General features: G+C 39.1%; 1 protein-coding gene and 2 pseudogenes across 1 annotated transcript; all 3 read right to left on the minus strand.

Moving 5' to 3' along the window:
* Positions 1 to 12,634: 12,634 nt before the first annotated feature.
* On the minus strand, positions 12,635 to 85,333 carry LOC132540315 (large ribosomal subunit protein uL16-like; annotated as a pseudogene).
* LOC132540604 (small nucleolar RNA SNORA70) lies at positions 15,887 to 16,008 on the minus strand (annotated as a pseudogene).
* Positions 85,334 to 106,688: 21,355 nt separating the features above from the next.
* C9H3orf85 (chromosome 9 C3orf85 homolog) lies at positions 106,689 to 131,066 on the minus strand. Its single transcript, XM_060198407.1, has 3 exons — positions 130,909 to 131,066; positions 109,412 to 109,545; positions 106,689 to 107,070 (listed from the first exon to the last, which is right to left on the minus strand). Exons 1-3 carry the CDS (start codon positions 130,955 to 130,957, stop codon positions 106,981 to 106,983), a joined length of 273 nt encoding a protein of 90 aa, XP_060054390.1. The 5' UTR covers positions 130,958 to 131,066; the 3' UTR covers positions 106,689 to 106,980.
* Positions 131,067 to 131,834: the final 768 nt, after the last annotated feature.

The following is a 131,834-nucleotide window of genomic DNA, read 5'->3' on the forward strand; positions in this document are numbered from 1 at the left end:
TTCTCTCCCCCCTCTCTGTCTTCCTCTCCTCTCTCCAATTCTCTCTGTCCTATCCAACAACGACGACAACAATAATAACTGCAACAATAAAACAACAAGGGCAATAAAAGGGAATAAATAATTTTTAAAAATAATGGAACTTGATGGCATTACTGCTAAATTCTATCCATATTTAAGGAAACGTTGCCAGTCTTTTTCAAATACTTTGTCACACATGCTGTGAAACCACCATTGCTCTAACACTGAATTCAACAGCAGTGTTTTGTGAACATTAATACATAAGTCCTCAATAAAAAAAAGCTTTCCTAATAAGCAAATGCTAATGAAATATATCATCACTCTAAAACTATAAAGCATACTGATATTGTTCTTAATAAGAAATGACCAAATACCATATATCCTTATTAGGCAAGGTGGTAAAATATGGTTAAAAAATATATGTACACATATATATTCGTTATATTTTTTACTGGTGGATTAATGTTTTACAGTCAATAGTAAATACAATAGTTATATATATATACACACACACACACACACACACACACATATATATATATATATATATATATATATATATGAATTAAACAGGGGAAGATTCTGTTCAAACTTTTTTTTGTTTTTGCCTCCAGGGTTATGGCTGGGGCTCAGTGCCAGCACTAGGAATCCATTGCTCCTGAGGCCATTTTTTCTATTTTTTTGTCCTTGTTTCCCTTGTTGTGGTTGTTATTGTTGTTACAGCTGTTGTTTGATACGACAGAGAAATTGAGATAAGACAGGGGGAGAGGAAAATAGATACCTGCAGACCTGCTTCACCACTTGTGAAGTGGAGCCCCCCCCCCCTTCCCGCAGGTAGGGAGCTGGGGGCTCAAACTGATCTTTATGCTGGTCCTTGAGCTTTGCACCATGTGTGCTTAACTCGCTGCACTATCACCCAGCCCCTAAAACTTTTTTTTAAAAATAATTTACTTACTCATGAGAAAGATAGGAGAGAGAGAAAGAACCAGTCATCACTCTGGCACATGTGCTGCCAGGGATTGAACTCAGGACCTCATAGTTGAGAATCCACTACTTTATCCACTGCACCACCTCTCAGACCACCAAACTTTTTTACATAAGCAAATACACAGTATACTAGTAGTGTTACATACTTCATAGAACACTAACAGTTAAACAGAATAGGATGGGGAAATAGTTTTATTTTATCCAGGTAGTCAGAGAAGATCTGTGATAATACAACTCTAAAGAAAATTCTCAAGAAGGGGATAAACCTCTTAGATCTCTGACAATAGTATACATTGGTCAATTTTTTAAATATGACATGATTTATTTTTACTTTGATAGCAAAGACATTGAGAAGGAAGAGGAGATAGGGAGGGAGGGAGAGAGAACTACAATGCTGCTTTACTACTCATGAAATGTCCTCCCTGCAGGTGGGGACCACGGCCTTGAACCCAGATCTCTGAGCATAGTAGTGTGCACCACCATCTGGCCCTGACAGTTTTGGTCAATCTTCTGAAGAACCTGGGCTATCACCACTCCATTTGTTAAATCATTTATTTATTCCCTTTTGTTGCCCCCTTTTTTTTTATTGTTGTGGTTATTATCGTTGTTGTTATTGATGTCATTGTTGTTGGATAGGACAGAGAGAAATGGAGAGAGGAGGGGAAGACAGAGAGGGGGAGAGAAAGATAGACACCTGCAGACCTGCTTCACCGCCTGTGAATAGACTCCCCTGCAGGTGGGGAGCTGGGGGCTCGAACCAGGATCCTTGGGCTTTGCGACACCTGCGCTTAGCCCACTATGCTACCACCCTGTTAAATCTTTCTTCGTCTGGCATGTGGCCTCCACATTAAATATTGTTACAAATGAGGAGGCTCTCACACAGCCCCACCTGCCCTGCTCTACTGACTCTACTAGTAAACTTTTTTTTAAAGCTAATACTATGTAAAAATATGATTTGGAGGGCCAGGTGGTGGCAGGCCTCATTGAGCGCACATGCTACAATGCGCAAGAACTGTTCTCAAGCCCTCAGTCCCCACTTGCACAAGGAAAGCTTCACGAGTGGTGAAACAATGCTGCAGGTGTCTCTCTGCCTCTCTCCCCCCCATCTCCCAACTCCTCTCGATTTCTGGCTGTATCTATCCAATAAATAAAGATTTTAAAAAAAGGATTTGGTTATTTAATATATATTGTGAGAGAGTAGGAGAGGAACTGTTGGCAGGGGAAATGGCACCAGCTTAGTGGACTAGACCTTTATGTCTGAGGCCCAGAAGTCCCAGCTTTAATCCCAACCATATGCCAGAATTGAGCAGTGCTTTATACTCTCATTAAAATAAATCTAGGGGGAGATAGCATAATGGTTATACAAAGAAACTTTCATACCTGAGGCTCCAAAGTTCCAGGTTGAATTTCCCCCACTATCAGAGTTTAGCAGCACTCTGGTAAAGAAAAAAAAAACCAAACAGGTGGCACACCTGGTTAAGTGCTCACATTACAGTTCACAAGGACCCAGGTTTAAGCCCCCAGGCCCCACCTGCAGGGGGAAGCTTCACAAGTGGTGAAGCAGAGCTGCAGGTGTCTCTCTGTTTCTCTTCCTAGCTTCTCACCCCCTTAATTTCTATCTCAATCCAATAATAAATAAATAATAAAATGTTAAAAAAAACTATCTTTGACCACTGAGTATGATGCTAGTCATACACTTTTCATTTGGTCTTTATCACACTAGAGGAAGTTACTTTCTCTTCCTTGTATTGGTAATTCCTTGTATTGGTAATTATAATTATAATTGTAATTATAATACTGTAGAATCACTATAATGTAAGAGCTGAGTTTGGCTCTTTTTCTTAGATTTATTTTAGTTAATTAGATTTTTTTTTGTCCACTAGGGCTATCACTGGGGTTTGGTGCCTGTAAGATGAATTCACTGGGGAGTCGGGCTGTAGCGCAGCGGGTTAAGCGCAGGTGGCGCAAAGCACAAGGACTGGCATAAGGATCCCGGTTCGAACCCCGGCTCCCCACCTGCAGGGGAGTCGCTTCACAGGCGGTGAAGCAGGTCTGCAGGTGTCTATCTTTCTCTCCTCCTCTCTGTCTTCCCCTCCTCTCTCCATTTCTCTCTGTCCTATCCAACAACGACAACAACAATAATAACAACAACAAGGGCAACAAAAGGGAATAAATAAATAAAATAAATATTAAAAAAAAAGATGAATTCACTGCTTCTGGTGGTCATTTTTTCTTTTTAATTTGATAGGGTAGATAGAAATTAAGAAGAAATGGGGAGATAGAAAGGGAAAGAGAGAAAGACAGACTTCTGTAGACTTACACATGAAACTTTCCCCTACAGGTGGGAGAGCAGGGGCTTGAACCCTGGTCCTCAAACATGGTAATGTATGTGTTCAACCAGGTGCACCGCAGCCCGGCCTCCTATCCTATAATCTAATAACCTTTTTTAAAAATATATTTATTTATTCACTTTTGTTGCCCTTGTTTTATTGTTGTAGTTATTGTTATTGGTGTCGTCCTTGTTGGGTAGGACAGAAATAAATGGAGAGAGGAGGGGAAGACAGAGTGGGGTAGAGAAAGATAGACACCTACAGACCTGCTTCACTGCTTGTGAATCGACTCCCCTGCAGGTGGGGAGCCAGGGCCTCAAACGGGGATCCTTAAGCTGGTCCTTGTGCTTTGTGCCATGTGCGCTTAACCCATTGCGCTACCTCCCGACTCCCAATCTAACAATCTTTTAGTCTACTATTAAATCACTATTAACAAATTTTTTCATGCCTGAGGCTCTCAAGTCCCAGGTTCAATCCCCCACACCACCATAAGCCAGAGCTGAGCAATGCTCTGGTAAAAAAAAAAAAAAATTAAAAATCTCCATGCCAGATACATTTTTTTCATAGGTTACTTTATCAGAGTAATTAGACCTTCTTTGTCCCAGTTCCATATAAAACTTCTAAGAATTGGGACATTCTTTTGCATAATCACAGTATTACTATCAAATTTAAGATACAGTCACTACACAATAGCATTTAAGATCTAAATCATCTTCAGATATGCATAATTGTTCTCCAAATTATGTTTCACTTTTTTTTTTTTTTGCCTCCAGGGTTATCACTGGAGCTCGGTGGCTGCACTACGAATCCAGTGCTTCTGGCGGTCATTTCTTTCCATTTTTGTTATTGAATAGGACAGAGAGAAATTGAGAGGGGAGGGGAAGATAGGGAGAGAGAAGGATAGACATCTACAAACCTGCTTGCTTCACTGTCCTCCCTGTGGATGGGGAGCGCTGTGTGCGCTGGAAAAACAATGTGGTGGGGGGTGGTGCAGCGGGTCAGCGCACATGGCACTAAGTGCAATGACAGGCTTAGGGATCCTGGTTCGAGGCCCCAGCTTCCCACTTGAAGGGGGGGTCGCTTCGCTAGCGGTGAAACAGGCCTGCAGGTGTCTTTCTTTCCTCTCTGTCTTCCCCTCCTCTCTCGGTTTCTCTCTGTCCTATTCAACAACAGAAATAACAACAATAAAAAAAAAAAAAGGGCGGAGCAACAAAAGGGAAAAAAGTAGTCTCCAGGAACAGAAAAATGTAGTCTCCAGGAACAGTGAATTCGTATTGCAGGCAATAACCCTGGGGGGGGGGGGAAGAAGAAGAAAAGAAAAGAAAAGAAAGAAAGAAAAGAAAAAGAAAAACAGTGTGCTTATTTAGCCATGTATACTGCATAGGAGGAAACTTTGGCGCTGTCAGATCTTTCTCTCCCTCCAAAGTGGCAAAGCCCCTGGCTGTCTTTGTATATTTTTCACTTTGGAAAATGTAACTATTCTGGAGCGTGATACTTTGACTATTCCTGCTTCATCCCGTGAACATTAGAATCCAGTGGTCCAGTTTGTCTGACTCCAATATTACACTGAGGTTTGCAAAGCTCTATGTCTTTTATTCATTTATCAACTAGCATTCTACCTTAAAGAAAACTTTCATTTTCTCTTGTCTTCATATCATTATACCCTGTAAATTAAAAAATTATTTTTTAATTAAACATTTTAAATTTAAAGTTTGTTTTTAAATTTAACATTTGTTAACTGCAATCATCAGTTAATGTTATGATGGATTAAATTAGTATATTAAAATTATATCACATGTATGATAAGGATATAATATTTTCACAAACTAATATATTAAATAAATTGATATAACTAACAGTGCTTTTTCCCTTTTACTTAAAAAATTTATGGGGGAGTTAATGGTTTGCAGTATATTCTTTAACACATTAACAGGAATTTAAAATACTCCCTCCTTTTAATTTTTTTGGAAGAAGTTATATAACAAAGCAATTATCTAATGTCTCAGTGCTTGTCACATTCATGACAAAGGCAAAACTTTGTATTAAAGATGCAAATATGTAATTACTGTTTAATTTCTTTAATAATTATTGCTGTATGAAAGTTTTTTTATGCTATTTGTTTTATATTTTCCCATAACTTTTTTTTTTTTTTTTTTTTTGCTGCACTATGAATCCACTGCTCCTGGCAATCATTCCCCACTCCACCCCACCCCTCATTTTTGTTATTGTAGCTGTTGTTGGATAGGACAGAGAGAAGTTGAGAGAGGAGGGGAAGACAGAGGGGAGAGAGAGATAGACACTTGCAGACTTGTTCCACAGCTTTGAATTGACCCCCCCCACCCCCCACAGGTAGAGAGCCGAGGGTTCAAACTATGATGCTTGTGCAGTCACCCTTTCCTTACTTTTCCTCCTTCTTTCCTTCCTTCCTTCCTTCCTTCCTTCCTTCCTTCCTTCCTTCCTCCCTAGTACTGCTTAGCTCTGGTTTATGGTGGCGTGGGGGATTGAACCTGGGACCTTGGAGCTTCGGGCATGTCTCTTTGCATAACCCTCCCCTGCCTTTTTTTTTCTTTCTATTTTTATTTGATAGGACAGAGAGAAATTGAGAAGGGCAGGGGAGATAGAGAGGGTATGGTCTATGGCCATACCACCCTGAACACGCCCGATCTCATCTGATCTCGGAAGCTAAGCAGGGTTGGGCCCGGTTAGTATTTGGATGAGAGAGAGGGAAAGAGGAAGACAGACACTTGCAGGTGGGAAGTGGGGGCTCAAACCTGGGTCCTTGTGTATGGTAATGTGTGTGCTCAATTGGGTATGCCACCACCCAGCCCCCACATACCCCCAATCATTATTATTACTTTAATTTTTAAAAATATTTATTCCCTTTTGTTGCCCTTGTTGTTTTATTGTTGTAGTCATTGATGTTGTTGTTGGATAGGACAGAGAAAAATGGAGAGAGGAGGGGAAGACAGAGAGTGGGGAGAGAAAGACAGACACCTGCAGACCTGTTCACTGCCTGTGAAGTGACTCCCTTGCAGGTGGGGAGTCAGGGGCTTGAACTGGGATCCTTATACCGGTCCTTGCACTTTGCGCCCCAATCATTATTTTTAAAGCTAAAAGTTTCCTCATAAGAAATATTTTCTCTCATTCTGGGAAATTCTTAGTCATTATTATTATTATTTTAAATATTTTATATTTTTTTAATTAATGAAAGAGACAGAAGGAGAGAGAGAGAAGGAACCAAACATCATTCTGATACATGTGCTGCCAGGAATCAAACTCAGGATCTCATAGTTGAGAGTCCAATGCTTTATCCACTGTATCACCTCCCAGACAATTCATTATTATCATTATTATTAATTTTTTTCTCCCATGTCTTTGCTCTTTTCTCCTGTTCCAGGGCTCTTATTACATATTGTTTACATACTTTCTTTTTAAAAATTTTATTTATTTCCTTTTTGTTGCCCTTGTTGTTTTTATTGTTGTTGTACTTATTGTTGTTGTACTTATTGTTGTTGATGTCATCATTGTTGGATAGGACAGAGAGAAATGGAAAGAGGAGAGGAAGACAGAGAGGGGGAGAGAAAGATGGACACCTGCAGACCTGCTTCACCGCCTGAGAAGCGACTCCCTTGCAGCTGGGGACCTGGGGGCTCGAACCGGGATCCTTATGCTGGTCCTTGCACTTTGTGCCATGTGCACTTAACCCACTGCGCTACCACCTGACTCCCTACATACTTTCTTTATAGCTTCTACTTTTCATTCATAATTTTATCTTGGGTTTTGTATCTGGAAGGTTAGACTAGCCAGGCAGTTACCAGCTGGAAGAAATACTGAACAAGGAGTTTCTAGGTGCTTCTCTCTCTTTTGTCAGGCAAACCATGCAAACGTTCAGAATAGATGTATGCCACTGTGAAAGGCAGCAGGATCAGCCACCTCCAGGATCTCTCAATGGGGGAGCTGAAACAGCACATGTTCATGTAACTTCTATCTCAGCTATGGTCTCCAAACTACTTTGTTTTCTTCTTCATTAATATTTATATCAGATTTTCCAATAGAACAGGCTTCTAGTTTTTGTCCTCTCTCCAAATGCCTCTATTTCATATCTATGTTATTAAACCCAGCTGCCTGTAATTTCCCATTATTTGTGCTCAGCTCTAAAAGGGCAGGGAGAGGGCATAGCAGGGAGATAGTATGATCCCAAATAAGCACTTAATCTCATCCTTTGCACTTTTATTGCATACATTTAGAGGAGTCACACCAGTTTAAGAATGAGTGTTTGTGATCAGTAGTAGATTTTTGCAGAATTAAAGTGTGGCTATCCTGATTCAGGTTTTTGATGGCCAGTGGCAGAGTTGTCCAAATCATCGATCTGTTTAAGAGGAACCCAAACTGGCAGGGAGACCAAAACTGAAAGATAAACTGTCATTTGGATGTCTTTCCACTAGAATGCTCAGCTGGACTCCCAGGGCTCTGAAATCTGTCTTCTCAAAGTGTCATGAGTCTTCTAGTGTAAAAATTGCTTGCCTAAAGACCCTTGCCTGGAGACGAGTGTAGGATTAAAAATAGATAATCAGTCTTTGAAATAAGTAAGAATGGAAAGAAAGACTTTTTTTACACTGTTAATGGGAATGCAAACTGGTACAGCTCCTTTGGAAGACTGTATGGAGACTCCTTCAAGAAATAAAAATTGAATTACCTTATGATTCATCAATGGCACTCTTCATCATTTATCCAAAAGACATTCAAACACTAACTCAAAGTGTCTTATGCACCCCTATGCTTATAGTTGCTTTATTCACGGTAGCCAAAAAGGGGAAGCAGCCTAAATAGTCATCAACTGGTGACTGGATAAAGAAGTTATGGGGGGGAGGGCAGACAGTGCATCTGGTTAAGCTCACATGTTACAGTGCTAACGGACCCAGCTTCAAGCCCCTTGTCCCCACCTGCAGGGGGAAAGCTTCATGAGTGGTAAAGCAGGGCTGCAGGTGTCTCTCTGTCTCTTTCCTTCTCTAGCTCCTCCTCCCCTCTCAATTTCTCTATGACTGTATGTAAATAATAAATAAAATAAAACGATTAAAAAGAAGTTATGGGGTATATTCCTTGTGGAATGCTACTCTGCAATATTAAAAGATAATATTGTATCGTTTGGGATAAAATGTATGGAACTAGAAGTGATTATGCTTAGCAAAATAGTAAGTAAATACATGAAAGACAACTATCAGATGGTTTTACTCATATGTGGAATCTGGAAAGCCAAACTACATGAACTTGCAAAGCAATCAAGTAAAAACACAAAACTGAAATAACTAAGAAAACTGAGATCTCTCCTGACTATATACTATTTATTGTTTATCATTTAAATCTGTTTTTCTTTCTTTTCTTTTTTTTAAAGATTTTATTTATTTATGAGAAAGATAGGAGGAGAGAGATAGAACCAGACATCTCTCTGGCACATATGCTGCCAGAGGTCGAACAAACTCAGGACTTCATGCTTGAGAGTCCAAAGCTTTATCACTGCGCCACCTTCCGGATCACTAAATCTGTTTTTCTTTATTCACTAAAAATTACATTTCATGGGGCCAGGTGGTGGCGCACCTGGTTGAGTGCAAACATTGCAGTGCACAAGGACCCAGGTTCAAGCCCTTGGTCTCCATCTGCAGGGAGAGAGCTTCACAAGTGGTGAAGCAGGGCTGCAGGTGTCTGTCTGTCTCTTTCCCTTTCTGTCTCCCCCTTCCACTCGATTTCCGGATGTCTCTACCCAATAAATAAATTAAGGTAATAAAAAAATTTTAGGGGCAGAGGGTAGATAGCATAATGATTATGCAAACAGACTCTCATGCCTGAGGCGCCAATGTCCCCGGTTCAATCCTTTGCACCACCATGAACCAGAGTTGAACAGTGCTCTGGTAAAATAAATAAATAAATAAATAAATAAATACATTTTAAAATTGCATTTCATTTTTTCTTGTCATGCAAACGAAAGACTTCTTGACTTTGGAATGTATGTATTGTACAAAGCTAGATGCAGTTTTTGATTTGTATTTGCAACTTCAGGTTTTCCTCTAGGTACGAGAGAGAGAGAGAGAGAGAGAGAGAGAGAGAGAGATGTACTAATGTGATTTTAGGCCATGGAACCTCAGATGAAGGGTAGAGGGGATTATATCAATGAATCTTTGTGAATAATATTAATTAATAATTATATCTACAAAGTAGAATCAGAGTGACTCAGGACTTCACAGTATAAAGATGGTTGCCTGAATAATAGATATAACCTCATTCATAAAGGTCATTTCGGGCAGGAGTAGAGAGAATAATGGTTATGAAAAGAAAAGGCTCCCAAGTCCCAGGTTCAATCCTTTGCACCACCATAAGCCGGAGCTGAGCAGTGCTCTGGGGAAAAAAAAAAAAAAAAAAAAAAAAAAAAAACCTAAAGGCCTGAAAAATTAAGAAAATAAAGTTATTGTGAGGGCCAAGTAGTGGTGCAGCTGGTTGAATGCACACATCACTAAGCACAAAGACTGGGGATTGAGCCCTTACTCCCCATCTTCAGGGGAAAAGCTTCATGAATAGTGAAGCAGATCTTCAGATGTCTATCTTTCTCTTTCCCTTTATATCTCTCCTTCACCTCTTATTTTTTAAAAAAATTTCTTTATTGTGGTCCGGGAGGTGGCACAGTGATAAAGCTTTGGACTCTCAAGCATGAGGTCCTGAGTTCGATTCCTGGCAGCACATGTGCCAGAGTGATGTCTGGTTCTTTCTCTTTCCTCCTGTCTTTCTCATAAATAAAATCTTGATTTTTTTTTTACTTTATTGGTGGGTTAATGGTTTACAGTTGACAGTAAAATACAACAGTTTGTACATGCATAACATTTCTCAGTTTTAATTTAATTTCTTTTTTTTTTCTTAAAGAATTTATTTATTTATTCATGAGAAGGAAAGTAGGAAAAGTAGGAAAGTAGTTCTTTTGTTCTGTCCATGTGCTTTAATAATCCTTTAAGGAATGAGACACTATTCCTCTCCACAGTACAAGCCAATGGTAAACACTGATCTTTCTTCCAAAGTTGAAAAACAAGATTAGAAAAGAAAACACAAGTCGAACCTGAAATGGAATTGGCGTATTGCACCAAAGTAAAAGACTCTGGGGTGGGGAGAATACAGGTCCATGTAAGATGATGAATGACATAGTGGGGGCTGTATTGTTAAATGGGAATCTGGGGAATGTTATGCATGTACAAACTATTGTATTTACTGTTGAATGTAAATCATTAATTCCCCAATAAAGAAATAAAAAAAATAAAATAAAAAAAACCAAAAAAAAAAAAAACACTGATCTTTCTCTCTGTCTCTATCAGGAAGAACAGAAACAAACAAAAAAGAAAGAAAGAAAGAAAGAAAGGAAGAAAGAAAGGAAGGAAGAAAAGAGGGGCCGGGCGGTGTTGCACCTGGTTGAGTGCACGTATTACAGTGCACAAGGACCTAGGTTCGAGCCCCTGGTGCCCACCTGCATGGGAAAGCTTTGCAAGTGGTGAAGCAGGGCTGCAGGTGTCTCTCTGTCTCTGTATCTCCCCTTTCTCTCTCGATCTCTGACTGTCTCTACCCAGTAAATAAATAAGGATAATAAAAAAAGGTTTTAAAAGTTGGATAAAAAAAAGGAAGGAAGAAAGAAAGTCAGTCTGAAATGGTAAAGTCCCAGTGACAACAACAAAAACAACAAAATCATAGAGATATTGAGTCAATTTTAAGTAAACAGAACAGACTATCAAAAGCATTTTGTCATGTTTCACAAGAGGGAAAAGTCTGTTTTCAAATGTTTAACACAAATATTAGATAATTGGGTTAGAAAGGAAATACATATGAGAACACTGATATAGGGGCAGGGTGATGGTGTGCCTGGTTGAGTGTACATACTCCTATGTGCAAGGACTGGGGTTTGACCCCCAGTTCCCCACCTGTGAGGGGGAAGCTTCACAAATGGTGAAGTAGGTCTGCAGATGTCTTTCTCTCTCTCCCTTTCTGTCCCTTCCCATCTCAGTTCCTCTTTGTACTATCTAGTAAAAAAAAAAAAAAAAAAGGAAAAAAAGGAAAACAGCTACCAAATGACTATTTCAATAGTCCTCAGGAATGCTTTCTTTAGCCAACTGTTCACTTTCTTTTTTTTTTTTTTTTTTTTTTTTATTTTCTTATTTTTTTATTATTTTTTAGCAAGAGCACTGTTCAGCTCTGGCTTATGGTGGTGCAGGGGATTGAACCTGGGACTTTATGGAGTCTCAGGCATGAGAGTGTTTGCGTAATCCTTATGTTATCTACCCTCCGCCCCCAATAAATATCTTTTGTGGTCCAGGAGGTGGCACAATGAATAAATCATTGGATGCTCAACCATGAGGTCCCAAGTTCGATCCTGGGCAGCACATGTACCAGAGTGATGTGTGGTTCTTTCCTCTTCTCTCATGAATAGATAAATAAATTCTTGGCCTGCAGCCGAACTGGCGCCCAGGCCAGGCAGGTGCAGGTACCGCTGAGGTGCGCGGAAGGCACGTATTCCTGGTGCAGCCGGTTGTTGGACGTCTCCCACACTCGCAAGTGACCGTCGGAAGACGCCAAAGCGAAGTAGGTCTGGCCCTGCGGGGAGAAGGCGCAGGGGACCCCCGCCGGAGACAGGGGGTCCGCGGGACCGCCGCTGCCCGCCGCCATTGCTGCTCTGGCTTCGCGGTAGCCACGTGTTCGCTCGTGCGCAGGCGCACGGGAGCGGGGCGGAGTCTAACTGTTCACTTTCAAGAAAGAGACCTGCATTAGATGGTATTTTGACTCTATTCTTTAGCAAACAAATGTCATTTGCCTCAAAGATTTTTTTTTTTTTTGCCTCAAAGATTTTTGAGGTTTTGTGAAAAGTCTCAATACCAAGGAACAAAAGAGGGTATCAGTTTAAATAGCTAACAGCATTCTCTGGTGCATAACTTTTGACTAACTAACCTCTAGATCTGTTAACCACAATGTGGTCCCAGTCATGCTGCATCTCTGTCTTTGCATGTGTCTCTGAACAGCATTCCATTACTAAGAGACCAGAGATTAAAAGGAGTGACCTGTTTAGGATTCTGGACTTCAGGATGTAACAAAAAGTGATTGCTACTTTGAGAATTACTAAAGAGAAGAGTCTTGTCAAAAAAAAAAAAAATCAAAATGCTTGATCCTTTCCTACAATGAAAAAGATTTAATTCTTGGGTTTGTTTCCCCAAAGTAAAAATAATTTTACAATAAATCATAGGGTCAAGAGTTACAAGGGAGTAAATGTAATTTCCCTTCTATGCTGCTTCATTTTCTTTTTCATCAAGTCCATGGTTGTTGCTGTATTTCTTGATGTCTAACCAAAATGCTAAGCTTTGTAATTTATAGTCCTTAGAGAATTACACAAAAGAATTCTGTAAGTTCAATTACCCCTTCACTGATAGCTTTGATAATACGTATCTAAGGAATTAGAGCTTCCATGTCCAAAGCATCTTGAGTCTGCAATTCCTGCAGCTGTCTTTGCCAATCTACTGTTTTCATCAACAACTGTTTATTTCCCTGTGAATAGTTCTATTTCAGGAATGCCCCCCACTGGGCAAATAGATGTTAGGTTATCTATGCTACTAGAAATTTAAGGATAGTATAAAACTCTCAAAACCAGTATTTCGGGAGTTGGGCGGTAGCACAGCGGGTTAAGTGAAGGTGGGGCAAAGTACAAGGACTGGCTCCCCACCTGCAGGGGAGTTGCTTCACAGGCAGTGAAGCAAGTCGTCTATCTTTCTCTCCTCCTCTCTGTCTTCCCTTCCTCTCTCCTTTTCTCTCTGTCCTATCTAACAACGACGACATCAATAATAACTACAACAGTAAAACAACAAGGGCAACAAAAAGGAATAAATATTAAAAAAAAAAACAGTATTCCACTGAAATACTGGATTGATGGATGCTTAAAACAATGATGAAACTTTAATTAGTGTTTTTCCATTTCTGGATCCCACTGGGCTCCAATGACTTTTGAAGTTGTTGTTTTTTTTTTTTAACTCACTCATGAGGGGCTAGAGAGATAACTAACTCAGTGGACAGGGCCACATGCAAGGCATTAGAGCACTGAAGGAATCTCCAGAGTTGAGTCTTCCTATTTTTAAAACATTTAATTTATTTATAAAATGGAAAATAGAAAGTATCAACAAAGCCATAGGGTAAGAGGGGTAAAATTGCACACATTTCCCACCACCAGAGTTCCATATCCCACCCCCTCCACTGGAAGTTTTCCTCTTCTTTATCTCTCTGGGAGTATGGACCCAGGATCATTATGGGGTACAGAAGGTGGGAGGTCTGGCTTCTGTAATTGCTTCTCTGCTGAACATGGGTGTGGGCAAGTTGATCTAACTGGTTTCTATCTTTCTTTCTGTCTATTGAAATGAAAGGACAGCTGTCAGTGTGAAATCACCTTGGCACCCACAAAAGTAAATAGATACATAGTCATGTTCAAATAGTATTTATGAAATAAATGTATTACTTTGAGATATTTTATTTCATTGGATAGAGACAGAGATAAATTGAAAGAGAAAAGAATAAGTAGAGACAGGGAGAGAGGAAGACACCTGCAGCACTACCTCATTACTAGTGAAGCTTTTCCCCTGCAGGTGGGGACTGGGAGCTTGAACTAAGGTCCTTGCACATGGTACTGTGTGCACTTAACTAGATACATCACTGACTGGTCTCACAAATGTACTCCTTATATACACAAATTCCCGGGTTTAGTGGCTTAAGTCAACAGTAAAATACAGTAGTTTTTATGTGTATAACATTTCTCAGTTTTCCACATAACAATTCAACCCCCACTAGGTCCTCCTCTGCCATTATGTTCCGGGGTCTGAATCTTCCCTGCCACCCCCACCCCCAGAGTCTTTTACTTTGATACAATACACCAACTCCAGTCCCAGTTCTGCTTATAGTACAAATTCCTAAATTTCATGGTTACAAAAGTTGACTCAAATAAAGCCAGGACTCCATTCTTACACTGCACTTCATTCCCTCAGGAGTGTGTTGTCAATTAAGTTAGCTTTCCAAGAGTGGTAAAAACTCATTAATATTATTAACTGTTTTTAACATACAGTAGTCTGAATTCCTTTGGGAAATGCTTTGTACAGTTTCTCATCCCTTCTCTACTACAAACACCTTTCATAGAGACACATCTTTCAATTTGTCTAGTTGAATAACAAATATTCCAACTGATGAAAAAATATGTTGGATAAGTTATTTGTTTACTGCTATCACTAAGTTTCTCCCTGGGGCTCGGTGCCTGCAGGATTCCATCATTCCTGGCAGCCCCCCCTTTTTTTAATGGAGTAGACATAAAGAGAGAGAGGAAGAGGAAGATACAAAGAGGAGAGATACTTGTAACACTGCTCCATCACTTGCTTGTGAAGCTTCCCCTCTGAAGGAGGGAACTAGAGCCTTGAACATGGGTCTTTTAGCATAGTAGTTCGTGCACTCTACCATGACACAATGATAGGTACAGTTTTGAGCTTTCCTAAATCACTTGTAACACAACATTTGGGTATACTTTCCTGTTAAGCAAAAATTATTTATCATTGAGCATAAAAATAGTGACTAGAATGAGATTAAATCTGAAAATAACTACAACATTGCTAATGACAACAGATGTTCATATAGCCCTTTGCATTACCCCTGGTTTATTGATAAAATGTAGCATAGAGAAAGTAAGGAATCTACAGAGTTGGCAATGCATTTTTAGGACAAATTCATCATTGGTGTTAGTAGGGTACATTTAAATAATGAAAACAACTTAAAATATACGTAGAAAAAAAAACACAACCTCAGGGGACAGGAGATGGCACACCTTGTTAAATTCACACACTCCAGTAAGCAGGGACCTGGGTTCAAGACCCTGGTCCCCATCTGCAGGCAGAAAGCTTCACAAATGGTGAACTGGAGGTGTCTCTCTGTCTCTCTCTATCTCCTTCTCCCTCTCAATTTCTTTCTATCACTATCCGATAAAAAATAGATTTTAAAAAGATTTAAAAAAGAGAAAAATATAACCTCCAGAGTTGTCTGATTAGTATTATTTTTCCACAGGAGATTGAAATCAGATTCTCATGTATCACAGATATGAGGCTTCTCTGTTGTAATTGATTAAGGGGCATCTCTAAGGCTCTCAAGGAGTGTAGGGCCCGCCACTTGTTGAGGGGACCACGCTTGGGGATGTATTTGACTCCACAGCTGTCTGGGACGAGGCGCTTTTCAGTCACCGTGTCTTCAAATTCATCTGCGTTAAACTTGGTGAAGCCCCTTTTCTTGGAGATGTGGATCTTCTGGCATCCAGGGAACTTGAACTTGGCCCTGCGCAGGGTCTCGATCACATGCTCTTTGTTCTACAGCTTGGTGTGGATGGACATGGTGACCTGGCCAATGTGGACTTTGGCCAAGGTGCCCTGGGGCTTCCCAAAAGCACTTTGCATCCCTGTCTGGAGCCTAGGGTTAGGGACAGCAGGAGGTCAGGCATAAAATGAATACAGAGCAGGAAGGGCTGTCTCCAGGGCCCCTTAGGGCAGCCTGTACAAACAACAGGCTGCTACACTACCCAGGAGGCTGCAAAGCACACTGGATACCATGGGGAAGGCAACACAGTTGGCTTAATTGGCTGCAGTGTTTTTTTTTTTTTGTTTTTTTTTTAGCCAGCGCACTGCTTAGCTCTGGCTTATGGTGGGACAGGGGATTGAATTTGGGACTTCAAAGCCTCAGGGATGAGTCTTTATTTATTTATTTATTTTTATTTATTTATTCCCTTTTGTTGCCCTTGTTGTTTTATTGTTGTAGTTATTATTGTTGTCATTGTTGTTGGATAGGACAGAGAGAAATGGAGAGAGGAGAGGGAAGACAGAGAGAGGGAGAGTAAGATAGACACCTGCAGACCTGTTTCACCGCTTGTGAAGTGACACCCCTGCAGGTGGGGAGCCAGGGCTTGAACCAGAATCCTTATGCGGGTCCTTGTGCTTAGCGCCACCTGCGCTTAACCCGCTGCGCTACAGCCCGACTCCCAGGGATGAGTCTTTCTGTATAACCATTATGTTATCTCCCCTGCCTGTTTGTAATGTGTTTTTTTTTAAATTTTTAAACATTTATTTATTTATTTATTCCTTTTTGTTGCCCTTGTTTTTATTGTTGTAGGTATTATTGTTGTCGTCATTGTTGGATAGGACAGAGAGAAATGGAGAGAGGAGGGGAAGACAGAGAGGGGGAGAGAAAGATAGACACCTGCAGACCTGCTTCACTGCTTGTGAAGCGAACCCTCTGCAAGTGGGGAACCAGGAGCTTGAAAGGGGATTCTTATGCTGGTGGTCCTTGCATGCTGGCCACCTGCACTTAACCCGCTGCACTGCCTGACTCCCTTACTTTTTAAATTTTATCAGTGACTTAATATTGATTTACAAAATTATAAGATAACAGGGGTATAATTCCATACCGTTCCCACCACCAGAGTTCTGTATCTCCATTCCCTCCACTGGAAGCTGTAGTACAGTCATGAATATGGGTTGGCTATTATTTCTATAACTGTCTGTCTATATTTTTATATATTTACCTGTTTTTTTTTTACCTTTGTCCCATCTTTTCTTCCTTTCTAAGTCACACCTACACCTATTGTTACTTTGGAATGTCCTTTTTTTCTTCTCTCTCTGGTGGAATTGGAGTTCAGAGCACTCTGTTTATCTTCCAGCTATCATTTCTCCCCCACTAGGAGTATGGACCAAAATTCTTTTTGGGGAGCAGAAAGTGGGAGTTCTGGCTTCTGTAACTGCTTCTCTGCAGGACATGGGCATTGACGGTCAATTTATACCCCCAGCCAGTTTGTATCTTTCCCTAGTTGAGTAGGGCTCTGGAAAGATGAAATTCCAGGAAACACTGGTGAGGTCCTCTGTCCAGGGAAATCAAGATGGAATCATGATAGCATCTGCAACTTGGTGACTGAAAGGCAGTAAGATATAAAGCAGGAATTCCTCTCCTGGGGATATACCCTAAGGAACCCAACACACCCATCTAAAAAGATCTGTGTACACATATGTTCTTAGCAGCACAATTTGTAATAGCCCAAACCTGGAAGCAACCCAGGTGTCCAACAACAGATGAGTGCTGAGCAAGTTGTGGTTTATATACACAATGGAATACCACTCAGCTATAAAATATGGTGACTTTACCGTTTTCTGCTGATCTTGGATGGACCTTGAAAAATTCATGTTGAGTGAAATAAGTCAGAAACAGAAGGATGAATATGGGATGATCTCACTCTCAGGCAGAAGTTGAAAAACAAGATCAGAAAAGAAAACACAAGTCGAACCTGAAATGGAATTGGAGTATTACACCAAAGTAAAAGACTCTGGGGTGGGTGGGTGGGTGGGGAGAATACAGGTCCATGAAAAATGATGAATGAAATAGTGGGGGTTGTATTGTTAAATGGGAATCTGGGGAATGTTATGCATGTAAAAAAAAAAAAAAGAAGTAGAAACGCAAAGCAGAAATTGACTGAGTTTGGAGTATGGCACCAAAGTAAGAAAGCAGAAGTACACTAGAGTTTGCAGTGAGTACCTCCCTAATACTTCCTCTCCACTTTTCCAAGCTTTGGGTCCATGATTGCTCAACAATTTGTTTGGCTTTGTATGTTAACTCTCTTTTCAGTCACCAGGTTCCAGGTGTCATCAGGATGCCGGCCAGATTTCCCTGGATTGAAGACCCCACCAATATGTCCTGGAGCTCAGCTTCCCCAGAGACCCACCCTACTAGGGAAAGAGAGAGGCAGACTGGGAGTATGGACCGACCAGTCAACGCCCATGTTCAGCAGGGAAGCAATTACAGAAGCCAGACCTTCTACCTTCTGCAACCCACAATGACCCTGGGTCCATGCTCCCAGAGGGATAGAGAATGGGAAAGCTATCGGGAGAGGGGTGGGATATGGAGATTGGGCGGTGGGAATTGTACCCCTCCTACCCTATGGTTTTGTTAATTAATCCTTTCTTAACTAAAAAAATAAAAAAATAAAAAAATAAAAAAAAAAGAAAACACAAGTAGAACCTGAACTGGAATTGGCATATTGCACCAAAGTAAAAGACTCTGGGGTGGATTGGGGGGCGGGGGGGGAGGAGGCGGAGAGAATACAGGTCCAAGAAGGATGACAGAGGACCTAGTGGGGGTTGTATTGTTATATGGAAAACTGGGAAATGTTATGCATGTGCAAACTATTGTATTTTCTGTCAAATGTAAAAATATTAATTCCCCAATAAAGAAATTTTAAAAATCAATTCAAGGGAGCCAGGTGATGGTGCACCTGGTTGAGTGCACATTATAATGCGCAAGGACCCAGGTTCGAGCCCCCAGTCCCCACCTACAGGGGGAAAGCTTCACAAGTGGTGAAGCAGTGCTATAGGTGTTTCTCTGTCTCCCACCCTCTCTATCCCTTCCTTCCCTCTTGATTCCTGTCTCTAATAAATAAATAATGATAATAAAAAATTAAAAAGAAAAATCAATTAAATGGAAAAAAAAGATATAAAGCAGGACAAAACGATTAATGAATAGGAACCAAAAACTAGGAATAGAGCAGATGACAATAGGAATTTTAGGATGGAAAGAAGTGAAGAAATCTATTTTAGATATGTTCTTAGGGTCCTATAACTTTCATAGATTTTGTTTGAGTTCGGTAGCTAATATGTTGTTAAACAAAAATATTATCTGAGAAGATGGTGTCAGAGTTGAGGATAGGGCTAGAAAATTGGATTGGGGGGGCCGGGTGGTAGCACAGTGGGTTAAACGCACATGTTGCAAAGCACAAGGACCCACATAAGGCACCCTACCTGCAGAAGGGTTGCTTCAGGGAAGTGAAGCAGGTCTGCAGGTGTCTAACTTTCTCCCTCTCTGTCTTCCCCTCCTCTCTCGATTTCTCTCTGTCCTGTCCAACAACAACAGCAATGTCAACAATAACAATAACACAAAAACTAAGGCAACAACAAGGGCAACAAAATAAGAAAAATGGCCTCCAGGAGCAGTGGATTGGTAGTGCAGGTATAGAACCTCAGTGAAAACCCTGGAGGCAAGAAAAAAAAAAAAACTACATTGGATTAGGGCAGAGAGTTCCCAGTTTTGAAGAAAATATATTAATAAAATTAACTGTTTATGGGGATGGGTGGTGATGCCCCTAGTTAATTGCAAATATTACCATGCACAAGGACCCAGGTTCAAGCTCCTAGTCCCTACATTCAGGGGAAGCTTCATGAGTGGTGGAGCAGTGCTGCAGGTTTTCCTCTCTTTCTCTCCCTCTCTCTCTCTCCTCTTCTTCCTCCTCTACCCTCAAAATTTCTTTCTGTTCTATGAAATAAAATAAAGTTTAAAAATAAGTCTAAAAAATTAACTGTTTACCCCATCCACCTTACCCAGGGCCCATTTAGCACAGGAGCCTGTATAACCTCTGAGTCCCTGTTGATCTGAGCTCTCAGTTCATGGTCACAGCTGGGAACATGCTAAGCTGCATTTATTTCCTGCCGGACCAGTCTTCTTCAAGGGCTGAGTAGGATGACTCTTCTTTCTTCTATTTTTGCTACTTTATAGGAAAGACAAGTTCCCTTTCAGATCTTTTTTTTTTTTAAGTATTTATTTATTGAGATAGGTAATAGATAGAAATTGGGATCTCATGCCTGTAAGTTCAGAGTGCTAAATATCTTGGGCTCCATTTTCAAGCATTATGTTGAATTTGAGGCAAGTGACTGCTTATTGTAAGTTTTTCTTTCTTTTTTTTTAATTTTTATTTATAAAAAGGAAACACTGACAAAAACCATAGGATAAGACGGGAACTCCACATAGTTCCCACCATCAAAACTTTGTATCCCATCCCCTCCCCATACAGCCTCCCTATTCTTTATCCCTCTGGGAGTATGGACCAGGGTTATTATGAAGTCCAGAAGGTGGATGGTCTGGCTTCTGTAATTGTTTCCCTGCTGAACATGGGCGTTGGCAGGTGGATCCATACTCCCAGTCTGTCTCTCTCTTTTCCTAGTGGGGCAGGGCTTTGGGGAAGAGGAGCCCCAGGACACATTGATGGGGTCATATGCCCAAAGGAGTCCAGTTGGCATCATGGTAACATCTGGAATCTGGTGGTTGAAAAAAAGAGTTAACATATAGAGCCAAACAAATTGTTGACTAATAATGAACATAAAGCCTGGAATATTGCAGATGACGATTTGGGGGGGGGGTTTCAGTTTTGTAGATAGTAGGCCTATTTTAGTTATATTGCAAAGGGCCCATGACTATACTAGTTTTTTTTTTTTTTTTTTCTGAGCCTGAGATCTTATATGCAGGTAGACCCAAGTTATTGTCTGGGGAGATGATGTCATGGCTGGAAAAAGGGCTAGGAAGCAGGATCAGGAAAGAGTAGCTCCCAAATATGGAAAAGATGTATAAATATTGTTGACTGCAAACCCCATAAATTTGATCTGATCTGGGGCTATTATTTAGCTTAGGAGCCTATGTAACCTTTGCATCCCTGTAGGTCTGAGCTAGCTTTCTGTAGTCATGAGTAGGAACATTCCAAGCTGCCTCAATTTCAGGACCCATCATCCTCAGGTGTAGCATAGAGTATGTTGTCCAGCCTCCCTTTGGAGGATTGTTATTCCAAGTTGAGGGGAAGGTCCTATGGGGGCCCACAAAAGGGTCCATTATGTTGTTCCTGATGGAGATGACCAATGACAATAGAGAGAGGGGTTTATTTGAGGTCTAGGCCCATCATGTCTGTTTGGGAATCTCAGGACTCCCCGACTAGGGCCCCAGCTGATGGGGTGGCCTGATAGTGACTAAAGAGTCATCATTAAACTATGCCAGTCTCTTGCCCATATTCAGCTTTTGCAATCCTTACTTTGATAAGGTTAACTTTGGAATGACTAAGGGAAGTGTAATAAGAAGTAGATGAAGAGGGTATCTAAGTCTAAGTAGGAACTATTTTATCGGGCACTTTATGGGGTGTTTTCAGGTCTTTCTACTTGCTTGCTGCATATATTGACTCACTGCAGACTTGCACATTTTTGCTTTCAAGTATATATTTTGCCCTATCTCATGGGACCTGGTCTATATCTAGGTTTTGGGCCATTGTTAGGAAGTGAGCCACCCAAAATGGAATTAAGGAGTCCTATGAACTAGGAAAGGTCTCACCAGAGTAATGAGGCTGAAGGATTGACATTCCACAACTTATGTCTCTGGACTCAGTCTGAAGTGAAGCATGCCGAAGTGGCACACATTGCATTGATTAGGTTGGGATAAGCAGATGCAGTATCATTTGATATGAATTGAGAGAAGCATGCAGGAAAGTGAGCCCCATCCTAGAGGTTCAAGGACTGGGGAAAATATAAGCTTTATAGAGTTTTTCAAAGGGTTGTGCATTATCAGATAACACATTCACCAAAGAATATCTCTGATAGGAGAAAGGTTTTTTTTGGTCTTTTTTGCTTTTTTGATTAGTGATTTAATATTGATTTACAAAATTATGAGATAACAGAGGTATAATTTCCCACCTTTCCCACCACCAAAGTTCGGTGTGCCCATTGCCTCCACTGGAAACTGCATTAGTTCTCCCAAGATCACAGATATGGGTTGGCTATTATTTCTATATCTACTACTATCTATTGATCTACCCATTTTTTCTTTCTTTTCTTTTTTAAAATAATTTATTTATTCATGAGAAAGATAGGAGAGAGAGAAAGAACCAGACATCACTCTGTTATATATGCTGCCAGGGATTGAACTCAGGACCTCCTGGTTGAGAATCCAGTGCTTTATCTACTGCACCACCTCCCGGACCACCCTACCCATTTTTACAATCATCTTGCTTTCTCTTCCTTCTTAAGTCACACTTACTACTTCTGAGTGTCCTTCTCCCCCTTGTATCTCCAGGTTCTGATGGAACTGGAGTTTAGACCCTTCGGGTCATCTTCCCCTAATACTTACCCCTCTGGGAGTTATGGACCGAAATTCCTTAAGGGGTGAAGAAAGTAGGAGAAATTTTAAGAATGGGCCATGAATTTTAAGAATGGCAGAACATAGATAGCTAGTACTAGATACAGGTACAAATTTACTGTACAGTTTTTCTTTTTTAGATTTTTAGAAATGTTTATTCCCTTTTGTTGCCCTTGTTATTTTATTATTTTTGGACAAAACAGAGAAAAATGGAGAGAAAAGGGGAAGACAGAGAGGGGGAAAGAAAGACAGACACCTGCAGACCTGCTTCTCCTGCAGGTGGGGAGCTGGGAGCTCAAACCAGGATCCTTACGTGGATCCTTGTACTTTGCGCCACCTGCTATTAACCTGCTGCGCTACCACCCAACTCCCTTAGTATACAGTTTTATGATTAAATACTCATAAACTCTTCACATAGCATAGCCACAGAACGTAAATAGTTTTTGAATGAGCAGGACTGTGAATATGATGCACAAAGAACAGGGATACAAGAAAAGAGCTCCATTAACCTCAGAATGGACTCATGAAAGAATTAATCATCAGTGATAAATGCTCGTGGTTTCAAAATGCTGAATGTGTTGTACTATTCTGAGCAAATTTCATCTATCACTGTTGACCTATAATAGCTATCCATCTATTATGCTGACTGGTAAGACTTGCACCCAACAAGGTCAGTTTTATGACTTGCTGGTTCCAAATTACTACAGTGGCTATCACACTGTCACTGCCGCCAAGCATCTTTTTACTTCACCATAGTAGGTGAAACACAGACATGCTCTTCACCTCTCCATTCAAAAGTTGAAGGATGAAGTAAAGTGATGTGGTTCTTCTTTTCTTGGTTTGTTAGTCAAATTTAACTGAGTGGTGAGTACCAATTTTGTAAAAACACTCTGTTAGGTCCCTTGGGGAAATGAAAAGATGACTAAGACTTAGTTCTCATCTTTGCAATACTCACATTCCAGCTGTCTTGGTAATAGAAAACTTTTTGATATACTAGCTATGAGCAACTGGCCAAGTTTTATTTGCCTTTTTGTTTCCCTATCTAAACAAACTGACTGCCAAACAGTAGGTTACCAAAACATGCACTGAAGAATTGTAATTAAAGGATGAAATTAAGCAACAGTTTTAGGCAACAAAAGGGAAAATAAATAAAATAAAATAAAAATTAGGGGCAAGGGTAGATAGTACAATAGTTATGCAAAGATACTCTCTTGCCTAAGGCTCCAAAGTCTCAGTTTCAGTCCCCTGCACCACCATAAACCAGAGCCGAGCAGTGCTCTCGTAAAAATAAATACATACATAAATAAATATACAAATAAATATAAATAAAAAGTAAAATAAAAATTTGTACAAAAGAACAAAGTCAGAATTCTCAGAAACGTTTGCCTCTTTGTGAAAGAATGGAGAGAATGATTTTTTAAATTTTAATTATTTTATTTATTGGATAGAGACAGAGAAATCTTGAGGGAAAGGGAGATAGGGAGGAAGAGAGGGACAGCCCTCTTCACAACTTGTGAAGACTGCCCCCTGCAGGTGGTGACTGGGAGTTTGAACCTGGATCCTTGAGCATTGTAACTTGTGCACTCATCCAGGTGTACCACCTCCTGGCCTGGAGAGAATGATTTTTTTTTTTTTAAAGCATAATACTGCTCAGCTTTAGTTTATGGTAGTGCTGGGGACTGAACCTGTGATCTCAGAATCTCATATACGAGTCTTTTTTTTTTTTTTGCTTGATAATTATGCTATGTCCCAAGCACTGATTAGTATTTTCTAAATCTTTTTATTTCATTTATTTACTATTGGATAGAGTCAGAGAGAAATAGAAAGAGAAGGGGAGATAGAAATGGAAGAAGAGAGATACTTGCTACCCTGCTTCACCGCTTATGCAGCTTTCCTCCTGTAGGTGTGGATCAGGGGCTTGAGTCCAGGTCCTTGAGCACTGTAATGTGTGTGCTTAACCGGGTGTGCCACTGCCTGCCTGGTCCCCTGATTAATTTTTTTTTTATAATAAACAGCATAGGAAAAGTGGGTGTGTTTCATGGGGAGATGAGAGCTGGTACCCATGTGTTTACTATAAACCATTACATCCCCAATAAAATAAAAATAGTAATCATTAATTCCCCAATAAAATAATAATAATAAAGAAATAATTGGTGAGAAAATATACTTTTAAAAATACATTAGACAGAAGAGAGTTTACACATTGTCCTTTAATCTATACTTCAATCTTTTCTTTAAAATTTTTTAATAGTTATTTATTTTCCCTTTTGTTGCCCTTTTTTTTTTTTAAAGTAAAATGAACTTAATAGACATTATTCTACAGTCCAAGTAATCGTGACACTAACCCCTTTATTTAAAAGCACTTAGCATTTACTCTGTGGCACTAGTTTGAAACTTTCAAATTTAATTTTTTTTTTGGTTTAAAAAAAAAGGTCAGTTATTTTTATTTATTTATTTTGGTACTCACCAAATAGAAAATAACAGATTAAAAATTCTCTTGAGATTGAATAATTGATGATATGAATGACGAAACTTCTCTTATTCCAAAGGGGTAATTCTATAGTTTTAGAATGCCCTTTAATAAATGTAATAGAATTCAAGTAATTCGAAACTTGAATACCTTGCCTCAGTAGGATCATATTTTCAGTACTGATGACTTGGTGGTCACACTGTGGGAAGATGTTTGTTACAGCATTTACAGGACAACAGGTGGAACTAAAAGGTCCACAACCTCTTTGGTTCTTCACTTCTAATGTGTGTCTTTTTTTTTTTTTTAATTATTTATTTATTTATTTATTTATTTAAAAATAATTTATTTCTTTATTGGGGAATTAATGTTTTACATTCAACAGTAAACACAATAGTTTGTACATGCATAACATTCCCCAGTTTCCCATTTAACAATACAACCCCCACTATGTCATTCATCATCTTTCATGAACCTGTATTCTCCCCACCCAGCCACCCACCCCAGAGTCTTTTACTTCGGTGTAATACTCCAATTCCAGTTCAGGTTCGACTTGTGTTTTCTTTTTTTTTTTTATTTTTTATTTATTTATTTTTTATTATTATTATTTTTTATTTAAGAAAGGATTAATTAACAAAACCATAGGGTAGGAGGGGTACAACTCCACACAATTCCCACCACCCAATCTCCATATCCCACCCCCTCCCCCGATAGCTTTCCCATTCTCTATCCCTCTGGGAGCATGGACCCAGGGTCATTGAGGGTTGCAGAAGGTAGAAGGTCTGGCTTCTGTAATTGCTTCCTCGCTGAACATGGGCATTGACTGGTTGGTCCATACTCCCAGTCTGCCTCTCTCTTTCCCTAGTAGGATGGGTCTCTGGGGAAGCTGAGCTCCAGGACACATTGGTGGTGTCTTCAATCCAGGGAAGTCTGGCCGGCATCCTGATGACACCTGGAACCTGGTGACTAAAAAGAGAGTTAACATACAAAGCCAAACAAATTGTTGAGCAATCATGGACCCAAAGCTTGGAAAAGTGGAGAGGAAGTATTAGGGAGGTACTCACTGCAAACTCTAGTATACTTCTGCTTTCTTACTTTGGTGCCATACTCCAAACTCAGTCAATTTCTGCTTTGCGTTTCTACTTCTTTTTTTTTTTTTACATGCATAACATTCCCCAGATTCCCATTTAGCAATACAACCCCCACTATTTCATTCATCATTTTTCGTGGACCTGTATTCTCCCCATCCACCCACCCACCCCAGAGTCTTTTACTTTGGTGTAATACTCCAATTCCATTTCAGGTTCGACTTGTGTTTTCTTTTCTAATCTTGTTTCTCAACTTCGGCCTGAGAGTGAGATCATCCCATATTCATCCTTCAGTTTCTGACTTATTTCACTCAACATGATTTTTTCAAGGTCCATCCAAGATCGGCTGAAAACGGTGAATTCACCATTTTTTATAGCTGAGTAGTATTCCATTGTGTATATATACCACAACTTGCTCAGCCACTCATCTGTTGTTGGACACCTGGGTTGCTTCCAGGTTTTGGCTATTACAAATTGTGCTGCCAAGAACATATGTGTACACAGATCTTTTTGGATGGATGTGTTGGGTTCCTTAGGATATATCCCCAGGAGGGGAATTGCAGGGTCATAGGGTAGGTCCATTTCTAGCCTTCTGAGAGTTCTCCAGACTGTTCTTCACAGAGGTTGGACCAATTTGCATTCCCACCAGCAGTGCAGGAGGGTTCCTTTGACCCCACACCCTCTCCAGCATTTGCTGCTGTTACCTTTTCTGATGTATGACATTCTCACAGGAGTGAAGTGATATCTCATTGTTGTCTTGATTTGCATTTCTCTGACAATCAGAGACTTGGAGCATTTTTTCATGTGTTTCTTGGCCTTTTGGATCTCTTCTGTGGTGAATATTCTGTCCAAGTCCTCCCCCCATTTTTGGATGGGGTTATTTGTTGTCTTGTTGTTGAGTCTGGCAAGCTCTTTATATATGTTGGTTATTAAACTCTTGTCTGATGTATGGCATGTAAAGATCTTCTCCCATTCTGTGAGGGGTCTCTTGATTTGGGTAGTGGTTTCTTTTGCTGTGAAGAAGCTTTTTAATTTGATGTAGTCCCATAGGTTTATACTTGCCTTAGTTTTCCTTATAATTGGATTCTTTTCATTGAAAATGTCTTTAAAATTTATGCAGAAAAAAGTTCTGCCAATATTTTCCTCTAAGTATCTGATAGTTTCTGGTCTAACATCCAAGTCCTTGATCCACTTGAAATTTACTTTTGTATTTGGTGAAATACAGTGATTCAGTTTCATTCTTCTGCATGTTTCAACCCAATGTTTCCAACACCATTTGTTGAAGAGACTCTGCTTTCCCCATGTAATAGTCTGGGCCCCTTTGTCAAAGATTAGATGTCCATACATGTGGGGCCTCATTTCTGGGCTTTCAATTCTATTCCACTGGTCAGTGTGTCTGTTCATGTTCCAGTACCAAGCAGTTTTGATGACAATGGCCCTATAATACAGTTTGAGATCTGGGAGTGTGATGCCTCTGGTTCTGTTCTTTTTTTCTCAAGATTGTTTTGGCAATTCTAGGTCTTTTCTGGTTCCAGATAAACATTTGTAGCATTTTTTTCTATTCTCCTAAAAAATGTGCTTGGGATCTTGATGGGGATAGCATTAAATTTGTAGATGGCTCTGGGTAATATATTCATTTTGATGATGTTAATTCTTCCAACCCATGAACATGGAATATCTTTCCACTTCTTTGTGTCTTTTTCAGTTTCTTTGAGTAGTGACTCATAATTTTCAGTATACAAGTCTTTCACTTCTTTGGTTAGGTTTACTCCTAGATATTTTATAGTTTTTGTTGCTATATAAAAAGGAACTGATTTCTGGATTTCAATTTCTTGTAGCTTAGTGCTTGCATAGAGGAATGCCACTGACTTTTGAATGTTAATTTTATAGCCTGACACATTACTGTATTGCCTGATGATTTCCAAAAGCTTCTTGCTGGATTCCTTAGGTTTTTCCATGTATACTATCATGTCATCTGCAAATAAGGAGAGTTTGACTTCTTCTCTTCCAATCTGTATGCCTTTAATTCCTTGCTCCTGCCTGATTGCTATGGCAAGAACTTCCAACACTATGTTGAATAGTAATGGTGATAGTGGGCATCCCTGTCTAGTACCTGATCTGAGGGGAAATGCTTCCAGTTTTTCACCATTGAGTATGATGGTGGCTGTAGGTTTGCTATATATAGACTCCACTATCTTCAGGAATTTTCCATCTATTCCCATTTTTTTTTTATTTAAGAAAGGATTAATTAACAAAACCATAGGGTAGGAGGGGTACAACTCGACACAATTCCCACCGCCCAATCTCCATATCCCACCCCCTCCCCTGATAGCTTTCCTATTCTCTATCCCTCTGGGAGCATGGACCCAGGGTCATTGAGGGTTGCAGAAGGTGGAAGGTCTGGCTTCTGTAATTGCTTCCCCGCTGAACATGGGCGTTGACTGGTCGGTCCATACTCCCAGTCTGCCTCTCTCTTTCCCTAGTAGGGTGGGGCTCTGGGGAAGCTGAACTCCAGGACACATTGGTGGGTTCTTCAATCCAGGGAAGTCTGGCCGGCATCCTGAAGGCACCTGGAACCTGGTGACTGAAAAGAGAGTTAACATACAAAGCCAAACAAATTGTTGAGCAATCCTGGACCCAAAACTTGGAAAAATGGAGAGGAAGTATTAGGGAGGTACTCACTGCAAACTCTAGTGTACTTCTGCTTTCTTTTTTTTTTTTCTTTTTTTTTTTCTTAGGGGACCAGGAGCTGGAGCCCCAGTCTTTGAGCATGACAATGTGTGTCCTCTGCCAGGTATGCCACTTCCTGGTTGCCTTTTTTTTTTTTTTTTTCTCTTTTTCTCTTTTTTATTTTTTATTTTTTATTTAAGAAAGGATTAATTAACAAAACCATAGGGTAGGAGGGGTACAACTCCATACAATTCCCACCGCCCAATCTCCATATCCCACCCCCTCCCCCGATAGCTTTCCCATTCTCTATCCCTCTGGGAGCATGGACCCAGGGTCATTGTGGGATGCAGAAGGTAGAAGGTCTGGCTTCTGTAATTGCTTCCTCGCTGAACATGGGCGTTGACTGGTCGGTCCATACTCCCAGTCTGCCTCTCTCTTTCCCTAGTAAGATGGGTCTCTGGGGAAGCTGAGCTCCAGGACACATTGGTGGTGTCTTCAATCCAGGGAAGTCTGGCCGGCATCCTGATGACACCTGGAACCTGGTGACTGAAAAGAGAGTTAACATACAAAGCCAAACAAATTGTTGTGCAATCATGGACCCAAAGCTTGGAAAAGTGGAAAGGTAGTATTAGGGAGGTACTCACTGCAAACTCTAGTATACTTCTGCTTTCTTACTTTGGTGCCATACTCCAAACTCAGTCAATTTCTGCTTTGCGTTTCTACTTCTTTTTTTTTTTATATATATGCATAACATTCCCCAGATTCCCATTTAACAATACAACCCCCACTATTTCATTCATCATTTTTCATGGACCTGTATTCTCCCCACCCACCCACCCACCCCAGAGTCTTTTACTTTGGTGTAATACTCCAATTCCATTTCAGGTTCGACTTGTGTTTTCTTTTCTAATCTTGTTTTTCAATTTCGGCCTGAGAGTGAGATCATCCCATATTCATCCTTCTGTTTCTGACTTATTTCACTCAACATGATTTTTTCAAGGTCCATCCAAGATCGGCTGAAAACGGTGAAGTCACCATTTTTTACAGCTGAGTAGTATTCCATTGTGTATATATACCACAACTTGCTCAGCCACTCATCTGTTGTTGGACACCTGGGTTGCTTCCAGGTTTTGGCTATTACAAATTGTGCTGCCAAGAACATATGTGTACACAGATCTTTTTGGATGGATGTGTTGGGTTCCTTAGGATATATCCCCAGGAGGGGAATTGCAGGGTCAGAGGGTAGGTCCATTTCTAGCCTTCTGAGAGTTCTCCAGACTGTTCTCCACAGAGGTTGGACCAATTGACATTCCCACCAGCAGTGCAGGAGGGTTCCTTTGACCCCACACCCTCTCCAGCATTTGCTGCTGTTACCTTTTCTGATGTATGACATTCTCACAGGAGTGAAGTGATATCTCATTGTTGTCTTGATTTGCATTTCTCTGACAATCAGAGACTTGGAGCATTTTTTCATGTGTTTCTTGGCCTTTTGGATCTCTTCTGTGGTGAATATTCTGTCCAAGTCCTCCCCCCATTTTTGAGAGCTTGTTTGGAGGTTCTAGCAGGGGAGCGCAGCTACTCGTATACCCTCGACCGAAGACCCGTCCGTCTCTATTCGGGGAAGGCCGTCCTCTTCGACCGAGCGCGCAGCTTCGGGAGGGACGCACATGGAGCGGTGAGGGAGGAAGGGGACACCCGCCTAGCCAGCCAGATCAGCCGAATCAACCCTGGCGATCAATGGGGTGACAGATGTCGCAGCCAGATCGCCCTCACATCCTCTCCCCCCATTTTTGGATGGGGTTATTTGTTGTCTTGTTGAGTCTGGCAAGCTCTTTATATATGTTGGTTATTAAACTCTTATCTGATGTATGGCATGTAAAGATCTTCTCCCATTCTGTGAGGGGTCTCTTGATTTGGGTAGTGGTTTCTTTTGCTGTGAAGAAGCTTTTTAATTTGATGTAGTCCCATAGGTTTATACTTGCCTTAGTCTTCCTTGTAATTGGATTCGTTTCATTGAAAATGTCTTTAAAATTTATGCGGAAAAAAGTTCTGCCAATATTTTCCTCTAAGTATCTGATAGTTTGTGGTCTAACATCCAAGTCCTTGATCCACTTGGAATTTACTTTTGTATTAGGTGAAATACAGTGATTCAGTTTCATTCTTCTGCATATTTCAACCCATTGTTTCCAACACCATTTGTTGAAGAGACTCTGCTTTCCCCATGTAATAGTCTGAGCCCCTTTGTCAAAGATTAGATGTCCATACGTGTGGGGCCTCATTTCTGGGCTCTCAATTCTATTCCACTGGTCAGTGTGTCTGTTCATGTTCCAGTACCAAGCAGTTTTGATGACAATGGCCCTATAATACAGTTTGAGATCTGGCAGTGTGATGCCTCCGGTTCTGTTCTTTTTTCTCAAGATTGTTTTGGCAATTCTAGGTCTTTTCTGGTTCCAGATAAACATTTGTAGCATTTTTTCTATTCTCCTAAAAAATGTGCTTGGGATCTTGATGGGGATAGCATTAAATTTGTAGATGGCTTTGGGTAATATATTCATTTTGATGATGTTAATTCTTCCAACCCATGAACATGGAATATCTTTCCACTTCTTTGTGTCTTTTTCAATTTCTTTGAGTAGTGACTCATAATTTTCAGTATACAAGTCTTTCACTTCTTTGGTTAGGTTTACTCCTAGATATTTTATAGTTTTTGTTGCTATATAAAAAGGAACTGATTTCTGGATTTCAATTTCTTGTAGCTTAGTGCTTGCATAGAGGAATGCCACTGACTTTTGAATGTTAATTTTATAGCCTGACACATTACTGTATTGCCTGATGATTTCCCAAAGCTTCTTGTTGGATTCCTTAGGTTTTTCCATGTATACTATCATGTCATCTGCAAATAAGGAGAGTTTGACTTCTTCTCTTCCAATCTGTATGCCTTTAATTCCTTGCTCCTGCCTGATTGCTATGGCAAGAACTTCCAACACTATGTTGAATAGTAATGGTGATAGTGGGCAGCCCTGTCTAGTACCTGATCTGAGGGGAAATGCTTCCAGTTTTTTACCATTGAGTATGATGTTGGCTATAGGTTTGCTATATATAGACTCCACTATCTTCAGGAATTTTCCATCTTTTCCTATTTTTTGTAGTGTTTTGATCATAAAGGGATGTTGTATTTTGTCAAAGGCTTTCTCTGCATCTATTGATATAACCATGTGGTTTTTGGTCTTGCTTTTGTTGATGTGGTGGATCACATTGATTGATTTACGTATATTAAACCAACCTTGCATGCCTGGGATAAACCCCACTTGGTCATGATGAACCATCTTTTTGATATACTGCTGTATCCGGTTGGCTAGAATTTTGTTCAATATTTTCGCATCTATGTTCATCAGAGATATTGGTCTGTAGTTTTCTTTTTTGGTTGTGTCCCTGTCTGCTTTTGGTATCATGGTGATGTTGGCTTCATAGAAGCTGGCAGGGAGTATTCCAGTGTCTTCAATTAAAAGTAGAGGTATTAGTTCTTCATTGAAGGTTTTGTATAATTCATTTGTAAAATCATTTGGTCCAGGACTTTTATTTTTGGGGAGATTTTTGATAACTGTTTCAATTTCATTAGCTGTGATGGGCCTGTTCATGTTATCCACTTCCTCTTTACTTAGTTTTGGAAGTTGGTAGGTATCTAGGAAATCATCCATTTCTTCCAGGTTCTCTAGCTTGGTAGCATATAGTTGTTCATAGAAGCCTCGCATGATATGTTGAATTTCTGTGGTGTCTGTTGTGATATCTCCTCTTTCATTTACTATCTGATTTATTTGGGTCTTCTCCCTTTTTTGTTTTGTGAGTCTGGCTAAAGGTTTGTCGATTTTGTTCACTCTTTCGAAGAACCAACATTTACTTTCCTTGATCTTCTGTATGGTTTTCCTATTCTCAATGTTATTTATTTCTGCCCTTACTTTAGTGATTTCTGAACGTCTTGTTGCTTTAGGGTTCCTTTGTTGTTCTTCTTCTAGGTCTTTAAGATGTGCAATCAGGCTGTTTATGTGTGCTTTTTCTTGTTTCCTAATGTGTGCTTGTATAGCTATGAACTTCCCTCTTAGGACTACTTTAGCTGTGTCCCAAATATTTTGATAGCTTGTGTCTTCATTTTCATTGAAGTCTCGAAACATTTTGATTTCTTCCTTGATTTCCTCTTTGACCCAGAAGTTGTTAAGAAGTGTACTGTTGAGCTTCCACATTTTGGGACTGTTACTAATCCTTTGTTGATTGTTAAGTGTTAGTTTAATTCCACTGTGGTCTGAGAAGATGCTTGGGATGATTTCAATGCTCTTGAATTGGCTGATGCTATCTTTGTGGCCTAATATATGGTCTATCCTTGAGAATGACCCATGTGGATTTGAGTAAAATGTGTATTCCAGTTTCTTGGGATGAATGACTCTGAAAATGTCCAATAGTTCTAGTTTATCTATCTCTTCATTTAGCTCCCTTATGTCTTTATTGATTTTCTGCCTGGATGATCTGTCAAGTTGAGAGAGTGGGGTGTTGAAGTCCCCTACTATGATTGTGTTACTGTTAATATATTGCTGTAGCTCTTTCAGTAGAAGTTTTATGTATTTAGATGGCTTCTCATTGGGTGCATAGATGTTAATAACTGTTAAGTCCTCTTGATTGACTGATCCTCTGAGCATTAAGTAGTGTCCATTCCTATCTTTTTTAATCTTTTCTATTTTAAAGTCTATCATGTCAGATATGAGAGTAGCTGTTCCTGCCCTTTTTTGTGGGCCATTGGCTTGTATGATAGTTTTCCATCCTTTCACTTTAAGTCTGTGTTTGTCTTGTTGAGTTAGGTGGGTTTCCTGTAGACAGCATATTGTTGGGTTGTGCTTTCTGATCCATCTTCCTACTCTGTGTCTTTTAATAGGTGAATTCAGGCCATTGACATTTATTGATATCAAAGATTGAAGATATTTTAACGCCATTCTTATAGAGTTTTAGAGTGTTTTGATATATGTCCTATTTGTGGTGGTCTGGTTGTTTATAGGAGACCTTTCAGAACTTCTTTCAGGGCAGGCTTGGTGATGGTTGCTTCCTTCAACTGTTTCTTGTCTGAGAAGGTTTTGATGCTTCCATCTAGTCTGAATGACAGTCTAGCAGGATATAGTATTCTTGGCTGAAAGCCTTTCTCATTGAGCACTCGATAGATATCTTGCCATTCTCTTCTGGCCTGTAGTGTTTGTATGGAGAAGTCTGCTGCTAATCTTATGGGTTTCCCTTTGTAGGTGACTCTTTGTTTTTCTCTTGCAGCCTTGAGGATCCTTTCTTTATCCTTATTCCTTTCCATTCTAAGTATGACATGTCTTGGTGTCTTTAGGTCTGGGTTAATTCTGTTTGGGACCCTCTGGGCTTCTTGAATCTTTATGTCTTTGGTGTTGTCTAGACTAGAGAAATTTTCAGCTATTATGGCCTGGAGAATGCTTTCTTCCTCTCCTTCTCTTTCTTCCTCTGGTAAGCCAATAATGCGTATATTGTTTCTTTTGGAGTCATCCCATAGGACTCTGTTGTTGTTTTCAGCATCTCTTAATCTCTTTTTGAGATCTCTTACTTCTTTTTTAGTTGTCTCTAATTCATCCTCAATCTTGCTAATTCTGTCTTCAGCCTCATAGATTCTATTCTCTCTGCCCTCTACTGCTTTCTGGAGTTCATCTATTTTGTTGCCCTGCTCTGATACTGTTTTAGCTTGTTCAGCTAGTTGCCTTCTTAACTCAGCGATTTCAGCTTTCAGCTCTCTAATAACCATGAGATAATTAGAATATTCTTCCATATTCTCATTTGTTGTTGCTGCATTTCTGATTACAATTTTTTCAAATTCTTTACTCACTCCTATTATTATTTCCTTAGCTAATGTTTGGATGTTGAACTCGTTGTTTTGTGCTTCACCCTCTGGAGGACTTTTAGCTGGACTCTTGTCCTGGTTTGAGTCCCCAATATTTTTCTTGTTGTTTTAACCATTTTATATATTATGTTATGAGTTCCCTTTATCAGTACCTTTCAAATTATTGATCACTATTGCCTGGATTGACTTGTGTGTAAGTAATTTAATTAAAGGTTTTACCGTGGTGGAATTTAACAGTTTTTTCAATCCCTGAGTTGGAGCTCAGTGGTTTAAAAGCCTCTCTTTTTTTTTTTTTTTCTTCCCTGTAGGCTATGCGAGCCTGAGGGCTTTTAAACTATCAATAGGCTTCTTAGCTTAATCACTGACTCCTGACCAAGAGATAAAGCAGGGTGTGGCAGAGATAATCCAGTGGTTATATGCAAAGAGACTTTCACAGCCCCTCAGCTATGCCACTGAGGTATAGGTCTTCTCCTGAGTTTCCTGGTTATATCTCTGTCCCCTGGTGTCTCTCCCTGTTGCTACTCCAGATTCTGAGGGTAGTGTCAATGGAGACTCAGAGTTGCACTTGGTGAGTCTCTGGGGAGTCCTTTCCTCCCTTCAGCTGTCCCCTTGTTGGTGGAGCAGACTGGAGGTGGTGTCTCCACTGATAAACTGTTGAACTGTTAGCAGTCACTTAATCTCTCCTTAGGCCCCTCTCTTCTCTCTGTCACCAGCCACGCGTGTTTCTACTCACGGGTGATTTACTGGGTTCCTGTGGTCATTCTAGTCCTGTCTTGTTTCGGTCCGGGTGGTCTCCTTTGGTATTCCTAGTTGATCCAGGAGATGAGAGGAGAGGAGAAGTGAGGAGAGAAAGCGATCTGCTGCTCGTAGCTCCGCCTCCAGAAGTTGAATCCTTGTTGCCCTTTTTTATTGTTGTATTTATCATTGTTGTTGTTGTTGCTGTCGTCGTTGTTGGATAGGACAGAGAGAAAGGGAGAGAGAAGGGGAAGACAGAGAGGGGGGAGAGAAAGACAGACACCTGAATTCCTGCTTCACTGCCTGTGAAGTGACTCCCCTGCAGGTGGGGAGCCGGAGGCTCGAACCCGGGATCCTTACGGGTCCTTGTGCTTCGCACCATGTGCGCTTAACCCCCTGCACCACCGCCTGGCTCCCCTTTCTTTAAATTTTTAAAATTATATTTATTTATTTATTTATTGGATAGAGACAGCCAGAAATCAAGAGGGAAGGGGGTGATAGAGAAGGAAAGTCAAAGAGACACTGCTTTACCAGAGTTGCAAAGCCTTCCCCCTGCAGGTGTGGTCCAGTGGCTCGAACACAGGGCCTTGAGCAGTGAAACATGTACATTCAACCAGGTGCAATCCAGCCCCTGTATTTCAACATTTTCTTTCTGGGTGTTGAAGCTACAACTCTTGGTTCAGTGGTGAAAAGATAGAAGATTTAATACTTAATTAATCTTTATAAAAACTATTATTGTCTGTTGAGGTTAGAGACCAGATCACCTGGTCGGCTGTGCACCTTCCCATATGCAAGGACCATGAGCCTGTTTCATGTGGAGGACTGCAGATGGCACCGGGGGGAGCTCTGAAGAGGGTGAAGTAGAGGTGCTACAGTATCTCTCCCTTTAGTTTCCTCTAAAACAAAAAGAAAAGTAAAAAGCTGGCTTAGGATCTGTGCAGTTTCAAATTCACAAGGCCCCAGCATAGAGAAAAATTCTAACTTATATAAACACAGAAGGTGATAGGGGCCAGGCAGTGGCATACCTGGTTGAGTACACACGTTACAGTGCACAAGGACCCAGGTTCAAGCCCCTGGTCCCCACCTGCAGGGGGAAAGCTTCACAAGTGGTGAAGCAGGGCTGTGGGTATCTCTCTGCCTCTCTCCCTCTCTATCTCCCCCTTCTCTGTCAATTTCTCTCCGTCTCCATCCAACAATAAATAAAAATATTTTTGGGCTAGGCAGTGGCACACCTGGTTAAGTGCACACACTACAGTGTGCAAGGAACCAGGTTCAAGCCCCTGGTCCCCACCTACAGGGGGAAAGCATCACAAGTGGTGAAGCAGGGCTGCAGTCTCTCTCCATCTCTATCCCCCTCCAATTTCTCTCTGTCTCTATCCAATAATAAACTAACAAGCAAAAAAAAAAAATAAGGTGATGATGTGACCACAGACAACCCTTATGGGAAGAATATGGTGCTTGTAACATACAAGGTAGATAGCATAATGTAGCTTCCAAGTCCACTGGCAATTGTCTCTAGGTGATAAGCTCAGAGACCACATTTTTTTTTTTTGTCTTTTTTAAAAAATATTTTATTTATAAAAAGGAAACATTGACAAAACCATAGGATAAGAGGGGTACAGCTTCTCACAATTCCTACCACCAGACCTCCATCCATCACCTCTACTGATAGCTTTCCTATTCTTTAACCCTTAGGGAGCATGGACCCAAGATCATTGTGGGATACAGAAGGTGGAAGGTATGGCTTCTGTAATTGCTTCCCTGCTGAACATGGGCGTTGACAGGTAGATCTATCCTCCCAGCCTGAGAGACCACATTCTTAGTCCAACCTGCTTCTATTAAAAATATTTTGTAAGTTACAGTCAAGCTTGTTGTCAGAAAGTGTGTTTTCTTTTACTGAAGGTCCTTTGAGGATAATTATTCTTTCTCTGAGGAATTCTATAACTCTATGAGTCTTATTTTATAGAGTTAGTTTTTAATGAGGGAAAGTTATCCAGCAGCATTGACCTATTAAAGTTATAACATATCAAGAAAACTGTGTCTAGCCCTGTTAGAGCAGTACTGTCACAGTATATAAGCCCACAGATTTACTTAAACACCTGCCACCTCCCACACCGATTGTAGTCTCAGAATTTTAGTGCAGAAAATACTTTAAGTGAAAAAACAAGAGTGACATCAGAATTTTTTTTCTCAGACAAAAGATAATTTTCCAGCAGCCTGCTTATGACTGTGGGAGTTAGCTGTGGTAGTGAAATAATTTGGAGCCATCACTCTGTGGAAAGAAAATTACCTCACTGAGTTTCTACAGAAAATAGACCCATTAAGGGCAAGATCATAATTTCAAAAGTGATTCTATTTCTTTCCTCCTATCTAGGGATCTTCTGGTTGTTACCTTAGGAGCTTTGAAACATCTATTTTTTAAATAATTATTTTTTGTCATTGTTTAAATAACATTCATTACAACATGATATAAGTAACAGGTGTACAACACAAAAGACCAACATGTGTAGGAGGAAGATAACATAATGCCTATGCAAAAGATTTTCATGGGGGCCAGGTGGTAGCGCAGAGGGTTAAGCACACATGGTGCGAAGCACAAGGACCGGCGTAAGGATCCTTAGTTCAAGCCCCAGGCTCCCCACCTGCAATCATTGAAGGAAGTCTGCAGATGTCTTTCTCTCTTCCTCTCTGTCTTCTGTCCTCTCTCGATTTGTCCCAGTCCTATCCAACAACAATGACAGCAATAACAACAACAACAATGATAAATAACAAAGGCAACAAGAGGGAAAAAAAAATGCCTTCCAGGAGCAGTGGATTTCTAGTGCAGGCACCAAGCCCCAGCAACAACCCTGGAGGAAAAAAAGAAAAAAGAAAGAAAGAAAGAAAGAAAGAAAGAAAGAAAGAAAGAAAGAAAGAAAAAAAAAAAGATTTTCATGCCTGAGGCTCAAAAGTCCAAGGTTTAATTCTCAGCACCACAATAAGTCAGAGCTGAATAGTGCTCTGTTAAAATAAATAAATAAGTAAATAAATAAATAAATAAAACAAGAAATCAATATATGTGTGTGTATGAATGTATGTATAGCTTTTAGTTCACCAATAAAATTTCAACTCTATTCTTCACCAGGAACATAATTATTTAAGCAATAACCCTTGCTGTCCAGTCAGTCTTGCCAATTTTGTTTGCAGTGAGAAGGAGGCTACTACATAAACTTGAAGTGGGGTGAATGGTATCCTCCACATGATATATCCTATCAGAACTTGTGACTATGTCCTATTTGGGAAAAGGAATTGTAACCTGGCCGCTTGGGATTGTAACTGTGAATGATCTTGAAGTCATCTTGAATTTGGGTGAATTCTAAATCCACCAAAATGTAGTCTCAGAAGAGAAGGTGTTTTGAGGCCTAGGGAGGAGGTCACTTGAAGACCAAGGCAGATATCAGAAGAATCACATCAAAACCAAAGATCACCAAAGACTGCCAGAAGCAGTCAGGAGCTCCAAGACAGTATGGAGTAGATTTTCTCACAAAGAGCCCAGAAAAAAACAACCTTGCCAAGACCTTGACTTCAGACTTCTGTCCTCTGAAACTATGTAAAAATGAAGTTCTTTTGTTTTCAGGGATCCTATATGTGGCAGTTTCTTCAACTAGCTACAGGCAACTAGTACACAGATGTCACAGTTTGTCCCCAGCATTGGTCCTAGCCAGCTGGGTCCTCCCTCTCCCACATCCCTATCCAATTCTCTTCAGGAGAGAGCATATAGGCAGCAGATAGGAAACACTTTCTAAATATTGACATGCTGCAAAACTGTTACTCATTTTTTAACCTTTCTCCTAACTTGACAGAGGTTATTCATTTGCCAAATACCTCTTGAAGAGATCAGTTCATCTGAGGAAAAGCCTCATTCCAGAGAAACTGCTGCTAAAGCACTGGGTATCTAAAGTCAAAGGACAAATCAGTAATAACTATTATTTATCATCTGTCTGAGATGTTCAAGGCACCGTGGGAGAGCATGAGGTTGAATCAGATGCAATCCCTGTCTTTAGATTATTATATTTTTTTACAAGGAAGCTAAGACTCAATCTTAAACAACCTTCAGGGCAGAAAAGGATTGATGTTATCAAGCATAAATAAGATTCTGTAGGAAAGAGCTTTTTTTTTTTTTAAGTCACTTTTAGTGTTTTATTTATTTATTTTTTTTTTTCAATTTTTTCATTATCTTTATTTATTGAATAGAGACAGCCAGAAACCAAGAGGAAGGGGGAGAAAGAGAGGGAGTGACAGAGAGACACTTGCAACACTGCTTTACCACTTGCAAAGCTTTTCTCCTGCAGGTGGGGACCAGGGACTTGAATCCGGGTCCTTGCGCACTGTAACATGCGTGTTCAACCAGGTGCGCTACCACCCGGCCCTTTAGTGTCTTATTATTTTTTTAATGTTTATTTATTTATTAGATAGAAACAGAGAAATCAATAGAGGAAAGGGGAGCTATAAAAGGAGAGAGGGAGGGAGGGAGAGAGAGAGAAAGGGGGGCAGGCTCCTGCAACACTGCTTCACTACTTATGAAGCTCTCCTCACCATAGATAGGAACAACAGGGGTCTTGAACCTGGGAACTTGTGCACTATAACATGTGTTCTAAACCTGGGACACCACTGCATAGCCCCAGGAAAGATCTTTTCTGATAGAAGCCATGGCATAGCTGCTTTGTTAACTAAATTTTGTTTGTTTATTTTGAAGACTTACTAACTTTATGAGATGGAGTGAGTGTGTGAGACCAGATTGCTGTTCAGGTCTGGCATACAGTGTCAGGATCAAACCTGAGGTATGCATTATACCTACTAAGCCATCTCAACTTTGTTTTACAAATGGATTAATTAATTTTATTTGGCTATAGGGTTGCTGCCGGGGCTTGGTGCTTACATGACTCCATTGTTCCTGGTGGCCATTTTTTCCCCTCTTTTTTTTCTTTTTTGATGGAGAATGGGAAACAGAGAGGTGGAGAGGGGAGGAGAGGAGAGGAAAGGGGAAGGGAAGGGAGGGGAGGGGACAAAAGGAGAAACACCTTTAGTTCTGCCCCATCAATCATAAAGCTTCCTCTCTACAGGTGGCAGAAGCACCATTAACCTACCTGTACAAGAAATATTAAAGGGACTTTTGTGAAAGGAAAATCCTAAAGAATCAAATACAGAGCAAAGTAAGAGAAAACAAAGTAAGTTGAGGATAAACCTTTGAACTCAGACTGAAGAACTGACACCCAAAAGGGGTGAAAGGAAAGGACTAGGTTTCTAAGTGGAGCATGTTCGGTGGACTTTGGTAGAAGAATATTGTTACTTTGGTGGTGGGTGTAGTGAGGCAACATAGTCTGAAGAGGTGTGAAATTGTACTTCTAAAAAAATATTAGTAGTCTTGTAAACCAAGGTCACTTCAAAAAAATTATACAACACAAATCAAATGAAGGCTGAAATAGATAGGTCCTCAGAAATCTGACTGCCCACTGATATTTTTACCTTAGGAGACTACATCTTCTTTTTTAAAATTATTATTTTTTATTTATTTATTTAATTTTTTAATTGGGGAATTGATGTTTTATATTCAACAGTAAATACAATAGTTTGTACATGCATAACATTTCCCAGTTTTCCATATAACAATACAACCCCCACTAGGTCCTCTGTCATCCTTCTTGGATCTGTATTTTCCCCACCCACAGGAGACTACATCTTCTATAGTAATGATCTTCTAGATCATTACTATAGTTCTCAGAAAAAATCTACAGTTTCCAAATAATTGTTTTCCCAAGAAAGATAAAAAATTTGCCAATAAAAAGGTAAATGGAAATAAACAGAAAAATATCAGCTGTGATAGATCTCCAGGAAAATCTCTGCAGGCTATGATGCAACAATTGTTGGTCATTTAAAAAAAAAAGATATTTATTTATTTCCTTTTTGTTTCCCTTGCTGTATTTACTGTTGTTGATGTCATCGTTGTCGGATAGGACAGAGAGAAATGGAGAGAGGAGGGGAAGACAGAGAGGGGGAGAGAAAGATAGACACCTGTAGACCTGCTTCACCGCCTGTGAAGCGACTTCTCTGCAGGTGGGGAGCCGGGACTCGAACTGGGATCCTTACACTAGTTCTTGTGCTTTGCACCACATGTGCTTAAACCGCTGTACTACCACCTGACTCCTTTGCTGGTCATTTTTCGCAAGGATATTTAAGCTGACAATCATGTGTCAAAAGGTCTCCACCAACCCTTGATTAACTGCTGAACTTTACCGCTTGTTACTTCCATCACCTTTGTGGGTGTCTGACTACAACAAAATGTTAAGAACTGAAACTCAGATAATTTTTCTACTATTTTATTAGTGATACAATAATAATAATAATAGTAGCCAATAAAATAATAGGGCCCCAATAATAATGGGATCACACATGTTACAGTGCAGAAGGATCTGGGTTTAAGCCCCTGGTCCTCATCTGCAAAGGGAAAGCTTCTTGAGTGGTAAAGCAGTGTTGCAGGTTTCTCTCTGTCTCTCTCCCTCTCTATTTCCCTCTTCTCCCTTAATTTCTCTGTTGCTACCCAATAATAAATAAACAATAGTTTTACAACATTATAAGACTGCAAAACTCTAGTTCCATACCTCATCTACCACCAAAGTTCTGTGATACCCACCACCCCACCCAAATATCATTGTTCTCAAAAAGTCTTAGAGATGGTTTGGTCATTTTATTTATTTATTTTGGGAGTTAATGTGCTTTAATTACCTATATTCCACACATGAGAAAAACCACCTGATATTTGTCTTTACTTTTCTTGATTATTTCACTAAGTATGATCACATTGTCTTTTTTTTTTTGCCTCCAGAGTTATAGCTGGGCCTCAGTGCCTGCACTGATTATGGCTCCTGGTGGCCACCTTTTTTTTTTTTACACTATTGTTGCTGTTATTGTAGTTGTTGCTGCTGCTGCATAGGACAGAGAGAAATCGAGAGAGGAGGGGACGACAGAGAGTGGGAGAGAAAGACAGACACCTGTAGACCTGCTTCACTGCTTGTGAAGTGACCCCCTACAGGTGGGGAGCCAGAGTTGGAATGGGATCCTTGTCCTTGCACTTTGTACCATATGCACTTAATCTGCCCCTCCCCACCACCTCCAGTTTTATCCATTTTGTCCTAGCATCCTTTTTTTTTTTAAAAAAATTGTATTTATTTATTTATTTTCCCTTTTGTTGCCCTTGTTGTTTCTTTGTTGTAGTCCTTATTGATGTTGTAGTTAGATAGTACAGACAGAAATGGAAAGAGGAGGGGAAGACAGAGAGGGGAAGAGAAAGATAGACACTTGCAGACCTGCTTCACCGCTTGTGAAGTGATCCCCCTGCAGGTGTGGAGTCAGGGGCTCGAACTGGGATCCTTATTACGGTCCTTGCACTTTGAGGCACCTGCGCTTAACCCGCTGCACTATGCCTGACTCCCCTAGCATCCTTTTTAACTGCAGAGTAGCATTCTATTGAGTATATGTCCTATAACTTTTTCTTTTTCTTTATTTATTTTCCCTTTTGTTGCCCTTGTTTTTAAAATTGTTGTTGTAGTTATTATTGTTGTAGTTATTGATGTTGTCATTGTTAGATAGGACAGAGAGAAATGGAGAGAGGAGGGGAAGACAGAAAGGGGGAGAGAAAGATAGACACCTGCAGACCTGCTTCACTGCTTGAGAAGCGACTCCCCTGTAGGTGGGGAACCGGGACTCGAACCGGGATTCTCAAGCCAGTCCTTGAGCTTTGTGCCACGTGGGCTTAACCTGCTGCGTTATCGCCCAACCTCCATCCTGTAACTTCTTTATCCAGTTTTCTTTCTTTGGGCATTTAGGTTTTTTCCACTGGCATTTGTGAAAAAGCAACTGTGAACACAGAGGTGCACATGTCCCTTTCAATTAACATTTTCACGTCCTTTGGAGATATGCCTAGGAGTGGTATTGCAAGATCGCAATGTATATACATTTTCACTTGTTTAAGGAGTCTCTGCACTGTATTCCAAAGGCGCTTCACCAGTGTAAAGAGTACCTTTTTCTCCTCATCCTCACTAACATTTATCACTTTTTGTTGTGTTGATGTAAGCCATTCTTACATGTATGAAATGGGATCTCAATATGGTTTTAATTTGTATTTCTCTAGGGATAAGTGAAGTGAAGCTTTTTTTTTTTTCCCATATTATCTGCAGACTGGTTACCTTCTTTCAGCTACCCAGTTTCAGATACTACATGATGCCAACCAGACTTCCCTGGACAGACAACCCCACCAATATGTCCTGGAGCTCTGATTCCCCAGAGCCCTTTCCCACTAGGGAAAGAGAGAGACAGGCTGGGAGTATGGATCAACCTGTCAATGCCCATTTTCATCAGGGAAGCAATTACAGAAGCCAGACCTTGCAACTTCTGCATCCCACAATGACCTTGGGTCCATATTCCCAGAGGGTTAAAGAATAGGAAAGCTACCAGGGGAGGGGATGGGATATGGAGTTCTGGTGGTGGGAACTGTGTGGAGTTGTACCTCTCTTATCCTATGGTTTCGTCAATGTTTCCTTTTTTTTTTTTTTTTTTTTGCTTTTAACAAATTTATTTTGTACACTTAAAAAGTCACAATTCTTACAACACATAGAAAAATACCTTATAATATGAAATAAGCATCTCTTTGGTATATGAATACAACATGTGTGCTCTCTTACTTTAAAAAGATAGAGAACTTTGACGATATGCTAAACTGAACTATTCTTTTCCCATCCATTTGACCTCTTTCACAGACTCACTGTGGGGTTTTAGAATACAGTTTTCTCCCCATACCTATGGACATCTAATCTTTGACAAAGGGGCTCAGACTATTAAATGGGGAAAGCAGAGTCTCTTCAACAAATGGTATTGGAAACAATGGGTTGAAACATGCAGAAGAATGAAACTGAACCACTGTATTTCACCAAATACAAAAGTAAATTCTAAGTGGATCAAGGACTCGGATGTTAGACTACAAACTATCAGATACTTAGAAGAAAATATTGGCAGAACTCTTTTCTGCATAAATTTTAAAGATATCTTCAATGAAACATGTCGTATGCTTTACATTGGTTTGTTCTAGCCCTCCCCCACCAAGAGAATTGGATCAGTCCAGTTAATTTCGCGGGCCCGCTTGGCCCCGCCCCAAGGGACCCTGGGAGAGGGTTCCTGAGTTCGAGAGTGCCAGAGTTTCAGAGGGTTCCCCAGTATGAGAGTTCCAGAGTTCCAGAGTTGGAGAGTTCCTGAGTTCGAGAGTAAGAGAGAGAGTGCTTGCGCCGCCGCAAAGAGACAGCAGAGTTCTGTTTGGTGATTAGTTTGTCTTAGTTTATGAATCATTCCTGAATAAAGAAATACAGCTGCCCTGCCCAGCCGTTGTCTCCGCGTCTCTGTTACCCGCCCGTGAAGCCAACCTGCCGGCAAGAGCCTTCCGAAATTTTAACAACAGAAACAAATCCAATTATAAAGAAGACTAAGACAAGTATAAACCTATGGGACTACATCAAATTAAAAAGCTTCTTCACAGCAAAAGAAACCACTGCCCAAACCAAGAGACCCCTCACAGAATGGGAGAAGATCTTTACATGTCATAAATCAGACAAGAGTTTAATAACCAACATATATAAAGAGCTTGCCAAACTCAACAACAAATAACCCCATCCAAAAATGGGGGGAGGACTTGGACAGAATAGTCACTACAGAAAAGATTCAAAAGGCCGAGAAACACATGAAAAAATGCTCCAAGTCTCTGATTGTCAGAGAAATGCAAATCAAGACAACAGTGAGATATCACATCACTCCTGTGAGAATGTCATACATCAGAAAAGGTAACAGCAGCAAATGCTGGAGAGGGTGTGGGGTCAAAGGAACCCTCTTGCACTGCTGGTGGGAATGTCAATTGGTCCAACCTCTGTGGAGAACAGTCTGGAGAACTCTCAGAAGGCTAGAAATGGACCTACCCTATGACCCTGCAATTCCCCTCCTGGGGATATATCCTAAGGAACCCAACACATCCATCCAAAAAGATCTGTGTACACATATGTTCTTGGCAGCACAATTTGTAATAGCCAAAACCTGGAAGCAACCCAGGTGTCCAACAACAGATGAGTGGCTGAGCAAGTTGTGGTATATATACACAATGGAATACTACTCAGCTATAAAAAATGGTGACTTCACCGTTTTCAGCCGATCTTGGATGGACCTGGAAAAAATCATGTTGAGTGAAATAAGTCAGAAACAGAAGGATGAATATGGGATGATCTCACTCTCAGGCAGAAGTTGAAAAACAAGATCAGAAAAGAAAACACAAGTAGAACCTGAAATGGAATTGGCATATTGCACCAAAGTAAAAGACTCTGGGGTGGGTGGGTGGGGAGAATACAGGTCCATGAAGGATGATAAATGACATAGTGGGGGTTATATTGTTAAGTGGGAAACTAGGGAATGTTATGCATGTACAAACTATTGTATTTACTGTTGAATGTAAAACATTAATTCCCCAATAAAGAAATAAATTTAAAAAAAAAGAAAAGAAATAAATTTAATAAATAAATAAATAAACCACTGCAAAAAAAAAAAAGACACACACACACAATCCCAAGTAAACATAAAATAATGCCTGCAAGGAAGATCATGTCAAAGTAGGCAAATAAATTTACTGGGAATATATAATATTGTTTATGTGCTGGTTGATGGGTCATGAGGGAAGTATATTAATCTTACTGCTCAATGGGGTAATAAATACACACATTAGACAAACAGCGTATTACAAGTCAGCACTACACAGTGCAGTGCTAAATGAGGAAAGTTGTGCTTTATGGAGAGAAGATTGACTCAGAGATGGAGAAGTGACCCAAGCCCATTTTCTTAGGAGTCAGAGGCAGAGCTTGAATCCAAGTCTAGCTCTGTTGTAGATGTACTTTTCACTGTGCCACTCTTTGTTATAGTACTCAATAGATGATTTTTCTTTATAATTATTCCTTGCTGTTTTGTTTGTGGGTGTACACATGCTGAGATTGAACTCAGGGCCTCCCACATGCAAAGCATGTGATCTGCCACTGAGTTATGATGATACATAGTGTTGTTATTTTTGGTTTCTTTTTTTTTTCAAATATTTATTTATTCCCTTTTGTTGCCCTTGTTGGTTTATTGTTGTAGTTATTGATCTCATCATTGTTGGATAGGACAGAAAGAAATGGAGAGAAGAGGGGAAGACAGAGAGGGGGAGAGAAAGATAGACACCCGCAGACCTGCTTTACTGCCTGTGAAGCGACGCCCCTGAAGGTGGAGAGCTGGGGGCTTGAACCGGGATCCCTCTGCGCTTCGAGCCACGTGCGCTTAACCTGCTGCACTACCACTCAACTCCTCTTTTGGTTTCTTTTTAAATTAACTGTGTCCTCCTTTAGAAATGAAGAAAATCAAAAATATCAAAAGTTTTATGTAACTGAAGAGATACTTAACATCCCAACACTTTATTTGTATGTATATGTGTATGTGTATATATATATATGAATATGAATATAACCTGTGTATCTATCTGCAGAGCTAGAAAGATTACTCAAGTTCGTCTAAGAAGTTGGATCATGACTGAAAGGTTTTCCTAACCTTCTTCTACCCTAAAATCCCTAATCTCATCTGCTCTAATCCAGATTTTTGGTTCCTATTCATTAACCATCTTGTCTCAACGTAGGTCATGCCACCTTCCAGACACCTAGCTACCGATGCTACCATAACTCCATCCCGATTTCTCTGGGCAGATGACCTCATCAATGTGTCCTGGATCCTCGAGCCCAGTGTAGGTATCATCTCCTCTGAGAAGCTATTCCTTTTTTTTTTTTTTTTTAAACATGTTTTTAATTTATTTATGTCTCTACTAGAGTACTGCTCACCTCTGGCTTATGGTGGTGTGGGGAATTGAACCTGTTGACTTTGGAGCCTCAGGCATGAGAGTTTCTTTGCATAACCATCCATTATGCTATCTACCCCTGCCCTGAGAAGCTATTCCTGATTCCCTTCTCCTACAAGAGAGGGTAGATTTCTATACCAGAAACCTCTATTGCCACTACATTTCTTTCTTTCTTCCTTCTCTCCTTTCTTTCTTTTTTTTCTTCCTTCTTTCTTCTTTCTTGTAATATGTATATTTCTCCTAGTACTAAAGGACCAGAGAAATAAGGCCAACTAACAGATTAGCATTTCTCTCTCTCTTTCTTTCTTTCTTTCTTTCTTTCTTTCTTTCTCTTTCTCTTTCTTTTCTTTTCTTTTAACTTAATAGGGCATAGAGAATTTGAGAGGGAGTGGGAGTTTGAGAGGGAGAGAAAAATATCTGAAGCATTATCCTACCATTCATGAAACTTCTCCCTATTAGTAGGGACCAGAGGCTTGAAGCCTGGTCCATCTCCTGGCTCCACCACTGTTTCTTTCTTTTTCTTTTCTCTCCCACTTCCTCTCTCTCCCTCTCTTTTTCCCTCTCCTCCTCTCCTCTCTCCTCCTCCTCTCCCTCCTTCTCTTCCTCCCCCTCTCCCTACCCCCCCATTTTATTTTCTTCTCTCTCTCTCTTTTTCTTCTAGAACACTGCTCAGCTCTGGCTTATGGTAATGCTAGGGAATGAACCCAGGACCTTTGGTGCCTCAGGTATGAAAATCTTTTTGCATAACCATTATGTTATCTCCCTAGTCCAATTTTAATTATCTTTAATTTTTTAAAAAGTATCTTTATTTATTTGATAGACACAGCCAGAAATTGAGCAGAAGGGGAAGATAGAGAGGGAGAGAGACAGAGAAAGACACCTGTAGACCTGTATCACTGCTTGTGAAGTTTCCCTGCTGCAGGCAGGGACTGGGGGCTTGAACCTGGGTCCTTGAACACATTTACATGTGCGCTCAGCCAGGTGCACCACCACCTGGCCCAGGCCCCACTATGTTTCTTTTCTTTTTTAATTTTTAAAATGTTTATTTTCCCTTTTGTTCCCCCCTTTTTATTGTTGTATTTACTATTGTTGTTATTGTTGTCATCACTGTTAGGACAGAGAGAAATGGAGAGAGGAGGGAAAGACAGAGAGTGGGAGAGAGAGAGACACCTGCAGACCTGCTTCACCTATTGTGAAGTGACGCCCCTGTAGGTGGGGAGCCAGGAGCTCCAACCAGGATCCTTAAGCCTGTCCTTGTACTTCCTGCCACATGCACTTAACCCGCTGTGCTACCACTCAACTCCCATTTCTTTCTTTTTTTTTAAATAATATTTTTATTTACTTATTATTGGATAGAGATAGACAGAAATTAAGAGGGGAGGAGAGAGAGAGAGAGAGGGAAAGAGATATATGGCAGAGGTAAATAGCATAATGGTTATGCAAACAGACTGTCATGCTATAGGCTTTGAAGTCCCAGGTTTAATTCCCTGCACCACTGTAAACCAGAGCCGATTAGTGTTCTGGTAAAAAAAAAAAAAAAAAGCTACATGTCTACCCCTCACCACTGGGTTTTTACTTTGGTGCCCTACTTACAATTTGATCAGGTCCTGCTTTTAGTTTCCCTTTCAGATCTTCTTAATCAACTTCTGTTGATGAGTGGGATCATCCCATACTCATCTTTATCTTTCTGACTTAGTTCACTTAACATAATTCCTTCTAGCTCTGTCCAAGATGGGTCAGAGAAGGTGGGTTCATTGTTTTTGATAGCTGCATAGTATTCCATTGTGTATATATACCACAGCTTTCTCAGCCACTCATCTGTTGTTGGGCACCTGGGTTGCTTCCAGGTTTTAGCTATTATGAATTGTGCTGCTATGAACATAGGAGTACACACCTCTTTTTGGTTGGGTGTTATGGAGTCCTTGGGGTATAACCCCAGGAGAGGAATTACTGGATCATATGGAAAGTCCATGTCTAGCCTTCTGAGAGTTTTCCAGACTGCTCTCCACAGAGGCTGTACCAATTTACATTCCCACCAGCAATATAAAAGGGTTCCTCTGTCCCCACATCCTCTCCAGCATTTGTTGCTGCTGTCCTTTTTGATGTATGCCATTCTTACAGGAGTGAGGTGGTATCTTAGTGTTGTCTTAATTTGCATTTCTCTGACAATCAGTGACCTAGAGCAGTTTTTCATATGTTTGTTAGCCTTTTGGATCTCCTCTGAGGTGAATGTTTTGTTCATATCCTCTGCCCATTTTTGGATGGGGTCATTTGCTTTTTTGGTGATAAGTTTGCTGAGCTCTTTATATATTATATATATATATTTCCTGGGCCAGTGGGGGGTGGGAGTGGGCGGGAGGGATGGGTCACAGTCCTTTGGTGGTGGGAATGGTGTTTATGTACACTCCTAGCAAAATGTAGACATATAAACCAGTAGTTAATTAATATGAGAGGGGGAAAATCAATTGTATGTCTCAAAGTTTCTCAAAACACAAACTGAATCCTTTTAATATATAGGCTGTGTATTTGATACTCGGACTCTCTCAAAAGCCTAGACCAAGTAGATTAGAAGCATCCAATAGCACAGCTATAAACAAGATACTGGATACTGTACAGCAAACCATAACAAAAGGACTTTTCAAAGTTAACCCAATTAACAAATAATGTGATGATAACATTAACTATCGATTGTCTTTTTGAACCCTAAGACAGCAGGAACCTCACATCTCCACTATAGAGCCCCTACTTCCCCCAGTCCTGGAACCCTTGGATAGTCCCGTATGCATCTCCCAATCCAAACCAAATAATATTGCATCCGCCGATCACAACCTAACCAACGCAACGATTGCCACCTCAACATGCTTCATCTCAGACTGTGTCCAGAGACTTCACGTGTGGAATGACAACCCTTCAGCTTCATTACTCGGGTGAGACCTTTCCTTTTATAGTACACTCTAATTTCATCTCAGGTAGTTCACTTTCTAACAAAGTCCCATAACCTAGATATACACCAGTTTCTGTGAGAGAGAGCTTATGTGCACACGTATCCATAAACTACTGCAAAATATATACCTGAAAGCAGGACTACACTAGAGTTTGCAGTGAGTACCTCCCTAACACTTCCTCTCCACTATTCCAAGCTTGGGATCCATGATTGCTCAACAAATTGTTTGGCTTCGTATGTTAACTCTCTTTTCAATCACCAGGTTCCAGATGCCACCAGGATGCTGGCCAGGCTTCCCTGGATTGAAGACCCCACCAATGTGTCCTGGAGTTCAGCTTCCCCAGAGACACACCTTACTAGGGAAAGAGAGAGGCAGACTGGGAGTATGGACCAACCAGTCAATGCCCATGTTCAGCGGGGAAGCAATTACAGAAGCCAGACCTTCTACCTTCTGCAACCCTCAACGACCCTGGGTCCATGCTCCCAGAGGGCTAGAGAATGGGAAAGCTATCATGGGAGGGGGTGGGTTATGGAGATTGGGTGGTGGGAATTGTGTGGAGTTGTACCCCTCCTACCTTATGTTTTTGTTCATTAATCCTTTCTTAAAAAATTTAAAAAAAGAGAGAGAGAGAGAGAGAGAAAGAGAGAGAGAGAGAGAGAGAGAGAGGCAGGCAGGCATCTGCAGCCCTGCTTCACCACTTGTGAAGCTTTCTCCCTGCAGGTGGGGACCAGGGGCATGAATTCAGAACCTTGTGCACTTAATGAGGTGCACCACCACCTGGCCCCCTACATTTCTTATTATATGGAAATTACACTTACCTGTCATTTCTACTACATTGTGACTCCCTTGTAACTTTTTTTTTGTACCTCTAACACTCGTTTATCTTTTAAATTTTTTAAATTATATTTATTTATTCCCTTTTGTTGCCCTTGTTATTTTATTGTTGTCGTCATTGTTGGGTAGTACAGAGAGAAATGGAGAGAGGAGGGGGAAGACAGAGAAGGGGAAAGATAGACATCTGCAGACCTGCTTCATCACTTGTGAAGCAACTCCCCTGCCGGTGGGGAGCCGGGGGCTCTAACTGGGATCCTTATGCTGGTCTTTGCAATTTGTGCCACCTGAGCTTAACCCACTGTGCTTACCGCCTGACTCCCTTTTTTAAAAAAATTTATTTATTTATTTATTTATTCCCTTGTTGCTTTATTGTTGTAGTTATTGATGTTATCAGTGTTGGATAGGACAAAGAGAAATGGAGAGAAGAGGGGAAGGCAGAGGGGGAGAAAAAGATAGACACCTGCAGACCTGTTTCATTGCCTGTGAAGTGAATCCCCTGCAGGTGGGGGGGGGATCAAAACGGGGTCCTTATGCTGGTCCTTGCGCTTTGCGCCATGTGTGCTTAACCTACTGTGCTACTACCTGACACCCTCAACAGTTTATCTTACTCATCATCAATCAGTAGAACTCAGAAAATGTATGCTGAGTAAACTAAAAACACATTTCAAGTATACAGTATTTAAAACATTGAGGATATCTAATACTTTACTATTGTTAGATACCTTTGTAAATTTATGTCCCCAAAGGCTTACTAGGGAAAGATTAATCTCTTGTTCATGAATGCTTTTAGCAATGAAACTCAGGGCGGGCACTGCTTTTAGATCCTAAGAAGCTAGATACATTGTGAGAGGTGTGGTTCGTGGAAAGTCAAGATTTACCAAACTTGAATTACAGAATGAAAATCATTTTAGACTTTTAGCCATAGCCTATGCACATATAACTAGAAAAATTTATTGTTTGAACCTTTGTCCATATTTTTGTGTGAATTTATAACTAGACAGTGTCAATTTAGACTATCAGTGCAAATGTGTTGGAGACTTTTTACACTTGTCTTAGCTGTCATATTTATTGCATTACAAATGATACCACTTCTGTGCTTAATTATGCTCATCAGAACATATACATAACCTTATGCTTATCAATTGGACATAGCAAAAATAAAAAAAATATTTTTTTCATCTTCCTTCTGCTTATCGTTTGTTGATTTTTGAAAGCAGCTGGAGCTGTTTCATGTGAATGGAGACAATACCAGTCTTCACAGTAAGTATCTCCTCTCTAGAATCTGTCACATATCATTTGTGATCTTTGCCTTTTAATGAGATGGTGTACATTCTCATTCAAACTTCTTTTTCTTATCTTTCCTTTAATTTTTTTTATTATTGGGGAACTAATGTTTTGTATTTAACAGTAAGTACAATAGTTTGTACATGCATAACCTTCTCCAGTTTCCCATATAACAATACAACCCCCACTAGGTCCTCTGAATCCTTCTTGGACCTGTATTCTCCCCACCCACCCACCCAGAGTCTTTTACTTTGGTGCGATATGCCAATTCCATTTCAGGTTTTATTTTTATTTTTCTATTGGGAGATTAGTGGTTTACAGTGCAGATTTTGGCACATAGGTACAATGTCTTTCTTTTTTTAATGTTTATTTATTTATTTATTTTACTTATTAAAAGGAAACATTTTTTTAAACCATAGGATAAGAGGGGTACAACTCCACACAATTTACAAGAACTCCCTATTCCATCCCCTCCCCTGATAGCTTTTCTATTCTTTAACCCTCTGGGAGTATGGACCCAAGGTCATTGTGGGATGCAGAATGTGGAAGGTCTGGCTTCTGTAATTGCTTCCCCGCTCAACATGTGCATTGACAGGTCGATCCACACTCCCAGCCTGTCTCTCTCTTTCCCTAGTGGGGAAGGGCTCTGGGGAAGCAGAGCTCCAGGACATATTGGTGGGTTTGTCTCTCCAGGGAAGTCTGGTTGGCATCCTGCTAGCATCTGGAACCTGGTGGCTGAAAAGAGTTACCTTTTAAAGCCAAACAAGTTGTTGACTAATCATGAACGTAAAGGCTGGAGTAGTGCAGATGAAGAGTTGGGGGAGGGGGTCTTCGTTTTGTAGATAGGTAGTAGGCATATTTTAGTTATATTCCAAAGGGCCTGTGGCTATACTAGTTTTTTTTTTTTTTCTTCCCTGAGCCTGAAATTTGGTATGCAGGTGGATCCTAGTGATTATCTGGGGAGATGATGTCATGGCTGGAAGAAGGACCAGAAAGCTGGATCAGGAAAGAGAGTATCTCCCAAATATGGGAAAGACATATAAATATTGTTGACTATAAATCCCATCGATTTGATCTGATCTGGGGCCCGTATTCAACTTAGGAGCCTATGTGACCTCTGCATCCCTGTAGCTCTGAGTTCACCTCTGTGGTCTTTGTAGGAATGTTCCAAGCTGCCCCAATATTAGTACCATCTTCCTCAGGTATAGCATAGAATATGTTGTCCAGCCTCCCTTCAGAGGATCCAACATTCTCTACCATTGTTGATCCAAGTTGACGGCAAGGTCCTATGGGAGCCCACAAAGGGGTCTGTTTTGTTGTTCCTGATAGAGATGACCGGTAACAATGGAGAGAGGCATTTATTTGAGGTCTAGGCCCACCATGTCTGTTTGGAAATCTCAGGGCTCCCCTAATAGGGCCCCAGCTTATGGGGTGGTCTGATAGTGACTAAAGAGTCATTGTTAAACTATGCCAGTCTCGGGAGTCGGGCGGTACCACAGCGGCTTAAGTGCACGTGGCGCAAAGCGCAAGGACCGGAGTAAGGATCCCGGTTCGAATCCCCGGCTCCCCACCTGCAGAGGAGTTACTTCACAGGCAGTGAAGCAGGTCTGCAGGTGTCTGTCTTTCTCTCCCCCTCTCTGTCTTACCCTCCTCTCTCCATTTCTCACTGTCCTATTCAACAATGATGGCATCAATAACAACAACAATAATAACTTCAACAATTAAAAAAAACAAGGGCAACAAAAAGGGAAAATAAATATTTTTTTAAAAGTATGCCAGTCTCTTGCCCTTATTCAACTTTTACAGTCCTTGCTTTGATAAGGATAGCATGGGAGTGAGTGAAGGAAGTATAATAGGAAATAGGTGAGGAGGATATCTAAGTATAAGTAGATACAATTTCATTATGAACTTCATACTGACTCACTGTAGACTATTGTGTACTTTTGCTTTCAGGTATATATTTTGCCCTAATTTATGGATACATGTGAACATATGGCCTATCATATGGGACCTGGTCTATATCTAGGTTTTGGGACTTTGTTAGGAAGTGAACTACCTGGAATGGAATTAGAGAATCCTATGAAAGGAAAGGTCTCACCTGAATAATGAAGCTGAAGGGTTGACATTCCATGCCTGACCTCTCTGGACACAGTCTGAAGTGAAGCATACTGAGGTGGTACTCTTTGCGTGGATTAGGTTGGGATCAGCAGATGCGATATCATTTGGTATGAATTGAGAGATGCATTAAAAAGTGAGACATTCAATCAATTTTTCCCTTTCTTTCTTTTTTTTTTTCTTTATTGGGGAATTAATGTTTTACATTCAACAGTAAATACAATAGTTTGTACATGCATAACATTCTCCTGTTTCCCATTTAACAATATAACCCCCACTATGTCATTTATCATCCTTCATGGACCTGTATTCTCCCCACCCACCCACCCCAGAGTCTTTTACTTTGGTGCAATATGCCAATTCCATTTCAGGTTCTACTTGTGTTTTCTTTTCTGATCTTGTTTTTCAACTTCAGCCTGAGAGTGAGATCATCCCATATTCATCCTTCTGTTTCTGACTTATTTCACTCAACATGATTTTTTCAAGGTCCATCCAAGACCGGATGAAAACGGTGAAGTCACCATTTTTTTTTTTTTACAGCTGAGTAGTATTCCATTGTGTATATATACCACAACTTGCTCAGCCACTCATCTGTTGTTGGACACCTGGGTTGCTTCCAGGTTTTGGCTATTACAAATTGTGCTGCCAAGAACATATGTGTTGTTAAAATTCGGAGGCTCCAGCTGGCCGGGCTAGCTTCACGGGCGGGTAACAGAGACGACCAGAGACATACGGCTGGGCAGGGAAACTGTATTTCTTTATTCAGGAACAACGATTTATAAACTAAGACAAACTAATCACCAAGCAGAACTCTGCTGCCTCCCCCCCCCCCCCCCCCCGCAGCGGCGCCAAGCACTCTTTAACTCTGCAACTCTCCAACTCTGGAACCCTCTCGGGCAGGGTTCATTGGGGCGGGGCCAAGCGGCCCGCGAAAACTAGCAGGACTGTTCCAATTTTCTTGGCAGGAGAGAGCTAGAACAACCCAATGTAAAGCATACAACACATATGTGTACACAGATCTTTTTGGATGGATGTGTTGGGTTCCTTAGGATATATCCCCAGGAGGGGAATTGCAGGGTCATAGGGTAGGTCCATTTCTAGCCTTCTGAGAGTTCTCCAGACTGTTCTCCACAGAGGTTGGACCAACTTACATTCCCACCAGCAGTGCAGGAGGGTTCCTTTGACCCCACACCCTCTCCAGCATTTGCTGCTGTTACCTTTTCTGATGTATGACATTCTCACAGGAGTGATGTGATATCTCACTGTTGTCTTGATTTGCATTTCTCTGACAATCAGAGACTTGGAGCATTTTTTCATGTGTTTCTCAGCCTTTTGGATCTCTTCTGTGGTGAATATTCTGTCCAAGTCCTCCCCCCATTTTTGGATGGGGTTATTTGTTGTCTTGTTGTTGAGTCTGGCAAGCTCTTTATATATGTTGGTTATTAAACTCTTATCTGATGTATGGCATGTAAAGATCTTCTCCCATTCTGTGAGGGGTCTCTTGGTTTGGGTAGTGGTTTCTTTTGCTGTGAAGAAGCTTTTTAATTTGATGTAGTCCCATAGGTTTATACTTGCCTTAGTCTTCCTTGTAATTGGATTCGTTTCATTGAAAATGTCTTTAAAATTTATGCAGAAAAGAGTTCTGCCAATATTTTCTTCTAAGTATTTGATAGTTTGTGGTCTAACATCCAAGTCCTTGATCCACTTGGAATTTACTTTTGTATTAGGTGAAATACAGTGATTCAGTTTCATTCTTCTGCATGTTTCAACCCATTGTTTCCAACACCATTTGTTGAAGAGACTCTGCTTTCCCCATGTAATAGTCTGGGCCCCATTGTCAAAGATTTGATGTCCATAGGTGTGGGGCCCAATTTTTCCCTTTCATACTAATTAAATAGTGATTTATATGACTACAATTAATAGGAGTGTACATAAACACCATTCCCACCACCAAAAGACTGTATCCCTGGAGTCAGGCTGTAGTGAAGCGGATTAAGCGCAGGTGGCACAAAGCGCAAGGACAGGAGTAAGGATCCAGGTTCGAGCCCTGGCTCCCCACTTGCAGGGGAGTCGCTTCACAAGTGGTGAAGCAGGTCTGCAGGTGTCTGTTTTTCTCTCTCCCTCTTTGTCTTCCCCCTCCTCTCTCCATTTCTCTCTGTCCTATCCAACAGTGACGATAACAATAATAATTACAACAATAAAACAAGGGCAATAAAAGGGAATAAATAAATAAAATTAAAAAAAAAGACTGTATCCCATCTCCCCAACCCCTTCACACACACCCCTCCCCCATGAAGCAGAACATTCACCTTTATCTCAACCCAGGGTTTTTACTTTGGTGCCCTACTCCAAGGGTATAATTTCTTTTTCTTTTTTCTTTTTTTATAGTTGTTGTTGTTGGATAGGACAGGGAGAAATGGAGAGAGGAGGGGAAGACAGAGAGGGGGAGAGAAAGACAGACACCTGCAGACCTGCTTCACAGTCTGTGAATCAACTTTCCTGAAGGTGGGGAGCCGGGTGCTCAAACCGAGATCCTTACGCAGGTCCTTGCACTTTGCACCACCTGCGCTTATCCCATTGCGCTACTGCCTGACTCCCAGGGTATAATTTCTTTTCATCTTTTTTTAAATTTTTTTAAATATTTATTTTATTTATTTATTCCCTTTTGTTGCCCTTGTTGTTTTATTGTTGTAGTTATTATTGTTGTTGTCATTGTTGGATAGGACAGAGAGAAATGGAGAGAGGAGGGGAAGACAGAGAGGAGGAGAGAAAGATAGACACCTGCAGACCTGCTTCACCGCCTGTGAAGTGACTCCCCTGCAGGTGGGGAGCCAGGGTTCGAACCGGGATCCTTATGCCGGTCCTGTGCTTTGCACCACCTGCGCTTAGCCCGCTGCACTACAGCCCGACTCCCCCAGGGTATAATTTCTTATCTCACCAAGATAGATACATGCAAAACACTCTCATTCTCAAATTAGGTCCATTATTGTGTACCAGGACCTTTAAGTATACCCTCCACCACACCCCTCTCCCTGTCTTCTTTCCCCAAAGACTTTTGCTTTGGTGCAATACACCAAACCAGTCCTAGTTTTGCTTTATGCTTCCTCTTCGTTTCTAACATTCTGCCCATAAAGAGATCACCCCATATTCATCCTTTTATTTCTAGGTTTTCTCACTTTAACTTCATTCTTTTAAGCTCCATACCAGATGAGGTGATTAGGTGAAGAAATTGACCTCATGGGCCAGGCAGTGGTGCACTGGTTAAGTGTACACATTATAGTGCACAAAGACCCAGGTTCAAGACCCTGATCACCACTTGCAGTGGGAAAGCTTTATGAGTGGTGAAGCAGGCCTGCAGGTGTCTCTCCATCCCTCTCTCTTGCCCCTTCTCAATTTCATTCTGTCTCTAATAATAAATGGAAGTGATTTAATCATTCTTACCATCTGAATAGTATTTTATTGTGTATATATTCCACATTTTTTTACCATAATTTTTTTTTAGCCATTCATCTGCTGCTGGATATATAGTTTCCAGGTTTGGGTTGCTATGAATAAAATATTTACAAATCTCTCTGGATGAGTGTGTTTGATTCCTTAGATATATGCCCAGGAGAAGAACTGCCAGTTCATAGGGTAGGTCCATATCTAGCCTTCTGAGAGTTGTGACTGTTCTCCATAGGGGCTAGACCAATTTACATTCCCACCAGCTATACAAGAGGATTCCTTTACCCCAGTATCTGTCTTTCTGATGTATGACAATCTCACAGGAGTTATGTGGAATCTCATTGTGGCATTTGTTTGCATTTCTCTCATAATCTATCTATCTATCTATTTATCTATCTATCTATCTGTTGGCTCTTTGGGTCTCTTCTTTGGTAGATATTTTGTCCATATCTTCTCCCCACTTTTGAATTTCTTTTTTATGTGTTTGGTGATCTCTTTGTATATTTTTGTTACTAACCTTTTTTAAATTTTTTATTATCTTTATTTACTTATTGGATAGAGGCAGTCAGAAATCGAGATGGAAGAAGGATATAGAGGAGAGAGACAGAGAGACACATGCAGCCCTGCTTCACCACCCGTGAAGCATTCCCTCTGCATGTGGGGACCAGGGGTTCGAACCTGGGTCATTGCACACTGTAACATGTGTGCCCAACCAGGTCACCACCACCTGACCCCTGATATTAACCTTTTGTTTGATATATGACATATATATGATATATGGTGATGGTTTCTTTTGATGTGAAGAAGGTTTTCAATTTGAAGTAGTCCCACCACAACACCTCCAGGTCTGTGTTAGGTACAAGTTTTTCAGACAAACATCAATTAAAGAAGTTTGTCACCCCTAGACCAGATTTAAAAAAAATACTAAAAGATCTTATATAAAGGGAAAATACTGATTGAACTCAACTCATATAGAATAAATAAAGAACAAAGTAAAGGAACAGAGTCAAATGAGGACAAGCCTTTGGACTCAGACCACAGAACTGGGTTTGTTAAAGGAAAAGTGGCGGTGAGGGTTTGGTAGTAGGTTGCAAATGTGAATGGGTCCACTGAAAGTTGGTGGAGGGATATTAGTGCTTTGGTAGTGGGCATAGTGGGGTGATGTACCTTGAGAGCTGTGAATTGTACCTCTAAAACACTTATAACCTTATAAGCTAAAGTTACGTGAAAACCGTAAATAAATAAATAGAAGATGAAAACCAGAAATTTCAGATTTGGTAAGTGAAAGGTGTAGTATTAGAAGTTACATTTATCTTTGCAAAGCCCTTACTCTGTAGGTATCTGTTATCATACATCTTCTATAATGCACTCTGTCTTCAGGAAAATTCAATAGAGCCAAAAAAAAAAAAACAAAAAACCAACCAATCAAACAAACAAACAAAAAAAACCTTTAGTCAAGTGTGCACTAGATTCTGACTATTTTTGTCACTCTAAATCTTCCTTACTGTCTTGTCGTTTCAGTAAGCTTAACACATGTAGAAAGGATTTTTTTTTTCCTCACATTGTTTCTCTTCAAGTAGTTCTCTTTTTATTCCAGCAGTTTTTTTCCCCTTATTGGGGGATTAATGTTTTACATTCAACAGTAAATACAATAGTTTGTACGTGCATAACATTCCTCAGTTTTCCATATAACTATATAACCCCCACTAGGTCCTCTGTCATCCTTTTCCGGGATCTGTACTCTTCCTGCCCCCCCACCCCCACCCCGGAGTCTTTTACTTTGGTGCAGTACACCAACTCCAGTCCAGGTCCAGCAGTTTTTAAATGCTCCAGAGACTCTTCTTTTAAAATAAGTTGATCAAGGTGGGAACAACAATTTGTGCCACATTTATTTTCTTTTTCTTTTTCTTTTTTTTAAATCTCTTTCCTTTGATTCCTTGTATCCTTTACACAAACTGCCTGCAGTATAAGTGCTTAACAGATGATTGCTATTACTACATTCCAGGTTTTGGGTTTTTGGACTTTTTTTCATAATAACAATAATAATCACTGCTAATATTTATTGTTCACTGGCTTTGTGCTCTCCCCTAACACAGTAAATGAACATACTGTTATTTTGTCTATCTTACAACACAAGAAAAAGATGAGGCTCAGAAAGCATGCTACTTGTTCAGTATAATATGGACAGTTGGATGGCAGGAACGGTACTGGAACTCGAGTTTCTGATTTCCAGTGATTTGGTGATTCATAGGATGACTGTAGGAATGTGCACCACAAATCTCGTTGAAGAGAATATGCTGCAAGTTTCAAAGCTGTTGATATACTTCAACTGTCAACCCTCTTTAGACCTACTTGGATTCATTATATCAAGACCACACTTGCTTAACCTGATTTGTCCTCAGAGACTAATTATGGCAGGAATGCTAATACTGACTTATTCCAAGAATGGGAAAAACATTCAACATTTGCTATTCTATAATTTACATGGAGGAGAAAAAGTAGCAGGAATCATAGTAAACAAATACTAAAAAAAAATAAATAATGTAGGGATTATACATTGGTCACATTTCAAACTGCTAGTTATAATCTGAAAGTCAATCTCATGCATACAGAAACCACAATGAGAAGAAAAGGCAGTTGGAAAATTCACAGTAATTAAAAAACAACAAAACTAAAGTGTTTATTGTCACTAATCCTTTAAAAGATATATTTCTGAGATACTTGTCAATACAACCAGAAAGAAATAAAGCATATGTATTTGCAATAGAATGTAAAATAATAATTATTTGTAAATGGTGTTTACTCTCATGAACATGCAAAAGAATCAAATGAAAAACTGTAATAAACAAAAGAGAATTTATAAACAGCTGAGTGCAATAATAAGTAGCAATCAACAGTTTTCATAAGTATAGACAACAACCAGTTGCAAAACATAGTGAGAGAAATAATTAAATTTACAATAGAAAAACACAATTTAGTTAACATATTTTTGTAACATAATTATATTATATATAACTTACACAAGAATTAAACAAGAATTCTGCAAAATATATGCAAAGAAAAATACACTGTTTGAATAGAAACACTTGAATATTATAGAGATGTCAGCTTTTCTTCATATAGTTAATAAACTTAAGTGTCTACCTACAAACACAATAATAGTACTATTTATTTATTTTCCCTTTTGTTGCCCTTGTTGTTTTTTATTGTTGTTGTTATTTGATATTGCTGTTGGATAAGAAGGAGAGAAATGGAGAGAGGAGGGGAAGACAGAGAGGGGGAGAGAAAGACACCTGTAGACCTGCTTCACCACCTGTGAAGTGACTCCCCTGCAGGTGGGGAGCCAGGGGCTTGAACCGGAATCCTTGTGCCTGTCCTTGCACTTTGCACCACATGGGCTTAACCCGCTGTGCTACCACTCGACCCCCTTCTTCTTCTTCTAGCGTTTGCCAACTCGACCCCCTTATTTATTTTAACTGGAAATGTTTATTCACATAAAAAAGTGTAAAATGTTCAAGGACTAGGAAAACGAGTGATAATTAAAAAATTTTTTTGATTTTTTTTTTGTATCTTTACTTATTTGATAGCCAGAAATTGAGAGGAAGGGGGAGATAGAGTGCAACAGAGAGACACCTGCAGCGTTGCTTCACCACTTGTGAAGCTTTCCCTCTGCAGGTGGGGACTGGGGGTTCAAATCTGGTCCTTGAGCAATGAGTGATAATTTTATAACATCTCCATGTTTTGTTTTTTTAAATTTATAAAATGGAAATATTGACAAGATAATAGGATAAGAGGGGTGCATTTCCACACAATACCCACCACCAGAGCTCCATATCCAGTTCCCTCCCTTCATAGCTTCCCTATTCTTTACCCCTCTGGAAGCATGGACCCAGGGTCATTATGGGGTGCAGAAGGTGGAAGGTCTGGCTTCTGTAATTGCTTCCTTGCTGAACATCAGCATTAGTTGGCAGGTTGATCCATACTCTCAGCCTGTCTCTCTCTTCTCCTATTGGGTCAGGCATCTGGGGAGGCGGAGCTCCAGGTGGGGTCATCTGCTCAGGGAAGTTAGATTGTCATCATGGTAGCATCTGGAACCTGGTGGCTGAAAAAGAGTTAAGATATAAAGCAGAACAAATCGTAGACTAATCATTAACCTAAAGGGTGGAATATTGCAGATGAAGGTTTGGGGTCTCTGTTTTGGAAAAAGCTCATGGGTCTATTTTAGGCATATGGGCCAAGGGGCCTATGACACAATTAGTTTTTGCCTGAGCCTGACAGCTAATATGCAGGTGGGCCCAAGTTATTGTTTGGGGAGATGGTGTCATAGCTGGAAAAAGGACTAGAATGTTGAATCCAGAAAGAGAGTAGTGACCAAATATGGGAAAAGTATATGAATTTTGTTAACTGTAAGCCTCATCCATTTGATCTGGGGCCCATATTCAGCACAGGAGCCTATGTAACTTCTGCATGCCTGTGGTCATGGCTAGAAACATTCCACGCTGCACTAATTTCAGGACCCATCTTCCTCTGGTGGAAAGCAGAGTATGTTGTCCAACTTCCCTTTGGAAAATGAAACATTCCCTCCCATTGTTGGTCCACACTGAGGTAAAAGTCATAGGGGCACACAAAAGGCTCCATTACGTTGTTCCTGATGGAGATGACCAGTGACAGTGGCGAGAGGGATCTGTTAGAGGTCTAGGCCCCTTATATCTGTGTGGGAAATCCAAGACTCCCTGACTAGGGCCCTAGGTAGTGGAGTGGCCTGGTAATGACTAAAGAGTCATCATTAAATTATACCAGCCTCTTGCCTTTATTCAGCTTTTGTGGTCCATACCTTGTTTGACAAGGTTAGCTTTAGAGTGATTAAGGAACATGTAATAGGAAGTAGCTTGGGATGGTATCTAGGTCTAAGTAGAAACTGCTTCATTAGGTACTTTAAGGTGTCTTTTTAATTCTTTCTACTTGTTTGCTTCATTTATTGACTAACTGCAAAGTATTGTGCACTTTTGTTTTAAGGTATATATTTTCCCTTAACTTATGGATACATGCACATCTTCACTATCTCATGGGTCCTGGACTATATCTAGGTTTTGTTGAGAAGTGCACCACCTGAAATAGAATTAAGGAGTCCTATGAGCTAGGAAATGTCTCACAAGAGTAATGAAGCTGAAGGGTTGACATACCACACTTGATGTCTCTGGGCTCAATCTTAAGTGTAACATTCCAAGGTGGTACTGGTGGCATTGCTTAGGTCGGGATCAGCAGATGCATTATCAGTTGGTATAAATTGAGAGAAGCATGCAGGAAACTGAGCCCTGCCCTAGAGGTTCCAGGCCTGAGAGATGTTTTATAGAGAAAGGGGAAGGTTCCTACTGTCTAACGGTTTAAGAAAGCAATAGATAATTATTGCTATAACCAAATTATTTGAAAATTGGGTTAACTTTGAAAATCCCATTGTTAGGATTTTCTGTATCATACAGGACTTCAACTTAATTTATGTCCTTTTCTGCTATTTACATATAGCTGTATCTTTTTTTTTTTTTAGCTGTATCTTATAAAGTAGTATCAACAGTTATTTCTGTTCTCCCTGGTCTAAGGTTTCAGAAGATTTAATATTTCAAAGAACATGTCATTATTAGAAATGTATTAACAGCAGGGATAGATAGCATAATGGAAATTATGCAAGGAGACTCTCATGCCTGCTCATACCTGAGGCTCTAAAGTGCCAGGTTCAATCCCCTGCACCACCATAAACAAGAGTTGAGCAGTGCTCTGGTATTAAAAAATTTAAAGAAAAGGGGGGTCAGGCTGTTAGCGCAGAAGGTTAAGCGCAAGGACCGGAGTAAGGATCCCGGTTCGAGCCCCGGCTCCCCACCTGCACAAGGGTCACTTCACAGGCGGTGAAGCAGGTCTGCAGGTGTCTATCTTTCTCTCCCTCCCTTTGTCTTCCCTTCCTCTCTCCATTTCTCTCTGTCCTATCCAATAACAACGACATCAATTACAACAATAACAATAATAACAACAACAAGAGCAACAAGGGCAGCAAAAATGGGGGAAAAAATAGCCTTCATGAGCAGTGGATTTGCAGTGCCGACACTGAGTCCCAGCAATAACCCCGGAGGCAAAAAAAAAAACAACCCAAAACACCTTTTAAAAAGAAAAATTAAAAAAAAAGACATGTACTAACAGTTGAAATTCAATCTGGTTACCAATTTGAAATTTTAAGTGCTTATATTAAAGGAACATATACTCAGTGCTATGATCTATGCATCAAATAGTCTGAGACATTCAATCAATTTCCCTTCTCATATTAATTAAATTATAAGTTAACAGGAATATTTATTAACACCATTCCTACCACCAAAGGTCTGTGTTCCTGAGCCTTCCCTGCTACCCCTAGTGAAGCTGAATGTCACCCTCCACCCAGAGGTTTTTACTTTGGTTCCCTACTCCAAATTCAGTCAGATTCTGCTTTGAGCTTCCCTTTCTGTTCTTTCTCAACTTCTGTTTATGAGTGGGATTATCCCATACTCATCTTTGTCTTTCTGACTTAGCTTACTTAACATAATTCCTTCTAGCTCCACCAAGATGAGTTAGAGAAGGTGGACTCATTGTTCTTAACAGCTCCATGTTTTAAGATAAAGAATTATAATAATTACATTAATGTAATAGTACATGAACAGACACAAGAAAAATGGAATGAATAAGTTAGTTTGAATATAGGATTACATATGTAGCAGATATTAGTGAGTGGCAAGAGTTAGATGACAAAATAAGTGAGTAAGAGATTAATTAGCGGGGCCAGGTGGTGGTGTACCTGGTTGAGCACACGTTACAATGTGCAAGGACCCGGGTTTGAGCCCCTGGACCTTGCCTGCAGTGGTGAAGCAGTGCTGCAAGTGTCTCTCTGTCTTTCTCCCTCTCTATATTTCCTTTCCCTCTCAATTTCTGTCTCTACCCAACAAACAAAGATAATAAAAAATTTTTAAAAATAAAGTAGTTAATAGATGATATTGAGACAACTGTTAACCATCAGGTAAATAAAATTAGTTTTAAATCCTTATCATACTTTTTATACCATATTCCAAATGCTTCAAACATTTAGACTAAAAAAATAACTTTTTAAAAATGTTTTATTTGTCATTAATAGTGGGTTGCAACATTATTTATTTATTTATTCCCTTTAGTTTCCCTTGTTGTATATTGTTGTAATTATTATTGTTGTTGCCATTGAAGTCGTTGTTGTTGGGTAGGACAGAGAGAAATGGAGAGAGGAGGGGAAGAAAAAGAAGGGGAGAGAAAGACAGACACCTGCAGACCTGCTTCACTACCTGTGAAGCGACTCCCCTGCAGGTGGGGAGCTGGGGGCTCCAACCGGGATCCTTATGCTGGTCCTTGCGCTTTGCGCCACGTGCGCTTAACCGGCTGCGCTACTGCCTGAATCCCAGGTTACAACATTTTAGGATTCCAATGTATAGTTCCACATTACACCCACTACCAAAGTTTGTGTCTCCATTTTCCCACCTTCCCAAAATAACCATCATAGTTCTCACTAGTCTTAGCAGTTTGTTTGCTTCTTTCTTTCTTTTCTTCTCTTTTTTTTTTTTGTAAATTTTTGAGTTATCAGTTCTCTAGATCCCACATATGAGTGAAACCATCAGATAGCGGTCTTTTTTTTTTTTTCCGCTAAGCATAATCATAGCCAGCTCCATCCATTTTGTCCCAAAGGATAGAATATCATCTTTTTTTCACTCCAGAATAGTGTTCCATGGAGCATATAGCCCATCATTTCTTTTTTTATTTAAAGTTTTTAAAAATATTTTATTTATTTCCTTTTTGTTGCCCTTGTTTTTTTTTATCATAGTTGTGGTTATTATTATTATCATTATTGATGTCCTTGTTGCCCGATAGGACAGAGAAAAATGGAGAAAGGAGGGGAAGACAAAGAGGGGGAGAGAAAGAGAGGCACCTGCAGACCTGCTTCACCGCTTGTGAAGCTACCTCCCTACAGGTGGGGAGTTGGGGGGGGGCACAAACCCGGATCCTTATGCTTTTCCTCGAGTTTCCGCCATGTGCGCTTAACCCCTTGCCTACCGCCCGACCCCCAGCCCATAACTTCTTTATTTTTATTTTTATTTTTTTTAAATTTTTTTTTTATTATCTTTATTTATTGGATAGAGACAGCCAGAAATTGAGAAGAGGAGGGAAGCTAGAGAGGGAGAGAGACAAAGAGACACCTGCAGACCTGCTTCACCACTCGCAAAGCTATCCCCCTGCAGGTGGGGACGGGGGCTTGAACCTGGGTCCTCGTGCACTGTAGCATGTGTGCTCAACCAGGTGCGCCACCACCCAGCCCCTCCATAACTTCTTTAGCCAGTCATCTATTGATGGGTATTTTGGCTGCTTCTACTCTTTGCCTATTGCTAATAATGCAGCTATGAATATAACAAGTTTCTTTTTAACTTACCAAATAAATGTGTACCAGAAAAAACATGTAAGATAAAAACTAACAATCCTGCAACATATGGGCAAAAGACAAAAGCAGCTTTTATCAAAAGACATATTCTTCTTCTAGTGTTTGCCCTTCTTCCATAGCCAGTTAACAGTGTCAGGTTGAGCCTGATGTAAAGTTTCGAGACCTCCTTTGAATCTGGAGAGGTGGCAGTCGTTGACTATGTGGGTCATAGTCTGTCTGTAGCCGCAGGGGCAGTTCGGGTCGTCTCTGGCTCCCCAGCGATGGAACATAGCGGCGCACCGGCCATGGCCTGTTCGATAGCGATTGAGGAGGGCCCAATCATAACGTGCTAGGTCAAAGCCGGGTTGACGCTTGCAGGGGTCTGTGATGAGGTGTTTGTTCTCTACCTCAGCTGACTGCCAACTCTGTTTCCAAGAGTCTGGAACAGAAAAGTTCAGTGTAGGAGTAGGGGACCAGATTGGGTGACGAGACGTCAAGCGTTGGACAGGGTGGGCGAAGATATCCGCATATATTGGCAGGTTCGGTCGAGTAGACGTGGGAAATGAACTTAGATGATGCCACATCCCGACGAATATCTGGCAGGGCAATGTTGCTAAGAACTGGCAGCCATGGAACCGGGGTGGAACGGATGGTTCCAGAAATTATCCTCATGGAGGAATATAATTTGGAATCGACCAAGTGGACATGGGGGCTACGGAACCATCCTGGGGCACAGTATTCTGCAGTGGAATAGCATAATGCCAGAGACGATGATCGTAGTGTGGAAGCGCTCGCGCCCCATGAGGAGCTGGCCAGTCTTGCAATGCTGTTATTCCTCGCGCCCACCTTTGCTGCAGTTTTTATGAGATGTTCGTGAAATGACAGAGTGCGATCGAGAGTAACGCCAAGATAGACTGGCTGGGCTTCATGCCGGATTCTCGTATCATCAAGCTGCACATTAAGCTCACGTGAGGCCAAGGCACGGTGTAGATGGAAAACAGATGATACCGTTTTTGCAGTGCTAGGGATTAGTCGCCATTTTTTACAGTAATCAGATATCAGAGACATGTCTTTTGTGAGTGTTTCCTCGAGGATGTCGAACTTGGATGCCTGAGTTGCACAACAGATGTCATCGGCGTAGATGAACTTCCTTGAAGAAGGAAAGACATATAAACAGATATTACAAATGAAGAAAAGGCATTCATTAGAATATTAACTTAAAAATTATAGTATAATACAGGTGGATCCAAGTTATTGTCAGGAGAGATGAGGTCATGACTGGAAAAAGGACCAGAACGCTGGATCAGGGAAGAGAGTAACTCCCAAATATGGGAAAGATGTATAAATATTGTTGACTATAAACCCCATCAATTTGATGTGATCTGGGGCTCATATTTAGCTTAGGAGTCTATGTGACCTCTGCATCCCTATAGATCTGAGCTCAAATTCTGTGGTCATGAGTAGGAACATTCCAAGCTGCCCTAATTTCAGGACCCATTTTCCTCATGTGGAACATAGAAAACTGCCCTTCAGAGATGGAACATTCTCTACTGTTGTTGTTCCATGATGGGGGCAAGGTTCTATGGGAGCCCACAAAGGGGTCTATTGTGTTGTTCCTGATAGAGATGACCAGTAACAATGGAGAGAGGGTTGTATTTGAGGTCTAGGCCTGTCATACCTGCCTATCAGATGTTAGGCTCAGGAAGAAAACAAAAACTGGTATAGTCATGAGCTCTTTGGAATATAACTAAAACAGGACTACTAACTATATACAAAACAGAGACCCCCCAACTCTTCATCTGAAATATTCCTGCCTTTAGGTTCATGATTAGTCAACTATTTGTTTGGCTCTATATGTTAACTCTTTTTTCAGCCAACAGTTTCCAGTTGCTAACATGATGCCAACCAGACTTCCCTGGGCTGAGGACCCCACCATGTGTCCTGGAGCTCTTCTTCCCCAGAGCCCCGCCCCACTAGGAAAAGAGAGAGACAGGCTGGGAGTATGGATGGACCTGCCAATGCCCATGTTCAGTAGGGAAGCAATTACAGAAGCCAGACCTTCCACTTCTGCATCCCATAATGACCTGGGGTCCATACTCCCAGAGGGATAAAAAATAGGAAAGCTATTAGGAGAGGGGATGGTATATGGAGTTGGGAATTGTGTGGAGTTGTACCTCTCTTTATCCTATGGTTTTTGTCAGTGTTTCCTTTTTATAAGCAAAATTTTTAAAAAGGGGGTGGGAAGAAAAAGAAAAAAAATTACAACTACAATGAAATGCCATTTTCCCTTTTCAGTTAAGCTAAGTGACAGACTATTCATGGCATGCTATATATGGAAGGGGATGTAAAAGATAGATTAAATACACTGCTCTTAGGAATTTAACAGGAGTCGGGCAAAAGCGCAGCGGGTTAAGCACAGGTGATGCAAAGCACAGGGAATTTAATTTGGTATAATTGATAGAAGACTATTTGATAATATCAACATTATAGATATATATTCTTTGATTCTGTGTTTTTATTCTAGTGATAGATTAGTGAATATCTCCTCCCTTCCCCCCCCTCCCCCTCCCCCTTTTCTCTCTCCTGCCTGAGAACTGCTCAGCTAGGTAGTTCACGAAGCTTCCCCTCCTGTAGGTGGGGACTAAAAGTTTGAACGTGGGTCCTTTTGCATAGTAACTTGTATGTTTTACTAGCTGTGCCTGGCTCCTTTTTTTGTTTGTTTGTTTCAGATAAAGAATGAAAGGGAGAAGGTGGGATGGGGAGAGGAGAAAGAAAGAGAGCCATAGCTCTATTCTACCTCTCCTGAAGCTTTCTCTGTGCATTTTTTTTTTTTTTTTTTTTTGTGGTTTGGGGCTCAAACCCAGGTCCTTCTTTATAGTAAAGTGTGCATTCCACTGTGTTAGCTATCTCAAGGTTAATGGTATTTTCTTTTCTTTCTTTTCAATGAGAAAGAAAGAGAGAGAAGAGTAACACCTTGTCATATATGACTCCAGGAGTCTCCATCCTGGGGTCTCACACACATGAAGGCATTTATTCTATCACTGAGTTGTCTCTCCAGGCTTCAGTGTATTGTTTCTTGATATTAAGACTTTCTTGATGATGGATAGATTGTTCATTTACATCCGGCATGAAAACCTTATCATAAAGAACAGTCAGTGTGCTGACAGGCTGCTGATATAAGCTGTTTATGAAACTGAGAATATTCTGGGTTTACTAGGACTCTGATTACTTACATTTATTTTTTTTAAATTTATTTATTGGCAGATTATTGTTTTACATTCAACAGTAAATACAATAGTTTGTACATGCATAACATATCCCAGTTTTCCACATAATAATACAATCCCCACTAGGTCCTCTGTTATCCTTTTTGGACCTATATTCCCCCCTGCCACCAACTCCAGAGTCTTTTACTTTGGTGCAATACACCAACTCCAGTTCAGGTTCTACTTGTGTTTTCTCTTCTGATGTTGTTTTTCAATTCTGCCTGAGAGTGAGATCATTCCATATTCATCCTTCTGTTTCTGACTTATTTTACTTAACATGATTTCTTCAAGCTCCATCCAAGATTAGCTAAAAATGGTTAAGTCACCCTTTTTAATAGCTAAATAGTATTCCATTGTGTATATAGACCACTACTAGCTCAGCCACTCATCTGTTGTTGGACACCTGGGTTGCTTCCAGGTTTGGGCTATTACAAATTGTGCTGCCATGAACATATGTGTACACAGATCTTTTTGGATGGGTGTGTTGGGATCCTTAGGATATATCCCCAGGAGAGGAATTGCAGGATCATAGAGTAGGTCCATTTCTAGCCTTCTGAGGATTCTCTAGACTGCTCTCCAGAGAAGTTGAACCAATTTACATTCCCACCAGCAGTGCAGGAGGGTTCCTTTGACCCCACAACCTTTCCAGCATTTTTTGCTGCTGCCTTTTCTGATGCATGACATTCTCACAGGAGTGAAGTGATATCTCTTTGTTGTCTTTATTTGCATTTCTCTGACAATCAAAGACTTGGAACATTTTTTTATGTGTTTCTCGGCCTTTTGGATCTCTTCTGTGGTGAATATTCTGTCAATGTCCTCTCCCCATTTTTGGATGGAGTCATTTTTTTGTTGTTGTTGTTGAGTTTGGTAAACTTTTTATATATTTTGGTTATTAAATTCTTGTCTGATATATGGCATGTAAAGATCTTCTCCCATAACAACAACAATAAAACAACAAGGGCAACAAAAGGGAATAAATAAATAAATATTTTTAAAAAGAAGTCTTAAAAACAGACAAACAAACAAACAAAAAAGATCTTCTCCCATTCTCTGAGGGGTCTCTTGGTGTGGTTTTGGTTTCTTTTGCTGTGCAGAAGCTTTTTAATTTGATGTACTCTTTTTCAGTTGTCTCTAATTCATCCTCCATCTTGCTAATTCTGTCTTCAGTCTCACTGATTCTATTCTCTCTCTTCTCTCCTGTTTTCTGGAGTTCATCTACTTTATTACCCTGTTATGGTACTGTTTTAGCTTGTTCAGGTAGTTGTTTTCTTAGCTCAGCTATTTCAGCTTTCAACTCTCTAATGATCTTGATATAATTATAATTAGTGTTTTCTTCCAGAGTCTTATTTGTTGTTTCTGCATTTCTGATGACAATTCTCTCAAACTCTTTACTCACTCCTGTCACTATTTCCTTAATAAGCATTTGGATGTTGACCTCACTATTTTGTGGTTCAGCCTTTGGAGGGCTTTTAGCTAGACTTTTATCCTGGTTCATTTCTGCAATCTTCCTTCTTGTTGGTTTAACCATTATATATAGTATGTTATGAGGGCCCTCTCTCAGTACTTTTCATATTACTGATTACTCTTGCTTACATTGACTTGTGTCTAAATAAGTTACTTAAAGAGTTTAAAGTTGTGGAAATCAACAGTTGTTTCAGTATTATATCAACCCCTGAGTTGGAGCACAGTGGCTGTTAAAGACTCTTTGTTCTTTTTCTTCCCTGTAGGCAATGGTAGCCTCAGGGCTTTTAAAGTATAAGTAGGCTTCTTAGCTTAATCACTGACTCCTGACTAAGAGATAAAGCAGGGTGGGGGAGAGATAGCACAGTGTTTAAGCAAAGACTCTCTCACAACCCAAGGATCCAAAGATCTGTGTTCAATTCAGCTTCTCTGCCAAGCTGGGCAGCACTGCTGGACCTATGAGTTTCTAAACATGTCCCGTTTATAGTCTGTAGGTTCTGAGGCAATTATTCACTATGTTCTCATCAGGAGAACAATGTGAAAAGGCTCCACTATACAGCACCACTGCTAGGCCACAGATGTATAGATCATCTCTTGAATTTCCAGATTAGGTTTCTGTTTCCAGATATCAGCACAGGGCCTCCCCCCTGTTGCTTCAGCCTCTGAGGGTAGTAGCAGTGGAGACTCACAGTTGCATTTGGTGAGTCTTAGGGGAGTCCTCTCCTCCCTTCAGCAGTCTTTTTATTGGTAAAGTAGACTGGAGGTAGTGCCTCAACTGGTAAACTGCTGGACTGTTACCAGCTGTTCAATCTCTCCTTAGGCTCCTCCCTGTCCACAATCCACATGTGTTTGTACTTACTGGTGATTCTGTGTGTTCCTGAAAGTGTTCTAATGCTGTCTTGCTTCAGTCCCAGGAGATCTCCTTTGGTATTCCTAGTTGATTACTTACATTTCTTTGTGATGCGAGTGGTGAAAAAATAGAGCAATAGGAGTATGAGATTAGGAATTGCAGTAATAGACAAACCATGTAGACTTTGGGATAATGATGTGAAACTTATTAGCAACTTCCAATTCTTTTATTAGAGTATTTATTACTAGGTAATGCCAGAAATTTAACCAAAGCCACGAGATTTTTCTAGTCTAGAGAAGCAAAACTGGCTAAGAAAAGACAGCAATATTTTAATGTTTATAAAGAATTGACTGAAATAATATAGAGAGCAAATAACTGCTGTGGAAATTGTTGTATTTTAATTTGATTCAGACTGTATTTTACATGGTCTGGGTGTACTTTTATATACAAATTTATATGTAGAGCTTAAATGTATAATTAATACAGCTTTGAAGCTAGTCCTATCCACATAATTAAAATTTATCATGGAATTAGCTTTCAAATAGAGACTTTTAGCTAGATATAGTAAGTGTTATAACTTATATCTTCTCTGATGATCTTTGAATAAAGGACAATTTTTCTCAGTGGTATTTTATTTGAGAAGTCTTAATTGCTGTGGCAAGTGAAAAACATCATCCATTATCCTTACCAAACATTTCTGTTAATGAAATCATATTTTCCTTCTAGCAATTTTGATTTAAAGAATGGTACTTTCTGTTTCATTGAAGATGAATTGAAAAAATCTTTATTTTATTATTTATTTATTTATTTAATTGATATATATTTATTGATGGGGTTAATGCTTTACAGTGGATTCACTACATATATATACATTTTCCAGGCCCCCAAAGTTTTCTCCCTCTCCTCCCACCCCCTTAGCCCCCATAGTCCTTTGCTTTGGTGCAGTATACCATTTTCAGTCCATGTTTCACTTTGTGCTCTCCCTCCATGTCCCTACTTTATGAAATCCTACTAATAAGTAAGATCATTTGGTGATGCTCCTTCTCTCTCTCTCTCTTTTTTTTTTTTTGCCTCCAGGGTTATTGATGGGGTTAGTGCCTGCACTACAAATCCACTGCTCCTGGAGGCCATTTTATCCCCTTTGTTTCCCTTACTGTTTACTGTTGTTATTATTGCTGTTATTGCTATCATTGTTGTTAGATAGGACAGAGAGAAATCAAGAGAGGACAGGAAGACAGAAAGGGGAAGAGAAAGATAGACACCTGCAGACCTGCTTCACTGCCTGTGAAGTGACTCCCCTGCAGGTGGGGAGCTGGGAGCTTGAATCAGGATCCTTACTCTGGTCCTTGCACTTGGCACCAAGTGCGCTTCACCGACTGCACTACCCCCCCCCGCCCCGGCCCCCAGTCCTTATATTTTTTGGCTTTATCTCACTCAACATGTAGTCCTCAAGTTTCATCCAAGAGGATGCAAAGGAGACAGCTTCATTTTTTGTCTTTATTTCTTTTAAAAAATATTATTAATCAAAAATATTTTATTAATTAATGAGAGGGATAGGAGGAGAAAAAAGCAATAGATATCACTCTGTTACATGTGCCACCAGGAATTGAACTCAGGACCTCATGCTTGAGAATCTAGCACTTAAAAAAAAAATTTTTATTTATTTACTAATGAGAAAGAGAAGAAAGAGGGAAAGAAAGAACCAAACGTCACTCTGCTATATGTGCTCCCAGGGATTGAACTCAGGACCTCATGCTTTAGAGACCAATGCCTTACCCACTGTGCCACCCTCTGGGCCACTCCAGCACCTTTTCCACTGCACAACTTCCTAGACCACACAATTTCATTGTTTTTAGTAGCTTAGTAGTATTCTACTGTGTATAGAAACCACAGGTTTTGTTTTAGCCACTCATCTGATGTTGGACATCTGGGTTGCTTCCAGGTTCTGACGATGACTAATTGTGCTGCTATGAACATAGGTATACATAGATTTCTTCTGACAGGTGTTTCTATTTCCTTTGGGTAAATCCCCAGGAGGGGAATTGGTGGGTTGTAGGGTAGGTCCATTTCTAGTGTACTGATAAGTTTCCAGATTGCTGTCCACAATGGTTGAACCACATTGCACTCCCAGTAACAGGGCAGAAGTGTCCTTTTTTCTCCAAATCCTCTCCAACATTTGTCATTTCTGTCCTTTCTATTGAATGACATTCTCACAGGTGTAAAATGGTATCTCATTATTGTATTTATTTACATTTCTCTGATTGATCCTCTGGATCTTTTCATGTCTATTCATGTCCTGGGCTCATTTTCTTTTTCTTTTTTTTATGTTTAGTTTACTGAGCTCTTTATGAATTTTGCTATTAGTTCTTTTTCTGATATGTGTGGTGTAAAGATCTTCTCTCATACTGTAGGGTGTCTTTATGTTTGGGAGGTGGTACATTTTGCTGTGCAGAAGCTCTTCAGTTGATATAATCCCATTGGTTAGTTTCTGCTTTTATTTTCTTTGCTGTTGAAAAATCTTTATTTTATACATATAATTCAGCCTGACATTGAATATCAGTCATATATACTTTGGAGGGGGGGTTCTACAAAAATGAATAATAGAATCTTTTAATATTCCTTGTAATTTTAAGTTAGAAAGGAGAGCATTTAAAATTTCCCTTATAATGATCTAAAAGTAAAGATCCGAAGACTGATTTTTTTATTCCCAATTACTTGTATATTTTTCTTATCACATGATACATTTTTAAAAAAATCAAAATTACAAGTATATTATTGAAAAAAAATCTCTTTAGTAACCCATTCTCTGAGAGATAACTACTATTAACATCTCGACATGTAGTCTTCCAGAAAATTTCTATAAAAAAGTACTTTTTTTTCTCTCCTTAAAATTATGGGTCTGATGCCAATTATATTTGAATCTTTTCTCTTCTTCCTTCTATACTTTATCAAAATTTCCCACCCCTACAGTTTCAGTCAATGTTAGAATGACATATTACGCAAATGCAGCCAAAATTTTCAGTTTCTGGGCAGAAAGACAGACTTTATGCCAATGCATCTGTGCCTAAGAGCAGATATTAGACTGTGTGCCTGTGCCCAAGTAGGAACTGGGCTCCAGTTTGTTCAAAGCTTAACTTAATACAGATCCACACTTGGAGGGAGGCTGCTTCAGGCAACTCCTTGCCCTTCACCCCAGAAAAGAGTTTCTGGTGGAACATAGTGCTCAAGGGCAGTGTTTTTTGTTTTTTTTTAAATCACACTTCCTTACTTTTGGTTCAATGGATTAGGCAAGGTCTCTTATCTCAATTTCACCCTTGTCAAAATGATTACCAAACTTACTCCATCCTGGGTTGTATGTTTCCTGACTTCTAATGGATGATTTTTATGGTTTAGCATTTGACCACTAATTCAGTAGACACTAGTAAGGAGCTTTTTAAAACATCTTGGAAAATATTCTTTACTCATTGTGATAGGCCATTTGGAGTAAATATCTCCCGCTTAAAAGGAGACTGAAATTAACAGTCTAAAGACCATACTGCACTTAGTGTGTGAATGAGTTTTAACATATCAAATGGATTTACTAAAGTCTAATAAAAATTCCACAGGCATGGGAATGTTAAATTCTGAAAACCCCTGGGTCATAATGCATCAGAAGTTGCTAAATGTCTTACTGAATTTTGTCAACTTGCCATCCTTAATATGCCATCTTTAAAGTAACAAAAAAGAAAGTATGCCTAGTTAGGAATCCCAAATTTTTGTTTCTAAATTACTTTTTGAAGCTGTATGTGATGTTTTTTCTTTAGGCAGAATTATGAGAGAGCTAAGAACAATGTTTTTCCTATTTTTATGTGGGAAGTGTCTCTTACATCTTAAACCATGTGAAATATATATATATATGTATATATATATATATGTATATATGTGTATGTATGTGTGTAAATATTTATGAAACATTTATATATACTAGTATTAAGACTTACTTTGCAAACAATACTAAGTATTCATACAAATCCTTTTTTTTCTTAAATTGAAGTTTCTATTTCTTAGAGACTGACCAAATAAAATATGGAAACTATAGTATTGTGATCATACAGATCATTTTGTAAACTAAACACCCATCTCAGTCTCATCATTATAAAGTATTGGTGAATTTGGTGTTGATATCAAGCACCTCCATCTGCACAAGAGAAGAGATAATAAATATCGCTGTACTTTCCAAATAGGATGGATACAAAGAGAATACACTGTTATGAATTTCTGATACTTCCTTTATAACATTTCAAAGGATAGAGCTGTTAGGAAGCTTCCAGAAACATAGTTCAGACTTGTAACTAATATTATGCCCTTTAAGTAATTATTAGATAAAATCTTCCCAGATCTTGAAGTTTAAAGCTGGAAGGAACGTAAACATTGTCATTCTCATTTTACTAATGAGGAAACAAGATCAGAGGAACTTGCTTGTTTGTTTGTTTATCACCGCAATTTACTAAAAAACAGTCTATAGACAATACTCTTTCAGCTCTGAGTAAAATTAAATAAGCCTAAGACTTAGCTTAGTGTCCAGAATTTTAGAGTTGTTTCTTTTAGTGGAAGAAACACTGGCTCTTTTATCACGGCATTGAACTCCTAATTCCTCTTATGGGCAGAATCCATAAATCACCATTAATTTTCTGTGTTTCTACTTTGTATCAGGCTTAGGCAATTACAGAGTAAAGAAAGCAGATAAAGGGCCAGGGAGATAGTTTAGCAGCAGTGCATAGAACTTGTATATGCCAGAGTTGATTGGTGCTCTGGCCTTCCTCTTGGTCTTATTCTCTAATAATAAATAATTAGGTTTTCAGGGCCAGGAGATGTAACTCAGTAACATGCATGTCTTACCGAGTGTGACGCCCCAGGTTTGAACCCCAACACCACATGAGAGTAATGTGACACTTGGTGAAATCCTATGGATGATGGAGTGGTGGTGTATATACTTCCCCTCCCTATCTCACTCAATACCTAATGAGAGAGTGTAGTAAGACAGCTCTTTAAAAACAAAAAACACTTCCTCCTCTCTGAATAAGATGTATACTCAGAGTAACAACAAAAGATAGAATGAGAATGACCTATACACTATCCAAAAGTATTTACGTAAATTATAAAATATGAAACACACACAGAGAATTAACCACATATGTGAACATATTAAAGAGTTAGCCAACAACAGCAATATATCTCAGTCCTAGCACATTAGTGTGACCCACCATGGTGTTATAAAGAAAGTTTGGTGAAGTATAATAGCATGGACATATTGAACAAATGCTCTGTTAAAATACATTTGTATCCCCCTCCCTGTGGTCAGGCTACTTTGAATTATGTACCAGGGAGACATCTGAGGTAATAGCTGTACTGACCAAATACCTTTGGATAAGAAGGACCCAGAAAAAAAAAAGGGAACTTTATCTGCCTTATACATAAAAAGAGAGTTGGCAGATCAATTTGAAAGTGTGTCCCAAAATGTTCCTAGGACTTCTGCCAGTTTGTGAAGTCTAATGGAGACGGTAATTGAGGGGCATAAATTACCTGGAGACACTTATAAGTTTAGATGGCATAATTACTTCTGGCAGTATTCAGGAAAAGCCAGAGCAAAGACTTTTTAAAGGGAAGAGTTGATGTTTATTGATAAATCCCAATGCTGATAAACCCTCATAAATTATCATGGGCAAGTAATGACAACAAGGAAGGTCCTGCTGCTGAAAAAACAAGCAAACAAACAACAAACCTTTGAAACCAGTGACACCAAACTATAACCTTTCTTTGAAGTGTTGACCAGAGCACCATTGTAAAAAAAAAAGTGTTCCTGAATTGCTATACCATTAATGATTTAACAGATTGCCTCATCAAGAGAAAGCAAGGCAAGGAAGGTCATGGGCATGTGGCCATATGACCTTTCCAACTTTTCAAGAATTACTGTTTGAAATTCTGTGACCAGGCAATTTGTAAATTTGAGTCTCTATTCACTTCACTATGACTTTATCACCTATGCAGGTGTCAAAAACCAAGGTCCAGGAACTGTTCTGTCTAAAAGAGGAAATATAAGCCTCTTGGTGTCCAGCCTATTGTTTTACAACCTTATCACAGTATTATTTTTTGGTCTCAAAATAATAGTTATATATCTATATGATATGGGGTATGAACCAACAGCAGTTTATTTGTAATGATATTTACAGAAGCTAAGCCAGTCTCTAGGCTGAGTGATTGATTCAGTTGACTTAGTGTCATCAGCCTCAACATAAATGGATACATGGACATTGCCAACGTCATTTTATTTTATTAGTGATTTGATATTGATTTACAGAATTACATGTTGACAGGGGTATAATTCCACACCATTCCCACCACCAGAGTTCTGAATCTTCAGTCTCCCCAATGTAATCTACCTCAGTTCCTCTACAGTTGTAGACATGGGCCAACCATCATCTCTACAACTATCAGTCTACATTTATACATAAATACTTTTTCTTCTTGATCTAATCCTCTCTTCCCCTCCAAGCTACTCATGACAAAATTACTACCTCCATATGTCCCTCTCCTTTTCCTAGTCTGTCTCTGGGTGCTGAGGGGGCTGGATTTCAGAGCCCTTTTATTTTCATCCTCCTATCACTTCTCCCCCACTTCTTCTTCTAGCGTTTGCCCTTCTTCCGTAGCCAGTCAACGGCGTCAGGTTGAGCCTGATGTAAAGTTTCGAGACCTCCTTTGAATCTGGAGAGGTGGCAGTCGTTGACTATGTGGGTCATAGTCTGTCTGTAGCCGCAGGGGCAGTTCGGGTCGTCTCTGGCTCCCCAGCGATGGAACATAGCGGCACACCGGCCATGGCCTGTTCGATAGCGATTGAGGAGGGCCCAATCATAAGGTGCTAGGTCAAAGCCGGGTTGACGCTTGCAGGGGTCTGTGATGAGGTGTTTGTTCTTTACCTCAGCTGACTGGGCGTCATGGGAGTATGGATCAAGGTTATCTTTTTGGGGCCCAACATCTTTTTGTATAGGATGATAAAGCATTGTTCCAAAGTGGTTGAAACAAATTATGATTTAAAAAAGTATGGCAAATCCCTCTCAAGGAATTATGTGAAAATGTAGGTGCTTCTACTGCTCTCAGTTCAATGTTTTAGAAAAAGCTTTACTGTCTTGTTTAAAGCCAGCATGGTTGAAAAAAGAAAAGCATCAAGAGGGTCTAGATAATCTCTTTGGTCTTTGACTTTTCTGCAAATCTAGAGAATGGCTACATGTAGGGCAAAACTCTGCTTTTTGTTGTTTGTTCTTTTAAAATATTTGTTATTGAGGTGGGGGTAGATAATATAATGGGTATACAAAGTAACACTCATGCCTGAGGCTTCAAAGTCCCCAATTCAATTCCCTGCACCACTATAAACTAGAACTGAACAGTGATCTGGAGAAAAAAGAACTCATTATTGCAATATATATATATATATATTATAGGAAGTTAATATAGGCAGGTAAAAAAGGGAAAATTTTATGTTCCCTCCAGTCAGAGGGATAAGCTTAGAACTTATGTGCCTATATACACATGCATATGCATATGTATGTCTTAAAAATACACTTATTGATTAGTCAGCAATTTTTTCTGCTTTATATCTTAACTCGTTTGTCAACCAGATGATACTAGGATGCCAACCTGACTTTCCTGGGTAGATGACCCCACCAATGTGTCCAGGAGCCCCACTTCCCCAGAGCCCTGCCCCACTAGGGAAAGAGAGAGACAGGCTGGGAGTACAAATTGACCTGCCAGCCAACACCCATGTTCAGAAGCAGTTACAGAAGCCAGACCTTCTGCACCCTATAATGACCCTGGGTCCATGCTCCCAGAGGAATAAAGAATATGAAAGCTTTCAAGGGAGGGATGGAATACGGAGTTCTGGTGGTGGGAATTGTGTGGAGCTGTACTCCTCTTATCCTATGGTCTTGTCAATATTTCCATTTTATAAATAAATAAATAAATACAAATATTAAAAAAATTACATATAGGAGGGACAGACTAAACAAATAACTTCAGAAAAAATACACTTATTTATATGTATACACTTACATAGGTACATATTTACATTTATATATACACATCTATTATTTATCTGTGTGCTATATTCATTCTTAAATACTTAAACTATGTACCAGTTTATTTTTTATTATTTTTTAAATTGTTATCTTTATTTTTTTGGATAGAGACAGCCAGAAACTGAGAGGGTAGGGAGAAATAGAGAGGGAGAGACAGAGAGACACCTGCAGCCCTGATTCACCACTTATAAAGTTTTTCCCCTGAAGATGGGGACCAGTGGATCAAACCTAGGTCCTTGTACATTGTAACACACGCACTCAACCAGGTGTGCCACCACCAGGCCCCCCAGTTTATTTTATATATATATATATTTTTAAATATTTATTTTATTTATTTATTCCCTTCTGTTGTCTTACTCCATTTACCCTATCTATCTATCTATCTATCTATCTATCTATCTATCTATCTATTATCTAAACTCTTCTTAGCCCTGAACCAAATGAAGGTAACCTATGTACATTGTGATCTTTTGTCCTTAAACACTTCTTAATTTTATTGTTCAAGATAACTCTGACTTGAAGTAGTCTAGTTATTATGTAGCTTTATTTATTGGGAAAGAAAAGTATCAGTAGATCAGAGTTAAAACTAGACTTGAGATGAGATGGCAGAAGACATTCAATTAAAAAAAAAGACACTCTCTTTGCATCCAACAAACCCAGACATTTTTGATTGCTTACTCATAGACTATTCAAATGAGAAATGATTGAAATTAGTGTGGATGAATTTTTCTGATTCTGGATCTTTGTTATCATACTGTTACTCAACTATCTCTTTTTCATAGGTTGTCTTACATGTTAAGAGAGCTTATAAACATTTACTTTTTGAAAGCTAACTTATTTTATAGCATTTGAAAAAAGTGAGATTATGAAAACTTATTTGAATAAAAAGAGGAGGGTCAATTTTAAGTTTAGTAATGAGAAAAGAAATCGGAAAAGGTAAAAAGCAAGAAGGAAGGAAGTAGGTGGCTAAGCAATAACAAACCAAGTTGAGCACATGTTACTGTGTGCAAGGATCCTGGTTCTAATCTTGTGTCTCCTCCTGAAGGGGGATGTGTCATGATAGTGAAACAGTGCTGCAGATGTCTTTCTATCTTCATCTCTATTTCCCCCATGTCTTTCAATTCGTCTCTGTCCTATTAATAAAAAAGAAGGAAGATAGAATGAATATGGGATGATCTCATTCATAGACAGAAGTTGCAAAACAAGATCAAAAGGGAAAACACAAAGCAGAACTTGGCCTGGAGTTGGTGTATTGTACCAAAGTAAAAGACTCTGGGGTGGGGAGGGAAGGTTTAGGTCCTGGAACACAGGCAGAGGAGGACCTAGCGGGGGTTAAATTGTTATGTGGAAAACTGGGAAATGTTATGCATGTACAAACTATTGTTTTTTTACTGTTGGCTATAACCCATTAATCCCCCAATAAAGAAATAAAAAAAAAAGAAGAAAGAGTCATTAAGACTTAGGATAGACCCAGGATAAAGATATAAAATTTGGGGAGTTGGGCAGAAGCACAGCGGGTTAAGCGCAGGTGGTGCAAAGTGCAAGGACCAGCGTAAGGATCCCGGTTCGAGCCCCGGGCTCCCCACCTGCAAGGGAGTCGCTTTACAGGCGGTGAAGCAGATCTGCAGGTGTCTCTCTTTCTCTCCCCCTTTCTGTTTTCTCCTCCTCTCTCCATTTCTCTCTGTCCTATCTAACAACGATGACATCAATAACAACAACTACAATTAAACAACAAGGGCAACAAGAGGGAATAAATAAATAAAAATTAAAAAAAGATATAAAATTTGTTTTTCTAAAGCAGTTTTTACAATGTGGCTTTATTTTCTAGTTTCAAAAGCTGTTACCAAAAGTAAAGTAGCAATTCTCAAGCCAAATGGAAATGAATTTTGATTGTTTATGATTCTTGTCATCTTCAATAGCTCCAATAATTAAAATTTTACACAATGAAATCAGGTTAAGATTTACCAGCTATAAAAAAATAAGGTCAAGGAAATGTACCACATCAATTAAGAGGTTGTGGTAAATCAGTAATAAAGCCAGAAATAAAAATGTTCATGTCCTAGCATTCAGTGTTTGATTGCTAATTTATACTATTCTGCTCCTAATAAGCACTAGCATCTGAAAATATGGAAGTTTTGTTCTTTCACAGTGCTAAACATAGTGCTGACTGCATTGTATTCAGGGTACCACCGATGGTTGAAATGAAAAGGTTCAATTAGTTTATCTTGTCCACTTGCTGAGGACATGGCTCTGTCTATTCAACTGCAATGGTTCAACTGATGAGAATTTCATTGTGGATTGAGAACTGATTACAGAATTCATCCTGTGGTAGAAATCAGTCTCAATAGGATGACAGAATGGGCTTATTGAAAAGAAGAAGAAGAAGAAGAAGAAGAAGAAGAAGAAGAAGAAGAAGAAGAAGAAGAAGAAGAAGAAGAAGAAGAAGAAGAAGAATGAGAAGAAGAAGAAGAAGAGGAGGAAGAGGAGGAGGAGGAAGAAGAAGAAGGAGAAGAAGAAGAGGAGGAGGAGGAGGAGGAAGAAGAAGGAGAAGAAGGAGAAGAAGAAGAAGAAGAAGAAGAAGAAGAAGAAGAAGAAGAAGAAGAAGAAGAAGAAGGAGAAAAAAAAAAGCAGAAACAGCTTGTGAAAACAACAAAGAAGTATATCACTTGCAGAATCATAACAATGTAAGTGACTGCTAAAGACCATAATTCATATGTGGAAAAAGCTACAGAATTTATTATAAATAAAAAAACATTACATACTTTCCTTAGGAAGATCATTCAGTAGAGCTTATACACAACAGTCCCTGATGTCAGTGTTCTGTTTTATTCTCATAGCTAAATTTCAAATTAGGATGGAGATGAAAGGTATAATTTAAAAAGTATAGTAGAAAATTAGATTTTTCCTTAATATATAATAAAATTTAACTCCTTGATGTCTGCTCAGCTTTCTACAGTCTAATCCTGATTTATTATCTACTTTTGCTACCTGGTAAACCATTACAAAAGGTACTTTACTGATTTCACTAAAATTTTCACTTTTTTCCCCCAATTCACTTTGTATAGGAGAAGTTTATTTACAAGGCTCTTGTCACAGAGCTACCATTTCATATCTTCCTAAGATAAGTATCTGTGGGAGTCGGGCTATAGTGCAGTGGGTTAAGCACAAGGACTGGCTTAAGGATCCCAGTTTGATCCCTGGCTCCCCACCTCCAGGGAAGTTGCTTCACAAGTGGTGAAGCAGGTCTGCAGGTGTCTTTCTCTCCCCCTCTCTGTCTTCCCCTTCCTCTCTCCATTTCTCTCTGTCCTATCCAACAGCGATAATAACTACAACAATAAAACAACAAGGGCAACAAAAGGGAGTAAGTAAATAAAATAAATATATATATATAAAAGATAAGTAAAAAAAAAAAGATAAGTATCTGCACACATCATTCAAGACAAATTGCTATCTCTCTCCACCATAGGGCACTGAGCCTACAGCCACCTTTTATTTATTTTTGTCTGCTTTGTTTTGGGTCCTTTTTGCTTTATCTTAAATCAAACTGATGAGAAAGATCATCTGATATTAGTCCTCTTTCTGGCTTACATCAATCAGCATGTTTCCCTCCAGTTCATTTTTTAGCTTTACTGTCTTACTATGACCACCATTTTGTTGCCTCTCAAATTTAGAATTAATTCTATTTCCTTTTCCTGCTCTATTCCAATTTTGTTCATTCCCTTACTGTTTCTCCAATATGTCAGCAACATTTCCTTTTTTAGAGCCTATGTACTTGGCATTCTCCCTGCCTGGCTTGTTCTTCCTCTATATAGCATCATCTTCTTGTGGTTACTTCTTTCAGGTCTTTCCTTGGTGAACCCTAGCTAACTCATCTTATCTAAAATTCTATCTTCCTCTGTAATATATGTTATCTCTGTTCCCTTTGTTCATTTGCCTCCCCTTAACAACTATCACTATCCAAAACAGAAGATGTGATATGTTTAGATTATTATTTACTTCTCCACTCTCACTAGAATAAACTTCTTGAGGACAGGAATATTTGTCATTTTGTTTTCCTTGTTCCCAGAACCTGGATGAGAGGCTCACAAATCAAAGTTATTCAGTAATTAAATGAATGATTAATATACTTAGTTGGTTTTTGAGGAGATGACTTTATATGGTCTCTTGTAACTAGAATAATTTCCCAATATCAGAAAAGTAGATTTCCATACCTCACCCCCTTCACACATTAGGCTTACCATGTCAAGAAAAAACTTTGAACAGAAATTCATTGGAAACCTTGAAGGAAAAAAAAAAACCTGGTTAAGAGTGACAGAGTCTGTATCAGCACCCTTCATAACCCAATGTAACTTCCAGAGATCCTACCATCATAGCTGAGTTCTAGGAAGCAGAAAAATATGCATTCCTTCTCCTTGAAGGATTTAAAAATTTTTTAATATTTATTTATTTCATTTTTATTGCCCTGGTTGTTTTTATTGTTGTTGTAGTTATTGTTGTTGTTATTGATGTCATCATTGTTGGATAGGACAGAGAGAAATGAAGAGAGGAGGGGAAGACAGAGAGGAGGAGAGAAAGATAGACACCTGCAGACTTGCTTCACCGCCTGTGAAGTGACTCCCCTACAGGTGTGGAGCCAGGGGCTCAAACCGGGATCCTCATGCAGGTCCTTGCGCTTTGCACCACCTGTGCTTAACCTACTGCGCTACTGCTCAACTCCCAGTTTTTTTTTCACAGGCAATTTTCTTTTAATTTATGATTGGTACTTTTTTTATTATTATTTTTCCAGAGTACTTTTCAGCTCTGGTTTATGGTGATGTGGGGGACTGGACCAATTTACATACCCGCAGTGGAACAGGTTGCCCTCACAACCTCTCCAGCATTTGTTGTTGCTATTGTTTCTGATGTATGACATTCCCACAGGGGTGATGTGGTATTTCATTGTTGTCTTTATTTGCATTTCACTGACAATCAATGACATGGAGCACTTTTTTCATACGTCTGTTGGCCTTTTGTATTTCTTTAAAAAATGTTTAATTAATTTATTAATAAGAAAGGTAGGAGGAGAAAGAAAGAACCAGACATCATTCTGGTAGATGTGCCACCAGGGATTGAACTCAGGACCTCATGCTTGAGAGCCCAATGCTTTATCCACTGCACTACCTCCTGGACTACTTGTATTTCACCTTTGGTGGATATTCTGATCTTATCCTCTCCCCATTTTTGAATGGGCTCATTTATTATTTGTTGCTGAGTTTGGCAAGCTTTTTATATATTTTGGTTATTACTTTTTTGTCTTCTGTATTACATGTAAATATCTTTTCCCATTACCAAAGTTCTGAGAAGAGGCATTTTTTTCTATTTGCACAGAGTCACAGAATGGGGTTGGCACCATCTGGCTCCGGAGGTGCTTAACTAGGAAGTGGTAGTCCATGTGGTCCTCACTGTGTTACAAAATTCTACAAAAGTAAAATATTTCATCTTGATTCTTTCTCACTTTTCCTCTTGCCATCCCCCAAGTACCCCATTTTATTTGCATTTCTACTTCCAATAAGCATGTACTTTCACCATGAAAGAACCAGGGATTTTGTCTTCCACTTAGACAGCCAAAAAGTTAAGCTAAAAGGGAAAGCATGGGAAGACACATGGAGTTAGCCTGATGCAGGCTGAAAATGGTTCCTTCTGGAACTGGTTCTATCACAGAAATGAGTGGGTGGGTTGGGCAGCTGGAGAACATGGAGATTGAGAGGTAATGGTAGGGTAGTGGGGTGTAGGGAGGAGTATGCTTGAAACCACAATATGTGAGGGATGCCCAATCTTCAGTCCTAGGAAAATAGAGTGTTATTTATTTGTTTGTATTTACTTTTTCCACTTTATTTTTTGTCTTGCTAAAACAAGAGAGAAATTGAGAGTAAAGTGAAAGATAGAGAGGGGAGAGAAAGAGACTTATAGCACTGGTTCACAGATCATAAAACTTCCCCCCTTGCAGGTGGAACTGGGGGCTTGAACCTGGGTCCTTGTGTATGGTAACATATGTGCTCAACCTGGTATGCTACTGCCCAGCCCCATATTTTAAAAATTCATTTTCTGTGCATCCTCTTGTATTTTTTTATTTTATTAGTGACTTAATATTAATTTATAAAATTATCAGGTAATAGGGGTATAATTCTGTACCATACTCACCGCTAGAGTTCTGTATCCCCATTCCCTGTGTTGGAAGCTACATTAGTTCTCCCAAGGTTGAAGATATGTGTTGACTATTATTTATATAACTGTCTATATATCTTTGCCCTTTTATCTCACCTATGGTTATACCCTCTCTTCCCTTCCATGTCACTCCCACATCCATCTATTACTACTTCTGAATGTCCTTCCTCTCTTCCTCTTTTCTCTCTTATTTATTTTTTTTAAACAAGTGGTCAGATTTATTTATTTATTTATTCCCTTTTGTTGCCCTTGTTTTTATTGTTGTAGTTATTATTGTTGTTCTTGATGTCGTTGTTGTTGGATAGGACAGAGAGAAGTGGAGAAAAGAGGGAAGATAGAGCGGAGGAGAGAAAGATAAACACCTGCAGACCTGCTTCACCACCTGTGAAGTGATTCTCCGGCAGGTGGGGAGCCAGGGGCTCAAACTGGGATCCTTACGCTGGTTCTTGAGCTTTGCACCACCTGTGTTTAACCCGCTGTGTTTAACTTGCTGGCTACCGCCCTACTCCCTTCTCTCTCATTTTTAAAAAAGATTTTATTTATTTTATTAATGAGAAATATAGGAGGAGAGAGAGAGAAAGAACCAGACATCACTCTGGTACATGTGCTACCAAGGATTGAACTCAGGACCTCATGCTTGAGAGTCTAGTGCTTTATCCAATGTGACATCTCCTGGAACACTCCTTTCCTCCTTTTCTCTCTCCAGGTCCTTTGGTTGGAGTTCAGAGCCCTCTGGTCATATTCCCATATCATTTCTCCCCCCAGTGGGAGTATGGGCCAAAATTCTTTCTGGGGTGCAGAAGGTGGGATTTCTGACTCTGTAATTGCTCTTCCGATGGACATGGGCATCAGAAAGTGAACGCATATGCCCAGCCTGTCCCTAACTTTCCCTAGTGGGGTAGGGCTCTGAAGAGGTGAGGCTGTGGGACACATTGGTGAGGTCGTCTGCCCAAGGAAGTCAGGATGAAATCATGGTATCTGCAACTCGGCAGCTAAAAGGCAGTAAGATATTAAGCAGGACATTGCTTTTCTTATATCCACACTGTCACGAGCCATGGTTTATCATAGCAGAGCTGTAGGGTGCTGTGGGGTTCTGGTCCCAGCACACTGTGCCTTCCAGTAAAGTTACCACTCATTTCTTGTGAGCTGTGATGATTTAAGCCTTGATGCTTGGGATTGTTTTCCAATCAACATCTAGAGCAGATCGTCTTGGATGCCTCCCTGGATACCACACGTTGTAAAATATGAGGATCAGAGTTATTTATTACCAGCACTTGCCTCTCTAGGCAGCAGACCAATTTCCTTTTCTCCAGATGGCTCTCACAGGCCAGCCATAGAAGAGGCTGCTGGCCATCTGCTTTCTGTTGCCTTTTCAAGCTGGCTAGCCACTCAGCAAGGCTGGCAAAGCCCGGCACACCAGCTGCAGGTCTAGTCTGTCCTGCTGGTCTTGTACCTTCCCACAGTGGGTATGACAGGGCAGGGGCCATGATGAAACCAGTGTTTGACACTTGGGAGGGAGGAAAGCTTCCTTCCAAACCTATGCCAGTCAGTTTCCCTGATGATAAACATTAAAAAAAAATAAGTTAAAAAAAAATCCCTGTCCTGGGATGGCCTCTGATAGTGTGTTTCTACCGTTGGGTAGAGAAAAACATCTATGATCAACTAACAGGTTAGAAAGTAAAATGATTCTATGATTCTGAGTCTTGTATAAGTAAAACAATTCAATTAATTGTAATTTCTACCTTACTCTCTTACTTAGTTTTCTTTCTATTTTATCCAATTAGGTAAATTGACTTGCAGTGGTAAAAAAAAGAAAAAAAAGAAAAAAAAGTCATTCATTGCAGAAAACCTATAAAGTGCACTTGGAGATATTAAAAATCACCTGTAATTCCATGAACAGTAGAGCAAAAGCTATTATACTTTTTGTTGCATGTCCATTGGGCTTTTCTCCTCTAGTAAATTGAACTCAAATTCTATGTACAATTTTCCAATTTTGGCTTTATGGCTTAATGCTACAATATGAAAATATTAAGTTTTAATAAATACAAATAATAAATCCTCATAAAAATATTGCTGGTCACTAATATCACAATACATGGATGGGGGCTCACACACACACACACACACACAAACATACACTTTTTTTTTTCCCCTCAGAGTACTACTCAGTGCTGGTTTATGGTGGTACCAGGGATTCAACTTAGAACCTCTGTGACTAACCATGAAAGTCTGCTGTGCCATTGATAGTGCTATATTCCCAACTTTCCATATTATAATGCCTTTTAATTTTTTAATGTTTATTATTTATTGGATAGAGACAGCCACAAATTGAGAGGGGAGGGGGAGATAGGGAGAAAGACACTGGCAGCCCTGCTTTATCATTTACAAAGCTTTCCCCCTGCAGGTGGGGACCAGGGGCTCGAACTTGGATCCTTGAGTACTGTAAAATGTGTGCTCAACCAGGTGTGCCACAACCTGACCTCTCCATATTATAATATCTTAATTCAACTATGCACTACCTAATTTTTGGCCAATAAGATGTATTATACAATTCGATAATGCACATTTTTGTGCACAGAACTTATTTTCGTATTTTAGTCTTTGTTCTTGGGATTATTTAATTATGATACAAGGAAAAGTTACTCTACTCTTAGATTTCTTGGAAAATGTATATCAGAAGTGCTGGTATCCAGATTACTTCATCAACAGATATTTTCTTTTTTCTTTTATTTTTTTTCTGATTTTTTTATTGGGGGATTAATGTTTTACATTCAACATTAAGTACAATAGTTTGTACATGCATAACGTTCCCCAATTTCCCATATAACAATACAACCCCCACTAGGCCCTCTGAATCCTTCTTGGACCTGTATTCTCCCCACCCACCCACCCCAGAGTCTTTTACTTTGGTGTGTTATGCCAATTCCATTTCAGGTTCTACTTCTGATCGACAGATATTTTCTTTCTTTTTTGAAAATTTAGTTTATGTGACATATTTCCTCCTGTCAAAATCTTAAGTATTAAAGTATAGATATGCAGATATGCACTAAACTTGCTCCCCTGTCCCAGAACTTCATTTTACCAAGTTCCAAACTTTGGATTTGGGAGTAAAATCTCAGTACTGATTCAAATGTATGAATGTAATATGAGTCACTATTTCTGAAAGGAGTGGGCCATGCTTATAGTCCCAGTGTAGTGCCCCTCACTACACAGTGCTTTCTCATGGGCTTCCCTCCATTAGCTGACTCTGGCATTCATTGACAATGCTGGGCTTTGAATGGCTCCTTCCCCAGGCCAGGTGTCCCCACCTACAGAGAACAGCATGCATATTCTGAATAGCGGGGATGCACTGAGTGCCAAGTTGGGCATGGTGGTTTGCTGTCAGAAGAGGATCATCAGGAAAACTGGTTAGAAGACCACCCTGCTTTAGGAACCCTAGGGTGAGAGACCAGCACACCTGACTTCCTCTGGATTGAGTCCATTGCCTGAAGTTCCCATTGGTTGTCAAGGTATAATCTTCTTATCTTACAGATAGTATGTCAATACTATCTGTTATAGTCCTTTTTTTTTTCTTTTTAAAATCTTTATTTATTGGATATACACAACCAGAAATCAAGGGGGAAGAGGGAGATAGGGAGAGAGATAAACATTTTTTTAAAAATCCAAATTAAAAAGTAGATAAGTGGCTGAGATACCCTGGAAACTAAGATAGAAAACGAATAGTATATGGTCTGGGAGGTGGTGCAGTGGCTAAAGCATTGGATTCTCAAGCATGAGGTCCCGAGTTCAATCCTGGCAGCATATGTACCAGAGTGATATATTTGTCAACCAAATTATATGCATTAAACACATAAAGAATTACAGCTTTTGGAGGAGAAAGGAGCTACAGGGGAAGGGAGGTCAGTTGTAGAGTGCAGGATTTACATACAAGAGACACTGAGTTTGATTCCCAGCATTGCATATGGCAAAGCATATGCTCTCTAAATACATAAATAAGTCTTTAAAAAAGGGAGAAAGATAGAAGGAAATAAGTATACAGATAAAAAATAAGGCAGAACATTCATATTGGTCAATAATATAGACAAAATTATCTATGAAGTTTGATAGACACATCCTTCTTTAATAGATGTATCCTTCACCTTTCCCTCAGATCAGAAAGATCTGGAAAACAAGAGAGGTGTTGATAGCACTCAACAGACTACAACAGTATTTGACAACAGGGAATACAAATAAATGGTTGTAATTATCTCAGTGAAGCAGAGCAATTTGAAACAATTGCACTTGAAATGGGGAAACTAATAAGAAGCAAATGGGTACTTTATGTCAAAATTCAATGATCTTAGCAGCAATGGGAGACACTAGGTATGTCTGGAAGCAAAGTTGAAGGTACCACTGGAAATCAGGTTGATTGAAATTGTGATCAAAAGATACTTAAAACCTTATAATATATCTTCATCTGAAGCAGTCAGGCAGTTTTCCCTTCCTTTCTTCAGGGAAGTTAATTTACAGTTTACAGAGTAGAGGGCCAAACCACAGTTAGTTGGAGTTGGAAGAAGCTATTTAAATCTTCTGCTAGAAATACGGCACTTTCAGACCAACTCACTTGTGTTGTCTGTGTATTTGTTTACCATACACTGTTCAGTTCTGACTTTCAGGGCTGTGATTGAACCTGACATCCTGGAGCCTCAGAGTCTTAAACATGGAAGTCTTCTGCATCAACACTGTGCTATCTTTCTAGTCCCAACAACTTACTCTTTTATATGTAGATACACAGATCACCTGTAATCAGTTTTCAGAGGTATGTGTGGATTGTTATTTAGATGTCAAAGAACAGTCAGAAACTCAGAAGAGATGTCATTTCTGCTGAACTTGGAGCTGTGCATGTGACTGCCCCTGCAGGGAACTACCAGTTTCATCGTCAGTGAACATTTTGGTTGATGAATTAAAGTCTGGATACAATCTTTAGAAAGCATCTCTAGGAGAAAGAGAGAGAAAGAGATAGAGAGATATGCTTAGAGAAGTACTTTTCTTATCAGTAGCTTTGGATCTTCCCATTAATCAAGCCATGATGATATTGTGCATTATCTTTAAGACTATAAGTTGAAAGTACTCCTGAAGGATGATTGAACTGTTCAAACTTCTCTCTCTTAGTCTCCAATGGAAAATTTAAAAAGACAAGTGTTTTTGTCACAGAGTAAGACAACAACAATCCTGTCTCCTTTTTTTGCATTTTAAAAGATTTATTGTTTTATTGATAGAGACAGAGAAAGACCACAATACTGAAGCTTGAAAGCTTCCTTCAATGTGGTGGGGTCTGGGCTTGACCTAGATATAGCCCACAAAAAAGGGCAGGGACAGCTATTCTCATATCTGACATAATAGACTTTAAAATAAATAAAATTAAAAAAAGATAGGGATGGACAATACTTAATGCTCATGGGATCAGTCAACCAAGAGGATTTAACAATTATTAACATCTATGCACCCAATGAGAAGCCATCTAAATACACCAAACATCTACTGAAAGAGCTACAGAAATATATTAGCACAATAATAGTAGTGGACTTCAACACCCCACTCTCTCAACTTGACAGATCATCATCCAGGCAGAAAATCAATAAAGAAATGAGGGAACTAAATGAGCAGAGAGATAAACTAGAACTATTGGACATTTTCAGAGTCATTCACCCAAAGAAACTGGAATACACATTCTACTCAAGTCCACATGGGTCATTCTAAAGGATAGACCATATGTTAGGCCACAAAGACAGCATCAACAAATTCAAGAGCATTGAAATCCCAAGCATCTTCTCAGACCACAGTAGAATTAAACTAACACATAACAATCAACAAAAGATTAGTAATAGTCCCAAAATGTGGAAGCTCAACAGTACACTACTTAACAGCTACTGGGTCCAAGAGGAAATAAAGGAAGAAATCAACATGTTTTGAGAGTTCAATGAAAATGAAGACACAAGCTATCAAAATATTTGGGACACAGCTAAAGTAGTATTGAGAGGGAAGTTCATAGCTATACAAGCACACATTAGGAAACAAGAAAAAGCACAAATAAACAACCTGATTCCACACCTTAAGGTGAAGAAGAAGAAGGAGAAGAAGAAGGAGAAGAAGAAGAAGAAGAAGAAGAAGAAGAAGAAGAAGAAGAAGAAGAAGAAGAAGAAGAAGAAGAAGAAGAAGAAGAAGAAGAAGAAGAAGAAGAAGAAGGAGGAGGAGGAGGAGGAGGAGGAAGTGGAGGAGGAGGAGGAGGAGGAGAAGGAGAAGGAGAAGGAGAAGGAGAAGGAGAAGGAGAAGGAGGAGAAGGAGAAGGAGAAGAAGAAGAAGAAGAAGAAGAAGAAGAAGAAGAAGAAGAAGAAGAAGAAGAAGAAGAAGAAGAGAAGAAGAAAGGAACCCTAAAGCAATCAGATGGACAGAAATCACCAAAGCGGGAGTCCGGCTGTAGCGCAGCGGGTTAAGCACAGGTGGCGCAAAGTACAAGGACCGGCATAAGGATCCCGGTTCGAACCCCGGCTCCCCACATGCAGGGCAGTCGCTTCACAGGTGGTGAAGCAGGTCTGCAGGTGTCTATCTTTCTCTCCTCCTCTCTGTCTTCCCCTCCTCTCTCCATTTCTCTCTGTCCTATCCAACAACAACAACAACAACAATAATAACTACAACAATAAAACAAGGGCAACAAAAGGGAATAAATAAATTAAATAAATATTAAAAAAATTTAAAAAAAAAGAAATCACCAAAGTGAGGGCAGAAATATGTAACACTGAAAATAAGAATACCATACAAAAGATCAGCGAAAGTAATTCTTGGTTCTTCAAAAGAGTAAACAATATCAAAAAATCTTTAGCCAGCATCTCAAAACAAAAAAGGGAGAAGACCCAAATAAATCGGATAGTAAATGAAAGAGGAGATATCACAACAGACACCGCAGAAATTCAACATACCATGCGAGGCTTCTATGAACAACCATATGCCACCAAGCTAGTGAACCTGGAAGAAATGAATGATTTTTCTAGATACCTACCAACTTCCAAAACTAAGTAAAGAGGAAGTAGGTAACATGAACAGTCCCATCACAGCTAATGAAATTGAAACAGTTATCAAAAACCTTCCCAAGAATAAAAGTCCTGGACCAGATGGTTTTACAAATGAATTATACAAAACCTTCAATGAAGAACTAATACCTCTACTTTTAAAAGTCTTACATAATGTAAAGCATTAATTGCCCAATAAAAAAATAAATTATTTAAAATAAAATAAAATAAAATTAAAAAAAAGAATAGGTTAGTCTGGAATCTAGCAAACCCCCACCCCCCCAAAAAAAAAGTCTTACAGACGATTGAATTTAAGGAAAACTGTCTCCAGCCAACATCACTCTGATGTCAAAAGCAGACAGGGACACAAAAAAGAAAACTACAGACCAATATCTCTGATGAACATAGATGCTAACATATTGAACAAAATTCTAGCCAACAGGATATAGTAATATATTAAAAAGATTGTTCATCATGACCAAATGAGGTTTATCCTAGGCATGCCTGGTTGGTTTAATATACATAAATCAATCAACATGATCCAATACATCAATAAAAGTAAGACCAAGGGAGTTGGGTAGTAGTGCAGCGGGTTAAGCGCAGGTGGCACAAAGCGCAAGGATCACATAAGGATCCCGGTTCGAGCCCCAGGCTCCCCACCTGCAGGAGAGTCGCTTCACAAGTGGTGAAGCAGGGCTGCAGGTATCTTTCTCTCTCCCTCTCTGTCTTCCCCTCCCCTCTCCATTTCTCTCTGTACTATCCAACAACAGCAACATCAATCATAACTACAACAATAAAACAAGGGCAACAAAAGGGAATAAATAATAAATAAAAAAAGCAGGACCAAATACCACATGGTTGTATCAATAGATGCAGAGAAAGCCTTTGACAAAATCCAACATCTCTTTATGATCAAAATACTAGAAAAAATGGGAATAGATGGAAAATTACTCAAGATAGTGGCAAACCTACAGCCAGCATCATACTCAATGGAGAAAAACTGGAAGCATTTCCCCTCAGATCAGGTACTAGACAGGGATGTCCACTATCACCATTACTATTCAACACAGTGTTGGAAGTTCTTGCCATAGCAATCAGGCAGCAGCAAAGAATTAAAGGCATACAGGTTGGAAGAGAAGAAGTCAAACTCTCCTTATTTGCAGATGACATGATAGTGTACATAGAAAAACCTAAGGAATCCAGCAAGAAGATTTTGGATATCATCAGGCAATACAGTAAGGTGTCAGGCTAAAACATTAACATTCAAAAGTCAGTGGCATTCCTCTATGCAAACACTAAGAAGATGAAACCCAGAAATAAATTCCTTTTATGATAGCAACAAAAGCAATAAAATATCCAGGAATAAACCTAACCAAAGAAGTGAAAGACTTGTATGCTGAAAGTTATTTCAAGGAAATAGAAAAAGTCACAATGAAGTGGAAAGCTATTCCATGTTCATGGGTTGGCAGAATTAACATCATCAAAATGAATATACTACTCAGAGCCATCTACAAATTTAATGCTATTCCTCCCAAGAACATTTTTTAGGAGAATAGAAAAAATGCTACAAATGTTTATCTGGAATCAGAAAAGACCTAGAATTGCCAAGACAATCTTGAGAAGAAAGAACAGAACTGGAGGCATCACACTCCCAGATCTCAAATTGTATTATAGGGCCATTGTCATCAAATCTGCTGGAACATGAATAGACACACTGACCAGTGGAATAGAATTGAGAATCCAGAAGTAAGTCCCCACACCTATGGACATCTAACCTTTGACAAAGGTGCTCAGAATATTAAATGGGGAAACCAGAGTCTCTTCAACAAATGGTGTTGGAGAAAATGGGTTGAAACATGCAGAAGAATGAAATTGAACCACAATATTTCACCAATTACAAAAGTAAATTTCAAGTGGATCAAGGACTTGGATGTTAGACCAGTAACTATCAGATACTTAGAGGAAAATACTGGCAGAACTCTTTTCCACATCAATTTTAAAGACATCTTCAATGAAACGAATCCAATTACAAAGAAAACTAAGGCAAGCATAAACCTATGGGACTACATCAAATGAAAAAGCTTCTGCACAGCAAAAGAAACCACTATCCAAACCAAGAGACCACTCACAGAATGGGAGATCTTTACATGCCATACGTCAGAGAAGAGGCTAATAACCAGAATATATAAGGAACTTGCAAATCTCAACAAGACAACAAATAACCCCATCCAAAAATGGGGGGAGGACTTGGACAGAATATTCACCACAGAAGAGATCCAAAAGGCCAAGAAACACATGAAAAAATGCTCCAAGTCTCTGATTGTCAGAGAAATGCAAATCAAGACAACAATGCGATATCACTTCACTCCTGTGAGAATGTCATACATAAGAAAAGGTAACAGCAGCAAATGCTGGAGAGGGTGTGGGGTCAAAGGAACCCTCCTGCACTGCTGGTGGGAATGTCAGTTGGTCCAACCTCTGTGGAGAACAGTCTGGAGAACTCTCAGAAGGCTAGAAATGGACCTACCCTATGACCCTGCAATTCCCCTCCTGGGGATATATCCTAAGGAACCCAACACATCCATCCAAAAAGATCTGTGTACACATATGTTCTTGGCAGCACAATTTGTAATAGCCAAAACCTGGAAGCAACCCAGGTGTCCAACAACAGATGAGTGGCTGAGCAAGTTGTGGTGTATATACACAATGGAATACTACTCAGCTGTAAAAAATGGTGACTTCACCGTTTTCAGCCGATCTTGGATGGACCTTGAAAAAATAATGTTGAGTGAAATAAGTCAGAAACAGAAGGATGAATACGGGATGATCTCAGTCTCAGGCTGAAGTTGAAAAACAAGATTAGAAAAGAAAACACAAGTCGAACCTGAAATGGAATTGGAGTATTACACCAAAGTAAAAGACTCTGGGGTGGGTGGGTGGGGAGAATACAGGTCCATGAAAAATGATGAATGAAATAGTGGGGGTTGTATTGTTAAATGGGAATCTGGGGAATGTTATGCATGTAAAAAAAAAAAAAGAAGTAGAAACGCAAAGCAGAAATTGACTGAGTTTGGAGTATGGCACCAAAGTAAGAAAGCAGTACACTAGAGTTTGCAGTGAATACCTCCCTAATACTTCCTCTCCACTTTTCCAAGCTTTGGGTCCATGATTGCTCAACAATTTGTTTGGCTTTGTATGTTAACTCTCTTTTCAGTCACCAGGTTCCAGGTGTCATCAGGATGCCGGCCAGACTTCCCTGGATTGAAGACCCCACCAATATGTCCTGGAGCTCAGCTTCCCCAGAGACCCACCCTACTAGGGAAAGAGAGAGGCAGACTGGGAGTATGGACCGACCAGTCAACGCCCATGTTCAGCGGGGAAGCAATTACAGAAGCCAGACCTTCTACCTTCTGCAACCCACAATGACCCTGGGTCCATGCTCCCAGAGGGATAGAGAATGGGAAAGCTATCGAGGGAGGGGGTGGGATAAAAAAAAAAAAAAAAAAAGAAGAAGAGATCCAAAAGGCTGAGAAAAACATGAAAAAATGCTCCAAGTTTTTGAGTGTCAGAGAAATGCTAATAAAGACAACAGTGAGATACCACTCCACTTCTGTGAGAATGTCATACATCAGAAAAGGTACCAGCAATAAATGTTGGAGAGGTTGTGGATTCAAACGAACCCTCCTGCACTGCAGGCGGGAATGTAAGTTGGTGCAACCTCTGTGGAGAACAGTCTGGAGAACTCTCGGAAGGCTAGAAATGGAGCTACCCTATGATCCTACAATTCCTCTCCTGGGGTTGTATACTAAGGAACCCAACACATCCATCCAAAAAGATTTGTGTACACCTATGTTCATAGTAGCACAATTTGTAATAGCCCAAACCTGGAAGCAACCCAGATGTCCAACAACTGATGAGTGGCTGAGCAATTTGTGGTATATAGACACAATGGGGTACTACTCAGCTGCTGGTGACTTCACTATTTTCAGGCCATCTTGAATGGAGTTTGAAAAAAATCATGTTAAATGAAATAAGTCAGAAACACAGGATGAATATGGGATGATCCTACTCACAGGCAGAAGTTGAAAACAAGATCAGAAGAGGAAATACAAGTAGAACCTGTAATGTAGTTGGTTTATGGAATCAAAGTAAATGACTCTGGGGTGGGTGTCTGGGGAGAGTATGGGTCTTAGAAAAGGATAACAGAGGACCTAGTGGGGGTTCTATTATTATGTGGAAAACTGAGAAATATTATGCATGTACAAACTATTGTATTCACTGTCAACTGCAAAACACTAATCCCCCAGTAAAGAAATTTTAAAAAAAAGAAAAAAATTTTAAAAAATGAAGATAATAAAAAAAATTTTTTTAAAAAGAACTTTGGTCATAGATATGGTGTAAAACTACAGTCCTGTAATCTTGTAAACCATTATCAAAATGCTAATAAAAGAAAAAAGAAGGGCGGGGGAGATAGCATAATGGTTATGCAAACAACCTCTCATGCCTGAGGCCCCAAAGTTCCAGGTTCAGTCCCCCCGCACCACCATAAGCCAGTGCTGAGCAATGCTCTGGTGTTCTCTCTCTCTCTCTCTCTCTCTCTCTCTCTCTCTCTCTCTCTGTGTCTCTCTCTTTGCATCTCTCTAAAAACTAAAATAAAATTAAAAAAAGAAAGAAAAAAGAAGACAGAGGAAATATTTTTCAAAGATATTCTTATGTCTGAGGCTCCAAAATCCCAGGCTCAATAATAAAAAAAAAACCAACAACACTATGGTGGAGACTGTGTAGTGGAGCATCTGGTAGAATATACACATTACCTGAGTTCAAGGCTCTCGTTTCCACTGGTGTGTATGTGTGTGTGTGTGTGTGTATGTTTGTGTGTGTGTTTGTGATTCCTGAGCAGCAGAGAAGTGCTGCCTGTATCTCTCTTTCTCTTCCTCTCACTCACAGTCTTTGTTTCTCTCTGCCTCTATCTGAATAAAGCAAAAACAATGAAAGAAAAAAGAAGGAAAGAGAAAAAGGATGTGGGGGGGGGAGGGAAGAAAGAGCAAAGATGTAAAGCCAGAAAATGAGAAGCAGAGAGAGAAAAAGAGAGATAAAGAGAGGAAAGAACAAAGAGAGAAAGACTACCTGGAGCAGTGGAGTGGCGGAGTCATTGTGCAGGCACCTAGTCCCTTGGTTACCCTGGTGGGGAAAAAAAATGCTGTCAAATTGACTCCAATCACAGGGAAGACTCAAGAATTTCAAGGTGTAGAGAGACTGATCAAAGATCACCTGGAGTTTTCTCCAAAATTAAAATACTGTACTAGAAAGAAAATGCGCTCTGGAGTTGTAGTGACGAAGGTCTAGCTGCAGGTCGTGCTAGTGACAAATTGCATGGCATTTCGGTAAATGACTCATCATTTCTGAACTTTGGTTCTTCCCATCTTCAGATCAGGGCAGACAATATTGTCCTCATGGGGACATTGTGAGGCTGAAATGAGAAAATGAAGAAAATACAATTCTTATTCAAAGACAGGTCTTAAAAAGTCATTATCATTATTTATATTTTCCCCTACCCCACCCTAAGTACAGTGACCATATAATTTTTCCTACTGCAATGGATAACTTTTGAGAACAAAGAAAAGTTCAGAATTAACATGAATGGGTACAAGCAAAAACAGTGCATGACCATCCTTGCACCAAGAAATATATTTTGGAACACAGGTGGGTGTGGGCACTGATAGAGTTTTGGAATGTCGAGTAGTTCTGCCATTCAAGAACATTAATAGATTTTATCTTTTGTAATCATTTTAGACTTGGGTAAAATTGAGCCAACAGTACAGGTAATTTCCATATATTACTGCCCCCACTCCTCCCCTAAAATCTTTTATTAACATGGTCCATTTGTTGCAAATAATGAATAAACATTGATAAAGTTTATTAACTGAAGCCCATAGCTTAAGTCCATTCTATGTTATATAACTTTACAGGTTTTGACAAATATATATAATGTCATGTATCCACCATTACAGTAAGTACAGAATAGTTTCATCCTTTAATATAATCCCCTTAAGGCTTAGAACTTTGATGGTAGGTGTGGTGTAGAACTCTATCCTATAATCTTATCATCTTGTACACCATTACTAAATCATCAGTGAAAAATAAGAGGAAAAAATCTGTTTTACCTGCTTCCAAATTGAGTAATTTCTTTTTTCTAGAGAGTCACCTAGTTGGAATTACAGAGCATAAAGATTTTTCGGATAGGCTTATTTTAAACTATAGACTTAAGGTTTCTCCATGCCTTTTTGTGATAGCTTGTGTATTTTTATTGTTTATTAATACTCTACTGTATGAATATAACACAATTTGTTAATCCCTTCACCAATGAGAGGACATCCTGGTTGCTTCCCATTTTGAGTGACTACAAGTAGTGCTGTTATAGATATTCATGTGCAGGTTTTTTGTGTATGTAAATTTTCAACTTAATTGGTTAAATAATGAAGGGCATGACTGCTAGATTGCATGAAAAAATTATGTTTAATCCTTGTAAGAAACTTCAAACTCATTCCAATAAGTTCCCGTTGCTCTACATTCTTCCCGGGATTTGATGTGGGCAATTACTCATGCCTTTATTTTCCTTAGATATTTTTAGCACATAGAGGCATCAATATAAAGTCAGTTTCTTTAGTTATATTGACTGTTATCTGTATGTGTAAAAGTAGCTGAATCAACTAGCCCAGCTAGTGTCCCCTCAAATGCATGAAACATGGTCAATTAAGGAGACAGCTTTTAACATTAACTACAAGGAAAAATGTCCTGATTATTTTGGACCAGCACAGAATACAGAATTATACCAAATTCAGTGCTTTCTCTAGAACTATTATTTTGAAATATATATATTTGTATCTATACAGCTATAGAATCAATAGCTGTTAGTTTTCAATGTTTTATGTAATTTACTAAAAGTTTCAAAATTAACCACTGGAGAAATGGGAAAATCAAGGAAAGAGGCGGCAAAGAGTGTTGTAACTTACCTAACACCACAGGTGTTTTGCTTGTTTATTTACTTGTTTGACATGTTATCTGTTTCATTCTTGCCAGAGAAGCACTGACTAACTTTTTTATATGAAAATCTTTAATTATAAACTGAGTTCACAACTTCTCCATTCTAACACCTGCATTTGTACAGAATATGATCTGAATACAGAGTGGAATGAAATGTGAAATTAAATGTTTAAAACCAAGAACCAAGAACATCATATCCTGACCTCATGAACCTATCAGATTTTTCCTGCTGTCATTTCTCTCTTTGGTTTTTGAAACCTTCATTACCCGTGTTACTCACATTTGCAATTCCAGTGTCATCTTTGACTTCTCTCTCTCTGCTTAGTTACAAGCAGAAAGCTTGTCTCTTTGTTTTGTTTATGTCACTGTACTGTTGGAGCAAATGAGAAAAAAAGGCAACCACTGAAATCTCTCTCTTTTTCCACCCCACTCCCTGAAATATCTTTCCTAATGTAATTTGTATGATACTGCCAGACTAAAACATAGAAAGCTGAATCTTTCCATTTTTGTAAAAAAAATAAAGCAAAGGACTTTTATGCAGCCTGCCCTCTTATTTTTTTATTTTATTATTTTTTTTTACAAAGGCAGCCCCATATGCTTTAAAAATATTCTAATGTTTCTAGGGGTAAGAAAAAAAATTACCTCCAATCATCAAACATTAGGATATCCTTTAACTATAGGAAGACATAGACATTTTCTATTATTATCTTTTATTTTATTTATTGGATAGGTACAGTCAGAAATCAAGAGAGAAGGGGGTGATAGGGAGAGAGACTCCTGCAACACTACTTCACCACTTGCAAAGCTTTACCCCTGCAGGTGGAGACTGAGGGCTCCAACCCAGGTCCTGGGGTCCTTACACATTGTAACATGTGCACTAACTAGGTACACCACCGTCTGGCCCTGGAAGGCATAGATTTTCTACCAATTATTTCCCAAGAACCCTTTGACATGTATTAGTTTGTCAGATTAACCAGCTTAATTCTTGGATGACAGGACAGAACTCACATCCCCACCTCCCATTTGACCTTCCTCCAAATATTCGCCTGGCATCATGACTTCTGAAATGTGAAGCGAATACAGTTAATCCTCCATATGAAACCCATCGATGGTTTCCATTCCATTTAAGAAGATTGAAAAATTTACTGTAATTTGTCACTTTTTTTTTTAACTTCTTTCATCCTTGGCTACTCCTATAAGAACACTATTATATTTCTACCATGATTATGCTCTTTTTTTTTTTTTACTCATGTGGAAAGGTCCACATCTTCATTTTTACCCTATAATTTTATTTCATTTAATTTTTTTATTGTTTTTATTTACTTAATGCATAGAGGTGGTCAGAAATTGAGAGGAAAGAGGAATATAGAGAGGGACAGAGACAGAGAGACATCTGCAGCACTGTTTCACCACTTGGGAAGTTTTCCTTCTGCAGGTGGGGACCCAGGTCCTTGTGCATTGTAACATGTACACCACCACCCAGCCCTCTAAAATTTCATTTCAATGTTTAACTTAGGCAATGTTTTGGCTAATTGGTTTATGACAACTACCAAAGCTGAATTTATTTTTAATTTAATAAAAACGTATTGAATGCCTGCATTAATTAATAAGGAAGATTCTCTCAGAGAAAGATTACATGGGTTTGGATCAAATTATAGGAAAGTGGGCCTTCTAGAACTTACAGGAAGAAGAGTGTAGGAAGAGGGAAGTAAGACAGAAGTTGAAGTAAACTTGAAGTACTTCAAAGTATTAGCAAAGACCAATGTAACTGGAACATGTTAGCCAGAGTGATGGTAAACCTGTACAGAATTCAGAAAGTCAGGCTGCGCAGGAGTCTTCTAAGATATCAATTTCACTGTGGATTTTGCCATCATAGTGTGCACATAATGTGTCTATTAATTACACACTGAGTTCCTGCAGGTTCCCCTCCCCCACAAAAGAGGCAGAGAGACATCTTCAGCACTACTTCACCACTTGTGAAACCCCACCCCCACCCTCCACAGGTGGCACCAGGGTCTTGGACCCGGGCCCTTACATGGTAATGTGTATGCTCAACTGAGTGCACCACCACTGGCCCTCCATTCCCTGGAGGTTCTTAAGAACTCTGAGCTCCAGCAGGGGGGCAGTTTCAGTGCCTCAAACATTAAAAAAAAAAAAAACAAAAAAAGCGGGAGTCCGGCGGTGGCACAGCGGATTAATCGCTCGTGGCGCCAGGCTCAAGGACCCGAGTTAAGGATCTCAGTTCAAACCCCCGGCTCCCCACCTGCAGGGGAGTCGCTTCACAAGCAGTGAAGCAGGTCTACAGGTGTCTACCTTTCTCTTCCCCTCTCCGCTTCCCCTCCTCTCTCCATTTCTCTCTGCCCTATCTAACAACAATGCCATCATCAACAACAACAATAACTACAACAATAAAACAAGGGCAACAAGAGGGAAAATAAATATTTTTAAAAAAGAAAAAAAATCACAAAAAGGTGCTCCAAAGATGATTTACCCAGTAGAGCATGCCTTCTTCTTCTAGCGTTTGCCTAGAGCATGCCTTATCCTGTAGAAGTCCTGAGTACAAATGGGAGCACAGTGGGGAGAGCTCCATGAAGAGAAGCAGTGAGTGCTGTGGAGTTAGGAGTGAAGTTCTCCCTCTGTCTTTCCCTCTACTTTCTCTCCCCATGCCCTTCTAGTTCTCTGAACAGTGGAAGGAAAGGAATGATAAGATTGGTCTTGGAAGGCTACCAGGCAGTGGTGTAGCACAGGCAGAGCTCCAGGTTCATCCCATAGAGTCACATGAACATTTTTTTTACAGTAAAGTGTCAGGTCGCCAGCATGACTTCCCTGGGGGATCTCACCAATATGTCCTGGAACCCCACCTCTCCAGAGCCCTGCTCCACTATCGAAAGACAGAAACAGGCTGGGAGTATGGCTGGACCTGCCAACGCCCATGTTCAGTAGAGAAGCAATTCCAGAAGCCAGACTTTCCACCTTCTACACCCCATGATGATCCTGGGTCCATGCTCCCAGAAGGATAAAGAATAGAGAATCTTCCAAATAGAGGGGATGGGATGCAGAACTCTGGTGGTGGGAATTGTACACTTCTTATCTAATGGACTTGTTATTCACACTTAAATCATAAAAAAAAATAAAGTGTCAAGTGTCAGCATTTGCTGGCTGAAGGAGGGATGGTTCAGAGAGGTGATACCCCTAGCTAGAAGAAAGCACACAGAGACAACATCAATGGAAAAAGCAAGTGCAAATGTGCTTCTTTATTGCTTCCAGTAGAGGCTTTTTATCATGTCGGCTGATACAGTCAGCTTAGACATGCAGAGTAGTCAGCATTACACAAGAAGTGCAGTGCCAGCATTACATCATTAATGCTAAGAGCAAAAGCTATTGGGAGCAAAAAGTACCGAGTGCATCATAGACTTTGAGCCAGCAAAACATAGGTCTTGAGCCAAGGCGATATCTAGAAACTAAGGCTACCACCCAGGCTTTGAGCCAGAGTTAGGGCCAGCCTACATTTGGCATTACAACTCCAAGAAGAAAAGAAATGAAAACAGAGTATTAGATGGACTGAGTTATGATTCACTGGGCAGAGTTCCATGCCCAGGAACCCAGGTTCCTGCAGGGGGAAACTTCATGAGTGGCGAAGAACTGCTGCAGGTGTTTCTATCTTCCTCTCTCTCTATTATTTTTATTTTTTATTTTATTTGTTTTTATTTAAGAAAGGATTAATTAACAAAACCATAGGGTAGGAGGGGTACAACTCCACACAATTCCCACCACCCAATCTCCATATCCCACCCCTCCCCTGATAGCTTTCCCATTCTCTATCCCTCTGGGAGCATGGACCCAGGGTCATTGTGGGTTGCAGAAGGTAGAAGGTCTGGCTTCTGTAATTGCTTCCCCGCTGAACATGGGCATTGACTGGTCAGTCCATACCCCCAGTCTGCCTCTCTCTTTCCCTAGTAGGGTGTGTTTCTGGGGAAGCTGAGCTCCAGGACACATTGGTGGGGTCTTCAATCCAGGGAAGCCTGGCCAGCATCCTGATGGCATCTGGAACCTGGTGGCTGAAAAGAGAGTTAACATACAAAGCCAAACAAATTGTTGAGTTTATTTTTTATTTTTTTATTTTTATTTATTTTTTTTTTTACCAGAACACTGCTCAGCCCTGCTTTATGGTGGTGCAGGGGACTGAATCTGGGACTTTAAAGCCTCAGGTATGAGAGACTCTTTGCATAACTAGTATGCTATCTACCCTACCCTCTCCCTCTCTCTTTACCTTTGTCTCTCACCCTCCTCCAGAAAAAAAAACAAGAAAAAAAAAGAGGGGGTGAATGGACACTGGGCATAATGAAACTGCGCAGGCATTGACACCCAGTGATAAATCTGGTGATAAAAGGAAAAAAAAAAGGAGTATTATTAAGACTAGGCTCTGCCACTTTAGAAACATCAACTACTAGAAACTCCTTCAATTTTAATATATTTATGTTTACTATCATGGTAACTATTTTATAGTATATTAAGGGGAAACAAAATGTTGTAGTATTTGAACCATAATTTGGAAGAAATTACAAAAGACAAAAGAGTTGAGTGTTTCTAAGATGGAGAATTCCCTTATGGTCAGGGAGACAATACAGTGTTGGTACAACAGACTGGTGTGCCTGAGACCCCAGAGGTATCCGATTCAATCCCAGCCACTACCATATGCCAGAATTGAGCACTGCTCTGGTCTCTTCCTCATAAAATTAAATAATTATACTTTAAAATGTAAAATAAAATAAAATGATAAGCCACACTGAAGGATCGTATATGGACTACATAATGGTGATTCTTCAAAGTCCAGAAACACTTGTAGGAAAAATACAGCTTCTCTGTGACTCAAAGGAATGAATCAGTGTGTTTCCCTCTCTGCAGTGGGTTCTCCTCCAAAAGCAATGTGGTGTGTGTGTGTGTGTGTGTGTGTGTGTGTGTGTGTGTGTGTGTGTGTGTGAAAGAGAGAGAGAGAGAGAGAGAGAGAGAGAGAGAAAGAGAGAGAGAGAGAGAGGGAGAGAGAGAAAGACAGAGGTAGAGAGAGAAACTATACTTCTGAAATTGTATCATATGGTAAACCAATGTCCAATTAATAAATTAAAACAAAAAGTTAATCATTGAACAAGTGATTCCTAGGAATTCAGAATGTGATCCTGCTTGGAGATTGGGCTTTTAGAAAATCACTTTATTGGGGGAAAACAATAACTTATTGGAGACTGGGTCTTTACAGAGGTATTTAAGGTTAAATAAGGTCATTATGTGGGTGCTAATGCAATATTAGTGATGCCCTTATAAGAAGGGTACCAAAGAGGGGCCAGGTAGTGATGCACCTGGTTAAGTTCATACCATACACAAGGCCCAGGCCCCTCCTTGGGGGGGGCACTTCATAAGCATTGAAGCAAGTACTGCAGGTGTCTTTCTGTTTCTCTTCTCTGTCACCAACTCCCCTCTCAATTTTTGTCTGTCCTATATAATAAAAAGTATAACAGAGAATGGCTCTAGTGAGTGGTAGATTTGTAGTGCTGGCACCAAGCCCCAGTGATAACCCTGGTGGCAATAAAAATAAGTAAATAAGTAAAAATAAACAAACAAACAAACAAACAAATAAATGGGTAAGGGAGAGAGTTCAAAGTTATAGCAGAGAATTTACAGACCCGAGCTCTCAGAGACCCCAAGCTCAATGGCTAGTGCCACCATATTTTCAAACTGAGCAATTCTCTTCTCTGCTCACTCTCTTTTTCTCCTCAGAAAATTAGTAAATCTTTAAAAAGAAAGATTGTAGTAGCTATCCAAACTTTTCTATAAAAAAGTAATTCTTATAACAGCTAAGTTTATCTTTAAAATTGAATGAGAGGTAAATGTATTTAATTACCACTCACAAATATTTGTAGAAGGAACATATATACCATAAGGTAAATCTCAGGCAAGTCCCACTGCATCCACAGGATGGCGAGGTGTTTCTATCCTTCCCACAGACAGGAAAGTTGCTATCATGTAGCCAGTCACATGACATGCCCAAGGAAACTATGACTGACTCCAGACCTCTGATTCTAGAGGTGACATTCTTTATTTCTTTCTTTCTAAAATTTTAATAACATACTTAATTGATTTAAGTAAAGCTATATAACTTAAAAATTCAGTCCCATGATTGAGGAAGTGATCCAATGATAGGGCTTCTGCATATCTAAGTCCAATATAAGTTCAAATATAAATTCAGTATAAGTTCAAATTCAATGTAAGTTCAATAAAGTTAAAATATAAGTCCAATATAAGTTCAAATTTCTTCCCCTCTATTGCCTTCCACAGTACATATTTGATAGAGAAAGTTTCAAAAACACGATCATAAGGTAGATTGACTTCAGAAAGTGAGGAAATTTGAAAAAACACCCACACAAAAATAGTTGAGAACAAACTTCATTTCACACACATCTTTTTCTGAAAGAAGAGGCAGTAGAGTTATACTCCAAGAACTTGAATGACAACTATTTATTGCTTTTATTTCCTTTTCCATAAAAGTCCAGTTTTTAGTAAATGTTTTTACTACAATATTTATTTTGGTCCTCATATAAAAGTAACCATTTGAGCACTTCTGACTCTAGCTATGCACATGTGTTTTTATATTTGCTCCTTATAATATCTCTATGAGACAGACATAATAAATAATCTAGCAAATGGCATGCATTTGTTCCCATTGCCAAAGCCCTTGGATTGTCCTGCCAGCTCCCAGTGATTTTGCTTTCCTATTTTAGCCAGCAGAGCACATTTACTGGGCAGTCCCCTTGTCAGTGGCAAAGGCATTCACATTCAGATAATACTGTGCTGTTGTTTTCAAAGCACTCCATGTTTCCCGAACCTGCAAGAAAATGAAATGCAAGTCATGATTTCTGAGGACGTAGAAACATGCGGCACCAACTATTCTGAGTACCATACAGACAGCCCTAAAAGACTGAGGGAAATACAATGGAAGAGAAATATTAATTCGATTTGATTTTTATAATTTTAGTGGTCTGTTTACTTCAGCGCTCAATTTTTCCCCCATTATTTATGGGATCAAATGTATAAACCAATATGGTAGAATCATGTTACATTGTATTGAATAATTTTTGTGAGTTGGTCATGCCTTACAATCATAGGCAGGAGGGTACTTGAAGATTTCAGCATTCAGACCTGGGTTGAGTATACATGTTACCATGCATAAAGACCCCAGTTTAAGTCCCCGGCCCCACCTGTAGGGGAATGCTTCATGAGTGGTGAAGTAGTGCTCCCAGATGCTTCTCTTTCTGACTCCCTCCCTATATCCCTCTTCTCTTTCAATTTCTCTCTGTCCTATCAAACAAAAGAAAGGAAGAAGAAGGAGAAGGAGGAGGAGAAGAAAAGAAGAAGAAGAAGAAGAAAGGAGGAGGAGGAGGAGGAGGAGGAGAAGGAGGAGAAGAAGGAGAAGAAGGAGAAGAAGGAGAAGAAGAAGAAGAAGAAGAAGAAGAAGAAGAAGAAGAAGAAGAAGAAGAAGAAGAAGAAGAAGAAGAAGAAGAAGAAGAAGAAGAAGAAGAAGAAGAAGAAAGGTTGCTAGCAGAGGTGAATTCACAGTGCATACACCCAGCCCTAGTAATAATTGGTGGCAATGAAAACTAAACTAAAATAAAAAAAAAATCCAAGTTTCAGAGACCAGAAGTTGGTGTATCTAGTAGTGTACACATTACCATGAGCAAGAACCAGGGTTCAAGTCACTAGCCCCTTTACTTGAAGAGGAAAGCTTCATAAGCAGTGAAATAGTGCTGTAGCTATCTCGACAGCACTATTATCCCTTATCTTTAGCCCCCCCCCCACTCTCATCCTATATCAAAATTGACTGTCAGGAACAATGGAGTCCCAGTGATAGATCTGGTGGCAAACACACACACACACAAAGAAAATTTCAATATTCCATAAAGATGATATAGTCTTCCTGTTTATGTAATTATTTACTTTGCCAAATAAACAAATGCCTTGTTTAATTATTCTAAATGGTTTGTATTGGAGAAAAGCAGACATAAAATTAGATACATTATTCAAGCTGGTGGTTTTCATAAGCAAATGTTGAGTACAAGCAAATCGACCCTGGTAGATCAGTTAGAATTTAGTGATGCAGAGTAAGTGCAGGGCCCAGACCCCATAACAACAAGGACATTCAACACTGTTATGACATTATACATCCCTCATGCTTGGTGATAATGAGAGTTTGATATTCATGGAAAGAAAGAAAAATAAGTGAAGGAATAAATTAACTTGTTATACATCTTTGTTTTCTAAATTGCTTGATTATAAGAAGGAAATCATGAACAATTGAAATTTTCGGATAATTCAGCAAATTCATTTGGCCTGGAGTTTCAATGCTTCTTTCATCAATAGGGTAAATGTGAAATAAAGGCAGATAATCTAAATTTTATTTTTCTGTGAGTTAGACTATGAATGAATACAAGAATGCATAAAAGACAAGAAAACTAAGGAACAACATCAAAGGCAGGAATAATGATCACAGAAGAAATTGGTGGCTGAAAAGCTAAACGGGAACCAAAATGTGACCACATTTTAGCTACCCATTTCTCCACAAGTATAATGGTTTGTTGTGGCTTGGCTATATAGCAGTCATTTTGCTAGATCCTATGAATAATGATTGATGGATAAAACACTAAGCTTGCCTTTCTAGTCTGGCCAAAGGAGTTGGGTACAAGAAACAAATAAGTCCAGTATGATATTTTGAGAACCAATCACATGTATAAGCATGCAAAAGAGAGAGAGAGAGAAAAAAAAAACTAAAGGACAAATACTTTCCTACAAAGAAGGGGAAGACTTCAAAAAATACAGAATATTTGACCTTTGCTATTGAAGGAGATAGTAAAGTTTATCAAACACACCTCAGATAAGAAAGAACATGTCTAGTTCAAGGCAGCTAAAGAGTAAAAAATCATGGTTTGAAGTAGTGATGTGTGTTCAGGCCAGCCGATGGTTAAGGCCAACTGTGGCTCAGTGGGTACAGCAGAGTATAGGAGCAACTGTGACCTGGGCTTGCACATGCTAGAACAGTGTTTTGATTTCTCTTTTTTCTTCCTCCCTTTCTCTGTTTCCCATTCTCCTTACTCCCCTTCATAATTTAAGACATAAATTAATCAGTTTTCTTAAAAAGATGATGAAAGAACATTTGTTTCTGATGCAAATACCTGATCAGCCAGTATGTTGCCCCACGTATTCGGATTGTGATCTGGGTCCAAGTAATCCTGTAAATATATGTGTCTTTTGAGATGTAGAAATTGGTTCGCTGGGTCTTCTACCAAAAATGGCGCTCCCAGTGCTCCTGTAATTGAGTCCAAGATCACATTATCTTTTAAGACTATAATTTACATCTTAATGGTTCCTCTTAAAGAGATAACAGCTGTGGTAGGGTGGGGGACCAGCATAATGGTTATGCAAAGAGACTTTTGTGTCTGAGGCTCCAAAATCTGAGGTTCAATCCCCATATTACCACAAGTCAGACTTGAGACTTGAGCAGTTCTATTGAATGTGTGTGTGTGGGGGGGGGAAGAGAATGAGGAGTAGTTGTGGTCATTGAGAAGACAGGTGCTTAGAAAGGAAATCCTAGAAATGACTTCTCCTTAGTACTTTGCCACCATTGTTCTTTCTATGTAACCTACATATACTATAGTATAATGGTCACTGTTGGGCTGGGAGTATGGATCAACATGCCAATATCCATGTTCAGCAGAGAAACAATTAAAGAAGTCAGACCTTCTGTACCACATAAAGAATTTTTGTCCATACTCTCAGAGAGGGATAAAGAAAAGGGAAATTTCCAGTAGAGGGGATGGGACACTGTACTCTGATGTTGGGGACTGTGTGGAATCGTATCCCTAGTATATTACAATCTTGTTAATCATGTTTAAATCACTAATAAAAAATTTTAAATGCCACTGATAGGTAATGAATGAAAAATTTCCAAGTGTCTAGATGGGTGGGAGTCTCTAGATTTACATTTAAATTTTAGCTCTATTACTTTTTGGAAGGATGAAATTTTAAATCTCCTTGTTACAGTTTTCTTGTATAGATGGGAATATAATAACTATAACAATAAAAGAACAACACAATTGTATAACATTACTATAAGGATTAGATAAATTGTTGTTTATAAACCATATGAATCAAACCAGGCAGCAACAATCTAATTCTTGCTTCCTACCCTTGCAAAATAGAAAACTACTTTCAGTCTGATGTAGTGTTTTCAAACTTAGCACTGTGGTTTAAATGTTAGAATTGTTTGATCCTTTATTAAATTGAACAAAATTAAGTTTCCTATCTTCTTTACATTTAGAATTAAGAAAACAAAATAATTTTAAAAATCCAACTTTTTTTAGGATATTGATTTGTAGCCACTTATACTTAATTTTCATTCCCAAATGAAATACAGTCATGTTCAGAGCTGTAATTTGAATCCACACTTTAAAAAAAATATTTTATTTATTTATTAATGAGAAACATAAGAGGAGAGAGAAAGAGCCAGATGTCACTCTGGTACATGTGCTGCTGGGGATTGAACTCAGGAGCTCATGCTTGAGAGTTCTATGCTTTATTCACTGCGCCACCTCCCATACCACTTGAATCCACATTTTGATGTGTTGTGATCTTTTCATTGCTTGGAATAAAGAGGTATTTACAAACATACATTACTTAGTGGCATTTTATTCAGTGATAAGGCAGCATACAACCATGGTTCCAAAAGATCACATCATGTTGTCTCTATATAGTAGATTACACCATTCACACAGCAACAAAATTACCCAGTGGTACTTTTTTCAGAACTAGTCCTATGGCTCAAGACATAGCATAATGACTATGCAAGTGACTTTCATGCCTGAAGTTCTGAGCTCCTAGATTCCATCTCTAGTACTTACATAAACCAGAACTGAGCAGTACTCTGGTACAGGAAGAAAAGGAGAGAAAAAAAAAAAAAGAAGATAGGTGAAGAGAAAAAAAAAATCAGAACATAATTCTGTCATAAAGTTATGCTTAACTGCATTGCAAAATCTAAATATAGGCAACATTACATTAAGCATTCTACAAATCAATCATTAACAGACACATACTGACCAGTACTCTTGTCTGGTCTTGGTTATTATAAATTATAAAACACAAAACTATCCCTATGGAACTAAAACTATCCCTATGGAACACAAAACTATCTCTATGGAATAGTATTAGTATAAGTTTGGGAGCATGTCTGAAGATGATGGTTAAACATGTTTGGGTAGTGGTCCAGGAGGTGGCGCAGTGGTTAAGGAACTAGACTCTCAACCATGAGGTCCTGAGTTCAATCCCCGGCTGCACATGTACCAGAGTGATGTCTGGCCCTTTCTCTCTCTCCTCCTATCTTTCTCATTAATAAAATAAATAAAATCTTTAAAAAAAAACATGTTTGGGTAAGTGTTTTATAGAAGAATAATGATAACAGCAACAATGACAGTGATAGGTAACATATACTGGCATTATGCAAAATAATTTACTTGAATTACCTTATATAATACAACAAAACTGAGAAGTAATGCTGTCAATCATGTCATTGTGCAGACAAGGGAACTAAATCACAGAAATGTGAAAAATTCTATTTTAGAAAATTAGTAGAGGAGGGAAATGGACTCCTTCCTTTGATCCCAGTGCATTATGTTATGACAATGAGAAAGGAATTCTTGGGACCAGATGAAGAGGAAGAAGAAGGAGGAGGAGGAGGAGAAGGAGAAGGAGAAGAAGAAGAGAAAGAAAAAGGAGGAGGAGGAGGGAGAGGAGGAGGAATAGAAGGAGGAGAAGGAGAAAAAGAGCAGAAGAAGAGGAAGAAGGAGAAAGAAGCAACAGCAACAATTTTATGACTATAGAAAAAATAAATAGCCATTTCTTACATATTTTCCATGATTTCATGCTTTTTTTCAAGTTTGTTCTTGGGCTTAAGTGGGGTTTTCATCATTTAACACTATTTCTCTCAGTCTACTTTGTCAACTCAGTAATCTCTAGTTCTAAAAGGATGTCTATTGAGAATAACAACCTATTTGTATATTATACATCAATCTGACTGTTTCTGGGCACAAAAATAATGTACTTCTGACAAAAGATAGAAAAATGACTCAGCTATAAATTTTCCATTAGGAAAATGTCCACAATGTTTATTTACTGGAAAGTTTAAAATTAAAAGACAAAAGTAAACTGCAGAAGAAATAAGTGACTGATGCCAAAAATAATATGGGTCTGCTGCTCAGCAATCTAATCCAATAGTGAAACCAGTACATTTGTGGAAACGATTGCCAAGATATTCCCCCACATCAGTGCCTCCTGGTATTGACTTCCTGCAATCTCAGAGCATTCATTTAGTCAAGCTGACCTGTGTGATCATAGGATACTACGGAAATGAGAGTGTGAAATTTCTCTGTATAGGAAATAACAAACATTGTGGCTTAGAACTTGTCCTTTTCAAAATATTTTAAAAATCTTATTTAGTTATTTATTATTGGATAGAGACAGAGAGAAATTGAAAGGAGAGGGGGAGAGAGAAAGAGGGAAAAAGACAAAGAGAACCCTGCAGCTCTGCTTCAAGCGAAGCTTTCCCCCTGCAGGTGAGGACCAGGGCTTGAACACAGGTCCTTCTGCACTGTATTGTGTGCACTTAACCAGGTGCACCACTGCCTGGCCTCCAGAACTTGTTCCTCTTGAGTCACCAGCTCTAAGGAAAGTCAGCTGTCCTGCAGTGGACACTCAGATATCTTGAGGAAAAGATTAAAATCTGGAAAGTAAGACTTCTAGCAGCAAGCATACAAAAGAACCACATGGGAATCTGCTGTTTTTGCTCCAATCAAGCTTTCAGATGATGAGCACACCTCCCCCCCCCCACACACACACATCTTTACTGCCATATCATGAGTGGTTCTGAGTCAGCATCAGCAACCTAATCTCCCAAATTTGAGGCCCTTCCAAACTGTAAGATTCTAAATCAGCATGATCAGCCTAACCCAGTCTCAAATTCCTGGTATTCCAAAACTAAAAAGTAGTAAATAAGTTATCTTATTAAATGCTGCTACAGTTTGGGGAAAATTATGCAATAATAGATAACTCATACAATATGCTATTAAGCACCTATCAATACTAGTCACAAGTGAAGAGTAGGAGGAGACAAGGAATGTCAGTCATAACATATAGATCAGTACTTACTTTCACAGTTGCACATACTTTTTGCCATAAAACCTTCACTTATCTCACACAAATTCCTGCTACGATAATCATTGCATGTGAACGTAGACAAACAAAGGACCCTTGACGGTCAGGAACTCATAGAGTTTATAATAACTGTAAGGTATATCTTGATAAGGTCATCCTAATGGGGTGTGGTTGATCTGATATTGCCATGGAGTTCTCATAGCAAAGTTGTTCTTGAGTTCAACTTAAAGAATATGTAGAGGTTGGGTGATGACACACCTGGTTGAGTGCAGATGTTACCATGCGAAAAGACCCGGGTTCAAGATCCTGGTCCTCACCTGCAGAGGGAAAACTTCACAAGTGGTGAAGCAGGGCTGCAAGTGTCTCTCTGTCTCTCTCCCTCTCTGCCACCATCTTCCTCTCAATTACTGGCTGTCCCCAATAAATAAAGATAATAAAATAATTTTAAAAAGAATATGTAAAATGTTATGTTAAGTGAGATAAGCTAAAAAGAGAAAGAGGAACACAAGGTGGTCTAATTCATAGGTAGAACTTCAGAAACAAAAACAGAAAGGGAAAACATAAAATAAAACTTAGACTAGGTTTGGTGTATAGCTCCAAAGCAAAGAACTCTGGGGAAAGGGTTGGGGATGGGGGTGTGTGAAGGTACTGGTTTATGGTGGTGGAAAAGGGCCTAAGATGGGAATGAGAGTGTTTTGCTAACACTTACCATGGGAAGATGAGTGAGATATTGTACCCATGTGTCAACAACTGTACTGTAAATCATTAACCCCTCGATAAAATAATAAAAGAGAAGAAAAAGAATATGCAAGGTTTCCATAGCTAGGAAGAAAGAAGTTGAAGCAAAGAACGTGATTCCAGGTTGAAGGAAATCGATGAGTCAAGGGACAAAGGAACAAATTAAGGTTCAGGTTCAGAAACCATCACTTTGCTAAAGTGATTGAAAGACAGGGCTTAGCTGTATATGAGATGAGAGATAACGATATTGGGGGGAAAAAAGATACCAACTTGGTCCTAAAGGAAGATTATGGGACTGGGCAGTGGTGCACTAGGTTAAGCATACATAGCACCATGCTCAAGGATCCCGGTTCAAGTCCCCACTCCCCACCTACAGGGAGGATGCTATATGAATGGTTAAGCAGATCTGCAGGTGTCTATCTTTCTTTTTTCCTCTCTATCTCCTTTTTTCACTCAATTTCTCTCTGTCCTGCCAAATAAAAATAAAGTAGAAAGAAAAAAAAAAAGGGAAAAATGGATTGGATGCCAGGACAATGGATTCCTAAAGCTAGCACCCAGCCACAGTGATACCCTGGGTGCAAATATATATACCATATCAAGAAGCCTGGAATTTATTCTATAAAATATCATTTCTAAAGGGGAAATTCATAGGACTATATTTATTTGAAAGTATCTGCTATATGGGGATAAAATATAGGTATCATAAAGTTTACCATTTTAACTATTTTTCATTATACAATAATGTATCAGTGAGTATATTTACAACGTTGTGAAACCATTATCACTATCTCTAGATCTTTCTCATAATTCAAAATAGAAACTCTGGGGTGAGGTTAGTTAGCATAATGGTTATGCAAAGAGATCCTCAGGCCTCAAGTTCCAAAGTCCCATGTTCAGTCCCCCACACCACCATAAGGCAGAGCTGAGCAGTGCTCTAGTTTAAAAAAAAAAAACAACAGAAACTGTGTTATGATTCCTATTACTCTTCATCCCTGGTAACTAAAATTTACTTTCTATGTCTATAAATGTACTTATTCTAAGTACCTCATATAAAAGGAATCATTTATTTTTTGAATTTTTGTGTCTGATTTATTTTAATTAGTGTAATGTCAAGGTTTAATCAAGTTGCAGTATATGTCAACAATTTTTTTTTTTTTTTTTTTTTACCAGAGCACTGATTAGCTCTGGTTTATGGTGGTGTAGGGGATTGAACCTATGACTTCGGAGCCTCAAGCATGACAGTCTGTTTGCATAACCATTATGCTATCAACCTCGGCCCTGCATTTCATTCTTTTTTAAGTTGAGTAGCACTTTTGTTTTTATTTCCATGCTCCCTTCATCTAGTTAGCATTTTCATATTAATTAAATAGTGATTTGTCAGGCTATACGTTAATAGGAGTGTATATTAACACCACTCTTGACACCAAAGGTCTGTGTCCCTTCCCTCCTCCCCACCCCACAGTGAAGCTGAACATCTATAGTTACCCTCCACTCAGAGATTTTCACTTTTTTGCAATACTCCAATAGTCAGCATTTTAAAAAAGACTCACTAAATTAAAAAATATATATTTATTATTAATGATCTGAATAATATTTTATGTATAAACCAACTGTTTAAGTAACACAAATTTACTTTTGAAAATGCTTTGTCAACTGTGTGAAGGGCTGATGGAACATGGGAGAGAGCAGAATGAGAGACATGAGGTTGGAGTTTCCTTTGACAGTTCAAATGTGTCTTAAGTGGGACCTGAGTCAGATAAGTGACAGTTCAGATAGGAAGACAGGATTGATTTGAAGGGACTAGAGAACTCTTTGATTTGGTCTGACTGACTAGTCAGGACTGACATGACCAAATTTTTAATTTTATCAGGAAAGTGTTAACAAATGACTTTTCAGATTTTTCTTCACTCTTTTTGAAGAAAAGTATTAGTAATCATGTCATATGGCTAGTGTACGCTTATTCTGTTAAAAACAGTGTTTTGCATAAAACAAAGGCAGTATCAAGGCAAAGTAGATTTAATGCTATCAGTTTCTGATAAGTAGTTCTAAATAAATTATGTTTAGGATATAATTTACAGCCTGAAAAGGACAGTAATTGGTTCTGTTAGTGTTACTTTGAAGGGTCAAAAAAAAGTTAAATTATTATTCTGCACAATAATTATCCCTCTACACTGTATACTCACTGGGAAAAAAAGGAAAGCTATTACATAAGTCTTCACAGATAAAATATGCTTTATAATATAAACTGTGTCTATTTTAACCTCTAATACTTCTTGCTTTTGTAAATCTTCTTTTTGCTTGTGGATATTGTTCACTGGTACTATCTTTTCCCTTGGCCAAGAACAAAGCACATACTTCAACATTATGTGCCCAACAGGCATCCAAGAAATATTAATTGCTGATAATAATGGCATCACTCAAGAGACAGAAATTAGTATTTATTATCACAAGATACAAATGAGAAAAATGACACCCAGAGATAAAATGACTTTCTCAAGGTCACATAATAAGTCAGTAGCAGTGCTGGAAATAAAATGCAAGTTATATAGAAAGGCATGCTATTATCCTCTCTGCTTGAGAAATTTCTCCTCCCTTTTTCATTCTGTTTGATCAACCTTGAAAGTTAGTGAGAACAAGATCAGAGCATCTGCTCAGAGCAATAAAATATTGCTGGGTTTTGAAAACTGAACCCTGAGTTTTATTTGTTGAATTTTTAGATGGGTGGTCTATTTTTGCTTTTCTGTTTTAACAACATTTTATTAGTGACTTAATAATAATTTATAAGATTTTAAGACTGGATAGTTATATACTGTACCCAACAGCAAAGTTATATGCCCTTTCAATATTTTATTTGTTAATGTAGGCATGTAGGCAGTATCATCCAGGCCAATATCTCTTTTAATTTTATGATCACAAGCTATGATAAATACCTTTCTTCTTTTCAATTCCTAGATCTACTTCTTTTTCTCATGCTGTGTCACAGTGGGTTTAACAAAAGTCAATACTACCTATTATTATTATTATTATTATTAATTTATTTTTTCAAGGTTATCTACAAATCCACTGTTCCTCGTGGTCATTATTTCTTTTTTTAAAAAATATTTTTATTTTGCAGTAATTATTGTCCACTTCTGGAAATATTTTAATGTAAAGGGGATAAATACTTGAGACATAAATAAACCATAATTCCAGTTAAAAATATTTTTATTTATTTATTATTGAATAGAGACAGAGAAATTTAGAGGCTAGGGGAAGATAGGGAGACAGAGACACCTGCAGCCCTACTTCACCCCTCAAGAAGCTTCCTTCCTGCAGGTGGGGACCAGGGGCTTGAACCTGGGTCCTTGTGCACAGTAATGTGAACACTTAACCAGATGCACCACCACCTGGCCCCATCATTATTTCTTACCATTATTATTATTATTATTATTAGTGGATAGGACAGAGAGAAGTTGAGAGAGGTGAGGAAGATTGAGAGGCGGAGGGATAAAGTCATCTACAGACCGGCATTACCACTTGTGAAGTGACCCCCCTGCAGATGAGAAGGAGAGGAAGAAAGCAATTTCCAGGCCACAATAGCTGAAAACTTCCCTAGTCTAGACAACATCAAAGACATAAAGATTCAAGAAGTCCAGAGGGTTCCAAACAGAATTAACCCAGACCTAAAGACACCAAGACATATCATACTTAGAATGGAAAGGAATAAGGATAAAGAAAGGATCCTCAAGGCTGCAAGAGAAAAACAAAGAGTCACCTACAAAGGAAAACCCATAAGATTAGCAGCAGACTTCTCCATACAAACACTATAGGCCAGAAGAGAATGGCAAGATATCTATCGAGTGCTCAATGAGAAAGGCTTTCAGCCAAGAATACTATATCCTGCTAGACTGTCATTCAGACTAGATGGAAGCATCAAAACCTTCTCAGACAAGCAACAGTTGAAGGAAGCAACCATCACCAAGCCTGCCCTGAAAGAAGTTCTGAAAGGTCTCCTATAAACAACCAGACCACCACAAATAGGACATATATCAACACACTCTAAAACTCCACAAGAATGGCGTTAAAATATCTTCAATCTTTGATATCAATAAATGTCAATGGCCTGAATTCACCTATTAAAAGACACAGAGTAGGAAGATGGATCAGAAAGCACAACCCAACAATATGCTGTCTACAGGAAACCCACCTAACTCAACAAGACAAACACAGACTTAAAGTGAAAGGATGGAAAACTATCATTCAAGCCAATGGCCCACAAAAAAGGGCAGGAGCAGCTATTCTCATATCTGACATGATAGACTTTAAAATAGATAAGATTAAAAAGATAGGAATGGACACTACTTAATGCTCAGAGGATCAGTCAATCAAGAGGACTTAACAATTATTAACATCTATGCACCCAATGAGAAGCCATCTAAATACATCAAACTTCTACTGAAAGAGCTACAGCAATATATTAACAGTAATACAATCATAGTAGGGGACTTCAGCACCCCACTCTCTCAACTTGACAGATCATCCAGGCAGAAAATCAATAAAGAAGACATAAGGGAGCTAAATGAAGAGATAGATAAACTAGAACTATTGGACATTTTCAGAGTCATTCATCCCAAGAAACTGGAATACACATTTTACTCAAATCCACATGGGTCATTCTCAAGGATAGACCATATATTAGGCCACAAAGACAGCATCAGCCAATTCAAGAGCATTGAAATCATCCCAAGCATCTTCTCAGACTACAGTGGAATTAAACTAACATTTAACAATCAACAAAAGATTAGTAACAGTGCCAAAATGTGGAAGCTCAACAGTACACTTCTTAACAACTTCTGGGTCAAAGAGGAAATCAAGGAAGAAATCAAAATGTTTTGAGAGTTCAATGAAAATGAAGACACAAGCTATCAAAATATTTGGGACACAGCTAAAGTAGTCCTAAGAGGGAAGTTCATAGCTATACAAGCACACATTAGGAAACAAGAAAAAGCACAAATAAACAGCCTGATTGCACATCTTAAAGACCTATAGAAGAACAACAAATGAACCCTAAAGCAACGAGAAGTTCAGAAATCACTAAAGTAAGGGCAGAAATAAATAACATTGAGAATAGGAAAACCATACAAAAGATCAAGGAAAGTAAATGTTGGTTCTTCGAAAGAGTGAACAAAATCGACAAACCTTTAGCCAGACTCACAAAACAAAAAAGGGAGAAGACCCAAATAAATCGGATAGTAAATGAAAGAGGAGATATCACAACAGACACCACAGAAATTCAACATATCATGTGAGGCTTCTATGAACAACTATATGCCACCAAGCTAGAGAACCTGGAAGAAATGGACAATTTCCTAGATACCTACCAACTTCTAAAACTAAGTAAAGAGGAAGTGGATAACATGAACACGCCCATCACAGCTAATGAAATTGAAACAGTTATCAAAAGTCTCCCCAAAAATAAAAGTCTTGGACCAGATTGTTTTACAAATGAGTTCTACAAAACCTTCAAAGAAGAACTAAGACCTCTACTTTTAAAAGTCTTCCAGAAGATTGAAGACACTGGAATACTCCCTGCCAGCTTCTATGAAGCCAACATCACCCTGATACCAAAAGCAGACAGGGACACAACCAAAAAAGAAAACTACAGACCAATATCTCTGATGAACATAGATGCAAAAATATTGAACAAAATTCTAGCCAACCGGATACAACAGTATATCAAAAAGATTGTTCATCATGACCAAGTGGGATTTATCCCAGGCATGCAAGGTTGGTTTAATATATGTAAATCAATCAATGTGATCCACCACATCAACAAAAGCAAGACCAAAAACCACATGGTCATATCAATAGATGCAGAGGAAGCCTTTGACAAAATTCAACATCCCTTTATGATCAAAACACTACAAAAAAATGGGAATAGATGGAAAATTCTTGAAGATAGTGGAGTCTATATATAGCAAACCTACAGCCAACATCATACTCAATGGTGAAAAACTGGAAGCATTTCCACTCAGATCAGGTACTAGACAGGGATGCCCACTATCACCATTACTATTCAACATAGTGCTGGAAGTTCTTGCCATAGCAATCAGTCAGGAGCAAAGAATTAAAGGCATACAGATTGGAAGAGAAGAAGTCAAACTCTCCCTATTTGTAGATGACATGACAGTATACACAGAAAAGCCTAAACAATGCAGTAATTATCTTTTGGAAATCATCAGGGAATACAGTAATGTGTCAAACTACAAAATTAACATTCAAAAGTCAGTGGCATTCCTCTATGCAAACACCAAGTTAGAAGAAATTGAAATCCAGAAATCAATTCCTTCTACTACAGCAACAAAAACAATAAAATATCTAGGAGTAAATCTAACCACCAAGGAAGTGAAAGACTTGTATACTGAAAATTATGAGTCACTACTCAAAGAAATTGAAAAAGACACAAAGAAGTGGAAAGATATTCCATGTTCATGGATTGGAAGAATTAACATCATCAAAATGAATATATTACCCAGAGCCATCTACAAATTTAATGCTATCCCCATCAAAATCCCAAGCACATTTTTTAGGAGAATAGAACAAATGCTACAGATGTTTATCTGGAACCAGAAAAGACCTAGAATTGCCAAAACAATCTTGAGAAAAAAGAACAGAACCGGAGGCATCACACTCCCAGATTTCAAACTGTATTATAGGGCCATTGTCATCAAAACTGCTTGGTACTGGAACATGAATAGACACACTGACCAGTGGAATAGAATTGAGAGCCCAGAAATGAGCCCCCACACCTATGGATATCTAATCTTTGACAAAGGTGCCCAGACTATTACATGGGGAAAGCAGAGTCTCTTCAACAAATGGTGTTGGAAACAATGGGTTGAAACATGCAGAAGAATGAAACTGAATCACTGTATTTCACCAAATACAAAAGTAAATTTCAAGTGGATCATGGACTTGGATGTTAGACCACAAACTATCAAATACTTAGAGGAAAATATTGGCAGAACTCTGTTCCGCATAAATTTTAAAGACATTTTCAATGAAACGAATCCAATAACAAAGAAGACTAAAGCAAGTATAAACCTATGGGACTACATCAAATTAAAAAGCTTCTCCACAGCAAAAGAAACCACTACCCAAACCAAGAGACCCCTCACAGAATGGGAGAAGATCTTTACATGCCATACATCAGACAAGAGTTTAATAACCAACATATATAAAGAGCTTGCTAGACTCAACAATAAGACAACAAATAACCCCATCCAAAAATGGGGGGAGGATTTGGACAGAATATTCACCACAGAAGAGATCCAAAAGGCCAGGAAACACATGAAAAAATGCTCCAAGTCTCTGATTGTCAGAGAAATGCAAATCAAGACAACAATGAGATATCACTTCACTCCTGTGAGAATGTCATATATCAGAAAAGGTAACAGCAGCAAATGCTGGAGAGGGTGTGGAGTCAAAGAAACCCTCCTACACTGCTGGTGGGAATGTCAATTGGTCCAGCCTCTGTGGAGAACAGTCTGGAGAACTCTCAGAAGGCTAGAAATGGACCTACCCTATGACCCTGCAATTCCTCTCCTGGGGATATATCCTAAGGAACCCAACACATCCATCCAAAAAGATCTGTGTACACATATGTTCTTAGCAGCACAATTTGTAATAGCCAAAACCACGTGTCCAACAACAGATGAGTGGCTGAGCAAGTTGTGGTATATATTCACAATGGAATACTACTCAGCTGTAAAAAAATGGTTTTCAGCCGAACTTGGATGGACCTGGAAAAAATCATGTTGAGTGAAATAAGTCAGAAATAGAAGGATGAATATGGGATGATCTCACTCTCAGGCCGAAGTTGAAAAACAAGATCAGAAAAGAAAACACAAGTAGAACCTGAAATGGAATTGGCGTATTGCACCAAAGTAAAAGACTCTGGGGTGGGTGGGTGGGGAGAATACAGGTCCATGAAGGATGATAAATGACGTAGTGGGGGTTGTATTGTTAAATGGGAAACTGGGGAATGTTATGCATGTACAAACTATTGTATTTACTGTTGAATGTAAAACATTAATTCCCCAATAAAGAAATAAATTTAAAAAAATAAGCCTGTCTAATAAGTTCATTATACCCATCATGGTCTAATAAACAGTACAGGACAAACAGAAACAATATAATCAGAACTAGAAAGACTTTTTGTGTTGCCATCTCCCAGGGGAGTTTAAAAGGGAATCTTTAAATTTGATGATGGAGAAATGATTGAACTGTTTATATACTATGGACATGATCATAAAAATTATACTCTTGACAGGAACTACACTCTGAAAAGATCAGAAAGTCCAATGGCAAACTTAAGTTGCAGAATTAGAAAGGAAAGTCTGAAAGAATTCTCCTGTTTTCTTTCATGCAGAGGGGGCCAATTAACGTAATTGAGTCTAATTCTTAATTCCCTCATTCTCATTCTCTTTTAATACTCTGATCTTTGGAAGAGAAAATATTTCATTTTAGTTAGTAAGTCTTTCAGGTATAACTTGGTTTGTGTCATTAGCTACTTTTTCTTTTTTTGTCAGAGGCCACACTTTCTATTGTGCTTCTGTAACCTACAAGTGGATATGAAGTTTTCTAAAACAAGGCTTCCAATCATCAGGTTCTTTATGTACTTCTATGCTGCTATATCTTCCAGCTTTGTTATTTCTAGTAAAAAAAAAAGTAGGAGCAAAAAAGCATAATGAATTGCTTTCTAAAATAATTCAGTTCATTTGTGAAATTCATCACAACCTGGACAAAGAAGGGAGTATTTGCAAAAAAAACCAATAGATCTACTATTTTAGATTATTATCACGAACAAAGACTACAGTAATCCAAGCAACAGGAGCTTGTCAATCCTAGATATTCATGACTGGGAATTCCTTCAACATCTGTATGTCTGTGAAATAAATATGGTGCAATTCAAGTAGGACAGAAGATCACATGTTTACATGTCTGGCAGATCCACAAACACAGGTCCCAAACTACATGCTTTCCTTTGGGTATGACTGATACTCAAATTTATAGTGTTTTGTTTTGTTTTGTTTTGTTTTGTTTTGTTTTTACCGGATCACTGCTCAGCTCTGGTTTATGGTGGTGCTGGGGATTAAACCTGGAACTCTAGTGCCTCAGGCATGAAAGTCTTTTGCATTATGCTGTCTCCCCAGCCTTCACATTTATGTGAAGTAGTCTTATGTAATATATTTTCTTCATTTTTATTTGTGATTAGTAGTGGTTTACTAGGCTGTAAGATTACAAGGCATCATTCCACACTGTACCTACCATGAAGGTTCTGCACCCCCAACTTCTCATCTCCTAAAGATAATCACCATAGTTCTCAGAGTCTTAGAAAACAATTTGATTGCTTTGCTTGCTTGTTTTGCTTTGTTTTTGTCCATTCATGTGTATCAGTCTATAGATTCCACACGTGAGTGAAACCATCTGGTAGTTGTTTTTCAAGCCTTTACTTATTTCACTAAGCATAATCACTTCTGGTTCCATTCATTTTGTCCTTTACCTAGTATCTTGCACTCTTTGTACGAGAGATGAAGTATTAAACACTAATTCCTGTCACAAGTTCAAAAATACTCTAGGTATTTAATACAAAAGGAAGATCAGGAGAAAGACACATACAGAATTCTTAGTAACATAATACAAAATTTGAAAATATCTCAAAATATAGAAAAAAATTATAATTTTGTGAAAGACTAGTTTAAGCAAAGGATAATACATGAAGAAAGTTTTTTTTTCACAGCAGAGAGAAAGATGGTGGTGGGGGGGTGAGGATAGGAGAAGTGGAGGTAGGGGAACCAGTACCCTATGTATCCAAACAGTCCTTGGCAGACAGAATTTTTCCTACCCCCATTCTAAACCTTGGTCACTGGCTCAAATTTTCTCACTTAACTTAAATTTTTATTCAAGTACAAATAAATAAAGAAAAATGGGAAACAGAACATTTGAATTGTGAAAGAAAACATGTAAAGAAAGGAAAAAAGAAGTTAAGAAGTCAAAAGAGGGAAGTTGGGTGGTAGCACATGGTGGCGCAAAGCGTAAGGACCAGTGTAAACATCCTGGTTGGAGCCCCTGGCTCCCCACCTGCAGGAGAGTCGCTTCACAAGCGGTGAAGCTGGTCTGCAGGTGTCTTTCTCTCTCCCTCTCTGTCTTCCCCTCCTCTCTCGATTTTCTCTCCGTCCTACCCAACAACAACGACATCAACAACAACAATAATAATTACAACAATAAAACAACAAGGGCAACAAACAAGAATACATATATTTTAAAAAAGAATTTTAAAAAGAAGTCAAAAGGAGAGAGAAAAGAAGGGAGATTACAAATGGTGAGCTGGCATGGGAATAGATGGGCTGGACAAAAAAGGGAAAATAAAAAGATGGAGGGCAAAGAGCACTGAGGGCATGAACTGAGGAAAAAAGAAAGAGGAACTGAACTATGGGCTCAGCTTTCCAGTTCCCAGCATCATGCGTAACTGTCTGTTAATAAAATGCCTTCGTAACTGAACTTTTAACTCGGGAACTTCGGCTTTATTGACGTTACAACTGCTGATGTGTTGAGTACTTTGAAAAGTAAACAGAAACTGGTATCACTTGAGGTCAATTTCAATCTGTTTAACCTGTTCTCAATACATTGAGATCACACACTCATTTACTCACTTACTCACTCACTCACCCACGTTATTCCCTGGGACATATTGCTGGAGTTGACAGATCTTTTATTAGTTTTTAATCTTGCGGACAGAAAAATGTAGCACATTACAGTTGGCAAATTATTATTATTATTATTACTACTACTACTATTTTATTTATTTAGTTACTGGATACAGACAGAAGTCAAAAGGCAAGGAAGAAGCAAAGGAGAGAGAAAGAGACAGCTGTAGCACTACTTCACTGTTTGTGAAGCATACTCTGTAGTTGGAGACTTGAATCTGAGTCCTTGCTCATTGTAACATGTATACTCCATTGGGTATGCCACTGCCCATCCCCCCTCCCCCAACTCTACTCCCCCTTTTCTCTTCTCTTCTTTCTTTCTTTCTTTCTTTCTTTCTTTCTTTCTTTCTTTCTTTCTTTCTTTCTTTCTTCCTTTCTTTCTTTCTTAGCAGTTCAGTACTGACCTATCTTGAATGCTTCATTATGTTTATTGCTGGGACTTTGATGCTATGAAAAATAATGTCATGCGAACAGGGAAATACATTCTTTCCATACAACATTCAGTGTGTCAAGTGAATCTAGTTATAGGCAATATATATTTTTTTCTCCAGCCAATATTTTTCAATCTATTCTCACAACTGTCCATCTTCTTGAGAGCAACAGTCATTTTTAAGCCAAAATGAGTAGGCAAAATTAAGTACAAAAATCTTCTGAGATAAACTAAAATTGTATCAAAGAATAGTTTCTAAGGAACTGGAAGGCTGCAGGAATGAATGACTATTTAATGGCAAAGAAAGCAGAAAGGGAGGGACTGGAGATGCTGACAGGGCCATAAGGAAGCAACTGTAAGGCTGGAAAACAAAACAGCTTTTCAAGACAAAATGACCTTGCTCACTAACCAAGTGGAAAACAAGGACTTGAGTTATGCTAGAGAAACAAAAACCCTATATATATTTTTTCTCTTTTAAAGCCATAAGACAAATTTGCAACTATGGACAGATCTGATCACACATCAGTAATATGGTGTGGACCTCCTAAATGTTTAATATATGGGCCAATAGCAAGAATTCACTTATTTAGTCAGTGAAGCACTTTCCACATCTGTATGTTTTCCTTTTAAAAAAGATGTATTTAATTAGATAAAGACCTAATAACCAAAATGCACAAAGAGCTCAGTAAACTTAATAACAAAAGAACAAACAAACAAACAAAAACCCATTAGCTAATAGGGCGAAGGCATAGGCAGAAATTTCACTGAGGAAGAGATCCAGAGGGCCAACAGATACATGAGAAGGTGCTCAGTCACTGATTATCAGAGAAATGCAATTAAAGACAACAATAAGATACTACTTTACACCTGTGAGATGCTTTTTACTAGAAAAGACACTAACAACAAATGTTAGAGAGGATGCAGGGTGGGAAGGAACTCTTTGCACTACCGGTGGGAGTGTAAATTAGTCCAACCCTTGTGGAAAACATTCTGGATATTTCTCAGGACACTAAAAATAGACCTACTCTATGTCCCAGCAATTTCTCTTTTGGGGATTTATCCAAAGGAAACAAAAACAACTATTAGAAGAGATCTATGTATACCTTTGTTCATAGCAGCTCAGTTTGTAATAGTCCAAACCTAGAAGCAATCCAGATAACCAATGACAGATGATTGGGTTAAAAAAAAACTGTGGTATATTTACCCAATAGAATGCTACTCAACTGTTGAAAATGGTGGAATTGTCTCCTTTGTATCCTCTTGGATGGAACTTGAGGACATCATGTTGAGTGAGATAAGACAAAAAGAGAAGGATAAATATCGAATGATCTCACTTATTAAGTGGGACTTAACAAATAGGGATGGGAAGGGAGAACACAAAGTGAAGCATTAACCAGTGTATTGCAGCAAAGCAAAGGACTCTGAGGAGGGAGGGAGAGGGAAGGGAGGAAGAAAACTTTGAGGGCCTGATACATAATGAAATTGTATACACGTATCAGTGACTGCACGGTAAAGCATTAATTCCCCCCTCAATAAAAAATGAAGAAAAATAAAAGAAGTTTTTATTTCAAATGAGAGGAAGAAGCCAGGGTATCAATCTAGTACTTGCAATGTTAGGGATCAAACGGGGAGCTTTAGGCATATGAGTCTTGTGAGCTGCCAAGTAGTTTCCAATTTTCTTCTGTATGTGAAATAGGACTGTTTGACTTTTAATAAATGCCCTATTGAGATGGAACATGCTGAGCTTAAGACTTTCCTCTACTCTCACAGCTAAGGAAGTCCTTATTGAATACCTAGCTTGACTCTATTTTCTCAGAAAAAGCCACCCATCTCTCACTCTTCTAATCTGTTCTTGTGGAACCATCGGGTGTGATATTAGTCTAGGTGGCACGGTACAGTGCAGAGTGCTTGACTATTTCCTGTTTTCTCCTGAGTGATCCGGTGTAAAGGTGCCTTGTCATGCAGAAATGAATGGCTGTCCAGCTTATAAAAATATCTGGAAACTGCACTTCCAGTCACCCAGGTCCAATGTATAAGTAACAGAGTATACAGTGAGCACATCTAGATGATGATCGCTAGCTGCTGCCTCCACCTTGGTAAACCTGACTATTGTCATGTATGAACTTAAAATACAGAAATATTACAGAAGCAAATGATTATTAACTTTGTAAGTACTTAAAACTTGGTGCATCTTTTTTTGCTCATGAATATTCTGTACTATACCCATTGTTCCTCTAGTTTAATCAAAACATTTCATTAGAAATTTGACTATATTCCTTTTTTCTTTAAAAGGTTTTGCCATGTGCTCTGTTGGCTATACACTGTATCTAACACTGTAATGTCAGAGGGGACTATAGTTCATGAAATAGAAAGTGGAGTTTTGCAGGCTTGGGGGTATGGATCGACTTGCCAACACCCATGTCCAACAGAGAAGCAATTACAGAAGCCAGAACTCCTACTTTCTGCACCCCAAAACAACCTTGATCCCTACTCCCAGTAGGGAAGAAGTGATAGGAGGATGAAGATAAGAGGGACTCTGAACTCCAGCTCCAACAGCACCCAGAGAGAAAGAGGAGGAAAAGGAGAGGGACATATGGAGGTGGTAATGTTGTCATTAGTGGCTTGCAGGGGAAGAGAGGATTGGATAAGAAAAAAAAAGGGGGGGGGACAATTATGTATAAATATAGATTGATAGTTGTAGAGATGATAGTTGGCCCATGTCTACAATCTTAGCCGAACGGTGGTGGTCTGCAGTGGGGAGATTGAAGATTCAGAACCCAGGTGGTAGGAATGGAGTGGATTTAAACCCTAACTGACATGTAACTTTGTAAATCAATATTAAATCACTAATAAAATTAAAAAACAAAAGATAAAAAAGAATAGAGTTTTAAGAAGACTTGGAGGTAGAATTTTGATATGAACTTGGCATTCATCATTGATTAACTGTGTAACTTGATTATTTCACTTTTCTTAGTCTCACTTTTTCCTTTTTTCTGTTTTTTTTTTTAATTTTTTTTAGTCTCACTTTTCTTTCCAACATGGGAATCATAACACCTACTTCAGTAATTGGGAGTGTTGAGTTAAAGTAGCATGTGGCAAATCTCTGACAAATAATAATGACCTGAAGTAGTAGTATTGGTGTTTGCTATTTTATTATAGAGGACAATGTTGAGTTAACGGCTCAAAAGGTTGTTTTTTCTTTTAATCAAATCATGACACTTGAAGTTCTGATTTTTTCATTAGCAAATCAGTTTCAATGTGCATATGCTACTATTTTGAGAAAATCAATAATATAATAATATGGGGACTCTACTCATAAATTTAATTACTTGAGTAAGGTTCTTCATCATTTTTGGATTTAGCATTCCCATTAGAAATAAAGATAATGAGATCCTCTCCCTACTTAGATTAAATTAAGTTCTAGACAAATGCAATTTGTTAGGCAACTACTCTGCAACAAAGAGAACTTGTTTTTAAATAATAGAAGCAAAACAAAATTAATAATTTTCCCTTGATAAGCTGGACTTCAGGGATATGCAGATAAATAAGCTACAATTTTTCTTTTCTTTTTACAAAAATAGTATTTATTTATTATTGGATAGAACTAGAAATTGAGAAAGTTGGGGAAGCTAGAGAAGAAGAGAGACAGAGAGACACCTGCATCCCTACTTTACCACTTGTGAAGCTTGCCCCCTATAGATGGGGACCTGGGGCTTAAACCCAGGTCCTTGCACACTGTAATATGTGCGTTTAACCCGGTGTGCCACTGCCTGCTCCCATTTTTTCATTTTTTTAAATTAATTTTTTTCTCTTTTATTCTGAGCTCTGCTCAACTTTGGTTGGTGTTGGGGATTGAACCTGAGATCTCAAAGCCTCAGGCAGGAAAGTCTTACATAGCCATTGTACTATCTCCCAGAACTGGACTAAACTTTTAAAATAAATTCAGGGAGGGAGTGAAGGAGCAAAAGGTCAGTTTGAGCTGTTGTTTCTTACTTGAAACCTCTATGATTTAGAACGTCCTGTAAACTAGTTATTCATGTAATTAATAATATAGTTCTAGAGACTCGAGTCTCTTCAGCCTATAGACAGTACAGGTATCTTTGCTGAGATCTGCAGGCTAACCCAGAAGTGTCAGTGCTCCTCCACCTGTGGCTTCTGATTTTCAACTTGTTAATTCATGTATTTCAACAGCAAACTTTTAAATTTTATTTAATTTGGAAGTGAAGCCAGTTAGACCAGTTGTCTTAATAGGTAGACTAATTTGTCTTGCAGCTGGATTGAAAGTCAATTCAAACTTGTTTCTTAAGAAAGACTGTGGAAGCAATGTTGTAGAGCTACTTTTTCCTTTTTTCTAGGTATTTCTAGCCTCAAGGTGCTCTCACTAACTGTGGACTAGACGCAGTGCTTTTAGTCTTGCAGTCACCCACCATCACTCACTATAAAGTCAATCACATGGATCAGTAGTCAAGGCAAAGCATTAACTGATGGAGTAAAACCAGCCCATGACTTCTATTTACAGTGTGTTTCTCATTCACTCATTTAAAGGTGCCAGCCTCACTTTCCCCTTTTCAAGATAAGGGCTATAATTGGGAGTGATTGCACATACCTAGATCATAATTTCTTAACAATAGTTTAGATAAAATATTCTAACTTATTTATTAAGAAAACATGCAAAATGCAAAGTGCAACACTGATGGCTAAAACAAAGCTCACTATTAGAATGATTCATACGCTTAGGAATAGAATATTAATTACACACATATAATTGAAAATTAAGCTCATCAGAAAAAACAATTATTCAGGTTGTGTGTGTGTGTACTGCTCAGTTCCAGTTTATGTTGGTGCTTGGGGATTGAACTTGGGATAGCAGAGCCTCAGGCATGAAAGTCTTTTTGCATAACAATTATGGTGTCTCCCCCCGTCAAATTTATTCTGATTTAATCACCTTCATTTGAGGTATTTGTAAATCAGAGAGAATTAACTGTGAATTTTACACCTTTGTAAGTATTTTCAGTTTTCATCAGAAGAAGAATAAATCACCTCAGTTCATTTTAGATACAAGTCACTGAATTACAGGGTCAATTTTGCAGCAAATCATCTGGCCTTCAGTGCCTTCCTTGATCTTTCTGTAAAACACCACTTCTCTCAACTAGTGTTTGCCCTAAAGGTTAATGAATTCACACTCACATTAAAGAATTTGAGGTCTACTCATCATAGTACTATGAAAGTGCTACAGTTTCTAAAAGGCATTTAAAATGTTTCTTTGTTCAAGGACACTACAGCACTTAATGTGGAGGCAGCTGTTCAATAGAATTTTTAGAAATAGTTACATTTTAATACTTTAATACACAATTAGAAATAAGATGATCATACCCAGAGTTAACACCATCATGTTCAAAATCAAAGCATGACACAAAGATTTGTTTTCGCCAATGTTACAGAATTGGTGTATGGATAAAACATATCTGTAAATTTCTTTAAAAAGTTAAAAGGAGCTTTCAACCTAACAGTGATAAAAGACATGATAAATAAAGAAGAAATATGTTCTTACCTAGAAGCAATGTTGCATAGAGAATCACTTGAAGCAATTTATAAGCCATATTCCTGTTTGGGAAAGAAAGATTTTATTTAATTGTGACTGAGTGAAGCTTTAGGGCATATCAGGTCCTTCTTGGGGGTGTGAAGAATTTGCTGCATACCTGGAAGGTCTGGAGCTAAAACAAGTCAGAAGGAGACTGTTGCTTGAGATGGTTTCTTTATATAACTCCTGCCTTTTTACCCTTTGGACTTTTTTGGACTGACTTTTCACAGGCTGTTCTTATATGGACCATGTACTTATTTGCTAATTTCACTGTTCACACAGACTACTGTTAAAAAAAGGGGGGGGGGGTATTTATACATTGCTGGTAGCAGATCTGCTTCACCCCTTGGCAAAGCTTTCCCCCTACAGGTGGGACCCCCATTATTCAACTTTGAAGGTGCTTAGGGAGTTTTGTTGTAATTGTTTGTTTTGCTTATTTGCATGACATCACCTCTTCCAGACTGATTTTTTTTCACCTTTTTTTACTTCAGATGGAGACAGGGAGAGAGGGACATACAGAGAAGTCCCCTTCCCATGCCATAACATTCTCATGTGGTGCCAGGGTTCAAAAATGGCTATGGATGGCAGTACACATACTCCTGTGCCTTGCAAGTGAGTTATTCTTCAAGCCCTCCTTAACTTTGGACCTAAAGGAAAGCTGTCTGGAGGGTAGGGAAGAGCACAACTGCATCCTATCTCCTTATCTCATTTAATCCTCATGACAAATATACAGTGAAGATAGTATTATTAGCTATAGATGAATAAGTGAGACTCAGAAAAATTTCCTAAGTTATCCAAAAAGTTCTCAGAGGTTACAGGGTGAAACCTTCCTCCAGAAGTAGAGCAGTTGGTTATGCACAGAGGCCTATGCCAGTGAAATGAAAAATGTTAAATAA

This window comes from Erinaceus europaeus, chromosome 9, assembly GCF_950295315.1.
Source record: "Erinaceus europaeus chromosome 9, mEriEur2.1, whole genome shotgun sequence".
NCBI lineage: Eukaryota > Metazoa > Chordata > Mammalia > Eulipotyphla > Erinaceidae > Erinaceus > Erinaceus europaeus.

Excerpts from the sequence above, each read along its gene's own strand:
- C9H3orf85 (XM_060198407.1), bottom strand. The coding sequence starts at position 130,957 with ATGGCTTATAAATTGCTTCAAGTGATTCTCTATGCAACATTGCTTCTA. Across the intron at positions 109,546-130,908 it reads CTATGCAACATTGCTTCTAG|GAGCACTGGGAGCGCCATTT; the intron begins GTAAGAACATAT and ends ACTCAATTACAG. Across the intron at positions 107,071-109,411 it reads GCAACATACTGGCTGATCAG|GTTCGGGAAACATGGAGTGC; the intron begins GTATTTGCATCA and ends ATTTTCTTGCAG.